The sequence below is a fragment of the Poeciliopsis prolifica genome, unplaced genomic scaffold (genome assembly GCF_027474105.1).
Source record: "Poeciliopsis prolifica strain line A6 unplaced genomic scaffold, Auburn_PproV2 SCAFFOLD023, whole genome shotgun sequence".
In the NCBI taxonomy this organism is placed as follows: domain Eukaryota; kingdom Metazoa; phylum Chordata; class Actinopteri; order Cyprinodontiformes; family Poeciliidae; genus Poeciliopsis; species Poeciliopsis prolifica.
This window is the reverse complement of record NW_026562398.1, coordinates 5761033-5870639: the sequence shown is the minus strand read 5'-3', so window position 1 is coordinate 5870639 and position 109607 is coordinate 5761033. Positions and strand designations below refer to the sequence as shown.

Genomic DNA, 109607 nt, shown 5'->3' with positions numbered 1-109607 from the left:
AAGTGCTGATCTGCAATTTGCAAAAAATCATGCTGATTTTTTATTTTTTTTTTGTCTTCATCATTCATACATGCTGGCTTAAGCAATTACATTTTCACATTTTAAATGTAATTTTGTGAGCTTCAATGACACATTTTCAATCTTATTGTTCTGTCAAACCAGGTTTAATAAATCTAAAGCACATGGAAAATTAAGAAGTTTAACTTCTTATGACATTGTCTTGTTTTTTTCTGTCTGATTGAAAGTCAGTCCTGAAGTTCTTTCCTCAGACTGGAAAAGAGTTAACACAACAGAAATATGTGAAACGACCATGAGCTTAGCAACACTTCATTGTAAGAAAATGTTACATAAACTGTCCTAGAAATATTTCCAACAAAGAATTAATGCTTTTTTTGTGGTAGAAATAGATTTCTCTGACTATGTGAGACTGAAGGGAAATGAAAGTTACAAAGGAAGGAAAAAATCCTAAAGAAATTAGAAATGTTCAGTCGCTTCCCACATGGATCCACTATACATTTAGAATATTTATTTCTTTATTATTCTGAATGCTGGTTCATTCACCGTTAATTCAATTGAAACAAAAAATGAATCCATTGCTCATAGGTAATCAAATATAGGTAATTGATTTGATGAATTATAGGACAAACACCAATAAAAGTTAAAATATCTTTTATAATTTTGTGTGTTTTTGTCTTCGAAAGGTTCTGTATCCAGTTATTGTGCATTTGAGCCGACTCATTAAAGAGGTCAAATTCAATCGGTATAAAATGATAAAATCGGCAAAGCTTCATTGGACATTCATTGGAGTCATATAACTATAAAATAGACTATACTTAGCCTACTTAGATTTACACTGTGTTGCAGTGATGCAAATAGTCTTGTAGAAAGCTCCTATTGATTCTGTTTCTTACCCAGGAGATTTGGGCATTAAAGGACTAAAACTGCAAAAGTACAAACTGGCATCAAGGCAATCTGACCAAGACCTAAATAATTGTGAAAAACAGAATGGCCATTGGCTCAGCTAGATTTCCACTAGCATTTTTGGTTCAGTCACATTTACGCAACCATGATAATTGTGAAAGTGAAAAACACATCCATGATTGCATTGAGACTTTTTCAGAGTGATCTACACTTTTCCAGAAAACCTTTTCAATTCCTTGATATTAGGAAATACTGTAACACAAACCTATTACCGGTTGAGCAATTTGGCTTTTTTCTTTTAACTGTAAAACAACCACTCTGACAAAGTAGTTATTACACACTGTGATGTGAGATGGAGCTGAAGCAGAGGAGTAAATTGAAAAGGAAGGAAGACTCCAAAGTTCCATCATCACCAATAATTTAAACTTTATTTGAGTTAGACTCATGAATAAAACTCTTCTTGAGTTCCATGTCCAAAAACGAATTCTATTGCCTTCGCAAAAAGGGTTTCTTTTTTAAGTAAACTGCTGCCGGTGAGGTTATTCCAGCTGTTCAAGTCATATTCAGTCAGCAGTGGCCCAGAACAAATACTCTGGGATGGAGAGTGCCAGGGCAGGAATCCATAATCAACTTCAGTGAGCTGCTTTTAGAGTGCAAACAGCAGGTATCAAACAGTTTAGGGTCCATTTGTTGTGCTGAGTGCTTTCCACAAAAGGTTGCAGGAGACACTCTGACCTTGTCACAAGGTTACACTGAGGATTTTTGCTGAAAATCCCTTTCAGGTTGGACAGGAGAGCAGATCAGATGTGTCTTTTCTTGCAGTTGTTCCAACAGCCAGCAAATATCACACAGATTAGCACTCAGGTCAAGTTTCAAAAGCATTAAACTGCAGCTTAATCTTAATAAATAAACATATTGTCATACACTTCAACCAAAAAGTAGAACCCATATATTTTATTTTCATACACAGAATGGTATATAAATTTATTAATTTCCATCGTTTTGATTAGGGTTGCTGATAAAAACCCCCAACCCAAATTCACTTTCTCAGTGATACCAATAAAGGTAATTTTAGACATAGAAATGTTCGGCTACTGAAAGAATATCCATGTTCTGTACAGTACATGCACTGATTACTGCATAGATTCTCCTGGGAGATTTGTTGGTTCATCAACACAAACCCATTACCGGTTGAGTCATTATGTGGTCATTTAACCAAGTATTGGTGCTTTTGACATTATAAGTAGGAGCCAGGTCTGCATCTGGGTGGAGAATAAAATAAAAATCTCCAAAAGGCTTTTTAGCAGAGAGAAGCATGAAGTGCTCTAGGATTTTGTGATAGATGGCTGCTCTGACTTTGGATTTATTAGAACACAGTGGACCAGCAACAGCACCAGACAACCAAAATGATCACTGACTCTGTGGAAACTTTCTCTGGTCCCTCTTCCTGCAGGCCCTGGTGCTACAATTCAATTTAGCTAATTTAAAAAACAAAACAAAATGCAATTTCACGACAAATGTCATCTCAAGGCACTTTACAAGAAATAAATAATTTCAATTTAACTACAAATGCATTGCAAGTGATCCTGGTTGAAAAACAGTGTGATAAATCAAATTAGCTGTAAAAAGTTTTCTGTACAAGAAAACCCAGCATCATTCACTCTTCCTGGATGACTCAGTAAAAGCAGCCGTCTTCCATGATCGACTGGAGGTTTGAGAAAACGACACATACACAAATAAAAGAAACAGAAGAACTAACAATAAAATCCACATGTAATTCCATGTTCTTTTCAGCTGGTTTTTCACCGCATCTAACGCATTGTCATTTTTGGGTCAGGGGTGAATTATTCTGTACGTTGTCATTCAGGCGTTGATGCAAATGTTTGGAGGGAAAAATGCAGTTTCCATCTCTGGAGACGACATACAGGAAGACTGACAATTTCAATTACATCAGCAGCCAAAATTTTGTCCTGATGCGTGATATGATTGAGCCAGTGTGACTTCAATGTGCCATGTCAAGCACATGAACCAAGGTGGATACAATAAAGCCTCTGGAAATGATTGACTGTGACTTTGGGGAGAAAATGTCCTCTTGCAAGACTTTAGATTTAATTTTGAAATCCCTCAGGACACTGTAGCCAGTGCTTCTTCAGAGTGTGATTTAAAAAAAAAAAAGACTTACAAGTTGCACACAAAAAAAAGAAAATGTCATCTCAGTTGTTAGCACACCTGTGCATTCCATGCTGATAACTGCAGACTGCTGATTACACTTTTAAGGGAGCACATGGAGAGGCCTGCTATTGTACTTGTGATTTTCTTCACCTGGACTTCACATGTGAGACCAGATTGTTACAATAGCAAATCTCATGAGACACTTACTGGATTGGAATGGAGCAGCCAAGAGCCAGAAGGCAACTGCATCTGCTCTCTCTGAAGACTGCCATCAGCAGTTTGGGCTAAAAGTATGGCCACTTATGTTGAAATATCAACATGTTAACTCTATTATTTTAGCCTGAGTCTGCAGAACCGTGGCTACTTTTTTTCGTTGCAAGATGTTGATAATGTGCATGCAATGACATTTGATTTAATGCAACCGTCTAATAGAGCAGCTTCAAGTAAATGTCACTCATACTGAGGAAATAATGAGTGCAAAAGGCATTTGTTTTTCCAGCTTTTAATCAAAGCCAAAAACATCACAGAAAAAAAAGGCATGCTTTACGCCGGTGGACTGTTTTCTCTTTCTGTTTTTCACCTGAGTTCTCTCATATAGCACCTCAGGTTTGCATCTGGGAAGTTAATGAGTTGTTTTGCCTCAGAGCAATATGCTTCAGTGTTATCAAAGATATAACAACAACAAAAATATCCTTAAAAGAACGTATTAAATGCTCAAATCAACTGATGTAAAAGGAAATATTCCCAATTTCCATTAAACATTAAAATCTCTGCAAACTCATACAAAAAAAAAAAAGGAAGAAGAAATTCCACTCTTGACTTCAGTTATTTTAATAGCAGTCTTGGCTGCTTCCAGCCTCTGAGACATTAATACTCCACTGAATAAGATTCAAAGGCCAGATTCTCACACAAGCTTCTGTAAAGATAATCTTATTTCCTACTTCGCTGAACTTGAGAGTTGGCTCCAGCAGATAAAACAGACACCAACCATTTCCCATTGACCTTTCCAGGGAGGAGCAGAGAACGCTTCGGAAAACAACAACACTCAATGAAAATGCAAATGAATCATTTGAAAAGCATTTCTCACTGTTTTACTGTTCGACATTTACTGGCAGTGATTTATTGATCTTCAGGGGAAAGGATTTTAAGTTGTTAAATCAACAGCAAGATCATTTTTTCCTCTATAATCAAATCTGAAATCATTTTCACACCACTCGTCTTCCTGGTGTCAAAGCTCAGAAATAAACAGATGGGTTCATGCAAGGATTTCTGTGGCACTGTAGCAGGGATGCCTGTGGACGTACGTGACTTTTATCTGTAAGAATCTCCACTCCCAACTGCGTGTGATACATGACGTAAACTTCAATATAGTATCTTCTCCATGTCTAATAAAAATCACCCCCAACCCCGGGCATTGTGTCATTGTAATCAGCAGCAATAACATCACTAAATGTCACCAAATGTTTTTTTAATTACATTTTTTTTCAGGCAGCTCAACATTTTTTAGATTCCTCTTTCGACAAGGGTAGCTACAGCTGAGGGGTAAGCTGCACAGGAAACTTCTTCAGTTTCTCAACTAGCTCTCCCACTCTGAGCAAAACACAGAAAAATATTGACATTTTTGCTCTGCCTGGCCACCCTCCAGACACAGCAGCTATAAACACCTCCTCCTGCATGCCACTGGGAACAGGTATTTGACACGGAATCAGACAGGCGTTAAAACAAAATCTATAAAGCTGCCATTATATGTAAGAAGTGCTACTTTAACCATGCCTCTCTGCAAGCATGAAAAGCATATTGCTTTGGAATATGTCTTCACCGAATCTCATCTTTGTTGTGCATGCAGCATCCAGACTGAAATCCCACTGGACCTAACAGGCTGTCTCCTCCCCGGCCAAATCTGTACACACTATTTTAGGTCCGAGAGACAATTCTTGTGATCTTTACAGAAGAAATTGTCTGTTTTTCTCAGGGTTACTTCTTGAAGAGTAACCGTCAGAGCCATTCATGGAGCGGTCCATTGAATCAGTGGTGCATGAACCTTCTTAAGACAGAAGCTAGTTGTCTGCGGGCCAGAAAATAAAACTTTATTGGTGTGATGAACAACAAAAATAATCTATATTTTATTTATGATCAATTTGCTTGATTTCACGTTAAAGAACCTTACACAAAATCACTTTTCTTCCATTGCCATTGAAATCCAGAGGTCAAATGAACCAAAAACAAACAAACAAAAAAACAATTTTATCCCAAAGGCCTTGCTAGGTTTAAGGTGAATTATTATTATCATTTTATATTTCAAATCACTTGATTCTGGAGAAAAGATTTAGACAAAAAAACAGTTCTTATTCCATTTTATGCCATTCAGTACACAACTCCTTTCTGTCAAACTCTGTTCTCTAAGTGTTAATTAACTTCCTCCTGAAAATAGTATCTGAGATCTGCACATTTTATTGTGTTTCAGCTGAACTCAGAACCAGGTTAGGGAATATATCAATCCTTCTAAAGTTCGTTAGCAAAGTTGGTACTTGTGTAAAGAAAAATATCCCTTTTGAGAAAGAAATTAGATCATCTATGGAGTCAATTAGTCATGTTTCATACTTTTAGGCACATAAGGAGAGCTCCAAATATTCACAGCATCACACTATCCTCCAAAATATTCATTCTGCCTTGGAGATAAGCTCAACTCATAATTTCATTTAAACAACAAGACTAGTTTATTTTTGAAATAGTGATATAAATATTGTTTGTGTCAAAATCTAGAGTTGACCTTTCTTTCAAGTTTGATTTTATTTTATTTGTATCTACACTAGAACATTTAAACTAGTGAAATCTTCTCAAATTCAAAATTTGCAAGAAAGTAACTCATATTTATTGAAAAAATCTCAGCTTACCTAAATTACAGTCAGATATTTGTAGAGATAATATGCTTTTGTAAATATCTACATTTATTCTAGTAAATATGTAATTTTTTTTCCAAAAATCTGCTCTTCCTTGGCCAATTTCTTCCCACTTATCTACAGTGGCTCTATATTTTATTCTGTTGCACCTTTTTTATTACAGTTTATGTCATAACCCCTTTCCCACCTAAATAGCTGTAAATGAATTTAAGTGCTTTTAGAAAAGGGTAACAGTTCCTATTTTCAGTAACATCAAACACAAGATAACCACTCAATTTTAGTTGAGTAGAAGATGTTATAGTTTGGCACAGAGCGTATACCCAATTATTCTTCAGTCAGATTCGAGTAAAAATCATATAAACGTCAGTCTGGCTGGTAAGGGAAGGAGCTCCAATTGAACTACCTTTTATTGACCTGCATGTTTCTGTGTCAGTACTTTCTTAGTCTGAGATGCTAACTTAAACAATGCTTCATATCAAACACCAAAGCTTGTTTTTGTGACATATAATATCGTTGAATCCAAGGGTTCTGATACCCAGCTTGGAGTTAAACTTCTTTGGAAAAATATCCAGTAAAATAATCAAACTCCTTTTCTAGACTCCCCCAATATCACAGGCTTCGGTCCTGTTTGGCTCTTTCTAAAGTCTGGGCCAGTTTTATGAGGGCATTCAGATACAGCTGTTAAAATTCAAAACAAAACCCCCTTTTCGTCCATCACAACATGATCTTTTCTTTGATTGTAGTTTTATCTCAGATCACTTGTACACTAATTAAGCATCCTAATGTGAGTCTCCACTGTGACTCCAAGGACTTTCCACTGCCTGCTGGTTGTAGGTCAGGCTTAAATCATATCTGAAAGTCTTCAGATATGTCTTTCAAACCTTTAGGTATTAGGTGAGAAAACAGCAAAACTGAATGCTAATATTAGATGCTTAATTTTCTAGAATAAAATCTTACAAACCACATTATTTATGACATTGGCGCTTCCTGGTATGAGTGATAAAAAAAATTAGCCTGTGAATATCTCAATGTTCCCTTTTTGGTTTGTTGTAATGTTAATGTTACAATGGCGCCAAGAGACTCAAAGAGACTTTTCTTTTTGCCTAAACAAAACCTTCAAGATTTTTTTTTGTTTTTGAATTTGTGTCTGCATTGATAAAAAAAAGAGTTAATTTCCACATCCAGATGTGGAAATCAATAAATTTTATGCTTTGTAATAGCTGTCTTTAATCAGTAATCTTAAGTTCTTATCTATTTGTAACTTGTTCATTAAGAATTGTTAGAAAGTTGGCTACACTCTCCAAATGCTTTACATCAAATCCATTTACAATTTTTGTTTCAGGAAAAAAAAAAGTTATTTTCCATCTATTTAAGACTTTCTGTTCCTTCATTCACACGTAACAGAGCATTGAGACAAAGGAGAGTTGAGTCTCTCTTGGAAGGACACTTCAACATGTGACTGGACTGGGAAACAAACCCATATCTTAGAGCACTTGGTATTCCCAGGGACACGTCTACCAAGTTTCTAACTCATCCCAGCCCCGCTCAGCTTCTGAGATCAGATGAGAGCACTGATGATCTGGATAGTTTAGCTGCAGGCAAATATTTTACTCTTTGGCTGTTGGGGCGCTCCCCCACCTTTAACAAGGCTTTTACAATTACTGTAGGTTTCAGTATCCATGTTTCATTTTTGGAACATCCTTTCTCATCCCCAGCAGAACTTGAACACATCTTTGTAATCTGTAATCATAAAACTCTGATTGCAGAAGACTAAATGTTGTCTTTTGAGTTTCAGGAATTTCTTAGCTGACTCTCATTAGACCAGATGTCTCAAATTAGGAGAAAAAAAATGACAAAAGAGTGATGTGCTCTATTCTCCATGGGGCAATGTGTTCTGTTAACAATTAAAAACTTCAGAGTCTCTGAAAAGAATCCCTTTTAAAAACAACTCAGCAGTTTATGTTGTTTGGCTTCCTTCGGTACAGATTGTCCCAGTCCCTTCTACAATGTTGCCAAACTCCTCAAACATTAATGCAGCACTGTAAAATAGCTTCTCTGTGGGTATTCTTCACTCCTTCCTGAACTGGGGATGCACTCTGTCTTCCCTAGCAAGCATCAAAATAAATTGTCAAGTGTTTACGCCGTAGAGATTGCAGTGTGAGCTGTGGGCCTTGGGCATGTTCTGCATGCCAGTGATAAAAAAAAAAGATCACAATTCAAAACAAGAGCTCAGAATGCAGTAAAGGTGACAGAGAACAGGGCAGATGGAGCTGTTTCCTCACTCATACAGTATAGCGCTTATTTACTCTGAATAATAACACTCACCGCCCTCCCTTGTATAGGCTCATCATTAAGTTTCCTTCTTGAACAGGAGAATGTCCCTAGAAGCAGGTGCTTATTACCTTCCATTGACTAGACTATTGTTTCTGCATGAAGTTAGCTGACAGTTTTTCTTTTCACTCATCTCAACCAAATGTGTCTCAGTTCTACTGAGTACAACTTTTATTTTTTCCTTATTTGTCTTATATTCGTCTGTATGTATTGTGATTTCCTTCATAAATTCAAAATTCACCCAAAGAGGAAACAAGAATGTTACATATTCCATGAGTAAAACAAGTTGACTTTTTTTTTCTTGTTATACATTATGTATTTTCCAGCCACCCGGTGTCATTTTATAGCACAATCAAGCAACTACATTACCTTAAGTTGTTAATAAATTGTTATAAAAATTATTTAAATAAAATGTATTTATTTATAACTTACATATTTAAGTTATAAATATGTAAGTATGGTATTAAGCTATAAATATGTAATTTATAACTTAAATAAGTTATAAATTATTCAATTATGTCAAAATTGACCTCTGTCTCTGTCTTCTGTCTCTTAAAGAAACGGCTCTTTCCAACACTCCGCGTCTTTGCAGTTTTTTTTTATTGTGCCATTTGCAACCATTGGACTGAGAAGTACTTCATATGATAAAATCAGCAGATTTAATTTCTACCTAATTTCTGCTGCCGCTACTCTGGGGGAGCTGAGGCTGGAGACTGCAGCTCCAAGAAAGAGGCTTGTGGAAATAGGAAGTGCTTTGAAAGCACAAGTGTTTAGGCAATCCTGAATGGCTGCCATCAGACACTAAAGGTGCAGTATAGTTTTAAAAAAATGCTTTACATCTTGTTGTAATGTTATTCCCTAATCAAAAACACATGCCTGGACTCAAGCTGAGTTTATATTTATAGCACATTTCAGTGACAAGGCAATTGAAAGCATCTTACACCATAAAAACATCACATAGTCATCGAATATGAAAAAGTAATAAGCATCACATATCATCTAATTTCATCTTTGGACTCATTAAGTGTATGTTAATTTGATGATCAAATTTTCAGTTAATGCTAATCAAAGCCAACTCTAAACAGACTTGATTTAAAGGAACTCAGTGTTTCAACTATTTTGCATTTTTCTGGAAATCTGTTCCAGATTTGTGGCACATAGAAATTGAATGCTGCTTCTTCGTGTTTGGTTCTGGTTCTTGGGATGCAGAGCAGACCAGCACCAGAAAGCCTGAGTGGACTGGAAGGTTGATGCAACAAAAATGTTTCTTAAAAGTATTTTAGTGCTAAGCAGCTCAGTGACTTGTGAACTAATAAGTACGGTATTTACAGTGTAATCTCTGAGATACAAGGACCTAGTGTGAGGGTCTCAATAGTGAAGTAATGTGCTCTATTTTCCAGGTTTTAGTGAGAACACCGGTAAAAACGTTGCTCAAGGGTTAATAGAGAATCAATATTAAATATTAAAGCGTGCGTTGTAAATGTGGACGCTTGCTTGTTACGTGGCTTGTTTTCAGAGAATATGGTGCAACAGCTTTATTACCCAGAATTTGAAGTCTCCCAAATTCATTAAGGAAATATACAATTGGTCTGATGAAGGCAATGGCTCTACTCATCTTAAAGATTATACAAAGATAAAATATTGTTTTCTACAATAATAATGCTCCACATCACCAAAAGAACACCATCAAGTTCCATGGTAGAGAAAGCATTATGCTTTGAGGTGGATTTTCTTTTGTTGAAATTGTTAACCTTGGTCACAAAGAAAAATTATTAGTAGCTTCAAATACCAGTCTTACTTCAAAATCTCCTTTTGCACAAACATCGAGGCATTTTATCAGGGGAGAGAGGATTTTTTTTTATCTACACTGCGTAAGTAAACTGAAGGATTAAACAACCCTTTTTCTCACTGCTTCCTTTTTCTCTGTAGAAATCCTTCAGAGTTTCTTGGAAATACTTAAAGATACTTTGTGCATTTCACCGAAGTGGGGCAACAGAAAACTCACACAGAAAAGCCGATAGGACAATCCATAAAAGGATGAGCAGCCCCAGGAGAAATGGCTGTTCTAAATGTAAATAATTGTTAATCATGTGGTCACAGCAGTGTGAGTGGTGCCAGCTTTTCTGATTTGCAATTGTCAGAAGCATATGATCAGATGGGTCCCACTATGCCATCTAATCCAGAGGCAGTCTGGCTTTAAGACATGTGATACAGTTTTTACACTCAGCCAAGCTGCACGGGAACATTTGTCTCTCAGTGCTCGTTGAGTGAGGAGGGACTCAGCGAGAGCCGCTGCTCGGAGGCTGCCTCTCTCTGGAAGGATGCGGACGCTGGGAGAAAAGATTCCGACACAGTTAATTAAGAAGCGCTCCACACGTGCTTGTAAAATGCGAGAGGGTAAATGAATCCAGTCACTGGGAGCAGCTCCTCAAGGTGAAGAATTGAAAAAGCTTTAAATTTCTCTTTTTTTTTTTTTTTTTTTTTTCCCTGACACCGGCTTGACGGTTATTTCTGAATCACTGGACTGTTGCTATCAAAGTGTAGAGCGGGGAGGCAGAGTCAGTGGAGTTCCCTCCTCCAGCCAAATTTAGAGTTCCTAGATGGGATCAACGTAATCGGGAAAATGGATGGATTTACAGAAAACTGTTGAGATTTTTGCACACTATTTGTTGGGTTGCACAGGTAAGAGCCTTTACTTAGTAGTTTTTTGTTTGAAAAACAAAAAGACATGAAATTGACAAGATGTATTTCTGAGTAATGCCTCTTTATTTTATGACTTTACAGTTTAAAATTGCATGATATGTCCTATGAGAAAAAAGACATTTGAAAAGTGAAAATATGTACAAAAATGAAGTGGTTTAGTACAAGTAATTAAATAAAAGTTTTTTAATAAAAGTTTTCTTCTCAGTAAAATGCAGCGTCATAAAAAAAAAATTGTGACTTGTAAAAATTCACCCTCATACACAATTTTCTTTGATTAAAACAGGTGTTTTCATAAAAGGATGTACAAAACTACATCTTACCGATGAGAAACAGTCAAGTATCATCCTCATGCGTCCAGATCCATTCCTCTGGGATTTTTTTTTGCTATAACTCAAGAGCATGGTAAAACATTACAAGCCTTTCTGATTCCTGTTAACACCCTGTCACTGTCACATTATTCTGGCAGCGAGAGAAAAGGCTCTGCAGCTGGCTTCTTGCAAAATCTTATCTTTCTTTAAGTTTCTTTTTTTTTTTTTAGTTGTGAGGCAGAGGAGCACAGCTCAGGAGTTGAAGGAAGTCAGCCTGTCAGGGGAAATCTGTGCTGCATGGTAAAAAAAAGTCCTCAGGGATCACACCACATTTGCTGTGCTGTGGCTTGCGGACAAGACAGAGCAAACCGGGAAGAAAAAGTGAAGAACTCATACTTATATAATCCTAATCATACATCTGGATGACTAAGAAAAAAAAATCCACTGTGGGGCATTGAGGCCAATCACAAGAAAACAAAAAAACAAAAAAGTGGCAAGTGAGTGTGATTTGTGTTGAGCGCAGGATGTCACAGGTAGGGAACACCATGTCTGGTGTTTTGATCCCATTTCTGCTGGTTCTCAGCAGATGTGTCTTGTCATGTCCTGGCTGCTCTGCCTGTGCCTCTGGGTCAGCATAACGGCCATCCAGCTGTGTCAGGCCACTTTCTACGACACCATCCAGCAGCATCCTGGGACGAGGCCCGGCTGGACCACAATTCACACGATTGGTGAGTCTCTATGTGCTTTCTCCTTTGCTCTGGTTGCTAAAATACGTCTTCTGTCATTTTCCTCTTGCTACTATTCTCTCTTTCAATTCATGTGTGTTTCTTAATAGAGAGCAGCAAACCTAATTTTGCTTTTACTCAAAGTTATTGAAGGTCCTCATTGTGCTTGACAAGAAACAAACATTGTATTTTATCTTTGTGCCTGAAGCACATAGTTTCCTATTTAAATAAGTAGTGTTCAAAACACATGTGGATCTGAATGTAACGAAATGAAGAGGATCTTTTGGAGCATTGATACCGGGCCTATCTTCACAGTGTATGCTGCTTTTTTTTATGTCCTTGCATTCTGATTAGTGCATGCACACTGAAATAAATTATGGACGATTGGAAGTGTCCCATGACATCATAAATTAGATCAAAATTATTCCAACTTTTGATATTTTAGAGCAGCTTCACATTAGTAACAAGCTGGTATATAAAAATAATAAGTTTTTCTCAACTTCCAAAAAGTTGTACTGTTTTTTTTCTTATTTAAAAACCAGCTGCTGCATATTTCAACTTTGCTGCAATAACATGTACTCCTCTGTTAAGTCACTGCCATGGTAACACCAAAGCGTGCTTTTGATTGGCAAAGTCCCAGTCGACAAGTTCTCTTCCATTAGCATTTGCTACACATATAGAACCAAACTCTCAAGAAACTTTATTTTTTCCATCATTGAATTTGTTCCCGTCCAATTAAGAAGCAGGGTTGGTAAACCTATTAGGACTGCAGCTGCAGAAATATTTGTTTGCATCATACCTCAGGCCAGGCTGTTTGTGTTAGACTAAAGCTGTGAGACATCATTATATGTCTTCTAACAGTCTTTGAAATGTGCTTAGCTTCCTCCAATAACTTTCTGAGCATGCCCTCTTTGCATTAATAGCCCAGTTCTGAATCCAGAGTGAGAGACCTCCAGACTTTCAAACCCAGAGCAAAAGAGTCTGATCAAATTCTTAATAATCAGTTTGGTTGAGTTATGAAGAATCATATATTTTAAAGTAGCTGATATTGGCTATACATTTTTACACTTGGGATTTTCATTAAGATTTGCATCAGATATCTGGAGAATTTCTATTCAGAAGATCACACAGATAGACAATGAATTCCCCTGTGCTTTCCTTCTTGAGCTATCACAGTTGATATTCATGCTAGACTGCTCTCTCTCAATTTGATCTGTGCGATTGTGCTCCCTGTGAAATTGCACTGAATGAAAAATGACCGAAGCACTGCAGACAAACTTTTGTTTTTTTTAGGCAGGGACGTGGGGCCCTCGTCATGGCAAATAATTATGAACAGCACTCGGCAGAGGAGACGAAGCTGGATGCTGTCAGAACTTCAAAGGCTGATGTAGCTTGCATATGTGTGTGTGTGCAGGTTCTCTGTTACTTCGCACCTCAAGCATATCAGCAAGAGGTCTGTTCAATACACTCAATATTGTGAGTCAGAAAACTTCCCGTTCCAACACCTTCATTTTATAACCTGCATAGATGTGTGTTGGGGGAAGAAAAATGCAGCAGGAGACACTCACAAATAGGATATCGCCTCAAAAGTGGTCTCCTGTCAACAAAGGCAAATTGAATTAATATTTCAAATGTGCATTCAGGTAAATCTTTGAGAAAAGAAGCCTGTTCAATTTGAACAATTTGATTCCTTCAGGATCTTCTGTTACGGAAAGTGTAAATGCCATGTCATTCCATTTACCATAGTCTTCACTCTTGGACAGATGAGATGCCAGCTTTATGAGAGGAGGATGGGGTGGCTGTCTGGATTGTTTCTGACACTGGGACATTTGTTCTGTGCCGTGTGTGTTGTGCGCCTGGTGGATTGGTGGGAGGATTGGGGTTGACGGGTCATGAATTGGTGGCAAGAAGGCCATTGGTTGCAGACCATTGGGCCAATCATTAAAGGCAGCAAAATGCCACAGGTTCACGGTGGCTGGTATTGCCAGAGGAAATCGAGATTACAGAGGGCGAGAGATCAGTCGTGTCCTTGCCAATAGAAATTTAGTTCCACAGGGAGATGTATCAAAGTCATTCATCTGTAGTGTTTGGGTGAACTGCTAAATTGTGACAAGGTCTGTGAACTTTTTAAAAGCTTTGGAGATGATAGTTATTTATAAGGAATATTTATTTTTATTATCTTGATATTCTCAGTCATTTTTTAATATAAATTTTGCACTTACTGGATGCCCTGTTACAAGCAAAGTGTGCCAGGAAGTCCATTAGCTAGATGACCCTAGAGTAGGTGCTTGTGCATGCTCAGTGATTCGGACAAGGTGCCCTGCTTTTCACCCTGCAGCCTTGCTTACAGATTGCTTCCTGCCACTCTCTGTAAGCTTTGGGCTGTTTCTCTGCCTTCCTGGTGCAGCCAGTGTTGCTCTCTGCGGCATGATTCAGAAGGTGCTGTATTTATTCAGTGCAAAGAGCGTGAACAGTGCTCAAAAGAGAACAGATTGTGCATGTCGGTGCACTCACAAAGAGGGTAGAGACGTTGCTTTTGGGGTCGCACATTTCTCGACCCTCAAACATGTGCAGAGGAAAACACAGATGGTCAATTTTTCCTGGCTGAAGCACTGACTTTAAAGAAAAAAGAACACACACAAAAACTCGCTAGAAAGGTAATTTTAAACATAAATATATCCGCTACAAACCAAAAATATGTTGTATGCAGAGTTGACAAATCACATTTTTATTTGTTAAGGAGGGACACATTCTTTATAACTATAGTTACAAAGGTTTCCTTTATGTGTCGAGCAGCAGTGTTTTACCCAAAAAGAAACAAAGCTATTACTGATGCAGAGCATCATGTGTAGGTGTTGGGAGAAAGGACGACAACAATAGTGGCTGCCTGAGGTGGCCTTGCTCCTTTGTGAACTTCCATCCGCCAACAGTTGGCTTTGTGGGGTCAAACTGTTCATAACTGAAAGGTCACTGATTCACAGCTCAGTGCATTTTACCTCCCACCTTGCAATAGCTGTAAAAAAGTATAGCTTAGAATGAACATCCATAACAAGATGAGAAATGCAGAGCTCCAGACCCGAGGAAGCGAGCTAGCAAACCCCCCCAGTGTGCACCGTTTTAAGATTTAAATCATGAACCACTGAATCACATCCATCTAACTTTGTAACTATTGATAAAAAGTTTATGATTGTTTGAAGTGTTTGAAGTGTTCTGTTAAAAAAGAGAGACACGTTTTGTGTTTTTTTTCTCTCATTTTCTGACATTAAGTAAGACTAAACGTCTCCTGATTTAGGTTAGGTGGGACAACCAGAATACTTTCTATTTCTTAAATAACAGATAATAATTGAAGGCACTAAGCTACAGCATGCTAACTGTTATAACATTGCCTGTCACTTTGCTGCTATTGCACAGAAATTTCCCCGTACTGGGACAATATAGGAATTTTTGTCCTAAACTATTCTATTGTAATATTTCAAGGGATCCAAATTTAAAACTCCTGAACAATCATTTTAAATCCAGCTGCAAAGTGGAATTAAACACCACAAACATAGTCTAATCTGTTATGTATGTCTCGGAAAAACAGCAGTAATGTTATCAATATTTTTGTTTTCTGCTTTGCTTCTTTATATCTATGCTTCTTTGACAAGCGTGAATTTTACTTTAATGTCTCCTCTTATGTTTCATATGTATAATCCTCCATTTCTGTTGCTAATGCGTCCTCGAGCACCTCACTGTAGATTGTGAACCACCAATGATTATTTCACTCTCTTATGTTTTGTTGCTCTTTGAACAATACTCAATGCTTTTGTGTTCTGGGAAGTTAAAAAAGTGAAATGGGAATCAAAGCAATTCATGTCTAATTGTAAGTATAATTAATTTTTCCTAATCAATCTTTGCTAATCTTACAAACGTTAAAAAAGTCCTAATTATCTAATAAACGGTGTATTATAATACCATAGTTTATCTGTACCTACATGTCACACAAAATACCTACTTACCAGTGTCCGAAGTCTCCTGACTCTCGGCATAACAGGTGAAAAAATAAATTAAAAAATAAATAAAATAAATAAAATTTTTAGATCAGTGAAAGCATTACATTGGGCCTAAGCATTGGGAAGTGGTAGTGTGAAGAAAACCTTTAGGGATAAGCACTCATTCAGGCCACAAGCGAGCAAGAGGGAGTAAGACTTTCCGCAGGTAACAGGAAGGATGAACAGCAAAGTTACTCTGTTGTCACCTTTTGAGCTTTTAAAATCTGTTACGAAAAATGCAGGATTAGGAATGTTGGCAGCCCTTTGGACATCTCAGAACAGAATAAAGTTAAACAGTTTGTAGAATATGCATTTTGTAAATCCTTTTTTTATTTAATGCTTGCAACACTAACCTTTGTAAAGGCAATTAGATGCTAAATTGAGTTTTAAAATGTCTACTCCATACTCTTGTTGTGTGTTTCAAACAGTACAATTTGTATAAAACATAAAAAATATATATACACCATATATAAAAATTTATTGATGTGTACAAATATAGTTTTAAACAGAAATTGGAATCATCAGAAATCAGTTTTGGCAAGTAAGAGCTTCACAAAACCAGTGCAGAACCACCACAAAATCTGATTGGAGCATCGTTAAAAACCACTCATGTACCTCTTTCTGAATCAGGACATGTTTTTTATCTGTACAGCAACAAAAGAAGCACTCACTGGTAAACCTCACACTGAAACAAACATGAGAAATGGATTTTCATCTGTCACAAACAAAGCTTGTGTCTGCTCCACACTGTTTTAGACACTGACAATTTAATAGCCTTATATAATGCATCCTGGAGGCACATTATTTTGACATACATCTTCCTCCACCCCTCCCCTGGACCTCTTCTCAACCATGCTCCCAATAGTGTCACTGCGGCGCCAATGGGAAGAGGCATTCAGCCTGAGCCTAGGGCCTCTCCACTGCTGGAGCTGAACAAACCCACATTGTCCGGATGCTGTTAAACATGTTGCTGAGAGAATGAAGAACCGATAGCCATTAAGTTACATATCAGGACAATCTTCCACAGGGCTTTAAAAAGATTTCCCACTTCATACGACTGAAGTTAATCTTTCTTTTTCATCATTTCCAGCAGCTATGAAGTATTCATGCATTTTTTCTGCTTGCCCTAAAAATATATATATTCTAACATGAATTAATTGTAAGACAATCAATAGCTTAATTATTACTGTATGCTCAGAGCTGCACAAGTAGATTTTACACATTCTAGTATTTCCCATTTATTCACTCTTTCAGGATGTGAATTATTCATAAGGAAGATCTCCTCTAAGCTTGTGGATATTTGTTTAAACAGCATGTTTAATTGAAGTCTTTCAGCCAATTCGGTGTTGGAGCTATGAGTTGCCTTCACTTATGTGCAAAATGATTTTTTGTGGCCCACAGCGTAATTAATTAGCCAGCTTTCACTTTCTGAGACTACACCAGATGTTTGTTTTTTTTTATCATTATTTTTAACCACAGCTAGAGTCTCGGTGTCTTAATAACAGAGGTGTTGACAGCAAGAACAGTTTATCAGCTCTCAGGCATGTTAAAGACTGTGTCATTGTAAATAGTTTTATCATATATTTGTTTATCATTCTAACTCATTTCACTCTGAAAACTATGAAAAAATAGCACCTTAAAGTTTAAAAAGGGCATTCAGGCAAGCATTAACCTTGACTGCAGCGATAAGTAGGTAGATTAAAACTATCGATATGGGCACATAATGACTACAAAAAGACAAAAGCCTGATTCCAATGATGCTATAAAAATGATGAATTATGTCTTCTGCATGTTTTAGTCCATGCAGTTTAGATCTGATGTGGAAAGAAAGTGAGAATGTTTACTGCTTGTCTAACGCGTCTCTGGGTTGGGTCTGTGTTGGTCCAGGACAGTGATGCCAAGTCCTAAGTTACGAAAGCAGCTGTTGGATGTCCTAAATCTCACCAGACTTTGCTAAATTACATCATCACTTAATTTGCATAATTGACCTCCTGCATGTGATTCATAATAGATGCCTTGGGAGAAAGGAATAACATCATAAGTCAGATATGATGTGAGTAATGTAAGAGTTGCCCAGGATGCTGAATCGCATTCTTACTGCAATCACAAAATTGATTTAATCCAGTACTTTGTGGGCTAAAATATTTTTGGTGTATATGCCCAGATTTGATCTACGTATCACAACATCCTGAACTTCAGCTACGTTATTAGGATGATTGTGATAATTAAAAATGCAGGTTAATTAGACTCTATCCTCTCAATATTCAACAATAGAATCACAATGTCATGTTTACTAAAATACAAGAAGACCTATTAAATATGTAGGTCTAAATTTAAACCAAATTTATTCTTATGCCTGTCCTTTTTTTTCCACTGTAATATTTAACATGTCTGTTGCTAGATCAATCAGTAGTCAGTGTTTTTGAAAAAAAAAAAAATCAATTGAGGGCTCTGAACATACATATAGCACTAAACTGCTAATAGGAAACAGAACTAAAGGCAGCTGATTTATTATTCATAGTAATTTGTGAAGTAGACTGTTTAAGCTTGCTGAAGATGCTTTTAATATTAAGCAACAAGGAGATAATGGTGCATTGCCATGGTGATGTCCATATTTATTAGCAGCAATGCCAGTGAAATAAGTGTAAAATAGACTTTGTTTCAATCTCCCTTTTTCTAGATGGAGCAGAGTGTCAGAGACGTTTAACATTGTAATTAATTGCTGTTTATTTTTCTGAGCACCGAATCTTATGACATCTCACAAGTAATGCAAATGTCTGTTGATCTGAATGAATCTTGACTAACAAAAACAGGCTAGTCTAAAACTGTCATTGTTTCCAGTGTTTATTAGACAGTTAGATAGATTTGGATTGGGGAGAGATCTGAAAAAGCTCTACTTCAGTCACAGAAATAAAATAAAACATTAGATACGTATTGCTTCCCTTACTTTGATGCTCTAAAAAGAGGCAGAGCATTGTTTTTATATAAAATTCTCTGTGCGACTCTTGTACACACAAACTGGAAAAAAAAATGAATGAAATGATTCTTCATTCCTACAGCATCTTTGACCTATCCTGACTGAACACACTGTGCCATCTTTTTGAGTCCTTGTTCAAGGCCTAAGTAGAGTTCATCCACACACCACTACAGTTTGAATGATGTAACCTGCACAAGCAAAGAGTTGTTGCACTAAACCATAACGTTCCTCAGGAATAGACAGTTTGCAATCACAAAATTAGAACATTAAAGTTTGAAGTGCATAAACTGCCACCTCTGGCCAAATATTTCTCTAAGACATCATTAGGATTGCATATATGAAAAACCTACTGTATAATGAAGAGGAGAGAGACACATTTTGCCTCAGAGTGACATTGTTAGTTGATTGTTTCAAACCACTTTGTGGTGTTTGAAAAGGAGCATCCCCCTGGGGTCATCAACCAGAGTTTTGGGTGCTGGTTTTGTTTGTAATTAGGCGCAGTTTTCTAAATAGCTTGCTGTGACAGTTTACATAGCTCAAGGATAGTTGACTCTGAAAACCTGAATTGTGATGAAAGTGCTCACTTTTTGCTTTATCCAGAAATAGTCCAAAACAAAGGCGTGCACACAACAGCAAAATGATTTTGCTCCTCTTAATGTTCTGGAAAGGTAGAAATATTTATTTGTGACTCCAAATGAATCTATTCTTTCAAAACAGAGCTTAAGGGTATCGTTAATATTTCAGATTAATTAGTAGACAATGATAGTACAAAACCTAATTGCTGTGAGTTTGAATGGAGTTTCGAGCAAATACAGAATCCTGTTTTCAATCTCATCCAAATAAATTAAAATAAAATGTATTTAAGGAAAATACATTTTTTATATTTAGAACTTTTGTAGACCTACTGTTGTTTATCGTATTAATAAGATTTAATGTGAATAAATCAGACTTTAGTCTGACATTTATCTGCATTTATATTTAATAGATTAATAGTTACATAATTAGGAAATATTAAAAGGCTCTGTTGACTCTTACACACATTCTTAAGGTGTAGACTTGAAAGGCCCAAAGGACTTTAGAGAATAACTGCAATTTAAATTAAAAACGAAAAGCATGCTTTGTCCATATAACAGGGAAAATATAAAAGATAGACATCACTGTGGCTTTTTAAATTTGTAGGAGGCACAAATCTCTAGGAGAAGTCATCAGAAGACACAAGTCAAGGTTGACTTAACTTTCTGAAATAACGTTTTCGAACAGTGAGGGCATATGTTATCACTTATTCAGGGGTAGCTTTTGTTCTAATGGGAAATTGTTGAATTAAAGAGCAGCCTTGTTCACACATAAACTCAATACAATTCAAATTAAATTGTAATTTTTTAGTCACATGTAAAAGAACAACAGCAAAAACACAAGACCATTTAGTAAAGCATCCTCGCTGTTTTTTCTTATAATGTAAATTATTGTAGCCCAAAACATGACAGACAACCAAAAAACTCCTACGTTGCTAAAGCAAGACATGTACTAATGTGAGCCACTGAAGTTTGAAAGTGAACACTGGAAATGACAACAGACTTGAGAAATGGCAGTACTGTTAAAAACTGTAACTCTTCAGGAGTATTTTCACAGTTTAACACTCTGGGTTAAAATAACACCCTTTGTGATGAAAGAGATGCTTTGCTTTTTTTGCCGGTTGCAAACGCGTGAGTCCAGTAGAGCATAGAGGATAGGAAGCTCTATTCAACTCTGGCAGTGTCATTGTAGCAACTTGTAGTGTTGTTGTTGTTTTTTTTCTTTAAAAAATGGCAACCTTTAAGTGAATGTAATGCTCTCATATGCATTAACTTAAATTAAGAATTTAGTGACACTGTTTTCACTCAGCTTTGTTACTTTTTTAATGGATGTAGTCCACACAGAGGTTCTTAAAAGCTGCATGATTCTTTCATGATCCTGGTATGTTTGTTTGTCTTATCTTTCTATTATATGCTGGCAAACAAGTTTGGTGTTGGAGTGTCTTCTCACTCTTGGTAGAGATTGAACACTTCCAAGTGCTTTACATGAGAAAATGTAAAACAACAACCTAAAAATATATATATATTGCATTGGCATGATGAGGGGAAGCAAAGAAATGTTGGAACACAGACCAAAATAAATATCACACTTAATGTTAAGATTGTTTATAACCTAATTAAAAGGAACTCAGTGTTTTAGCGTTTTTGCAGTTTTCTGGAGTTTATTCCACATAAACGGAGCATTAAAACTGAATGCTGCTTCTCTTGGTTTTGTTCTGATTAAGAGGATGCAGAAGGAGTAGATTTGAAACCAAAAGTGGTCTGATTTTTGATACAGCAACTGCATATCTTTAATGTATTTTGGTCCTAAGCCACTCAGTGGTTTATAAACTGGATAAAGTATTGCAAAATCTATTCTCCAATGTAAGGAGCAAATAAAAAGACTTTGGAACTGGATGGATGTGTTCTGTTTTCTTAGTTTTAGTGAAGATCCGAGCAGCAGCGTCCTGGATCAGCTGCAGCTGTCTGACATTTTAAGCAGACTCGCGAAGATTCTGCCACAATAATTAATTCAACTAAATGTTATTATTTTTTAACATTTTGTTGGGACATTAGTCCATTAATCATTGAAATGTTCTTCAGGTGACTAAAAAAGCCGATTGGTATTTAAAATTATAAGGCCAGCAGAAAATAATGAACAATTATCAAAGTTAAAACTTATTTTCACATTTTTACAAATAAAACTGAAAATGCAGTCACCCAGTCCACCTCTGTACAAATCATTCCTGTGTAAATACAGCTAAATTTCAAATTCTTTCACTTGACTACGCTTTTGTTTTCCCTGATATAAGCATAAGCATCAAGAAGAATATCTTCTTGCATGAACAATTGAAGCCAAATTCTTAATTTTGGATTTCCTCATCTGGAAAACAAATTCTTTTGAAACCAGAGTTGTGGTTGATGGATCATTTCATGTGACTTTGCTATTGTGAAAACCTATTTGGAATGCTTGGCAGGAATGTGAAATTCATTATCATTACTTAGACCTCATTAAGCTGGAAAGAAGCATCTCAACTTACTAATTGGTTCCAAGGGGGGAGTAGTATCTGAAATAAGCAGAGTAATTAATATTGGGTTTATCGGGCTCTATGGAAGACTTCATGTTTTTTTTTCAACCCTTAGTGCACCATAAGTCTGCTAGCATATTTGCACTACAGATCCAATTACCTTTCCTACAGAGACTGCGGCGTACATGTGTGGGAAAAAAAGGGACAAGTGTCAATATTACATTCTGGCAAATATGGGCAATGTGATGGAGGTGCTGACTGAAAGCTTTGACAATGTAAAAAAGAATGCAAATTACAAGGATAAGTCTGGCTTCAAATCTAAAACTGTAGCCTGTCATTAAACTGCAATCAATGAAACAATAAGTCATTTTCACAATGTCTAATTTAAAATGTCTACAGCGACAAATGTGCTAAAATATTCCTGTAACATACTATAACATATGGTCTAGCACTTCCTTGTTTGCAGCAGATCATCATCCTGTGACAGCCATGCCATGCTGAAGAGAATATCTGTCATGTTTCTCCCACTGATCAGAAGTCTTGTATAATTATTACCTCTTACTTTCCAGACTTCATGGCATCAATCCTAAAAAGTTATTAAATCTTTGCATATCACACACATTCACTTGGCAGCCACATTTGCTCTCCATGTGGAAGACCAGCAATCACATCAGAGTAAAGCAGCCACTCTCTACAGACTCTGTGACTTTGCTCTCAGTCTGCTTCCTTTTCTTTCTGCTCAGCGTATCTCTTTCATCAGAGCAGGCGATCTGAAAGCACAGAAATACAATTTAGACACATTTCCTAGTCAGGGGAAAAAGGGCCATAGATGGAAGGACAGGAGCAGCTTGACATTTGAAAATGAATAACATCATACTGACAGGGGATGTGTTTTTATGTTTTCCTTTTCCTTGTTTTTTTGTTTTGTTTTGTTTCTTGTTTTTTTTAGAAAGCTGCAGAGCAAAGGCATCCAACGAGAGAATAATGTAGATAAAGTGTCTTTGTTCATTCGTGTTTAACAGACATGAAAGCTGCAAGCGGGACTGCTACTCTCCGCTGTTACACTCAACAAGCCACACATCCCCACCATGAAAACCAAATAACCAGGAGACTTTTTCATTTATGAGTACAGCTCCTTGAGACACACAATAGCATTTTGTCAGCCTTGATCAGGGCCAGTTTTGCAGTATCCTGTGCTTGTATTTGTGCCTATGTAAGACAATAAGCTTTGAGGCCCCAATGCAAATGAGCAACTCTCTCCGTATCCCCCTATTTGCTGATTCTTCTGTTGCATGCAGTTTTGATGCATCTTAAAACAACACACACTCTGCTCTGCGAGTAGTCATTTTTGCATTTCAATAAAGCATCAGCCATCCTTGGCCCAGTGCACAGGACCAATCTTACGGCCTCCTCGTGTGACACGCTGTCAAAACCAGCAGCCATATATCAAGAATTTCTGCATTTTTATTTGTCATGGGCACTGCTCTTTCAGAGTAGCAATGGGTAGTTTTTCTGTGCCTGCAAATTGTTTTAAAATTTTCTTTTCTTGAATTGCACTTGCACACAAAAGTGTAAACTTCGGCGAGTGTAAAAATATGTGTTAAAGCTGGCTTAGTCCTAACTCTTGGTCTATTTCTCATTTCCGAGGTATCACCCAAAAACTATCTCATGATGACTAAAGCTTGACAGTCTCAAGACTTTTGGAACACTATCATTGCAAAACATACAAATGACATTGTTTATAGACATATTTGTACAGTTTCTTTATGATTGTTTTTGTTGCAAGTTTGAAAACAGTTTCTTTTATCAGCACTTATCACAATTAGCACAACCACACACCCAATTAGCAGAACAATGGGGATTCTTTACAAAATGAAGCACTTTTGAGAAACAAAATATGCTATTTTACAAAAACTGTTTTCTCATAATCTTAAACACATTGTCTAACACTGTTCTTGTAAAAGTGCTGATTATCGAAATCTAAAGCACATTTAGCTGTTTGAGATTTTCTTGATCACCTTTATTTCACTAGGAAATTCCCATCGAGATTAAAAAATAGTAACAACAGCAACTTTAATTTAATCTTTGTATGTAACTTGTTCCAATAAGATGGAGCAGAAAACTGAAAAGATTTATTTCAAAGTCCAGTTCAGACTTAGGGACTGAAAGTAAAAATAAGTTCTCAATGAAGAGAATGTCCTCAGGTGGATTTTCTATTTATGTAGGCACATAAATATGAAGTAAGATGTCCAAGTATGGACTTATGAATAAAAATTTGCCAATGATGGAGTCTCCGAGTGGCCAAGGCCATCCATCCAGCCCTGTCATATAACGTACGGTGATGTGTTAAACAATTTAAACATGTTATAAATCTTAAAGCTGCATAATAAACTTTATCCAGTGAACAGAGACATTTAATAGAAACATGAATGTATAAATTGTCCCCATATTCCAGTACAAACTATGGTGACAAGATGGACAGGATCTAATCTTGAAGTAATAGCAAATCCAGATATAAAACATTAGAAGCTGACTATTAGGTGATGGACCAGCTCAGTATAAAACAACATCATAAGCATGCAAATTTTATTTTGGATATAGACCATGTATTTATAATAATAAACTGAGGAACACTATTGAGCATCTGGAGAAAACTGGAAGTTAGATTTCCTACTTGAACACACTGGTCAGATAGTTTTCAAACCAAAAATGAAGAGTTTCTGTATAAAAACCTCATAATTAAGTGTATCAATTGCTGTAGAAAATAATCAACAAAAAAATCTATAAAATCATTGACCACTTTTAGTGTTGCTGTGTTGGCACTATGCATTCTTATGAAACTAGATTGAGAATATAATATTTATGTTTTTTCTGAGGTCATTAGAGGGATTTAAATACATCGTAATCAATAAACATTATAAAATGCACTTCCCTGAACACAGTTTTTTTATTGTTTGACGCCCCGTGTAATCACCGGGTATGCAGTGTTTTCATTTTGACTGCTGTGTGGATGATCTGAGGTCGTTCATTTGTTTTTAGCCCATTTGAAAGTGTTTTGAGATCATTGTTCAGTTTTCCAAGAGTCAATGTGTCAGAGAACATAGTTTGAAAAAGAGCTTTTGTGTTCACAGTTCAGGAAAGAAATGTGAAGTTGGTTTCAAGAAATGCTTTTTACCAATCCCATAAAAATATATATTTTTAAATTTATTGTTGTAGAAAACTCTTAGCATCACTCCAAGTTGTATGATTTAGCAGATCATGTACAGGCTGATAAAGTTTGTCCTTTTTATATATTTAAAAAAAATCTTTGAATTATGTCTTCTTCTCTATTGACAATCCCTCTCATCTTTCTTCTTTTTTATTAACACCTTCTATTTGTGTCAGTAACAGGAAAACACCTGCTTCCTTGTTTGCAGCAGAGTACTGCAGATTACTGGGGTCATAAAAAGATGTTTCTGCTGCCATTTTTTTGGTGCTTACACTAGTGCTGTAAATTAAACTGTCTTTATTAAAAAAAAAAAAAAACATGCAATACTTTCATGTACCACTCCACTAAATTTCTCAGCTAATTTGTGTTGATTTCTGTGTATTTGTTTATTAACCTGCATTTAAAGTGCCTTTTATTTCAATGGGCCCATTTCAAAGGAGAAAAATCCTATTGCACTGTGTTGATACTTATTTTCCTGCTGTATTTAAACACTTTCTCATGCACTGTAAATTTACAAATTTGCAATTAATTATTATTTCAATCTTTTAAGCAAACACTCAAGTGCTAAGTCTTTTCCACGCCATCACAACAAATTTATCACAACAGTTTATCAAGCAATATGTTGCTTGCTTTTCACTTACCGTTTACATCTAAAATAACAACAGTACTGCTGGGTCTTCAGATGCTTTTGCAGAAGGCAATGTGGGGAAAAAATAGTCACTCAGTTTGACACCATGCAGTCACATGTTTGGTGCCTCTCACTGGTTTCCATCTGCATTAATTTGACATTCTCTAATCTGGCGCTCCTGTTTCCTGTCAGCAACAGAAATGCTGCACCTTGCTGGCATGGATGTCTGCAGAGGGCATGCACAGAGGGGAAAAAGTGGAACCTATTATGGGTCACCTTGGTTGTGTTTCCCATTAAAAGGTGGCAGACGTGGTGTTCTAATACACAGGCAGCAATGGTTAGGGGACTGGGCCCTGCTGTCTCTGGAAAATGACTTTAAAGCTACAAAATAATTAACCACAGGACTCGGAGGACTTGCAGGGGCTTGCATTTGACACGGGCTCAGCCCGGTGTGTGTTTGGAGACATTCAAATGTCACTTGCTTATCAAGATTGTCATATGGCACTTGTCTGTGAGCATACACATTCGGTGCAGGATATACTCATAGTATCATCTCCTGACAGTCACCTGAATCCAAAGTCTCAGGAGGAAAACCGGTTATCTGCTAAATTGAGTCCCCAAGGCTTTCCATTTCGAGTTTTAACTACTCTTAGTGCAAGCCTGTCTGACATGAGCTGCTTTCATTCAAGTCAAGCATTTTGCAAACATTAATTAGGTTTAAACCAAATGAAACATGGTGTTCCGGCCGCCTGCATGTATTGTTCATACAGTACTTTCACTGACTTGAGCTTGTGGAGCAGATGGTGGAAAAGCGTCGCCATTCAGAGGATATACTTGCTATCAACGTCTCCGGAGACAGCCGCGCGGTCCAGGCTCATTACAGTAGACAGCAAGTCATTGCATACTCATTGCATAGTGACATTTCTATTGAGACAGACTGACCATTTTCCTCTGTGCAATGACTGTTTCATCACGTCTGAAGAACCATTTACCGGTCCCATGTGAACCCTTTTCACATTCATTAGCCAGGCCGAACAGCACAGCGACAGAAATTCACACCCAGAGCTACACATTCATGACATGCATGATTTGACAGCATTTGCCTTCATCTAGACTTGCTTGTCCATAACTTATCAGATTTTGAAGCAGGTTTTACTGACTCTGACAATGTGCTGGGGGTCTGCTTTCTGAACAAGGGGCTCTGCTGACGGCAGGTATTATTTACATGCATACTGTCATTGCATTATGCTCTGAAACATTTGAGTGTGAAATATAAAACAGATGTATCTGTTAGTAAGTGTATTTTTGTAATTATTGTTTGAAGTTGAACATGCCATTTGACTTTGCTAGTAGTTCCACTTTAGGAAGAGAAATTATTGGGCTTTTATCACACAGGTGCATCAAGATTAACGTAAACAGAGTCTTATTCTACTTTGGTTTACTTAAACTGAAAAATGTGTGCAATAAAGCTGCTGACAGAAAGGACGTTAGTTATATTACTGAAGCATTTAAAACACCCTGAACATTTATTAAATCCCCACGTTATTTATTCATTTTAGTTCTTTTTAATTGAGAATCAGACTTCCTTTTGCCCAAGTTCATAAAAATGAGACCACACACAGGCCAATTTCTCTTAGCTCAGTCTATGAAAACAAGAGAACGTATCATTCTAGTAAGACAGATGTGTTGATGTTCATAAGACAGCACATGACAATTAATGACTAAAAGAGGCTGGATGAGAAGCCAAGTTTATCATGCCGTCGACCACAAGGGATGAGTACTGGGATCATAAAAAAGATGTTTCTGAAAAGCAAGTTTTTTAGTGTGAGATTAAACTACTGCAATTTGGGTTTATGAGTTTCAGCTAGTGTCAAAATTCAAGTCTGCATTAAAAAAGTAAGTGGACAAGCTGGGTTTTCTGACAATAAAAATTATGTTTTTGCATATGTAAAATATCTACATTTGAATGAAAATTTAAAAAAAAAACAAATTTATTTAGATAACATTAACAGCTACTTTTCTGACATAGCATCAGCCCTGGAAGTAAATCTAAGAAAGAATTTTTTTTTTTTCTAAATTATGACATTTTATGTTACAAATTGTTAATAGAAAGTGACATTTGACTTTCTTCAGCTTTCAAAATGAGTTTTAATAAAACCACTATCATCCAGAATAATGTAAGATATTGAAAACATTATTTTATGTAATGTTTCATCAAATGTTCTTGTCTTGTTGTGAGACAGGATGAAGAAAGGGGGTTTCACAGATAAAAATGCAGATGTTTTCTATCATTTCAAAATGTTTTGATAAGTATGCTAAGGACACTGTACTATTCCTACTTCTAGAGGGTTTTATATTGTTGTCTGGTAATATGTATTTAGTTATTAATTTAATAAATAAGTTTTATACCTGTTTTAAAGTGCTATATAAATAAATTTGACATTGACATAATAAATGAGAATATTCTAGTATTTGCATATACTTTGGTCCTTTTTTTTCTCCCTCTGTGGAAATCCTGTCAGCGACATTCTTACGCACAGTCCAGGACCTTAAGAGTTAATTCAGGTAATGTGATTTAGTACCAGAAGTTAAATCATCTGGTCAGGAACCACAGATATACTTTTTAAATTAAAAAATGCTGATGCAACGTGAAGTTTACTACATTTGAGAAAGTGCTGGGTTTTTTATAGCTTGGCCAGGATGTGAATAAAACTATTTTCCCAGAGAACTGCTTTTCTCTGATGCCTCAGAGAAAGAAAAAAAAAAAGTCACAAAAAAGACTATATCAGTGCAGTGATTGATGTCGTTAGAGCTGATTGGTCGGTTCATATATGTGTCTGGATCTCTCAGGTCAAAACTCAATCTCAACAGATTACATTAGGTTTCTAGCACAGGTCGTCATGGTGATACAGTCCTGTAAAACACCAAACCAGCTCTGAGACACTAGAAACCCAGAAATGTATGAGTATCTGTTTCAGACTTTTATCTGTCTTTGTAGTGTAAGCCATCGGAGCCTTCAGTCAAGTTGCTGGCATTAAAAATAAACATAGTCTCTCAAAGCACAGGGAATCCTGAAAAGTTTTCATAAAAATAATAGAACAAAGTAAAAATATTTTATCGCTCTATTAATTAGAGCTGCAGCTGGTGGTCCTTTAATTTTAATTGAACCCTGCAAAGTTTTGAGTGGTGGTGGTAGCAGAAGGCAGCTGGATGACAGAAACAAACTTTTATTATAAGAAATAAAAGGCACAGCATCAATAAATGTACCGGAATGTCTGGATGATAAACCGTTACCTTTTTCACATGCTTTGAATGTGGAAATGCAGCTAACAAACGTTTTTCTACCAGAGTTTTGAAAGGCTTGAGTGATCAAGAGTACAGCACAAGGTCAAGAGCAAAACAAAAGTGATATTAAGAGCAACAAGAGACTTAGAGAGTGTGAGACGACTTCCTCCGTGCGATCAATAATATTTATTCATTCATTCATTTATTTATTTATCTTTTATTAAGCAGCTGTATATCAGGAAATTTTTGGAAAAAGCATGTTTTTGAATTCCCAGAATGTATTTTCATTAAAATTAAAAAAAATAAAAATGTCTTGGACACTTCTGGCTTATAGACAAGTGCAGCCAATATATAAACACGTTTTTTTTTTTTGTTGTTTTTTTTTTAAGTTTGTGGGTATTCAGCTGTGCTTAATAATCTAGAAATTACGGTAATACTTAGTCAAATTTTTTTCATACTCTACCCCAGAACAAACAACACAAACTGAGTGATAAAGAGCCCCTGCAAACCTCCAGATGTAAATACTCTGATGAATCTGTGTTCTCCTTCACAGCCACCCAAAGGATGAACAGGATCAATATTGAGAATAAAAAGAGGATGAAAAAAAAGGGCTAACTTTTCAATGATCCTGTGCATCATCTGTTGTGAGCTAAAAGTATCGCTAACTAAACAAAGTCTTGTGCACAGAACAGAAAGCAGAACCACTAGAGTTTGCCACTATTTTAAGAAATGAAAAGAAGCAGAAAAAATACATACAATGACTCACAAACAAAAACATATATAAATATAAACCAAAGAAAACAAAGATACAATGAAATAACCACTCGTGGAAATTAGATTGACAGGAAAACAAAACGTACAGCTCACAGACCATGATAATTTTTATTTGAAATATGGCTTGAATCTTCGTCTCATGAAGAAAATATGACTCAGAACCTAACTTAATGCTGCTTTCTCACAGCAAGAGGATAATTGGCTCAAACCTCACCTCAGATTTTCTGTGTAGAGCCTACATGTTCTTGTCAGATGAATAGCTGACACTTTATTGACCTTAGGTGTGAGTCGGGTTGTGGGGTGAGATAATATTAGATAGAGAAGTTTTAGAATGTGCTGACAGTCTGCCAAAGCTGAGACATCATGCTGTTGTCTATACAAAATGTTCCATTTATTGCTATTTTATTCCTTTTTAGACTCATCAGTTTTGAAGTTATTTTCTTTTGAAACTAGGTCAAGTGCTGTTCTGTGAATTTTATTTTACTATCTTCTAGACCCAATGTCACAGACTCACAAATGAAAAAGCAAAAGGGAAGGGCGTTAAAGCTGGGATATTTACACTGTCAAATGACACAGTTTTAAATGTAACTGAACTTAGGTTTTTTTTAACTGTGCATGTAAACATTGCAAGTAGTTCTCTGCCTACAGCTGTTCTGCTAATGCTAAATAAAGTATTAGCCTAATGTCTATAGTCTTCAGCACGGCCTGGTTTGCTTGTTAATTTTTATTTGTTGTCAAGTTTCTTGGACTAAGGGTTGAGTGGGCCTTAGCAGGCTTTTGGTCCTGCTAAGGTGATTAGGTGACATGCCATAAAAAAGTGAGAGACTCAAGTGTTGAACAGAGCAACTGAGACCGTCTTCCCAAGTTGTTTTTGCCAATATTACCATGGATTTTACTTTTGAGTTAAGATAATTTGTCTGTGGACATAGCACACTTGTGATTTATAAGCAGTATTTTCCCTTTTACTGAATCAATCTTAAAAAATGCAAATACTTCCCAGGGATTATTTTACACATTGTAGAGTACATGACAGTGGTTAATAATTATTACAACCTGTACCTTCTCCATAATGCAAAAGTGATTGCATCTTAGTAATCTTAATTACTTATGAAGTCCATTAATGTTAATCTTCTTACCTTGTAAAAAATGTTAGCTACAAATCCATGCTGCTATTCATCACCATCAACAAAAGATATGTAAAAATATGACAAGTTGTGTTTGAATCTGACCACACTGCAAACCTTTTGACATTTTTATAGTGAAAATAACTTAATAAAAGCAACCGACAATCTGTTTTTTGTCTAACAGTCAAACAGTCTGTTTTATGACATAGGTTGTTTGGACATCGGCCACGGCGGAGTGGGGCTCTTCCTGAAGAGCATGACATCATGTGCAAAGGGTCAATATTTTCTGGAAAGTGTGTAGTAATTAGTTGTCCGGCACATTGGTGTTTGAAATATGACCGGAAGTCATTTACACACACTGTACAGTCATTGTACTACTCTATTTATTTATTTATTTATTTTCTGGGAAGTAGACATAAATAAATGATGATACAACGAGCCTTTGGGCATAGGCTTGTAAAATGCCTCCCACTCAACCTGCTGAGGTCTGAGACACCTTGACAGAAACAGACTCAAAATAACTAATCCTGGAAATACGGCTTGTTTTTAGTCAACAACTGCACACCTTGTGGGAAATTGTTAAATCTTAACTGTCTGTGTGGTTTATTTTATGTTTCTTTCAATGTTTGTCTTCTATTTCTTTGCTCCTTCTGGGACATTATATTTTTAATCCCATTATTGTTTGTTTCACATCTTATAATTGGTGTTTTGTTTTCATTTGTGCGCCTCTTTTTACTTTAATCTCTACATATTGGTACATAGTATTGTTTCATCTTTGTGCAGGGATTTTGTCTTTATTTTGTTGTATTAGTTTCAGATTGTATGTTGTTTATTTTGTTCATTAATAAACTTAAGAAATTATTTTGTGATAGACCAAACAAAGTAGCACATAACACATAAAGGAAAATAATGCATGGCTTTAAAAAACAGTGCAAATAAAAATGTGTCGACATCTGGATGCAGCACCCTTAATTCAAACTGCTGAATCAGAAAGTAAACAAAGTCCACAGAATGGCATCACCGCGAAACTCGGCCTTAGTCAGCCAACGGCTCTTACACACACAACCTGGATTTCTATTGAAAGTAGAGGCTTCGCAGATTCAAAAGATATAAGTTTTATCACAACCCAACCAGGCACTTAAACTGGGGCTTAAGAGGTTTTAAGTGATTTTCTTTTTACTCCAGGGGTTTGACAGTAATCATTTCTGTGTGAAGTTGTGAAATTAATTAAAGGAATGAAGTTAATCATGGTTAATTCATGATTTAGCAAGGAGGGCAATGACATTTTTCATAAAGCCGGCCTGGTTTGGGTAACTTCTTTTCAGTTAATATATAAAATCACTACATGTAAAATGGTCTTTATATTTACTCTGCTGACCTTTTTCTAATGTAAAAATATCATTGATGATCTAAAACATTTAAGAGTCACAAAATGCATATATAGAAGACATATGTAAGGATGTAAATACCTTTTGATTTTATCCTATTTTGTGGGCCTATTACAAAAAATCTGAATATAATACGTTCTAGTTTGCCATTGTAATGTAAGAAAACACAAAAAAGTTTTTGAAAATTCTCCATGGACCTTTTGTATCAGTTAAAACCAAAACATGCAGCATGATGGACCAAAGAAACCGGGTGCATGAACAGCATCAGTACACACAGCAAAGCATTCATTTTTCTCTGAATTGTACTTTTCACAATCAAGCCAACAATAGAAAAATCAATGCCACACGCGACAGAATAACCGCTACATATAGCACAAAGTCATGACTTTTCCCTATCAGTCTGAGCTGAAAATGAGCAAGCCGAAGAGGTGTTCACCTTTTTCACTGACAGAGTCTGTTTTCATGCTCAGAGTAATGAAGAGGCAGGAGGGAGTGTGCCAACAAAATCAAAGCAGTTCCACTTGTGACCTTTTGCTTTTTTGTGACCTGTGACCTTATGAATGACAATTTGTGCGTGACCCTTTTTCTCTGTCAGTCACAATGTGGCTGCCTAAAGGCAACACAAGCACACACTCGTACACACGAGTGTTTGTGTTTGTTGTTTGGCGGGTCGACTTTGCTCATTGTCCCTGATAATAGGAGAAATGGAAATACAGAAAACAATTATTCCCTTGCATGGTTCCAGCCCACACCTGATGAAAGCATTGAAATCTATCCATGTTATTCTTCCTTTTCCTCTGAAATATTCAGAAGGCAATGACGGGCTCTTGGAGCATGAAGCGTGTTGCACTTGCAGGCTGAAATCATGGGTGAACTTGAAGAGTGCTAATCAGTGTTGCATTGCTTTTGTGTGAAGGTACCAAACGCACCTGCCGGCTTGAAAATACCTCACCGATTTGCATTTTTATTTGATTTTAATATATTCTTCAGAGGTGATGATTTCCAAATATAGAGTATCCCACGTTCTTTGCTCTATTTGCAAGCAACAAGCAATGCAAGTTAATTCTGTTGAGTAGTGTGTTTTTAATAGATCAAAGAAGGAATCTGGGGCTGTCTTATGCAATTAAGGCGATGCATTAAGAAGAACAAACCCCTGTGGGCTGTTGTTTTCAAATGATGCCCCACTGCTTCCACTAGCACATTACGGTTAATGCTGTGCCGACGTGCCCTTTTGTTGAGCGCATCAGACAGCAAGGCACATCCTAGCACACCGACTTCAAGATCAGAAAATTTTCAACTCAACTGACAGACTGTTGATGTTTTCGGAAACACAGGTAAAGCCACAAAAGTTCACACATATGGCCAAAAGCAAACAATTATTAATCTTTCCAACCTTGCATTGAAATTTCCTTGCCTCTTTTTTATATTCTTAACCCCCTCCAACCACATCATACTGACACTTTTACTAAAAGTGTCACTAAGATGATTTTAGTAATGCTAATTAGTACTTGTTAATTATTTTAACATGAACATAATTTTAACCAGGCCCTGCAGATGCACTGAAAACCTGCCCGAATGAAGCAGTAAATCCAGAGTTAAATGCAATGAACTTTGTGATGACCCAACTACCTTAGCAAAGGGCAAATGATTTACTACGAAGGAGGTTATGTGAGGCTGTGTTAATTATCCAGCATGAGCTCACTGTGACTCACAAAACAGTGACGGTTCATGTGTGAATGGAGGTCTGGATGCTCCCCTCCTTCCGCGGCCTCACACACACCCGGATGCCTGAACCAATACAAAGACAAGCATGCAAGCATCTCTTGACAAAGACAAGCATGCAAAAATGTAACTGTAACTCCCAGGTATGATCAACATACATTGTTTCAAACTTTGGTGGTAGTAAAGTTAAAAAGCTCTTTTTTATGTTTTTAAAAATACCTGTGTAAACATTTTGCAGATTTCAAATAGTCTTAAACAGTCTTTGTTCACTATACGAGATAAAGTTTAATCTTTAAATTAAATGCATTGTATAAAGAGGTGATGCAAATAAGCAATAGTTACATATTTTTTTGCTCCCTTGATGTGTCAATTCTGGTCAGAAAGCCTTATTAACCATGTCTGAAAAATGCTGCTGCGCAAAATTCGCCTCTTTTTGTCTCCCTCTTTTCAAACAGAAGCTCCTTTATGACTTTCTCTGACATTCATTTATGACTGTGCTTTAACAAGAGACTGCAGAATCATCTCCACAGGAATCTCCACGGTGGTGAACAATTCTAAATGAAATTTCACGCATCCCCACTTTTGTAATCACAACAATGAACACTCGACTCCAATTAGCATTTATTGCCACTGAGAAATATGATTTGTACTTGGGCATTTTTTTAAGGATAGAAAACAAACTCAGCTTGAATAAAAAAATGGCAAATATTTGTCCTCTTTTAATTCAACTGAAGCAACAGTGAGTTGGTTTAATATTGAAACAGTGAGGTCTCGCAAGAATAAATGGAAAAGGCCAGGCTTGTTAACACCTCTTATATAACACATGGGAGGCACATTGAGTAAAAATATTTACACGAGAAGCATGAATGCAGATAAAACAACAAGGGTTTCTTCTATTAGATTTGATGGGTAAACAGATAAAAATAATTTCAAACATATTTGTCAGGATCATCGACATTTGATGGAGATAAGTTCAGACCCATTTTCCTCTGAGAAAGAGCTAAGCATTGTATTTAGGGTCAATAGAAACGAATGCCAGACGGTCATGTTGATTTTTTATTAATATTTTGGTACATGTCTGTCGAGGGTTATGAACACTCTTGAAAGGCACTATGTACCTTTTCCAGCAGAAGTCTTCTTCTCCAACATTTAAACTGTTCAAAACACTTTGTGATTCTTCAGTGGCGTCTTTCACAACGTACAACTGACCTGTAGTTTATATAACATAGAACCAGCTGGAGGCTTTGGGTTTTAATTGGGATGTTTGTGTCATCGCAATCAGGTTGCACCAGGGCATCATTCACGGAACGCCTTCAGCCAACACAAAGTACCAGCAGCTCCAGATATTTATCAGATCATCTCGAGTGATATGGTGCCATTTACTTTTTAACTACAGCAGGGTGTCGTTTAAGGGTGATTGCCGAGGTGAATTTTTGCTCAAGAGAAACAACTCTGCATCACTGACATTGCAAACTAAAATATTCAAATGTCGCAAAGTGATATGCAAATCCAGACATGACGCATTTCACAAACCCACAGCTCATTGTCAAACATAACTTCAAATCACTTTGCTGGCAATATACCAGATCCTTTCCCCCTCTCAGTGCTCCTGCTCTCTGCAGCCTCCTTGATCTTGTGTCACGCTGACGGGTGTAATTGTCAGATGGTCCTTTACCGCACAACTCTCATCTGTGGAGAGTCTGAGAGTGGTGGGTGGGAGAGGCTGGCGGTTGCAGTTGGGTCGCGTCCGTTTGGTCCAGGCTTCTGATCCTTCAGGACACAACCAGTGATAATTGCGTGGAGGCTCCAGTGTTAATATTTCTAATAACCCCAAAGCAGACCTTTTCTTCTGTCAATAGATTTTTTTATTTCCTCTGCACTCCAACACATCTATTCATCTTTTTTTTACTTTCACCATGCTACAGGGATCTGTCTGAGAGCGAGAAGAGAGTACAGAAATAATTTCTCTGGTGTATTCAACTAAATCGGCGTAATTTTATCAAGATTTCTACAGCTATCTCTGTGCTAGATGCTAACTTTAAAACAAGATGAAGTTAGTCTTTATCTTGTTTTTTTAAATAAAATTCTATTTTTTTAACCATTTTTATATGAGCTGCTACTTAAACTGTATGAAACGATGGTTTAGCAGAATGTTCCTGGTTTTCTGGCCATTACGTTGTGTCCTGCTCATAGGTCATGGTTTAAACCTGCAAGGTAAAATGCCTCTATGTTTGAAAATATCTGAAACCTGACAAGAAGCTATGACCAGAATGTGTTATAATAAGATCTTAATCAAAACAGGCTTGAAACAAACTTTTAATTCATATTATAATGAGATGAATGAATAAAGAAATATCGTGATTGGGAGTAATTTTCACGAAAGGAAAGTGATTTTTCCTTTCCATGAATTATTCTTATTGTTTTATTATGCAAAAATGGCAACGTCTTCCTCTACAGCGCAAGAAAAAAAAAAGTTATTTATGGATTAATATCCATCCGGTTTTGATTAGCTAATAGAGTGACTTGCAAAAGCAATCATTAAAGTTTCCCAATTTTATTCATGTCACAATATTAATCTACGACATCCGTCACTGAGGATTTTCCCACAAAGTACTGTACACTGTGAAGAGGTACAAATGAGATTTTGTTTTTTCTTTTTAGTTGTTTTTTTTTTCAAATAAATAAAATTCTGAAAGACATGCCATGCCAATTTGTATTCAGTTCCTCCTGAGTTAATACTTTGTAGATTCACCTTTCCCTGCAAATACGGCTGTGGAAGAAGCTGGTATCCTTTTGGGGATATGTCTCTACCCGCTTTGCACATTTAGGAAGTTAATCTTTTACTAGTTTTTCTTTGGCAAAAAGAGCAGGGAAAATGTGAACATCAACTCCTTGCTTTAGAATGCCAATTAGATTCAGGCTTGGACTTTGACTGGCTCATTCTAACACAAATATGATTTAGCTGCATATTTAGGATTTGTTGCCCAACTGGATGGCAAACTTCCAGACCAGATTAAAATCTTTTGCAGCTGAATTTTCCAATTAATTCTTTGGAAGTTTTCCTATCTCTTCTGATAAGAAAGAGTCCCACAGCACAATGAATCCAACATCATGTTTCTGTATCTATGCTCAGGTTTTGGACACAGATACCATTTGCATGTTAACCAGGACAAGGTGTTCTCAGACCAGAGCATCTTTGTTTTTGTTTTTTTTTACATGTTTGCTATATTCCCAACATAGCTTCTGGCAAATGTATTAAGGCTTTTTCACAATAATGGCTTTCTTCATACCACTCTTCTATGAAGGCCAGATTTGTAGAATACACACCTAGTAGTTTTCCTGTTGACTTATTCTTCAACCTGAGCTCTGCAGCTTCTCCAGAGATACCACAGGGCTCCTAGGTGCTTCTCAGGTAATGCTCACATTGCCTGTATTTCCAGGTGGGTTTACAGCTGTGTCCCTGTCTTGTATGACAGACTTAACTGTGTCCAGGAAGATGTAAAATTCTTAAAATATTGTTTTATAACCTCACTTTTCTTTGAATATTTTCACAACTGCATCCCTGACCTATATAGTAAATTTCTTGTTTATTAATATTTTCTAATAAATCTCCAAGGTCTTCAGAAAACAGCTGTGTATATACAGAGATTAAATGAGTCAAAAACTGACTTTATTTAATAAATTAGTGACTTCTTAAGACAAATTGATTAGCTGGATTTAATTCAGAGTTCTCAGATTAAAGGGTGGCAAATGTAAATGCATGCCACATTTAAAAACTTATGTATAATATGTAAAATATGTTGTGGTTGTGACACTAGGAAATACTTTTTGAAAAAGGTTTACATAAATACTTTTGAAAGGCCCTCTGCGGACTGATGTTTACTGAATTTAATTTGAAGTTTTGTCTGTTTTTCTCCTCCACAGAGGGAGGCACATGTGAAGTAATAGCTGCACACAGATGCTGTAATAAGAACCGAATTGAGGAGCGGTCACAGACGGTGAAGTGCTCGTGTTTGCCTGGGAAGGTAGCTGGAACCACAAGAAATAGACCCTCATGTGTGGACGGTAAGTGTTTAAGGAACACATAACACCGAACCATCAGCTTGGTTGGAGTCCAGTCTTGGCACAACAAAAGCTTAGACAGTGTTTCAGGCTTTTCTACAGCAAAAAGATTATTGCATTCTATCAAATGTGATGACTTGTACTAAAAAATAATAATAAAAAACCTGACATGGTTTCTAAAAGATGCAGAAATTTGTTCATATCTCCTAAAATATGGAGTCAACCATGCAGTACCTTGTTTCAAATAAGACAACATTAGTGATAATGTCACATCCACATGTTGTCAACAGACAAACACAGGGTTTCTGAAAGTGGGAGCTTTGCTCCAGATCGAGACAAACATAGCAGCTGAATTTAACACACCTGAGGGAAGAGGAGAGAAAAATAAAGCAGCATAATGCATAGAGACTCAGGCAAAATAGAAGTTGTTTACATACAGTGGGTAGATATTTCATAACGGTTATATGTGTGCTTTGACAAATATCTCCAATAAAGCCTCAATCTATTGCAGGAAATGGATTTGGTGCATGGGTGTAACTCAACTTAAGAAACATATTGGCTCCAGGAAACCTCTCACCTGCAGCTTTTATCTTAAATCCTTTTGCAAATATTACAGCAATCTCTGAACAGACCGCAGGAATTTGAGGTCTCTTGATGTCAGCTCTGACAGATTCTTTCCCTCGGTCTCACATTACAAACCATTTACTGTCTACTTACCCTGTATTTAAAGCAATTTTCTCTTCTGATGGAAAGTGTGTGGTGTGCATTAAAGTCAAGTCTGAGTCACACCTCCCGGTCCTCTCTGTTGAAAGGAAAGCCAAAGTTCTCCCCTCTGCATTTAGATCTAATTGCATGGCAAAAAACTCTGTAACATATATATTTTTTTCACTTTGATGACTCTAATAGATTGAAAAATGTAAAATATTGAACATTTTCTAGTTTTATTAAAGGTCAGACATTCCAGCTTGATATATTGGATCAAGAGATTCTGAAATGTAATATGGATTTTTGTATTTGAGCTGTAAAACATATTTTAGAATGAAACATAATATCAAGGTTTCTGTAGAGTTGCAAAAATGATCAAATATGTCAGTTGTAAATTATCTAGTTAAGACCTTAGAAAACTAGAACACATTCATTTTTACATGATTCATGTGAGTCTTAAATTTAAATCATATGGGCATTATTAGGTTCTAAAAAAGTCTCAAAAGTTGCTCACTAACACTTTCATAAATTTTTTGAGAGCAGACAAATATGAAGAAAATGCTAAATTTAAAGAGGTAACTCCTGGTTGAATTGAAATGGAGTTATCCAGTCAGACCTTGAGCTCATCCATGTTTTAGGCGCTGGATTTTGGTTGGCTCTCATTTAAAGTTAAACATACCCACACCGCTGATTCTCTTGTCTGCAGCATCCATAGTAATTGGAAAGTGGTGGTGTGAGATGGAGCCTTGCCTGGAGGGGGAGGAATGCAAGACGCTTCCTGACAACTCCGGCTGGATGTGCTATGCCGGAAACAAGATCAAAACCACAAGAGTAAGTTAATCTGTCAAAACTAAGAAATTTGATGTCATTCACCTTCACTGCGTTTACACCGGTTTATAATATGTTGCTTAAACATATTATAAGTTCAATAAAGTGAACTTGATTCAATCTTGAATATCTAATCTAAAATCAGTACCACCATATCAATGTGTTTCTCCATAAACTAGACAAACAAAACAAAATATGTTGACCTAGTATAAAGTATATCATAATGTGGAGTATGTGTCCTCAATATTTGATTGAGGGCTTATTTTTCATGAATTACCATGTTAGTATGGAGCCACATGGAGGTGATCAGACTGTGGTACTGCTGAGTGGTTCCAACAAGTTCAGTTTAATAGCGACCTTTAGTCCATCTGCATTGGTGGCTTTGCATTTTTGCATCTTGCTCTTGACAAGGAAGATGAGTTTGCTGGGAAATTAAGCAGAGTGATTAAACCAGGCAATGATATTTTGCGTGAGCATGTACCAAGTCCTGCAGGAAAATTAATGCAGCAACTCTATAAAGCTTCAAACTTGAACACATGGAAAATGGCCTGAACTTGTATAGCATGAAGTATGCACAACTTCTTCTGTAGGACTGAATTCCAGACCCTATAACAATGACCTTTTGTGAATTATCATCCAGTACAATTGAAAAGTCAGCTGTCTTTCTCATAATTACGTAGGCCACAACACAACAGTTTTAGAATAAAAATTATATTTTTATTGTTTTATATCTGTGAGTGATGGAACCGTGCAATACTTTATACAAGTTTCACTTTTTGAATTTAAATTGTTTACCTTTTCTAATATATTCTCATTCATTGACATGAATCACATTGTCACCTTCGACACCTTTGCTTTATGTAGGTAGAATCATGACTTAATCTGCATGAGGCCACTGTTTGGATGGCAGAATCATATGTTTGTTGCTAAAGATGTGAAGCAATAATTTTTAACCAGGTTGTTATAAAAAAAAAAAAAAAAAAAAAAAAAAAAAAAGCTGAAACTGAAAAAATCTTTAATTGCAGGGTTCTGTAGAACTGTTGCATCTCCTGCCATTACAGGTAATGGTAGGAGTTGCAAATAATTTTTTTTTTTTCTCATCAGGGAAAACACTTTTCCTCCATTATTTATTGCTCTATGTTTGCCAAGTCAAAACCGTTAGGGTTTTGGGAGGAGAAGTGACTTTTGTCCTTAAAGCCCTAAAAGTTATTGGGCTGCAGACAGCATTAGCAAAACACTTAAAGGTAGAAGGATCAGCCTGTGTCTTTGTTGACAACCCACGAGATCCTCCGGCTCAGGGCAGGTGAAATGTTTTGGGGGTCTACCACATGACATTATTGTACCAACCGCCTCAGGATCTTTCAGGAAATTTTAAATGAATGTCTCACTGTGTCCAACCTCTGCAGAGGTAGAGGGTTGTGAGGGGCCTTGCTTGTGCATTTCAAAAATCATGCCACGTTTCAGGATAGAAAGCTTTTTTGCCTTTCCCATCAGCAGGTCACGAAAGTGTGAAAGCTTGATGGGAAATGACATGAAAGACATATTTTTGTGCACATTTCAACTCTTTACATGCAATAATCTTAAGCATTTGATTAGCAGGTTGTGTGAGGTATTTCTGTCTTCCTTTTGTACATATATAGATGTTTGTATGTATGCGTGTGTGTACATGTATATATTTTCATATCTTATTCTTCTTTTCACAAAAAGTGCAACCTGAAAATGATGAAATTCAACAGGCGTTCTGGAGTTGAAAAATATTCACAGAAATAATGATGGGGCCGGAGCACTCACTTGCCTAATAAATGTGCATACGATGCAGAGTGGAGCTGAGGGAGACAAACGTACAGCAATGTGAAGCTGGCTGTGGAATAACAAAACAGCAGTTATTGCTTCTGAATTTCACTGCAAATTGACTTGTTAACAACATAGTCTAACCTTCTTTTTCTGACTTCCTTTTTTTTTTTTTTTTTCGTCAGAACACTCAGCCATACACAACATCGACGTATTAACATTTGGTTGGAGAGGATGCAAGGGAATACCTCTGGTTCAAAGGTCAGACTATTTCTACATACTGAAGCGTCACTGTAGTAATTTATTTCTCGCATCTAATTGCTCAGCTCTGCAAAGGGCAAATCGACATTTTGTGCTAACCTCTGTGATATTCACACTTTTTTTTTCTTATTTTAGCACTGTCATTGGACCAATTATCACAAGAGACAATGAGCCTATTGTTGCTTCAAGAAATGCGAACACTTTCAACTCAAAGTGTAAAAAGATGTAGAATACATAAAGCACTTGGTTGAGGCTCCTGAAAATACTCATGCTTCAGGCAGCCTAAGAGGAACTTCATCACAACCCTCTAATGAATCTATTTTGATCTTTTTTTTTTCTTCAACTTTGACATAGAGGACGGCTGTCTCTGCATTTGGAATTATATTTTGGGAGTAACTGCTTAGTGAGACGGATGTCTGCGGCAAAATACCAAAACAGGAGAAAAAGAAATCAAAGGACATGGAAGGAACAAGTGCAGAAGTTGACAGCCCTCAGGATTTTTTTTCTCCCTTTTTTTTAATATTGTGGAGTGTAAAATATTGTGCATAAAATGTTTGTCTTTTCCAATGTACATGAAAACCTGATTTGTGCTGTTGGTAAATCTTCCCTCTTCCTCTTACATGCAAATCCCAAAACAGTCAAAGGTTGATGAAACCGAGTAGATGACGTGAAGATGAAACAAATGCATTGTGAAAGAGATGTTTGTGTCTTGAGACATTTTGCCATTAGTTTGTGGGCTACTTGTATGCCTTTCATCACCTCCTAAATGGCTTTACGAATTGAACTCGCGACCATTTACCCTGGAACTGATGAACCCGACAGAAATGTGCAATCAGTGGGTTGTTTTCAATACTTGAAATGCCTTATTTATGTTAAATGGTTCAAATGATGATTCTGTACATATGAAGCCATATATTGATATGTGCTGAATTCCATTAAAATTGTTGTTCCTGTAACACATTTTTTCACTTTCACTTAGTAAAATCTGAATACACTAAAAATTATATGAATATTTAATTTTTCTTCAATCTGCAGGGATCTGATAATTAATTTGTCTGTCTAAAATTCACCCCTAAACCGTGACAAAAATAACTCTTTAAATTGAGAAAGTGCTTAAAATCGATCAAGTTTTCATAAGTCCCTAAGCAACTCTGAAGGACTGCCACTAACAATGTATTTTCAAATAAAACTAAATAGGCTATTTTCCAGATGAATCAATTAATCTAAACAACAAATAGAAAGTATTTGTGGCTGCTTTGCTATTCATCCTACTTCACAGTGTTACCTGTATGCCTTCCTTTTCCCCTCCAAACTTATTTCAGGTTCTGGTTTAAATATCCTATTTTTAGGAGTGTCCTAAAAAATAGGACACTCCTTTAAAAAACTGATTTATCATCAGTTCTTTCCAATTTGTTGTATGCAAACATACAGAACATGACTTCAAAAGCATATTTGTATAATTAGTCCTACAGCAAACATTAGCATAACTCATTGCTTCCAACAAATATAAACGATACACCAAATGTAATACAACCAAAAACATCAACCGGTGCAGTGTTTTTTGTTGTTCTAGTGATATTGTTGATTTTAACCATGCAATAACTATTTTTCCCTTTATGGGGCGATTGTTTATTATTAAAAATATTGAATAAAATACACCACCATTTATCCAACAACAGAAAATGACTGCAGTGGTGCCAGCACCTTGTACATTGAGAAATATTTTTAGCTACCTTTAATGTTTTTAGTCAAATTAAAGAGTCATATAAAGAGTAAATTATTGCCTCACTTCAGGTTGTATATTTTATTTTACTCCATTAAACATTTTGATGAAAATAATTTTGAGTTTATTTGCAAGCAGAGTTCTTATTCATTCATTAATAGGTTGCCCCGCAAATTATATTTTTGAAGAGTTGCCAATGGGCAAAATTGGCTTTAGCCATGAAAATAAGAAAGTAGCAGAATGCATGTCTGAATGCATTAACACTATGCTTAAACCGCAAATAAAAATTATAGTAATAAATGTCCAACTCATAGTGGATTGTTTCACCCACTACCCCTTTGAAACTTCAAATTAATGGTCCAGAGGACAAATGTGGAGATAAATGTAGGAGTAATGCTATGAAATGGAGTCCAGCTAACTTGGAAACAGGCAGCTTCCTGTTGCTTTCCATTTTCATGCTAAGCCACAAAGATGCTTGCAATTACGCCGTAAAAAGCAGGCATGTTGAAGAACATTCAATCTTTCAATCCAGCCTGAGTCAGACACTAATCAAGCATTCTTCCCAAAATCCAAAATTATTGCTTTAAGTTATCAACAGCTAAAAAAAACTCATGACACTGTTACAACAATAATAGTTGTAACAGTGTAAACACATTGCAATATACATGAAAGCAAAAAAAAAAAAAAAAAAGGTGACAAATTAAAATGTAGGGTAAGTTAATGAGTAAGAACTAAAAAAAAAAATCCTGAAAACCCTAACTTCTCAAATTGCATGTTTGAGCCAGAAACACATTCATTAATTGGTGTCGCTCTGCACATTTCAAAAGACTTTTATAAATATTACACACAAAGATGAATGGATATCAGAACTAGCTGTTGTAAGGGCAGAACACAGCAGGATACTGACCAGCCCTTTCAAAGCCAAAGCCCCTCAGGAATTATTTCCGGAGGAGCTGCCGGAGTCGCGTGTGGTGTCATCTATTCATGGAAATCAGATGTCTTTTTGAAGAATTCACCAAAGTAAAATAACTTGACAATAATGACTTTAGAATTAACTCATTTTTTTTAACTTAAAAATAATTTTGCGCCTGTCAACTTAAAGCATCGTATGCCAGCCACAACAGTTTTAAGTCGCAAGAACTGCATGAACCTCAGATCACTTGTAGACAATAGAAGTACTGCCTTTTGCAAAACCTATTCATGCATCTTGAAATTTGGATCATTTTGTCACATTATAACCACAAACATCACTGTATATTATTTAGGTTTCCTGTGAACATATGGCATATGTTATGAACCTACTAGATCCATTCACTGCTATGTATGCAACATTAATCTACTGTTGTCCAAAAAATGTCTGGTGATCCAGACATTTGGAAGGATTCTTGATTACTTGATAAATGTTTATTTCAGCAAGATTTTCCACATATTATCATTTTTACTTTTAAACTTGACTTTGTCAGTATACGTAGTCCAGCAGACCAGGGAATGAAATCTATCGATGACTACAGCCGTGCATGTCAGCGCTGTGGGTTACGCCCCCTGGTATAGCTTTATTTTAGCCTGCTCTGAGTCAATAGATTGCAAAACCAGGTTTGCAGCAGCTAGAACTGTATTTGCTGTTTTCCATGGAAATACAAAATATCAAATAGAAAAGTCTCTTTCCTTCTCCATGTCCTGAATGGTAATTTTCAAAATCTCTCATTAATAAGCAATTGGACTGAATGAAGACTGTTTTTTTCACAGATTTTCAATTTGACTGAATTTCATTTAGCAGAGTAAATGCACGTCACAAGTTTTAGATTATTTGTAAAGAAAAAAGATGTGCATCCTATTTCTTTTGCATCATAAATATATATATGACTTTACCTCGGTCTGTCACATAATCCTAATGAATTAACAGTTGTAACATGACTAAATTTTTAAGTTCAACAGATGTGAATATTTTTTATTTTTATTTTGTTCGGTGATCTAGTTGGGTTCCATAATCACGTTTGTTTCTGATATTCTTTGACAAACCCTTCAGCGGGCCTCACAGAAAAGCTTTAGAATATTCTTTCCAAACTAGGTATCTTCTAAAGGCAAATGGTTAGGATGGATTTTATTTAACCCGGTTTGGAATTTAAAAAATTGTCATTTCCATGCCACTTCCTCATAATGCCCTTCTTTGTGTTCATATGTCTCACAAAATTAAACAAAAAATAATAATTGCTCGGAGGTTTCAAGGTTGCAACAGGGCAGTTATGCATACTGCATTTCTAACAATGTATCTATCTATTCTATTCTAGCTTCAGTCAGTAACTTAAAATTCTTTTTCAACTTGCAATCTTGACACTCCTATGATATGTCATCTTATCTTTACAGTTATTCATCGAAGGGTATTCTCATAATCTCGCAGATATCAATTTTGTCTAAAAAGATGAAACATTCACCAAGGGAGTTTGGAAAAATAGATTAAATGTTCTCTCAGCTGCACAGACCAGAGCAGTGACCAATGCAGTCGAAAGAAATATTGCAGTCATGTTTTTTTTTTCTGGCCCCAGGCAGACAACATACATTTGAAGGTTTAAAATAATATCCTTGGGAAAAAAAAATGTTAATATGGCTGCTGTGTAACAGGTAAAGTAACTATTTGAGTTTTATGACCAAAAACATGAACCCAGAATAAATTTCAGCTGTGAAGTAATACTCACAAAGGAACACACGAACGCGATGAGACACATGGCTGTTACCAACAAAGTGATTTTAATTGATGCTACCTTTGGCAGGCAAAGAGTAAACTGCATGTTGCTGTGGCTTTTTAATGAGAAGAGAAATAACCTGTTTGGCTTTAATGAGAGTGATATTTTACTGTAAATCCAGGAGTGGGTGGATTAGCAATCAATACATATCTGAATGGCATTTATTCAAAATTCATTCCCCCTGCAGTTTTTCTTGTCCTGTCCATGGCGTGCTGTCTGTTGGCTCTGAAAGCAGCGCAGCGAGGCAGGTGCCATATTACAGCACGCTGTCCATCATCGGCTGTCCTCACATTCTTAGACTTCTCACAAAGGCAGCTGTGTCAGCTGTGCAACCTCTGTGTCAATTAATTACCATGCATGTTAGGTGTCGTTTTATTTTCCTCCAGGCTGCCAGGCTTTTAACAAGAATCTGAAAGGTCTTCTTTCCAACATGGGATTCCTAAACGTCTATAATGTGTGCAAGATGCAAGCACTAGGCATCCCTTTTTCTGTCAGTCTCCAGAGTGGCTCTCTGTGCTGCTGCTGTGGGGCTCTGATGTTTCACTTCGCACCACAGAGAAGAGAGATTTAAGACACAAGTGACGATGATGTGCCCTGACTTTCTTTTCATGACGCACCGGGGACGTCCAGGGATTTGAGGATCCCACGGGACACTTTTCACTCAACACACCCAAGCTATCTGGTCATGCACCAAATATCTGCTCTTGGAAGTCTTCTTTTTTTTCCATATATATCAACTTGGAGCAATGGGATAAGACGATAAGGTGCTGGGTGTGAAATGGTGTCCGCTGAGACCAAAATCCCCAAATGCACAGAAAATTATCTGCATGAGAAAAGATCAATGCTGAAGATGTCTTTTTAGTAATGCCATTAAAATTACCTGCAGGACTGAATAAATATACAAAGACTTGCAAAGAAACACATTTAACGGTGTAAAAGCTATCAACTACTTTTTTGTGGTTGTTTTCTGTGGCATCAAGCAGTGACCAAGATTACGCAGTCTAATCACATCCTGTAACCGAGAACTGTCTCCACTTCCCCCTGCAGGACTCTCGGATTTCAAAGTCAAGGTAGCGCAGACCAAACTGGATTCTAATTAAAGTTGACATCAGGTGCCTCGTGCTTCTTCCCCCCCTCCTCCTCAGGCTTTCATCTAAATGATTCATGCAGAGAATACCAGGCCTTTCATGCCGTTAGGTCCCCGCAAAGGTATAACAACTTGATCACAAGATGGCAAACTTAGATAGATTTACAATGACACCCGGCACAGTGTCTGTTGCACTGGCTTAGATCAAGTTATGTCAACTCAAAAGAGGAACACACTGCTGGCATTTTAACATATCGTGGAAAAAGTGGGTTTGTTTAGTTTTTTTAACAAACACCCAAGCTGGCATATCGCAGAGAGTAAATTAAATCAGAGGACTAAAAATGTGTCTTCTAATAGAATCTCATTGCTTTAAAGCTATAAAAGGCTCATATACTGCTGTGAAAAAAAGAAAAACCTTGTATACTTTCTGTTTTTGCTTTTTTGTATTTCAGCTAAATGTTTTATATCATCAAGCAAATTTTAATTTCAGATAATCTGATCCAACATGACATGAAACTGTTTCAAATAATAATCTAATTTGTGAAGGGGGGGAAAAAAGCTACAGCCACCAACCTGGCCCAATTAAATGTAATCGACCACATGCTGTATGTTGAGCAACTTATTTCAGCTTTACAAGCAAAGCCCTGATTACTGCCAGACCTGTAGAATCAAGTACTTTATTAAGAAGAACCCTGACAACTTAAATTTCAGGTCTGACGTTGATTTAAAAGACTTTGAGATTGCAATGAGGAACAAGAGCCTACAAATGGAGAAAACATAAAACAGTGTTGAACTTTTCCAGCAGTGTTACACATAATAAAATTACTAGATGGCTGCATTGACGACTTATCCAGGAGGTCGCAACAGAACTTGCCTCAGTTAACGTCAAAAATCATAATTCAACAATAAGAATAGAACGGAACAACAATAGCATCCATAAGAGACTTCCAAGATCAGAAAAGCTACACACCAAAATTATGATTTGTTACAAAGTACCTTGATAATCCCCAAAACGTTTGGGAAAGTATTGTGTGAACTGAGACGAGAGCTATATCTGGCTTAAACGTGGGACAGCAATTTAGAAAAAAAAAACATTTTGCCTTGAGGCAAATCTTTTGGACCTGGAAATTATTGACACAATTTATTTAACAATTTTACTCTGTATCACAATAAGTCCCAGGTGACCTTGAGCCCAAGCTCACTTTGAGCATTTATTCAAAAGACATCACCAGGTCTATCAATGACAAGGGCAGAACCACAGGAAGTGTATTCAGTGGTGTAAAGATCAGGAAGTCACCCCACACAATTTCTTCTGAAAAAGCAAAAATGTTAAATGATGTCGGTGTTGCAATCCTGTTGTTGGAAAAGCAAATGCTTCAAATTTAAATCATAAATCTCATCCTCTTCCTCTGCTTATTGGCAATTCCTTTTGGGTCTTGTTACACTTTTCATACGAACAGTTGTCTGGCTGCATAAACCAAACATCATCACTGCATCGTCGCCTTGATCCATAAACCTGACATGCCCCTGTACACAAACCAGGCTTGTAACTACTATGTCAAAGGTGAAACAGAAGTGGGCTGACTTCGACCACATCACTGCTTTCACAAAACACAAGTAGATTGAAAAAATGATCTTAATCCCACCTCTAATTGTTTTGTAAAAGGTCAAACACATGAAAGATTTCCTGCTGGTTAAAGCATTTGATGACAGAGGCACAATAATTTAGGTGGGACTTAGATTGTAGGTATAGGTTGGTTTAGATAGTATTTTAGCCCTTAGTAATAACTATCATCTTCAATCATCTTTTGAAAATTAAATATGTATTTACTGAAATTACTCAAACACCTAATCAGTTTGATGATCGGAAATGTTTACATGTGATAAAGAGGTGAAAACAGGACACGTCTTCGAGGTGGGAAATGCTCTCTGAAGATGTTTAGTTCGCAGGTGTGGTGACTTGAATAAGTTGCAACCTGCTGAGAACCTGATGCGATTGTTTAGAGATTAATGTGACAAGCTGTGCCTCGATCACGTGTCACAGGTTTGTGGAAGAAAAATGAGCTCAAGCACTCAATGTCACTCTGGGTGAAAGCGTCGCCTAAATGCCTACGGAAACGCAAAATTGAATCCTTCTATAAAATTGTCGAGGATACAGGTACGCTAAATAATTGCTGAATGGAGAGATGAATACTTGGAGGCTTTTTCCCCCTCCCTTATAAATAGGAAGAGGATTTATCTCTGTGTATGAGAGAGAAGAGAAGCTTTGAATTAAAGATGAGCTCCCTGTGCCTTTTGTTGGGCTATTGTGAGTAACACAGCACATACTACACAGTTAGTTCAGGTTTGCAAAAATAGGTTGGTAAAGTGTTTCAGCTTTGTAGAACCTGAACAGACTAAGTGTGACACACATGTGCCTCCAGGCTGAGTTTGAGAGCTGTGTGTTCTTATTAATGAAGTTGATTTGGGCTGGTTGTAAGGAATAATCTGTGGTGGACCTGAAAATTAAAATTGTTGTGCCCTTAGAGGAGACTTGTACACCATTAACACTTCTTTGTGTGTAACATAAAATCACCTTCATTTTCCTTTCGCTCCATTCTGTGTGCAGTGGCAGAGAATAACAGAATGTGTCATCAGCTGAGACGAAGGACGTGAAATGAGCAGCAAGCGACTCATGTCCAATCTCTCTCTGTGACCGTTGTGTCTTGCTCCAGGTTATTTTCTGTCCCCACCTCTCGTCCCTCACACTTAAACTTGAACCTAATGGGTACTGACAGTAAATTGCAATTACCCATACGAGACACTTTAAAAATAGTTCAAGAAATTAGAATGCAGTAAATTGAGCACACAAAGTGCTGCATCATACTTCAAAAGCTGTTCTGGCTTTATTGTTCCAGATACTTGTTTACATTTATGTGCTTGTTTGTTCTTAAAATATAAAGAGTGTTGCTAATTTAAAACAGTGGCTGATTAAGAGATTCTTTGCCCTGATATATATAAATATATATATATATGCATATTTATGTCCCCATGTGTTGTCATGCCCCTAACTTTAGAAACTACTGTTAAGGAACATCAGCAAACAAACATCATCATGAAGAGAAAGGGACACACTGGAGTGAGAAGTCATAAAGCAGTTTGAAGTACCGTTACATTATGAAACAATATGCCTAGCACTGAGAATCTCATGGAAACAGTTTGGACTCAACATCTAAAAATGTAAAGAGCATGGTTCTGCAGTAAATCCTCAAAGACATGATCATCCACCTAAACTGGGAAGCAGCTAAGAGGTCCATAGTAACTCTTAATGAGCTTAGGGATCTGACGCTCAGCTCAGGACATCTATTAGTCCTGCAAGTCACAAATGTGACCTTTATGGTTAAAAAAAAAAAGCTATTGTTGAAAGAAAGCTATTAGAAATCCTGTTAAACGTTAGCCACAAGTCATGTAGGAAAAAACTGTAAACATGTGGAGGAAGATCCTCAGAGCATTTTGGTCTGTGAGCCACTTATTATAAAATAAAACAAACACCCAAAGCACACAATCCCCATGAAAAGTGGTGGTGGCAGCATCATGACATGGGGATGAATTTCTTTAGCAGGAACAGATAGTTGATGTGAAATTAAATAAAAGGGACGGAGACCTGTTTAAGGTGGATGCTTACCTTCCAGAGGACTAAAAACAAAGTAATGATTCAGATCAAACCAAATCTTTTTAGAATGGCTTAAAGGCTCAGGCACTGAGCAACTTTACAATAAAACATTTTCAGAAATACTTTGTCTCTAGATGTGCAAACCTGATAGAGATATACTATAAATTACTTGCAGTTACAATTTGAAAGGTGATTATTCAAAATATTGACTCCAGAGGACTGAAAACAAATGCATGCCACACTTTTCAGATTTAAAAAAAATCTAAACTAGGTCTAAATTTACTTCCACCTTGTGTGATTCTTCACTATTTTCTGTTGATTCATGACATAAAATCACAATAAAATAAAAGTTTGCTACTGTAATGAGACAAAATGAAAATATGAAAAGCATAAATTATAAGAATTGTAATGAGATTTCAGCTTAAAGGTAGGTTACCTCATAGAGAATAATAAAAAAAAACTTCCACGATTCAACATATTGAAAAAGAAATTACATCTTGGAATTACATCTTGGATTTTTCTTTTTTTACATTACTGATAAATCATAGTTGTTAATTGTATATATAGGGAACACAACAGCTGCATATTTAAACTAAAATTTCATCCACAAAGCAGAGTATAGTTTCAGCTAAAACCCAGTTACACCACAAAAAAAACAAAAACAGAAACAACAAAAATGAAAATCTGACAGTGAACAAAGAATCATTTATACTGATGGAGGCAGACAACCGACACGGTGCAGGTGGTGTGAACAGCAAACCAGGACCAGGTGGGAGGAAAAGAGCAGAATGTAAGACTAACTGAAGCAAGCCAGAGAACACACACATACAAATATGAGTGCAGATAACAAAACATAAGCAATAACTTTAAGCCAATGTGATTTTTACAAAACCACGAGTTCCATGCAAGTTCAAATTAGTCCAGCAGCAAAATCTCATTAGGATAATTATGTTTCTCAGTGTTAACTGCTTAAAGTTTATATCTTACAGTATTTTATTAAAAGTGTGTATTGAGATTCAAGTCTCCCCCTCACACAAAATGTGAAGGGTCAGAGTTGTTATCATTACTTTAAGACATAAAGTCACCTGTAAACTTCTGTGATGAAAATATCAACTTTTCGCTTCAGATACGCCTTTTTTCCCTTAACAGTCAGTTTTCCAGGCTGAAGAGTTCAATTGTAGCCCAGCAAAGATTTATGCTAGCTCTCAAAACTGCTAAACGCAGTAAATCATGCTGTTGTGAAAGCTGTACAATGCATTTAAAAAGTGAATTTCAATCCTACATTTGGTATGATAAATCAATTGAGCAATGTTTGTGTGAATGCAAAAAAGCCTGAAAGGAAGTAACTTTAACCTTGCGGTGATTCTTTTAAATAAAATTACATTTTTTTTTATAGATATAAAGTAATTTCCTATGTAACAGCAAAAGTGTTAGCTTTGAGTAGAATTCAACATTCAAATATGTCTAAAAAATAAGTCAGATTTGCATCACAGGAGTTTGTATTGATGCGTCTATTCATAATGGCCAAACTAACAAATGAATCCTGTAAGCTGAACTGAATTCACTGCTGTAGATAATCCACTGTAAACTATATGTTTTTAATTTGCCACTGGATACTTCAGGGACTGCAGACAGCATCCCACATATCATCCAGAAACTCATCTCAAATGGACTGATAGAAATTACACATGAATCTTGTTTGTATTATGAAAATGAAGTGACTCATGACTCTCAAATGGCGAATAATTATTTCCATCTCCTTTTGTGGATATTTAATCCCTTTTGCTTCAGCTATCATTGCAAATATAATGTGGTCAATTATTCTCAGTATTCAAACCTCATCTGTTAGCGCTCTCCCGTTTTCCAACCAAGAGTGTAGGTTTTATAATGCCTATAAACTTAATTACCTTGTTTTGGCTGCTGTCATCTTCACATTATGGGATGTAATTTTTAAAGCAAAGTATCCTGACAGGTGCTGACAGGGTTTCTACCTAATTTGTAAAGAAGCACAGAAATAAACCTCTAAGAGACTTTAGGGTTATATCACAGATAAAAGGTAATCAAAACACTGCAAGTTCACTAAACTTTTTGTAAGATCCTGTATGAGAGTGTTTGGATCACAAAGATCTAAAAAAAAAAAATGCCTAATGAATGTCACACACAACTCCTTTCAAAAAATTATAAAGTGTGTGAATGCTCTTGGTATATTGGGGATAGAAACACAAATCTGAGGATGTGTCATGTCAGCACTGACATATTCCCTTCTGGGTGCAAAATATTATTTCATTACTCCAAGCTTTTATTGCAAAAAGGGAATTCTTGATAACAAGAACATGTTCACACAAACAACATATACTCAATAAAAGTAACAACATATTATTCTAAGAACAGACATGACAGTGTATAAATATCCCTCTGATTAAACATTTACATTGGCTTTATGCCAATGTAATGTAATTCCTATGCCTCATGGAATTATGTCTAACATATTTGTTGATACTTCTGCTGTTAAGAATTTCCACAGTTTATTCATAATTCTCAGGTTTGCCAGGAACTCTGACAAGGTTGCAAGAGCCTTTGAAAGAGAAACAAGCTCACCGAATTATAGAACCTCCACCGTACCTTACAGTAGGTATGAAGTGCTTTTTGATAAGTGCTTTTTCTATGCCATGTTTCTGACAAAAATATATTTCCAAGTATGGTTTTATAAACTAGTTTGTTCTGATGGAGAAACAGTCATAGCTTTGATGAGGAGAAAAATACCAAAGAATGAGAACTGCAGCAAAGTGGGAACTCACTCTTCATTGTAGTTTTCTCAAAATAAACTTTGCCAATTTAAACATGAGACCTTGTCTAGCCTTATTTGTTACAGCTCTTAATTGTTGCTTTAGCCTTACATATTCGTAACTCTTGTAGGGTATTACATAAATTTTCCTTACTTGAATGGCACATTGTTTTGTTTTCCCTGTTTTAAAGATTAGCTATGAGAAAATACTTTCTGTGTGACATCCTTTTCATTCCTCAGAGGAAAAAAAGAAACTCATGAATTACTAACACTTACACTCTGAGCAACCTAAACCAAAACCTGAATCACAAAAAAGCCATAACAGAAGAAATATATAGGTGGGTAAATACATTTTTGCAGCACTGTATGTGGACCTTGCTGCATTATCACAACCTGAATGTATTAAGCTGAAGTCCTTTGTTGTCTCCTCCAAGCAACAACATCCAAGCTATATTTATTTCTTAGTCACTCACTGACTTACCAGCCTTCATAGAAGGACATTTCGTCAAAGCACCAATGTCTGACTTTATTTAATGGAGTTCAAACATGTTTTAACCCATCTGCATCAGCAGCGCCTCAAGCTGCAGCTGAGTTTAGCCACTATGGGACATTTGACAGAAACTCTCCAGTGCAAAGGCATACTTCTCTCAATCACGTCCCTGTCTTAGAGTAGGCAGAAATACTTAGTTGTTAACCTAAAATGACATCATTTGTCTTACCATCTTTCCCTGTAAACACTGAATAGTAATGATTTGAATGTTTACAAACCAAACCCTGCAGGAATCCTTGATTCTTATGATGCCTCAGTAAAGAATCTTGTCTCGAGGAAAACAATTATAATGCATAACTATGTGATATTGAGCAAGCTGCTTAGAACTCAGGTACCTTCAGCCAGAACAGCATGTGCTCTTCATATGTCTAAAATGGATTGGTTATATATATATGGAGGATATGTATTTTTTTTCACAAAGACAAAATGCGAAATGTTTGGTTGAGCTCAAGAGATAAAAGAGAGTCAATCAGGATGAGTCCAGGAGGAAAATGTGCAATATGCATATTAAGAGGACAGATGATTAAGTGGTAATAAACATTCTGCTCTTTTGGAGGCGACGAATCGCTCCGAGGCAGAAAAACACCGGTGTTTCAAACCATTACTATAAGAAGAGTCTCCTCCATGGGAGCTCTCAGTTTAGAGAGCCAAACAAAAAAAAACCTGATCTAAAGACTCTCTGCAGCGAAGAAGCTCCTCTTCTCTTTTCTTCCTTTCTCCTCTCCTTTCTCCTAATGATTAGCATTTCAAACAGTTCTTGTTTTGCGTTAGGACTTCATGCATGTGTGCATGCCATCACAGCCTTGCAGGTGGTGGCCTGTGACCAGTGGGGTAAAAAAAAAAAAGAAAAAGCTGCCTTTGTATGCATGTGCATTTGTGTGTGTATGTGTAGGGAGTCAGAGTGCTTCTTTACAGTAGTCTAAAGGGACCTGACCTCGTTAGGAAGCTAAAAGTAAGGGACAGCGCCGACAACAATTGCTACACAGTGTGATCATAAATTTCTCAGTGTTTGTGGTCTGTTGCTTTAAGCGGCAGCGAGTCACGAGCCACAGACTGGGTTCACTTTCTGCCACCTGAAAAAAAAAATCCACAAAATCTCTTTTTAAGGGTCTGCCAGCAGCTCGGGCCAAACCTTGATTGAGCGCATCACAATGTGCCCGGCATTTCAAGCACAAAAACAAAGACTTTAGCTGAAGCTCTCGGTTTGGATTGGGAAAAAAACTACATCACTTAATCTCTTGTCAAGTTTAATGGATTGTTCTCTCTAGGGGATTAACACAAAACAAAACTATTCAAAGAAAAATTACAATTAAATAATGAGTTTCTGCAGTTCTGAGCTCAGCCAAGAGATATCTAATTAAATATCTGTTTTTCTCTGCTTTGTCTGTGAGCGGTCCAATATTGCAAAAGTTGACAGCAGCAGGTCAGGTGAGGATTGAACTCTTTAGCAGAAGCTTCTGTCTTGCTATCGTGCCACCTAAAAACAAATACAGAAGAAAAAGAGTGAGTGGTTCTTTCTTTTTTTAAGGGAAATTTGATTTTGATACTTTTGGACACAAAATAAAGCTTTGTGTGTTGGAAATTCTGACTTTTGCTTTTTTTTTTTTTTTCTTGTCAGACATTCACAGATTTCTACCTCCAGCTCTAAAACATCACTTGACATCTAAACTACAGTATGTAAAGTGAAGTCTGTCATGAGATAAGCTAGTACATGTGATAAACTTACCCAAAGGCTGGTAAAGCGTGTGTCTCGGAAAAAAGTGAAAAGTGAGAAAAGCTCTCAAAACCTGAACTGTGGTGATTCCTGCAAAATGCTGCACTTGTAAAGTGCACAGTGAGTTTATTCACATTTTATGCCATTTTTTTTTTTATTGCTTTGCTGAAGCATCTTCAAAGATCCCATCTATAACTACAGATTTATTACATTTTAATCAGGACTATAACTTACAAAACTCCTAAAGAATATCTGCTAAAACAGATTAAATAAAAATTTATAGTTTTCTGATTTTTCTGTCTAAGCAGATCCAGGTCAAGAAGGGTTTTAATTCTAGCAAAATCAACCCTGTGCCAATGTCCTACATCAAATTCATTTTCATTTCAGGGCACATAAACTTAACTAATGTCAATATTCTGCCAGTTGTGCCAGAATGTATCAATAAAACTACTTATTATTATTATTACTTTTTTTAAGATATAGCTTTCTTTGCATTTGATGAATACTTCTTATAATTAAACAATATGAAACAAATGTTTTTATGTTGATGTACTTTTGCACGTACAGAAAATTTGATTTGACTTGACTGTTTAAAATAATATTTAACCACACACATGTTATCTGGAAGATTCTCTTTATCTAGCCCTCCAAAATCTATGGGGTCCTCATAAGTAAATGTGGCCCTTTAGATTCTAGATTCTAATTCATCTGCCACTGTTTCATGGTCGATGATTCGACCCCTACTTATCTGCTATTTAGGGCCACATAAATAGCACTGCTGCTGTTTATTTGGCCCTTAATAGTAATAGTGGGCTGAATGTGGCCCACAGGCCTCAAGTTTGATACGTGTCCTTCATAAAAGAGTTTCTATCTTGTTCCCAACTCTGTCTTTGTCCAGAGAAAAGGACAAGTTTTAAAGCTAAGGGCTGGTTTGGGAAGCCAAACTACCAATGATCGAGTTGTTTCCTTTGTCATAGGCAGGACAATACGTTCTACATAGCTGCTTTCACCGTCACTGTTCTCGGCCGAATCTATGAATGACTAACAATGCATCCCCATAAACAATTCACAACACTTTACTTTTTTCATATTTTGTTACGTTTCAGCAAACAGCTGATATAAATGGAACTAGTGCTTAAAACTGGTGCTATGCGAGCACTACGGATCAAACCAGTCCTAGTCTGGGTTTGATACGAAACAATAAAGCACCCTAAAGCATCAAATGCAGTTTCACAAGAAAATCTGAAGCCTCCTGGAGGCCAGTAGAAGGAGTCCATGCTTAGGCTGCTTCCCTTTCACCATTATTTTTCAAAACAATTCTGTGGCTCCATACATAGTATATTTACAAGCTTTGATAAAATCTCAATTTACTGCACTGTGTTGATTAAAGTATAAAGTATCCATTACAAAAAAAGCAGGGACAGAGTGAAAAAGAGAATTAATTCTGCAACAGTCATGTCACCTCAGTATTATCGTCGACTTACAGCTATGGCTTATAAAAATCTATTTTGTGGCCGATGAATCAACCCCTGTGAACTAAAGACAAGACATTTGCCTGGCCTGTTATCAGCCTATTAAATGGCCTTTACAGAGTGTTATCACTCTCATAGATATGAGCAATTGGTGCCTTCCTCCATCTCATCCCACTGTGGGTTTGGCAGCCCCAGTTTTCATTCTTTTTGATCAGTGATAAACCCATGATAAACACAAAATGAGCCAGATTACACGGGCAAGCTCCCGCAGAAGCATAAAAAACTGGACTAAAGGTCACTGCTGGTGTTGTTGAAGATGACTAAAGAAGCAACCCTTTCACACAATACTTAAAATTGCTAAATTGCTTTAACTTTGGGTTGGTTTATCATCCCAGACCACAAACTTTAAGCAAAACTAAATGCATTATTTTTGAATTAGAGTTTGACATGGACAGCCTGTGGCATTATCAGCCTTAACTCTGTTGTGGTCTTTCAAATTTCTGCTCCCAACCTTTCACTTGTTGTCTCATCTTGGGCATTCAAACCGGATCTCTGCAAGCTTGGAATTTGTTAAATTTCCTAAATGTTTCCCTCCGTGTGGGCTGTGAAACCAGTGAACAGATACACTGGTCTTGAACAAGTGCAACTCCTGGCCAAATGTCTTGGACTAATAACTAGAGGTAATGGTTACTTAATGGGCTTGTAATATTTGAATCAGATATGCAAGAAGATTCAGAATAAGAACATGCAGATGTACATTTAACCCCTTTATTTCGTTGCCTCTTGCAGAGCAGAGAGAACAGTACTTTCAGGAGTAATTATTATTTGAAAGTTGAAGTAGTATTTAATGTTACTGAATTAATAATGTAACTCTCAACCACATAGCTGTTATCACACAGCTCCTCCTCAACATGAACTACATTTGACCTGATTTAAACTCTCAGTGAACTGGTGGGCCTGATGTGACATTAAAAGTATGATTACAACAAAGCACTTTGAGGGCACATATTGGGAAAGTCTTTGCTTGGCCCGCTTCTGCATGAGCTTAACAATGATGTTACTCGTTCGCTAATCTAAGAAATCCATAAAATATAAGATAAAGAGTGTTTACCAAACCAGATGAAGATTTCTTGCCAATGAAATATGTCCTTAATGATTTGAAAATTTGGTTTCCTTTTTATGTCATTGAGGTTTGGTTGATTAAAACCAATTTTTGCATCAAATTGTTCTCATCAATTAGTTTCTGTCATCATATTGTAAAATGCGTGTTTGTTTCAGTTTTTTATGCTTTGACTTATGAGTTCTGCTTTTCTTTTTTTGGGGAGTTTTTCAAAAAACTCAAGATCGCCTTTCCTTCTTCCACAAAAAAGTCATCCCACTTCCTACAGCAAAAAATGCAACTGAATCCTATTCTGTTTTATTCTTGATTAAAGATTACCGTGTTGTGGCTGCAGTAAACCATTGATCCCTTTCGGCACGCTTCCATTGCTTACCTGCCCCACTTTCACTGTAAAATATTCCCCCCTTGCTATGAATTATGTATAAAAAGCAGTTCAACAAAAAGGCAACTTCAGAGACAGCTCGTTTCTAAAAGCGGTGGGGTTTTCCTTTGGCCGTCAGATTTAATTACATGGGTTTTAGTGTGCAGAATTAGTTCACAGCTTATTTCCTGTTTGTCCTCTTGGCCCCATCATTCACCAGATTATAGAATTAGGTTTTCCGAGCACGCTGAGGATGGCGAGAGCAAGAAGTTTGATACAACCAATGGAAGCAGTTATTACACTTGATTGCGGAATCTGTCAGAATCAAAGGAGAGCAGCGGAGAATAAAGTTTTAGGATGTATACAAGTCAACCAGGAAGTCCCAAAAAAGATTAGACTCACCACAAAACCAGATCTGTATGCAGTGCTTTACTGTGACGTTGTTTTGTATTGTGTAAGGCTGAGAGTTTCTCCATTTCTTTCCGTTCTGTTAATGAGATCTGTTATATAGTGTGCCCACATACAGACCCCTAAAGTAAATGACTGTCATCACTGACACAGTTATCTGCCTCATTGCTCTGTTTATGCTCCCAACAGTAACCTCATAAGCACACTGTATGCCCACTCAGCTGTTCTATAATTAATACTCCAAATGCCGGCTCTCCCCGTTTTATCCATTTTCATTCTTGTAAATGCAATGCGCCATCTGAATGCATCATGTATACATACAATAGTTAGGCCAACTTCAATGTGACATTTGTATGAATAAATTGGTTTGCCTTTTGAATCTCTCTCTCTTTCTCGCCATGCTCTCTTCTTCTGTTCCTTTTCATCTCAAATATCTGGCTTTCTTTATGGATCCCGTTCCTCCATCCCCTAGACCCATCTGTAAAAGCTTGGCAGCATTCAAGGTTTCCTCCTGTTAAATAGCAAGAGGTTTTTTTTTTTATTATTTGTTGTTTTCCTTTTCCTTGCTTTTGCTTTAGTGCTCGCTCCAGGGAGCTTAGGCACAGACATCTGTGTAGTGTCTTCAGACAATTTTGATTGCTACCGCTGCTGTAAAAAATAAACTTGAATAGAATGACTGTGTTGGATTGGCAACCTATTCAAGGTGTGCCTCACTTCTTGCCCACGGTCAGCTGGGATATGCCTCAGCACCCCTCCTGCAACCTTCTGAGGAATCAAGCAGGTAACGCTAACAGCTGGATGGATGGACAAATCGAACTGTGACTCAGACTAATGCCGGGCCCCTCCTCACCTTCGTGGTCTTCACTTTGTTCCCAGAGACGCATGACCAACCAGTGAGGTCAGGGAGAACTCGACACTCCTCCCCCTGCAGACATGGCTCCATTTTACACCACCATTTCTGAAGCACAATGGAGGCTGGAGAGGTTGGGGGGGGAGAGAGGCAAAGGGTCACTTTTTCGATTGAAGAGCTTCCACAAAAAAAGAGTTGTTTGGAAAAAAATCATTCCAATCAGATGTCATGCTCCTTTGGACTTTAAAAGCCTCGACATCAGCAGTTTCTTGTGAATGTAACTCGACTTTGACACGCAACACTTTCCGGTCATAGAAAATTTTTTTTTTTTTTAGGAGAGTTGCAAGAGGTGGTTTCTGTATTATTACCTTCAACACAAGAGGGCAGTGCCCTTGTTGTCCCAGCTACCTGTCCGGGGAAGCAAGAACACTTGACTGTTTGAGAGCGCTCTTCAATCTTATTCTTATTGCAGCAGCGATGAGCCGCAACCACTTCACATGTCCCCGTCCTCTCCTGTGATGACCCTGACCAAGAAATGCAGAAAGGAAAAAAAAAAATCTGTTTGATTCAAGAAGGAGCACAAGACCACAGCACTCGCTATCTCAACAGCGGTGCCACTAAAGGTAGCCAGCAATTCTAACCTGATGTTTTACAAATTTTTATTAATAGGAATTTTTAAAAAAATGGAAAACAAGCTGGAGAAAAATGCTAAGCCTTATTTATTAACTTTTTGTCCTGGTCTGTGTCTGATGAATGTGTAAACAACATTCCTCTTATAATTGTTTAAAGCTATTGGTTTTGATGAGCCACTCATACATTCATCAGAGAACCCAATTAAGTGTGACCCTTTAAAACTCCCTGCCTCCACAGATATAGGCGGTGTCCTGGCGTTAGTCGATGTTAAATTCTGAAAAAATAAATGACTTTTTATCTAATTTTAATCACCCAGTAAGAAGGCAGCTTAACCATTACTTATACCGTTTGCTGTTATTGTTTTTAGAGCAACAGCACCACCCAGTGTAATGAGAAGTACCACCAATCCAAATCATGACCTGATACGTGTCTTATCACCAGAAATCAGAGGTAAAGTAACAGTATTGCTGTGTATATTCACTAAAGTGTCTTCCATTATTCCATAAATTATCCAAAGAAGCGTATGAAAGTATTTGAAACTAAACATCAAGTACTAACTGTTTGATCAAAATAATGTAGTCAAACATTCAAAAAAAAATTCAGTTTTTTAGATAATAAATTACACTTGTTTTTATATATGATTCAAGAAAAGCAAACATTTCCAAGTATTTTATTTACAGCATCAACCTTATTTATATTCAGATTCAAAAACTTAGAATATGCCAAATGTATTGCGCACTAGACACAACCAAAATGTTTAGAAACTCAGACACAACGAAGGATGGAACATTTATTTTGTCTACTTCACTGTTCTAGTTCATCACTATCACATATTTCAAAAGTATTTTACTTGAACATTAATATTTTATGCTGCTTCATGATGGTACTTCCTGTGCTTTCTGTCACAAGCGCTGCACTCTTTACTCCACTACATTATCTGACAGTTTCAGTCTCTCGATGATTCTCTGAACATATTATATGCAACTGCAAAGTTACGTAAACCATTCCTTGATTTCTTTAAGTAATGCCTGGAAACCTTTTTTCCCCATGACACAAAATCCTGTCTCTTCATTTAAATCTGTAAACCATTAAATCATTATGTTCAGGGAATTGACAAATTTTCCCAAACATCTGAACATTTAGAGCAGAAGCCACTGATTTTGCAGCAACAAATTCATATATAGAGATCTATGAAAAGAAAACCCTAAAAATCTGCCTAGACCTTTTAATTAAAAAAAAATCCTTTAATACAATGCATATGCAGTTCAGTAAATAGGAATGTATTTAAAAAGCTAATTTACATAAACAATTAAATAACCTTCTGGACAATCACAGCACATACCACAGGCATCCCCACCATTCATTCACAGAGTTCAAGAAGGGGGTAACCACAAAAGGTTAACTGCAAAAGAAGTGTCCTACTAACGGCGTGCTGCATAGCCAAAGAATGGAAAGTTGACTGGAAGGTAAAAGTGCATTTGCTCCCATGATGGTGAAAGCCATAAACTAGCCATTACATGTGTGAAATTATCTTTAATTTCACACATTGCATATTACATGTCAAGTCATATTCAAATTGTCAGATAGCCTTTGTTTTATTTTTCATAAGCTGTGTGCTGTAGTTATAAAAAATAACCTAAACAAATGGTTAAATTTTGCTGTATTTACTTCTGCTTAAAGAATATACAGTATATACGCGTTTCAGTTTGGAATCAAATTACTGCAATTTCTTAACTTTTCAGTGATACTTTTATAAACTTACATGCATCTGTGAGAATTAATAAGGACCAATAATATACTTTTCAAAAAAACAATCAACAAAAAGAAGAAAAAAAAAAAGCAACTGTGCTGTGACTTATAGCATCATAAAAATGTATGGTGGATCTAAAGATGTTTGTGCTTTAATTGAGCTCTGCTCAAGCCAGCAGGCCTTTGACCAGGAGCCCTAATGAGCCCCGCTGGGTGTCTGTTGGTCTGACCGGGCTGATGCTTACCTCTCTGTCCTCGAGAGCTTTGGTTGCCACTGGACACTTGCTGGATGCTGAGGTTTACTGTACAGAGCAAAATGAACCCCCAGAGTAATTGTTGTGTCAGTTTGATCATCTTCATCTTACCTACACAGAAAAATGGAGATTCATGCAAAATTTGTGAACAGCGCTGTGATTTTTAAATTGTACAGGTGAGACTAAGCTGTGTGCATAAAGCTGATTTGCCAGGATGGAAAAAAATTTTACCTGAAAAAAAAGCCAAATGCCTGGGAGCAGATGAGACTCAGACCTAAAGTCATTTCTGAGTTATATTTTCCTTTCAGCTGTGTATGTCTTTGTGAATAAAGTGGTAGTCCAAATGAGTCACGCACACACAAAAAAAACTGGGACGCAACTTTAATCCTAAGTACCACAGAGCATCTGAACAATGATGACACAAAGTGAATACTCCATGAACAACTTATGTTCTGCAAAAATACAAACATTTTTATAGTATATCTGTTTTTTGTATTGGTAAACAGATAAATTTGAGCCAAACTAATTAGATGCTATTTTGTTATTTAACCTACCTTATAATTTAAAGACATTATGTACATTAGTGTGCTGTATACCAAGCTTCTAATAGCACTGAGAATTGATGTTCTCCACTTACTTGCACCTTGTGTCTTATTTATGTGCATGATAAGGCTTCAGAGGAGTCCCCATCAGTCTCTCTGCGTAACAGCATGCATCAGGAGAAAAATAAGGTTGTATTAAATACTAATCTGCAGTTTTGAAGTATTATCCCTCGAAGTTGGAAAAAAATGAACTAAAATCAAGTAAATAAATAATCACGGGAGTGCAGGCCTGCTGCAGAACAAAGAATCAAAAAGTCAGCTCGGGAAAAAAAAGAAGCACTCTCAGATCCACTCCTGTCCCAGGAGTCACACCGTAGTTACCCTTTAGACAGGAAGCAACGGCAGAGAGACGCTTGTTCGCGACAGAACCAGACTGCCCTGTCAGTTTCATCCAAGAGGAAAATTAAAACTTAATCAAGGCAGAAACCATCTGTCTTCCGGACAATAAGCGGCCACTTTCATTAGTGCCTTAAGAAGCTTAGGGGAAGTGTTGACATGCACACTGGATATGGAGAATGATTTTTTTTTTTTTTTTTGCTTTCTTTTTAAAATATATCTATTTCAAAATATATATGTATGTATATTTGTTTTTTTAATAAGGTTAAGTTTTAAAGAGAGTTATAATATTCAGTTCAACAATAACATAAACCTAAAATATTAAATCTAGGCAAGAAACAAAAGGATCATTCTGATTCCTGGATGAAAAGCTCTAAAAATAAAGATCAACTGTTAGTGGGTGGAGAAGATTTAATCTGGAGAAAATTGGTTTTCTGCAAAATACTTCACTGATACGTATGTGTTGTATTAAAATACTACTTATTTAACGGGTAATTATCTCTATGGACAGCTTGAGAAATTTTGAAAACATGAGCCTTAAAACAGGCAAGCTACTGGCATTCGGAATAATTACAAAAAGCATGTGTTTGACATATTAAAAATTTTAATTTGTTTTATACGTCATAACAGGCTATGAAAAAAATAAGCTAAGATTGAATCAGTAGCTGTTTAATTACTACACAGTAATGACTTAGAAGTTAGAATCAAATATAAAACAAAAATGTAAATGAAGTCTTCTGACTACTCTGCTGTGTCATAACTGTTACATTTTGTGACCAGATGCTTGAGATGATGTTGAAGCAACACCCAAGCAGGTGTTTGTTGGGTGGGGGGAAAGTAATTTCTGGAAATATGTCCTGTGATCGACTGAAACTACAGTGGGACCGTTTGGCGATAATGCCCATTCTTACATTTGGAGGACAAACAGGAAACAATTGCCTGAAGTAATTCCATTCTATTTGAATTGTATGGGTGGCAGCATCATGTTGTAGGGAAATTTTGCTGCAGGAGGAACTGGTGTACCTCATAAAATAGATGGAACCATGAGGAAAAAGAAATATGTTGAAATATTAAAGCAATATCTAGAGACAAATTGGTCTTTCAAATTTGCAGAAACACAAGACAATTCAGAAAGTATACTGTGGGTGGTGTTTGCTTGAAGTCCAATAATGAAAAAGAAAAAAAATACATTTCTAATGATAAACTTTATTAGGTTGGAGTTTACATACATAATTATTCTCAAATAATAAGAAACTGGATATAATATGAATCTGGACTGGACAAATAGAGAAGTGAACCATGTTACAAAAAAACAATATTATTTGATTCCATCTTCAGACAACACAATCAACATGATGTCTCACAAGTGAGACCTTCTGCGCCATATTTACATCCTGATGTCAAATGTGCAACTGCAACAGCAAAAGAAACGCAGTGATCCCACATCCAGTTTGCATTCAGATGCGTCAGTGCGGTTTAGTCAGTTAGTTTTTAATTCAAGCGGTGAAATTAATCTTGAATAGAACCGTCTGTGGAGTGGTGACATCGGCAACAGCGATTTCCTGTCCGTCGGACAACCCCAGCTCTGCATTGGAGGAAAATAAAACACGACACATTTACAGTTTTAAGGCCAAAAATAAAAAAATAAATGCATTTTAAAAAGACATCTCTTGTGTACCTTTTAGAGTTTTGCAGAGGTTTGGTCTTGTGCGCTCTTCGATGGACTTAACAGACTGCAATAAGATTAGAACATTTGTTTTAGCTCTAGGTAAACAGATTGTGCAGCAGTTTAAGAGTTAGACTTTGTTTACCTGCAGATACAAAGTCTTGTTCTTTCCTTCAAGGGTTGTGGTGATGGCCGGTGATTTCATTTGTCTGGACAGAAAAATTCCACCGTCTTAAAGTGATCATAGATCAAATTTGTACATTACTGATATTGTCATGTTTTGTTCCGAGAACTCACAAGGAGGCCGTTTCTGTCAGGTACTCTAAAACATCTTGTAATTTGGCAGAAGGAGGGAACTGGAGATCTTGAGGTACCTGGCTGCATGCTGTGCAATTTTCCTGTCAAAGAAGGATGATTTGGAACACCGATCATTAATCTCTATATGAAAACTGCGAGCGCGGTCTATGGTTAGTAAAAAAATACAAACCTTTCTCTCGGCTTCAAAGGTGTAGGTGTATAATCCATCCACATCATTAAAAACCATGTAGTTATTCAAGGGAATATATGCACTGAAAAGACAAATCTGACTGTAATTGATCCTGACATCAAGAAATAAAACCTTGAAGAAAATATGTTTCTCTAACAAACCTTGTAGCGATTTTAAAGACCTCAGTTGCACAGGCAGCTGTGAAGAGCAGAAGTAAAATGTATAAAAATGTTTTTAGATACACAGGCCCCTGAAGACTGGAAAAGGGGTATAGTGACTCAGCAAATTGACCAATGATGCCTAAAACACTGGTGAAGAAACAGAACTGCTCTAAAAAGCCAAGTTTCATACCAGCAATAACAGCATTAGTTGATGCCACAGCAGGAATAATCCTCTTCACAACTCCTGCAACACAAAAGCCGACTCTGAGGTTAATTCTATCAGTTCTGTCAAAAATAAGAAGTGATGTAACAAATTAGCGCTGCATGAATTAAAGTTTTCTAATTCACAGTCTCACCTTGCGTGAGTCTGTACGTCACTCCTGTGATGTTAAACTCTGCCGCTCTTTCTTGAGATTTTTCAAACACCCACTGAATGTGTTCTGGATTGTCACCGTCTAAACTCGTGTCTAGTTGAGAAGAAGGCAGAGGCAATAAATGTTGATACAAACTCATAGATTTTTTTTTTTTCACATTATATACATTTAAATTGATGCAGACCTCCAAAAGGCCTTTCTTTGGACCACTGTAAGATTCTGGCGTATTCCACGCAGTGTTCTGGAAGCCGCGGCATTGTTGCGATGGTACACATGGGGAAATTTATCTGTGGATTGAAACAATTCAAAGATAAGCATTTTTCACGAGGACTGTGAGCCTCACATTTTGTTTTCTATAAGAATTTTATGTTTTCTTACTTTTCTTCAATTTTTTTTTAGTTTCTATCTCAAAACCATTAAAATTTAATTCTTTAAACATTCTTTATTTTCACAAAGCTTGCTCTAGCAGACCGCTTTACATTGCCTAATTTGGTTCAGGCTGAAGATTATGCTAAATGAAAACTGTCAGAAAAAGTGGAACAGGTGATGTTTCTGTACATAGATGAGTCATAATTTGTCCTGCTGGAAGTTTGACTTTTTTTGGTCATATGCACTTAAAATCTCACACTAAAAAAATTTAACTGGGATTAGTTTTAGAAAGTGAACCTAGAAAAAATGTGGGTGCAACCTGTGGTGGATACAGCTCCAGCGTGCAATCAATACACGCAGTCATGCCCGGCAGGATGACCCGAGCGTTTCCTTTAAAGCCCTCCGTTCCCCCGTCGATGAGGGGGATGATGGAGCTGGGATCAAGCACTCCGTCTTCATAGCTCAGGAGAGAAATCTACAGAGATTAATCAATTACATTAGCCAAACCTCTCCACAAAAACAGCAGGTAATAATAGATGAGAGGGAAAAAAAAATATTTTCATTTAAATTGTACCAGCATCCCATTTATCCAGCGTCTAGCAATAATGGAGTCAAGTCCGCAGACAATGATGTGAAACTCTGCAACGATAAACAGCTTGGAATGAGTTTAACCCCTCAGTCATTAAAATAACCAATTAACTCTGATTAGGTTTAGAGGCAGAAATGCACTTACGCCTATAGAAAGAATCCTCAAAGTCTTGAATCTTTTTAAAGTGACTGCCATCACTCAGGAAAAAAGCCAGGGAAGTATGTAACACAATGTTAGCTAAACATGAATTGTTTATGCAGAATCAAGAGTGAAGGATACGGGACAACTTTACATCCTGAGATACGACTGTTGATAAAATCAGCAGCCACATCCGCCTTTGGTCTTCCAACGTCTTTGGGCCTACACAAAGAATTAATGTTATTTATGAAACATGTGGCAAGCTGTATATATAAGCTTTATAGGTAGGAGAGGATGAAACATCAGGTCTGGGGATGGATGGAATAAATACAAATTTTAAATGCTAATACATGAGAAATTTTGGAATGTTTCCCATATTAAGTAAATTTACTGTGATTATACCCTTCTTACAAACCATTGTGGCTCTTGTTAACAATGACCTTTTTAAATTACAGTGGTAAAACTAACCTGAAAAGAAACTGCCTGTTAAGATTTGACACATCAATGGTATCCATGTCAACCACATGAATAAGGCGAAACCCAGACAGGGCCTAAATAGAAAAAAAAATTGATATAATATTGCATCTCAAATAGCCCAGACAAAATGGATTTGATATGCCATTATAGGAACGATTAAAGCCATTTCCTTACCAGGTTCTTAAGGAGTTCACATCCAAGTCCTCCTGCACCGATGACCAAAATCTTACAGGTCTCCAATAAAAACTGCAGAGACTAATTTGACAAAACAGCCGTATTTTAACCACACTGCATCTGAACAGTGATGGACATTATTCACACTTTCATGGCGGTCACCTCGGCGCTTGGCTCAAAGTCAGGATGGGTGAAAGGACCCGGCCTTTCCAAAAACTTCTTCACATGATTCCAGCGACCATCCCAGTCGCAGCCGCTATCCATGTGTCCACTATCAACAGCCATTCTGGATGCAAAAACAAAAAAGAAACACTGAACATGTACTATAGCTCAAATTATTGCATTTAAATTTTTTAAGAGATGCACGACACATTAACATCTGTATCAGCTGATGTTGGTTACTTTTTAATCATCAACCACCATCTAGTTTGTGTGCTTGAGGAGGGTTCGCCTCATGGTTTTTGTTTGGTCATGTGAAAAGTGATGCAGCACAGAATTGTGGGTAATTGTGGCAATATGGCTTGAAACTAAAATCTCAGATTCTTTTCATACCAAATCAAATTGTCATTTTTAATCAGTTGTTTTCTTTCTCCTTTTCCTTTCTCATAAAAAAATTACAAATGACAGAAAATATTTTCAAAAACTTAGTTTTATTTTAATCATACCTTGTAGGAGTTGACCTGAATTCTAAATACAACAATTTGACCTCCAGATCTTACTGTTACGAAGCAATAGAGCACTCAACATTGCAGTACTTCTTTAACATCCTTTTTAAAAATATAAAAATGTGATAGAAGATAACTTAGAACTGTGCTCTGCTGTACAGTAATAAAAAAAACACTAAGATGCAGCACACTTAAATGTAAATCCTTAGGAAATACTTTCAATACTAAAGTTGCTTCCAAAAGTTTAGAAACAGAGAAATCTTGTTGCCCGTTTCATTTTGTTTGTAACAATTTTGTCTCTATTTCTTATTGGTTGTAGTTTACTTTGATTCTGGGTGGCTATGAGGACTGATTAGAAATATACAATTTATTGTAAAATGTATTCAATCAAAACACCAAAGAAAATCTGCAAACATCACTTCAATTTACTCAAACTTGGTTCAGGAGAGGCAGATGATATCAGTGTCATTCTGATGGAGGTTCAGTGGCAGAAAGGCTGTTTTAAAACAAAGTGGTGCCTAACATTATGTTACTTATCACTCTGCATCAACTGGGCCATACAAACCAAAATGTTGCTGCGAGTAGGATTGCAAGAAATTCTACTTCAATGAGAGAAGTTAAATTGCTGGGAGATCAACAAACTCTGGGAATTAGTTTGACTCAATGTTCTGTAATGTTATGTTGTCTTCAACAGCGCAGTCATAACCTGTTTGTAGCTAACAAGTATCGCGAGCTTTGCGAATTTGTAGAAAATGACAGGTCTTCCTCTTTCTGTGTTATATCCCACCGTCCTGCTCACTCCAAGAGTAAAAGAGATATTATCTCAACCAGCTAGCAAAGACAGTAAGTGAGCCGCTGCTCCTTGCCAACGAATTTATTTTTTATGTCTGCTGGCCCAGCAGTCGCTGCTTACAGTGCAACGCAAACCTGCCGCCAGTCAGAGACCTTTATTTAGCATTCGTCACTAACTTCTCAGTCAGGTCCTCTAATCGCCTTCTTTTCTTCTCCCTAGAAAAAAAAGACAGTAACTCAGGCTCGGTTTAAGAGAAACTGATAAAAAATTATATTTAGCGCTCATTGAGACTTACGGCTCCTCGGCATCCGCCATACTTTCACGGTCCCATGTCCTCGATTCAGGCTGCACTGTGTTCAAGGGAGTCAAAGCTGCGCAGCGAACTGCAGCTCCCGCGATAACACAGAAGTAACTATGTGACCATCAACACCAGAGGGCGCTGTTGCTTTTTGTACTTCATTTTCAAAGAACCACGTGACTGACAAAAACTGGACTGAAATACAGATAGTGGTCTAGTCTGTTGCTCATTGCAGTGCTGTGGAAAAAGTTTTAGTATTTATTTATGCCCCCAAATTGTATGAATTATTATTATTATTATTATTATTATTATTATTAGTAGTAGTAGTAGTAGTAGTAGTAGTAGTAGTAAAATTTAAAAAATCTTAGGGAGTTATAGCAAGATAACGATGTTACGACCTTGTACAATTAACAAAAGAAATGCATTTAAATCCACTTTTTCTGTTTTTTTTTTTCTTCTCTCGCTAATAGGAAATGTAATGAAGTATATGTATGAAAAGAATTTTAGCGTTTCCTCAATTGTCCTAGTTTCTTGATTATTGTAGATGTCAATTATTTTTACTTGGTTGTAGTATTAACGCATACTGCACATTTTAAATGGTATGAAACCATCTCATACGTCAAGCCGAGTAATCTCGCGAGATTTCATTGACGTCACTCCCTTTGCACAGACAGCGGAGATCAGCTGACCGTCAAGCACATAACGCCGTCTGGGTTTGTTTTGGTTTTTCTTTTTTTTTTTCTAAATCGCACGCTGAGCTACAGACATGGCAGCCAAAATGGAGCTTGCTCCTCTCAGACCATGGGATGACTTCTTTCCCGGAGCGGACCGGTTCTCCAAACCGGAGTTCCGGGATTTAACCAAGTGGAACAACAAAGTGATCAGCAATTTGATGTACTACCAGACGAATTATTTTGTTGTCGCCTTGGTGGTTTTCCTCATTGTGGGGTAAGTCCTCGCTGCGGTCCAAAGCTAAAAGCTAAAAGCTAGCATCTGTTACACTTTTCCTACACACACCCATATGTAGACTATTGCTTTTGCTACATTGTATTGTACTGAAACATTAATATACGTAAACGTTCAGTAACAGTGTTTGTTTTTTTTACTGTCGTGTACTAATGCTTTATTTTGTGAACGACCCACCATAGATTGTTAGTGATATAAAGGTAAACCTTAGTGATATAGATGGTCAGTATTGATTTTATGTGGCTTTTTTTTTCTTAATAGTTTGATTTGGCCAAACATGTAATGGAAATTATGAAGTTTCTTCTGGGTTTTACAGCTATACCATGAACATAAAATTGTTTCCTTGGGCACAATTGTGGTGTTTGCAAAATTAAACAAAGGGAAGTCCACGCCTTGGCTTATTGAAATGTGTTGCTCTGCATGTTTCCATGTCCAGGTTCCTGAATCCCTTTGGAATGTTTCTGGGTGGTGCCGTGGTGTCTCTGGTCTTCGCCGGTTCCGTGTGGGCTGGGGAAAACAAGCCCACAATCAAGAACTTCAAGAAGAAGAATCCCACTCTCTTTGTGATTGGCGTAATGGCCACAAGTTACTTTGTGCTGTCACTGTTTGGAGGTGTCATGGTCTTCATCTTTGGAATCACTTTCCCTCTGCTGTGTGAGTACCACAGTATCATGTGATCTTTAACTTTCAAAATCAGAAAGGAGAAAAAAATAATTCAGGATAGATGGGGCCTGCAGTCAGCTACTTAACAGATGTGCTGCTTTTACCTTGCCAAGTGTTTTTTAAAGCAGTATTACCTTGCTGAGTGATGGGAGCAATGACTGGCCCTTGCCAAGTCTTGCCTTTTCATTTTTTATTAATTTTCTTCATGTTTTTTTTTAGCCCACGGTACATATTCTACTGTCATGACTAGGTATAAAGGCAGTGACAGACTGAAACAAGGGGAACTTTCTCTCCATACTGAGGCATTTAGTGACTGGCAGCACAGGGAGTTCATCATTAGAGCAAATGTTACAACTCTGTCGCTGTGGTAAAAATACGAAGCTGTTTGATTACATCCCAGGAGATCCACCCACTGCCTGTGTTGACAGGTTGCTAGGGCTTGTTGGTTTGGACTGAACCACATTTACTGGCTGATGTCATGCATTCAGCATTTGCCTGACATGGAAATCAAATCATATGGCTATATGCTTAGCTGTTGCTATGAATACCAGAAATGTTTGTTGTTTTTTTCTCACAACAAACTATTTACCCTTGTTGTACTCATCCATTCATTTTCTAACACCCTTGTACCTAGTGGGGTCGGAAAGGGTGCTGGTGCCTATCTCCAGCTAATGTTTCGGGCGAGAGGCAGGATACATCCTGGACAGGTCGCCAGTCAAGGACCTTGTTGTACTAAAACTTATAAATTTTTCCTTCTGTAAAAATGCCTTGCTCCTTGTTTCTGCTTTAGTGATCCTGATCCATGCATCTCTGAGACAGCGCAACATGAAGAACAGGCTGGAGAACAAGATCGAAGACGTCGGGCTGAAGAAGACCCCGATGGGGATGATCATGGATCTCCTCGACCAGCAGGAGGAGAAGATAAACAAGATCCAGGATTTTATTGAGAATAAACTGCAGTAATGCTCGCGCCAGCTGAGTGCCAAAGACAGCAAGCGTACAGAAGGGTATAGAATGGCTACAATACTTTCAGTCCTTGCACATGTAAAATTACTGATACTTGCATTCCCACATTTTATTTTTAGTTTTAGATTTTATGTGTTGGTGTTAGCGTCACAATATAAACTGGATTGTTGTGTTAGCAGGAAGTTGAGTCATTGTGCCCTACCTAAGGTTTGATAGTCCTAAATCCAGACATCTCCAAAATCTGCTCATTTTCCAGTATTAATTTGTGCTTCATTGTATATGACTATTTATTTTAGCTAAGTTATATGAAAGACCTCATCAAAATAAGTAGAGATGCTAAAATTTGTTGTAAAAAATCATTTATCTGTTTGCTACCTCAGAATATGCACGTTTCATCTGAATTTATAAATCCTTATCAAACCAATTAAAGAGGCCCTCAGATGTCTACACTTTGATTAAGCCAGATTTTTTCCTAGACAAAAATTATTAGAAATGATTTTTAACATTGAAACAATTCCACATTTTATGCAACAAATATCCTGCATAGTTCAACTAAAAATCTAGACAAATGTTTGCATCCTAAAAAGTTACATGTCATCTGAATTATGTCAATAAACAAAAGTATAATTTAGGACTGCAGCAATAAAAATCCTTTTGTAGCTTATACTGAGGTGCTGTGGAAACAGCCATCAAGAGAAAAATTTAGGATCAGAGCAATGTTACAGACATTGATATGTATTACTAAATATCCCAAACTTGTAAAAAGAAATTGTTCAGAGAAGCCATTTAAAAGGCAACAAATTCTGTTTGTGTTTTTGTATGTGAAAAAATTTGTATTTTCATACATCTTGTCTAAAGAGGAGGTTAGGAAAACAGAATCATTTAAGCTCCAGATCTATCTAAAAATGTCCTATGGCCTAGTTGGAGAATAAATGGTCCACAATTCATATTCACTCTTACGAATGTGCATGTGTTTAATCTGATTTAAACATTTAAAGTCAAAATTTTAAAATGTTTCATCATAAAACATTCATCTAAATCACAAAGCTCTGGATTTAAGAGAAGTGTGTGCACTTTTGAGAGCCACCGATTGAAGCCAAACCCCATTTATCTGCTGGATGGATGGCAATATCTGTGTTGGAGCTTATAGAAACTGATCTGAAACCAGTTTGTTGATCTGGAAAATTAGCTTTTTTATGCCTGAAAAAAATTACAGATGTGTTGACTTTTTTTTTTTTTTGCATACAGTTCCTGGCCAAATTGCCTAAACTGAGAATATACCCTCTAACAGCAGCTATGCAATGCCAGAAACGAATGGCGAGTGCATCTTTAATGTATTACTATTAAGTCAGTATGTTCAAGCCTATTTATTCCAGTGCAATTTTAAAAATAAAAGCATGCCCATAACTTAGAATGGCAGCAACACCTGACTGAATATATAACAGCAGACATCTTGTTCTGTTTTTACTTTTTGGTCAAATAAAGCCTGCACCTGTAGTACGTATCTGTTATATACTGCTTATGCTGACAATTAACATCTATCGTTTTGCTGTTTGTGAATGCACACTGACTGAAGGCTATGCATGTTATGTCTACAGATGGAACATAAGAAAGATTTGAATGTGTTATAGATGCTACTAGATAATACATACAAATTCCAGATGACTGTATTTCCTTATTTTAAAAAAATGTTCATGACAATTTTGGCACCTGAAAAAAGACACATTTGTCCTTTGTAAGTTTAACTTCATTTGCACAATCATGGTGTGGATATGAACTTATTTAAACATATTTTGTTCTCTGTTTTTACATTTTCTGTACATAAAAGCAAATCATAATTAAAATAAAAATACAATCATTTAACGATTTACTTTTTGTTTGGTTTTTAGCGTGAGTGTGTTTTGACATACAATTATGATTTTTTTTTATATCTAGAGTCATTGTCTGAAAGTTAAAATATAATTACAAAACTAGATAAATCTAATAAGTAAATACAAAGTTAAAGTTTACTTTTAAGTAAATAATATATTTACCAACTAGATTAAGTTTGGGTTTTTTTACATCACAAAGGCGTTATATTTTTTTAATCATGTTGGAAAGGCTCTTTGCACACAAAATTAATTAAACACAAATTATTCTTTCAGTGAACAATTTTTATTTATAAGAAATTAGAACATTTTAAAAGTGTAAATAAATTCAATAAATTGTACTTTGTTCTTTTAACACTACATCTGTATTTCAAGTTTTAAGAACTAAAACACATTTATGAAACAAAAGCAAGCTTAGTTTCGTCTTGTGTGGCAATCATGTTCACTCTGTAGGGCTGTGCATGAAACGTAACCAACATGAGTAAAATAAACATACTCTACAGTGAGAAAACAGCTGAAGCTGAGTCAGATGAGACTTGTTTCACTTGATTCCAGCGCTTTTGGGAGTGGCACCTGCAAGCAACAACACAAGAAAATAACAATAGGTTCTCTGTATTTTCAGTAAATAAAGTTAGATTTTTGCTTAAAATGATAGTCTGGATTTTGGTATCAGTTCAGTTCTCTCCCATTTTCTCTAGACAGACATCATGTTGCCATGAGTTTGGAGAAAAATTCCAAAATCCTCACTCAAATAACTAGTTAGACTGATTCAATATTTTAAACAAATTTTAATGAATAAAACTCAAACTGAAAACGATCTTGCTGGTGCAATATAAACCAATAGTGGCAGATAACGTGCAACCTTACTCAAGGTCATTGGTATCTTTCTTTGATTTCTCAGCTGAACAATGAGGGTGTCAATAAATGATGTTGCCTGTGGTTCCTGGCTGTATCAGCACTGTTTTTGTTGCAGCTGAAAAGAATATTGATGCTACCAGCATCAGCAAACATAATTTGGCATAACAAACTCAACAGTCTTCAGAGTTTTCCATTACTCTGAAGATTTCTACATTTTTCTAACTCACTACTTTGTTTACAAGAGGTAAGGAAACTAATATATTAACTTTAGGGAACCTCATTTTAGTTTATATGCACCAGCCTTTAAAAGTGTAGAAACTGGATCTGATCATCTTGTAAAGTCCCCTTATATAACTTTATTTGGGAATTGGCGTTGTATAAAAAAGAATGACAAAATGAATCTATTTTGCCATTGAACTATCACTTTAACATGCTCTTCCATTGAACGTTTTTTTATAATAATATTCCTTGTGTACTCACGGATTTAAGATATGCCACATTGCTCTGTTTGATCTCACTGAGGAGCTGATCACGAGGCGTGAGGTCAACTTTAGGAGGTACTCGTCTGCGAGGGATGGGCTTCAAAGTCTTTATCACATCATTGAGGTTGGCCTTTTCTTCTGCCATCTCTCTGTCTCCTCTATCTTTTACTTTGGGAGTCTTTCTTAGTTGGAAACTTGGTTTTTCTGATCTCCGGTCTTCTCTTGGGTCCAAGTCCAGGAAGGGATCACGTTTCTTGGGTGTTCTCTTTAATTGGATATCTTTTAACGGGTTTGATGGTTCTGCAGTAGGTTGTTTGGGAATGCTGTTGCGCTTCAGGCTCTTCTTTGGCTCTGACTGCTCACTCTGATGCTGTGTCTGGGCTATGCTGCTCTGTTCTGGCATGGATGGGACAAGGCCATGCTGATGTAGGAACTCAAGTGGTGGTATGTAGCCCAACATTTGAAGTAAACCAGGAGGCAGATTGAGACTGTTCTCGTACATCTGCATCATTTCCCTCTGCTCCTTGACCTGCTGCTGCCTTTGCTCCTCCTTCCTCAGCTGCCTCTGACGGTCGAGATTCCTGGTCAAGATGTTGGTTACCACCATTCTGGGGCCTGGCAGCTCAAAGTGGTAGCCTATCTTTAGGAGCGTGTTGTTTGCCTTGAGCAAACGAGAGATCTCCATCTCGGCATGGTGACCCAACATGTGCCTCTGGTTGTGAAAGCGAAGCTCTGTGAGAGTCTCGTTGAACTGGAGGCAGCGGATGATGGCGACGATTCCCTTTCCAGTTATAAAATTGGACTCAATATTCAAAGTGGCAATGCTGCGATTTTCTCTTAACATGTTAGCCAGGCTGAATGCAATGTTTTCATCGGCACCTGTGTTCGCTATGCTGAACGTTTTGACGTGTTTGTTCTTTTTCAGGGCATTCACGTAGTCTACGAGCATTTCCTTAGGAATGTTTTCTATGTTATTGAGGTTGACCTCAGTGATAGACGGATTGTTGTTACGGATTTTGTCCAGAGTTGACTCCAAGTTTGTCTCATTTCCTGAAGGACGTGATGTCATTTTGATATTATTAAGAGCCAACTTAGGGATTTTTAACTTGTTTACTTTAATTGGTTCCTTTTTTGGGAGGTTATCATTGGCTTCACTTGTGTTTGGCACTTCTGGAGTCTCTTGCGGGGGTAAACAATCTTCATTTGCATTTTCCTTTTTATCTTCATTGTTTGCAAAGTTCACGTTGGAGTCTGGAACAGACTGGCTGTCCGCTGTGATATTTCCAGCTGTTTCTTCAGCGGCACTGGGGGGGGTTACATCTTTCTTTGTATTCTCAGGTTTGAGATTTATAGCTACTTTCTCAGTGGTTTCATTGTTAACATCAGTCACTTTGTCCTTTTCAACCTCCTCTTCATCTTCTTCAATTATTTCCTCAATAATCTCCTCTACAATTTCCACTCCATCTGGATAGTCAGTGCCATCTTCCTCAATGATTTCTTCTATCACTTCATACACCTCATATCTGACATCTGGATTTTCTTCTTCCTTTTTTACAGCTTCCTCTTGTAAGATTTTCTAAAAGTAACAAATCAGGATATTAACATTGGAGCTGCAATACACCATGAGCAAAAGTAACTTTCATAAACATCTGAGAGTTTTAACTCTTCCTACCTCACTGGGCAGCAGAGTGGCGGGCACTCTTTCCTCTTCCAGCATACGTTTTGACTCTTTCTCCCAATAGAGATAGTCAACCAGTGACCTGTGGTCAAAACTTCCTGTTGGAGCTTTCTCTGTCTGGTCCTTCTGTCTTTGTCCCACTGGTACGCTTTCATCTGGGGCAATGATAACATCCATCTCGCTCTGGAGCTCTTTGAGCTCCTCAGGTGAGAGCATCGCCAAGATTGCATCTTCATCAATCTCTTCCTCACTAAGATCCTCACCGTCTCTGTTGTCAGACATATCGCCAATGTATTGTTTCTTTCCTTAGCTGCTTTTGAGAGGACAGATAATTTCTGTTTTGTCCACACTTGAGAAAAGAGCAAAGTGGGAAGTGTCTGACTTCGACCTCTGCCTGAGAGACTCTGCCTCATGTGTTGTCTAAATTTAAATGCTGTGAACTGTGGAAGATATTTAAAGCGTTAGCAGGGGGAGACATGCCAGCATTCTACCCAGCTGGCTCGGTCATCAAGATCTTTTGGGATGACACCTGCTTCAAGTAAAAGGGAAGAGGAGAACTGACAGGAGCAGCTGGTCCATTAACACAGGTCCAATTGGATAGCTCTGGGGGAGACTCCACAGCAAACAGTCCCTCCTGGAATGCTGTTGAAGGCATAACCTTTGGGATACTCTGTAACAACTTAGAAACCAGAGAAAATTGTTTGTTGTTGGATTTCACATTAGTTTGTAGATTGAAGAGAACTTTGGTTCTTTTTAACAAAATGTTTAAAATCTTTTTTTTTTTTTTACTGTTTTAAAATATTAATGAAAAATAATAACCTTTTAGAAAAGATGGTATTAGTAGATATTTTCTGCACTGCCTTTGGTACAATGTTGAGATCATCCAGCAGGTCCAGACAACAGAATAGTCAGTTTATCATGTTTTTACTTGAAACCTTTTAAAATGTTCTTGGAGGAAGAAATCCTATATCTCAAAACATCATCCTGGCTAAATAAGGGCAATTAGGCAAATGTAACTGTCAAATAGCTTCTGCAAACAGGATAGTGTGTGATATCTATGCCTGGCTCATTTACAAACACTAGGCTTTCCAGGACCAGGATATTAAAACATTAAAAATAATTCTACAATGCTTTATTTTTTTAAACAGTTCAGTATTGCTCTAGCCACACTTTGAACCCTTAACATTTTTCATGTTATTATTTTATGCTAGAACAGTCCAGTCCAGTCTCCAAGCCAGTACGCATGAGTGGGCCCCCCTTGGGTTTGTAGTAGGCCATATGGGTAATGAGTGGTCATGGGTTTTATCTGGGCAAACCTCATGGGACACATATGTTAACTAAATGGGACCCGTATGGGCTGGCCCATTTGGGCTAAATGTATGGGCCCTATTCAGCAACAATGTGGGCTAACTGGAAATGGGACAGAAATCAACACTATTTGGGGCCCATGTGGTTTCAGTATCATGGGCCCCACATGAGAAGCCCAATGTGGGCTGTCCAATTAAACTAACATGACATGAGCATGGCTAAACCATACATGGGTTGGACCTGGGCAGGAATGTAGCCCCTAGTACTTTTTTCATGGTCTAAAATGGGACAAAATTGTAGAACATTTTAATCGACAATGTGGTTACCCTGTCACTTTCAAACTTTTCACTGTATGTCAAAGCAAAAGCCAGTTCAGTATTGCTCTTGCTACACTTGAACCCCTAACTTTTTTTTCATTTTATTATTGCAGTCTGAATGTATTAAAACATTTTTTTGAAATAATCTGTTTGAAATATATACTAAACTCATATTCTGGTGCTTACTCAAAATTAAGCACAGAGTGGTCATGGTTGAGCTTTAGTCCTTGTTTTATTTTTAATAATAATAACTTTTTATTTTATTTTTATTATTATTTTTTATCAATTGGATGTTTAGACATCCATAGAGTTTACTGCAGCCTGTTCGCAGCAAGATTTAAATTTTTATTTGGACAAATAGTTCAGATCAGACCATTGTGAAAAATATCACAAATGTTTAGAAAATAAACAAAACTCATTAGTAAGTGAGAGACAAGAGTAAAATTTTGAGCATCTGTTTTTTCATATATTTGCAAACATTTTCCAAGTCATCAGTATAAATAAAATAAAAAATAAAAAAACGTAACATTTCTGTTAATGATTCATTTGGTTCCAATTACCTTTTTGTTCATTGTTTGCTCTGAGGCACCGTTGCCAATAAAGGTTGGTGAATTGAAGTACCGGTAGGCACTTTACACATCCACTGAAGAAAATAGTTCCAAACATATTTGAATAAGGAGGACAACGAAATGTATTTATTTACATTGAGAACTTTTGCTACATCGGTTTTACATTTGTTAAACCGATGTAGCACTCTCAAAAATTAATCTTGTGTTTCTTGGAAACGTAAAATGACCCGCGGATGGATATGCGGTTTCAAAATCAAGCCTGTTCTCTTCATCAGTCCGTTGGCGCGGAGTCTGCCGGCTGATCTACGAAAGAATCTGTAAGTACATTTCTTCTGTTTTACCTAGTACCAAATTTTAGGGAGAGATTTTAAAATCGCTTGTTAAAAAAATTGTTGCTCGTAACAAATCGGACGACAGTATCCCAAAAGAGACTTAATTGTTATTGTTATTTTTGCTTTTCTTTAGGTGATACTTTTTCTGATATTGCTAACACACACAGCTACACACAATAAGCAGATTTAGTGCAGACCGATTTCAAACGCAGCGTTGTGGGCCAAACCATTTTCAAATACCGCCGCCATTCTATTTGTTGAGCTGCCATTGGTTCATTTGAGCGCCAACGAGGCAGAATGAAATCGGTTCACTGAAGAATCTATGTTGCTAGCAGAGGTTGTTACAAAGTGTCTGGACACAATAAAACCATTTGTATGATTTAAAAAGAGTAACTATTGTGCTTTCATTCTATGTACTTGGGCTTTTAATAATCTTTCTCACAGTCACATCAGCATGCATGGGTGGGTCTCATGTATGGATTCAGGCTGGTTTGGCTGGGACCCATGCAAGATTATTATTGTCGTTTTTTTCAATAAAACTGCATTGAATCGTTAGCTTTGGGCTATATAGGTAATGATAAGAGGGCATGGGTTTATCTGGGCCAACTGCGTGAGGCTCAAAAGGTTAACCGAAATGGGACTCATATTGTTGGCTCAATTGGGTTAAATGTATGGGCCCAATTCAGCATTAACGTGGGCTAACTGGGCATGGGACAGAAATGGGAACACTATATGGGGCCCATGTGGTTTCAGTATATTGGGCCTAAAAGGTTTTTTGTAAATAGGATGAAGGCATTGTAGTTCATATTTTTAAATTCTTTTTTTTAATTGTTGTGACACTTTAAAGCGTTTTGTTATGTCATAGTTTATTTCAATCTGCCGCTATTGTGTTGGTCTAGAGTAGTCATCAGTGTCAGGGTTCCTGTGTGTGTATGTGAGTGTCACATCTTATTTCAGCGAGGATCTTTGTGAGAGCCCGTGGAGCTTGGCACAGGTGGAGGAGCAGCAGAATCTTCAGTCTACGCTAGATTGACTGCTAGATGGTTGCATACACCGGTATCACTCTGGCCTCTCCTGTTGTGAACAGTTTTCTGAGAACGTTTCTGTGTCTACTAGAAGTCACCTGGTCTCTGTGTTTGTTCGATCCTAGGGGTTTTGTCGCCTCATTCGAGAACTCACCAGTGAATACCTGCCTGCTCGCTCCGCCGATTCCACTGCCTCCACTCCACCCTTCGAGCTTCCAGCTCTCTTCCATTCCCACCTCGCATTTACCTTCGGAACCGCTGCACACCCTCTCTCAGGAACCTGGCATCTCACACCACGCCTCGAAAGACCCGCACCGAAGTAAGCCTGTTCCTGTTTCCCCTCCGATCAGTCATTCTAAGCCCGTCATAACTAAGTTCTCGTTTCAGGCCAACCTGGTCGAGTGGTCCTCACCCTTCCGCTGATGTCCGGGAAATAGATTTTATTTTGTCCTGTTGTAAATAAATCACTCACTCATCCCTATCCAACGTGTGGTTACTGCATGTGGGTCCGTAAATTGAAACCCATCATGTCAATCAGTGGCCAAGCCTGAAACAAATATTGAAAGATGAAGAAATTCTTTTTGATATTTTTGCAATATTTAGCTAGCAGTTATGTGAAATGTACTTATATTTAATTGTAGCTCTAATTTTTTTATATGTGAAATGTTTTAGGCTTTATTAGTTACATTTATAGTGATTTTCTAAACTTCTCTTAAGAGTAATACTACTGTCTTAGTCCTGTCACGTTAACAAAGAAATTAGGATAATTGCAAAACTGTTCAGTGTTTACAATATAAGGCTTCAGTAGTTAATCTATACAAAGGCTGTTTTGCCTTAATTTTTTTATTTTTTGAAAGTCTAAATGTTATATTGCACTCATAAAATATATATTTTTGCAGGCTTCAAGAGGATCAGCGTGTGAAGATCACTTTATAATGATTTGAAAAAGGTAGATTAATATGTTAGTGAAATTAAGCACATAAGAGTGATATAATAACAAACTGATGAACAAAAACAAAATGTTGTCCTGTTATTGTCATTGTACTTAAGGTTGCCATGGCTACAGAAATTGGAGGAGCATCCTTAGATGACACAATACAACCAGCTGTGCGATTCCTCATGTCCCATGAACTGGAAGTCCAGTTCAACCTTTTGGCCAACATTGGAAACAAGCTCTTGGACCTGCGTCTCTTTGATGTTTTGTATGGTAATATCAGTTTTTATTGTCAGAGTAACTTTTTTTTTTCACTTTTCTTTCTTAAACATATGTTAATTTATTTTGGTTGTTTTATGCTTTTGTTTGTTATTTTTAGTAATGTTTTTAGGTTAAAATTGAGTCTTCAATTTTTGGTTTTATTTGAACAGTATTCTTTCACTGTTGTTAAGAACTTAAAATTTGAAGGTAATATTGTTTGCATTTCAAACAATATTAAAATAACCACAAAACCACGATAGAACCTATTAGTTGATTTATATAGATGGATATATTTTAAATTTACAGTAAGAATATAGTTTCTGTACATAATAATGATGACTCAAGAGTCCTTTTGATTATGGCATATCTCTGCAAGCATTTTTGCCCCATGAAGGGGGAGATGCAAATCTCATGAATGTTACATTGTGCTAAAATGAAACACTAATACAATTTCTACCTTTGCTTGTATTTCAGGGGACTTAAAAGAAATTATCCATCTACAGAATCACACAAGCATACAGCAAAGACTCTCGAAGTGGTTTACTGGAGCCCGAGTGGAAGTGGAAATAGACTAGAGAGACTGCCAGTTCAAACTCAGGTTGGGGAGGTCTTTCAAGATGGACAGTTTCAGTAAAGTATGAGAGATTTCAAATTTAAGCATGCATATGGCATGTAGGTTATTTTTAAAAATGTTTAACAAAATGTATTGTGAAAGATCTATATAGGTGTGTATATTCACATTGTGTGTATCAATGTAATATACGTGTATAAAGTTATATAGATAGTATTTAGATGTATACATTTATAGACCTGTAGGAAAATATGTAGGTGTCTTTATTTGTGTGCATCTATAGATATATATTTATAGATCTGTTTATAAGTTTGTTATAGTAAACTAGCTTCTGTTATTTTCAAAGATGTCGTGAATAATTGCAGATTTCTTTTTGTGGCACCATTCCCTGAGTATTAATGAAGTTCTAATAATTGCTGTAGTGAGGTAAAAATAACTCCTGACAATATTTTAAATTACTAAATAAAAGCCTTGAGCAAAATAAATTTTTCATCTCTTTTTTTTATTTTTTATTTGAACACGTTTTAAGCTAGACTTTGGATTGTTGATCAAGATTGCATATCTATGAATGTAATTCACATCCAGGTTAGATGAGAATTGTTCCTACAGGATTAAGGCATCTGGGTCCCGCTGAAAGCCCAGTCAGCACCCATAAAAATTTACTTGGGCAAACCCATGTGGGGCCACCATGGAAACCGTGGACAAACCCACTTGGTACCCATATTCTAGCCCAGTTCAGACCCAATTGGGACCCAGGTAAATTCCTGACAGCACCTAGTGGGCCACAGATGGGCCTCATGTGAGTTAACCACATGGGCCCCACTGAAAACCCAGTCAGCACCCATTAAAATCTACTTGGGCAAACCCATGTGGGGCCACCATGGAAACCGTGGACAAACCCACTTGGTACCCATATTCTAGCCCAGTTCAGACCCAATTGGGACCCACGTAAATATTCTTGACAGCACCCTAGTGGGCCACAGATGGGCCTCATGTGAGTTAACCATGTGGGACCCACTGAAAACCCAGTTAGCACCCATTAAAATCTACTTGGGCAAACCCATGTGGGGCCACCATGGAAACCGTGGACAAACCCTTTTGGGACCCATATTGCCTGCCCACTTATATCCATATGGGGCCCACCTAGGTGTGCTGGCTGGGTGTCTTATAATAGCAGTGATTTAGTAAGCCTTGAGGATTTATGAAGTGATTTTAAAGTTTGTAATAAATCAAATGTTAACTCAGTAGTTAGCACTGCATGCATGAAGGGATGATGTCATGCATGAGGAAGCCTCAAAGTTTAAAAGTTGCTTTTGTTGTGTTTTATTTTATTTCATGTGCTAGAACTAACTCATCATTTGCCTTTTTAATGAACACTAGAACTCATTGCATGCAGAAGATTTAGAGACGAACCGCATGACAAACTGCTGAGGCGAAAACAAGCCACACAGTTCGGAGTGCTTGGAGGTACAAAGGAATTACGTCGGTGCTGCCCTTTTCTTGCTCATGTTCCTGTCTAGGATAACAAGATGGGTTATTGCAAGTGCAGAGGAAGAGAACAAGAAAGACTAGGGTGTGCTTTTTTTCTGACCAGTTAAATAGTACTTGTTGGCTCTAAAATCTAGCTGGTTGTTCTTGCTGGTAGCTAGCAGTAATGGTTTTGAAGTGTGATTGTCTTGTTAGACAGACAATAGGCTGAGAAATACACAATCTAAAATGTTCACAGTCTAACAAGCTGGCAACTATGACCACAATATTGAAGCTTGAGTTGTTCGGGATTTTTCAGATTGCTTGTGTTTGAAGAGTGCAAAACAAATAAAGTTAAGTTGAACATAATAAACAAAGAAAGTTGATTCTGGGGAAACCAGCTCAGGAAAATTAATAATTATTTAAAAATTCATTTCAGTTCAATTCAATTCTATTAAAAACATATTTTGTTCTTGAATTTAATTTAACTGAGACCTTTTACAAATTCTTGAAATATGTTCATGTTTTATAAATTTGTCCATTTGGTTTTGTTTTTGAAAAAAACTGAACAAAACATAGAACATCAGCTTTAATGCCATTATGTTTTTTGCAAGTAGAAGCAAAATGTACAATTATTCCTTAAGGCCTTGGTGACTCAATACCAGAGGCTAAACTTGTTCTTCACTAGTTGCTCATGTATAAAAAAGTGGCTACACCCATGTATGTGTCACACATTTATTGATTTGCCTCCAAATGAAAAATATTTTATGACAATATCTAACAAGGTTAAACTAGACACTCACTGTACAAAACCGTGATAAAACAAACATGAGAAAAGTTTTGTTTTTTAATGGCAGTGTTATTATTATTTTTTTTTTTCAAACCCAAAAATGTCCTCACCATGCATTTTTAAACACTTACTGCACCAACAAGACAAATGGCTTTCTAAACAATATTGAAATGATACATCAGCATGTAAAAAAATGAAGTCTAATTCAATGATAAAATCACTTCTTGTCAGATCACATCCTTGAACATATTCAAGCTTTGTTTTTATTTAGACTACTTTTGTATCATGAGATGAAGATGATGATTGTTTCAATTCTATAAACTACTGTTTTGTATAAGGCAGTAGCTTGCTCTCATTAAAATACCTGTCGCTACTTTTGTCATTAATACACATTTAATTTTGAATCCAGTGTAGTTGTGCAACATCTTGACACATTCTCATCTGCCTGTACAATTCATCCAATCCAAGGCACATGGGAAAGCCATTCAAGAGTGTCATCACTGTGTTCAGAGCTGTCTTTAACTTGAGGTCAGTGTGCACCTTTATGCACAAAATGTTGAGAACTGTTTATCACCAAAGACTGCATTGGTGGCATCAGAGAAGCCTGTTTTCAGCTCCATTTTCTCCATGTGCTGCTGGGTTCATTTTGGTCCTCTTCAGTGGATGCCCATGTAGCTCCCATCAAAGTGAAATCTGTGTGTGCAGTAACAAAATAAGATGTGAAAGTTATAGTTGTTTTGACATCTATAGTCAAGAAATATATAGACTACATTTTAGAGAAAACATAGAGATGGATGTATGAAATAAAATTTACAACAGAATCCATGAAGTGAACATGTATAATATTACTGGAATGTTACAAATGAAAGAAAAAATGCATTTTTGCTCAGAGTGAGATGGGTCATCTACTGCGTTGACATTACCATTTAACAGCATTAATTTAGGTCAAGCAATTCTGAAGTGAATGTGACTTAAGGCAAGTTTAATTTGTCATAAAGGATAGGAAATTGGAAGTTTTTTTTCTAATTAAACATCTGAGGAATTACTAACTTAATAATAGTTACATTTTGAGGGAAGCTAAAACTCAGAGCTTGATGGGGGAAAAAAATAAATATGGCACACCGTGATATGAAAGTATGATTTTGGGGGAAGACAGGTGAATGGCGTCCTGACGTCAAAATGGCGATGACTACCAACATTATCCGTCTCACCCTTAAGTGGTAGATTGGTTGTCTGATGGTTCATCTGCACTAGTGGCATCAGCACTAACCACATCTACTGACTCAGATTTTTTGGGCTTTGTTTCAGACTCTTTGTTCTCAGGAGAAAATCTTCACATTCGGGAATTAATTTTGAGTCCAGGGGTAAAAGAAGGCAGGAAGAGAAGCAGACAACAAACCCTGTGAGCACAATTTATCTGAATAGCTGGCGAATAACCCAGCAGAATACAGTCAAAGCATGATATTTTATACTGCAAGTATATCTATCGCCTTAGCAGTTTGTGGTCACAGCTACCTTAAGTGCAGCACTTACCTTCTGTGTGTGGGACTGCGATTGTACAGAGATGCTTGAGCTCCAGCGGGAGAGTACTGGGATACATGAGGTGTATCAAACTCTGTCAGGCCAACGGCCAGCTGATTGCGCCAGTTTCCTGTGCTCTCCGCTGAGGACACTAAAAAACAGTTACAAAGCAAAAACACTCAGGTGATGTTGCAGCTTTACCCACTAGTAATTACTGTTTCTAGGAGCAGAATGTCCCGTCAGAAAAAAAGACAATAGCTATGGTGTCTGCTCCATACTGCCAGCTGAAATAGCTGCTACTACTAGTACTAAAAGGACAATACTAGATGTACTGAGAGCAGAAGGTTTTTTTTCAGTGCTATTCCTTTACGTTTCTATCATTAATAGGACATGCATGAAAATAACTTTGCAACATCATCTAGAATTTCTATACATACTTTGAAATATAAAAGTTATTTCATTTGTGTTTCAAATGTTTATGTAGCTATAAAATCCAAACATAACTCTTGAGACTCACTAATCAGGGCCTGATAATTTGTCTCATCTAGATCTATCCATGGCTCGTGGAAACGGTTCTATTACATGAAAACCTACGTATATACACACAAGTACAATTTGTATGTAAGACAAAATTACAAATTACCTTTTGAGTTGTATCAGCCAAAGTGTGTAAGAGCCAATAGGGTATATGACGTCCTTATTACCATTTTTTGGGAAATGCCATTGTTCCATGAGGAAACAAATATTCATTTTCAAAGTTAACCTGTGACTAAATCACTTTTTTAAAAATAGATAGCCATGAAAAAAAGCTTGGTCATCTTAATATGGGCATTTTGAAATTAAAATGTCAGAATATTTATGTTTTAAACATGTTTCCAAATTCAAAAGTTTGCAAATATTTTCTTAATACTTGGTTGCATTTTAAATTATGTAACTTCTAATCATTTGACTATTCTTCTTCAAGCTCTTCACAATAGTTTTCTCCTGACAGAACTAGAATAACTAGTTTAGGCCCCGATGCTGGCACACACCAAAAAAAAAAAAAAAAAAATACCTGAGGAAAAAGAAGTAGTTCTGCTGGAATGGCTAAAGGCTGCTGGCATGGTTTGGTAGCCCAGGCTGTGCTGCGAGCCGCTGTCAAAGTCATATCCAACCATCAGCCCTCTCCCGCCCTCACGGTGACCTTTGCTCCGGTGGTACCATCCTCTCAGATGTTCGGCCACCAAGGCCTTCTGCATGTTTTTAGCGAGCAGTTCGTTTCTGGGACCCTCTCTGCTCCGTGGCGGTCTGACCGTTGCGTAAGGATTCTGTGAAAGACTGTCAGCTCCGTCACTGCTGTAATGCCTGAACCTGTCATGCCCATGATAGCCGTTCATCTGGTAGGAGGGGTTGACGTTGTAGTGGCCTTCAACTTCATTCTCATATACATAAGCACCGTTAGCATAAGGCTCCATGTCCTGACAGGTGTAACTGGCAACATAATAGGCACTAGGTGCATAGTGTGATGAGGTCTCACATTGATAATTACAGCTAGAATGGTGCTGGACCAAGTTGGGCATGCTTCCGGTGTTACCATACACTTCCACTTTCCTGTGCAGACGGTGCATTGTCGAGGCACGGGAGTCCAGTGTACTGTAGTGGGAGTTAGCTGCACCACAGTAGTCAAGACTGGATTGGCTAGTGTAGGAGGAGCAATCTTCTAGCACCTCTGTGCTGTTACTGCGATGCGATGGTGACAGGATAAAGACAGGCTTCTCAGTATCTGTGTCTTTTCTCAGACGTGGCTGAGACTCCAGACTTCCACTGCGATGTCTGAAACAATGAGGAGACCCCTCTGACCTGGAGATAGAAGATCGTTTTTAATATGAGTCCTACAGCATAAAAATATTTATTGATTCAGAGAAGGAAGGAATAAAAGTTATGAGAATTTTAGTTAAAGGTCAAGAGTTGGGAGAGAAGGATTGATAAAAGTTGGAGGGAGTTATTTCTGGGAGAAATGATACATGCACTGCATCAAAGACCAGACCTGAGCTGGCTGCTGCTGTAGGCGTTACGGGTCATAACTGGGGTGGGAGGCATGCTGCGTGGATCTCTGGGAGGCCTAGGAAGCGTTTTATAAGGACTGCTGTTGGTAGAGGACACCTCTCTTTGATTCTGGTAGGAATGGGGAGCCTCCAAGCCATCAAAACCTAATCTAAAAAGTTTCAGTATTAAAAAAGGAGGGTATGAGGTATGAGAAAGGATTGGGGCTGCAAACATAACACATTGAATATTCGAAACCCTGCAACATTTAAATCCTTGACTCAACACCAACATGTAAGCACTTATTAAAGCAAGAACTTGTGAAACTTCCTAAGCTTAACCTACACAAACAGAAAAAAAACCTCGAACAATATACTTGTACTCACCTGGTATGGCTTTTGTGATTGTTTCCTGCAGGAGATCCCTGTCTCTCCACATCATATTCTGTTCCCAGTGATCGCAACGGGCTGAGCTGAGGGGAACCTTGAACTGACCGGGAGCGCGGCCTCTGACCTGCACCATCAGAGTCATCTATATACGCAAAGTAAAATATTACAATGTTGACATCAGTACAGAGTTTCCACACAGTCTAAAAATGTACAGAATTTGATTCAAGTAAGAAAAACATATTTGTATTTCCCATTTAGTAAATCCAGAAAATGTAACAAAAGAGAATCTTACAAATCACTTACCATCATCCAGTGGGAGACTAGATAGGGAACTGCAATTGGAGCGGGTGAGCTCATCTAAGAAGACAGAAAAACAACTTTACATACTTTCCAAATTTGCCAAACTGATGCACTACAGCATTTATTATCAACCTACATCCTACCTGCAATGATCACTGAGGCCCGCTGAGTGGGCTTTTTCCCCTTCTTTATCCTGTACTGGTTCATCTCATCCTCGATCTGCTGCAGTTTGTGCATAGCATCCAAGCAGTTTCTCCTCCTCTTCTTCTTGACCGTTTTGCACAGCTCAGGTTCATTAGCCAGCTTCTTAGCTGCCTCGACGATCTTCCGTTGGAGGGCAAATCTGCTCTCAAGATTTCTCAAGAAAGGATCCTGCAAAAGTTTCAATTAAAACACAAAGAAAAGATTAATTTCATGTTATCCATTAACTAGAAGCTTTTATGTGAGATCCTAAATGATTTTTAGATAAACTTCAGATAGTTTTTGTCATCGAAACTTAACTAAGAAAGTAGTCAAACGTGATTCAGTGTCTCGCAAAAGTATTCAATATTCAAAACCTGCAGCTTTTTCACATTTAATTAAAGTACAACCACAAACTTCAATCTACTTTATTGGGATTTTACATAGCAAACAACACAACCAAAATCCTCACAGCAATGAGAAATGTTTGTTGAGGGTGAAGCACAGTGCTAGTTTGTTGCTCTCTTTTAGTCGTGGCTTTCTTCTTGCCACCTTTCAATAAAGGCCAGATTTGTGAGGTGAATAATTAATAGTTGTCTGAACTGAATAGCGCTCTGTAATCTTCAAGCTTAGGATATTGTCTTATGATATCCTAAGCTACTCCAAACATATCCATGGCTTTACTCTGCACCTGACTGGGATCCATGATAGCTTTTAAAAATCACTGTAATAATGCTTAGTCAAGAAATTTGTGACATAATGGAGCATGTGGCTCAGATTTTCCATATTTTGCTATTGAAAATACCTTCATGAAAACATACATGCATTTGTATAATTTCAATTCAAACATATATATGACATCTACCAAACCATTTAAAGTGGATTTAAATTTGGCACAAAAAATTAAACATGAGTTTCATTGTGTTTAAAGTGTCCTGGTCAAATACAGACCTCATTGTAGGGGAAAAGGTCATCCAACTTGAAAGCAGTGCCCACACGCCGCCTGACCTGCGGTGGTCTTTCGCCTGAGGAGAGGGGATATTCTTTTGGCAGCTTTCCTGTTAGTTCCTGACGAAAGACAAGATGGGGTTTTATACTTTAATAAAGTGCAAGTAGAAAACAGAGGCAATCAACTTTAGACCTGCACAGCAACAAAGGTTTAATAAAAGGAACTAAGCAGAAAAAAACTTTCACTCTATGAATGCTGAAATGCTGTAATACAAAAAGGATTTCTCACCGCCTCTCTGAGGCAAATCTTCTTAAGCTCTTTTGTTTTCTTGGCCAAAATGTCTTGGATTTCTTGTTCTTTTTTCCTCAGCTCAGAGAGTTTTTCTTTCTTCTGTTCTTCGCTCATTTCAGAGTCTGCCGAACCTACAGATGCAAAATTATAACAATGCTATATCTGACACATAACTGTATCTGTTACACTTGTCTTAGTGATGTTTAACTGATACATTTTTAAAAATCATCTTCGTCCTTTAATTGTCAAACTACTCAGAACAAATTTTTATATACTTGTCATTGGCAGGAATTTAATATACATTTTGAACTGTCAATAATGAGGTCATGTAAACCACATATACAATTTTGAATTCTACTGAAATATAAGATCTAATAACACCAACCTGTAGACCCCAGGCTCCCATTGCTGGCTGTTATACAGTTATTTTTCAGGCCTACATCTCCTAGTCTGTTCATCTTGGCTCCTCCATGTTCAGTAATCTCCATGGCAAGTTCCTCTAAAGTTCTGGCTGGTCCTAGTTTTGCCTTTTAAAAATGAAAAAGGCAATTAAAATTACAAAAGCTTAACAACATAATTGCTTTCTTTTAAAAATGATCTCATTGCATCTTCTTACTTTGCTTTGCTTTCTGTCCAAGTAGAACTGATGTTGGCTAATGGCCATTACCCAAATGGTCTTGATTAAAGAATGGCTGGCATACCACGTGTGGATGAGTAGGCCTGTCTGGCCAAAGGTGCGTTTTGTTACTGTTCTCCTTAAATAAGATATAAAAAATATAAAAAATCTAAGACAAGTTTGTTGGTAATTCTAATAAAAAATTGCCAGCGCATTGATCATTTGTCTGGACAGATGCTGAAAATATGGATGAGTCAGAAGTGAAACAAAAGTGTGAACAATATAATGCCTTATCAACATGAACAAACAGAAGATTCTGCTCACCTGTGTGGATCATTAACTTCTACTGCAAACTTTTTCTCTCGGAAGTACAAGTTTTCCAGCTGTTTCCACTGGTAGAGCTGTAGGTACAAACAAATAATATGTGTGTAAATTTCACTATCGAAAATAATATTCTGGATATAAAGTTCAGCATAATAGTTTGAGTTTTGTCCACTGATGTTATAAATGACTGAATCTAAAAAAAACGAACTAAAAAAACACAACTAAATTGACTCAGTTTTCATAAACTTTTACAAAAAAGTTGAGTTCAGGTGTCTTTGTTGCTTGGCTTTTTTCACCCTCAGTCATTAGAAGAAGCCAGACTTTATCATGAGCTGTCATTACAGTCTGAGCTGCCAAGTCTGCATTAACGCAGGTGTTTGAGTGAGACGAACGCCACAAGGGGACATTACATGAAGATTCATGGCCAACATAACCACTTTCCATGGCTCATCACGTAAACTCCCCCTGTTATCCAGGTGCTGCCTGTCAGCAGCCAAATATGAACAATCTATTAGGGTCACTGACTCACTGCGCGTCTCGCTTAGATCTAAATGAGATTTTTAGATAGAAAAGCCTTTGCAGTTTATTACACTACTCTCAATTTTGCTTAAAGAATACTTTGAAGACTACTAACAAGTCAATCTACTTTCAAAGACAAAATATGTGCAGAATTTACTCCTATGCTGACCAAACAAAGAAGAGTGATTTCCAGTCTTACCAGTACAACAAATGTTCAGAGTAAATCCTCAGAAAAGTTTAAAATCTCCTTTCTTTTGCTGTCAGCTTGAGCACATACTTCACTCTGGCTTCTGTCAACTCCTGACTTGTCTTTTCAGGTATTCTCTGAAGATTCATAATAAACGCCCTAAGTCCAGCCCCCTTTTCCCTTCAACATCACTGCCTCACTCCCTATTCTGCTTTTCTAAAGCCTGCTATTCAGCTGACTTCTTGCACAACGTTTGGGATGCGCCAGCCACAGATTGATTGCTTCACCCAGGGCAGCAGAGCTTTAAGAGGAAGACAATGCAGTGATAATTAGTTCATGAAACGTAAGTGAGCTGATGGATCACTCACGCGGGTGTTTCTACCATCTAATCACGAACAAAGACAATTCTAATGAAACAAGAAAATCAAGTTCTTTTTGTCTGTCTGATTCTCCAAGCCCTTTTTAAAACTCACGAGCCTTAATAAAACGAGCCGACAGATTCTTTTAGAATGAGATTTTGCTTCAAGTCTGGAGCCGTCTGCTACATTTCAAGCCAAGATTTCACGGAACTGAAAGACACGATGCATGACTTAAAGCTGGTGAATCACTGCACTGTTTTGCAACAGCGGCAGTCTTAACCCGTGCTTTTTGCAGTCATCACACCCAGATTCGTGCGTGTGGCAGAAGAAACAGAACAGACATTTCCACCGGTAATCTCCTGTGCCTTTTTACCTTTCGAGGTTTTAATTTGTCCTGTAGATCATACTGCCCAATGCCTTTATAGCTGATTCCCAGCCACCAAGGGATCCCTTGTTTATCCTGTCAGAAAAAAGTGCAGGTTATATGGCTAACTTGCCTCAAGGCGTAACAGCTGTCATTTTCAATGAGTCACATAAGAGGACCTACCTTAACCTCATAATAATGAACTCCATATGTTGGCAATGACTCCACCAGTGTTAAATACCTAAAAGAAAATTGAAAGCACGAGCCAGTATGTTTTAGATGTCACCATAAACCTTAATGTATTTTATGGGGAGTTTATGTCTGACAGAAAATAGTGTATGAATATGAACTTGAAGTAAAGTTATTTATGATTTTTCAAAATTCTTTACAAATAAAACACCAAAGTGTGGTGTGCTTTAATTCTATTATTTAATTTGTTATTTATTTATTGTGTTTTTGGGCATTTATTTGTCAGTCCTGAACAGTTTTTGACATTTCTACTCCCAAAGTAGCAGAAGCTCAAGTATGTTAGATGGAGATATATGTGGACAAAACGTGCTGGTATTCCCCCAGATTCAGGACTTAACACATGTTTCAACTGAGTATCAACTCTGGTTAGCTTTTCTGTCCTCTGTGAAGAAAATCAGCCTCAAATCATGATGATGCTAGCAAACAGTGAGGCCTTTAATCTAGGTTCAATGTCTTGGTAGGTTTGCTGTTGTGAAAATCTTGAGTTAGAAAAAAAAGATTAAGGTAATGCATAATTTTATTTGATACTTACTGTACAATAGCCTGTCCCCTAGAGACACCTTTCAGCTGCTTATAATATTCAATAACTCGATCCTCACTGCATGAAGAACACAAGATAAACAAAGTTAGGTAAGAGAAGTTTGCTGTAGAGCACAATTAACAATAAGAATGACATACTCTACAAAGACAAACATAAAAAATTTAAAAAATCCCCCAAAGATAAACAAATAAACAAATAACATAGGTAGTAATTGAATAACATAATTAAATGAAGTCATTTGTACATCATTTTATTGAATGAAAAGCTATGTCCATGTTTTTATCAAATTTAAACTCAAATTAAACTATGAGGTTTTTACAAACAGAATTACCCAGGTCTCCAGGTTTTCCCATATTTCTAGAAATATTTCATTCAAAGATTACCAGAATGCAAGAGACGGATGTTCCTTGAGGACTTTGGTGGGGAGAGTTGGCAGCTTCTTCAAATCAGCCCGGGTGTTTTCATCACTGAAACAGAAAAACCAAAAAAACAAACAGTTGTAATAGATATGGAAGTTGGATAGCAAAGAAAATGTATGCATTTGTATACATTTGTCTTTTTAGTAGGAAAGAAAAGTAACTATAAAGTTGCTCTTACAGATATTCTTGTTGAAAATGAAAAAATCTCTGTAGGACTCGTTAGTTACATGCCTTTTATATTGGGGGAGTTTTGGAGCTTTGCCTTAAACAGCTTCTTTCTAGCCAGGAGAGTTCAGGATTTGTGGAACTAATGCTAAGGCTTCAAGTAGAAAATAATCCCAATATCTACTAATTTCTGGTTAGAACAGGAAAAAGAATCAGCAAAACAATTACAATATAATCTATTTTGTGCCACCTGGTTATGACCAGGTGGCAACATCCACAAAGACCTGCATTATTTCTGAACACAGTGTGCGTTGTGCATTTTTTAAACAACGCTAATAGCAGCTGTGTGCTTCCGAAAGGTGATTCTGCTCTGCAATCCTTGGCATCATCGCAGCATTGTGAGATTCATTAGCTGTCTAGTGCAAGCTTCGCAGCACTCTGTGGTGAGCCTCACAGAGTACCGCTATTGATTTTTGTTGTCTGCACTGGTGAAACAAGTGACCTATTGAATGATGTTCCCTGAAAGCTCACTATTAACTCCTCCAGCTGCTCTTAAATACTCCTACACAACATGTGTTCTTACCTTGTATAGTCTCCTTTAGCCTCCTGGTGAGAAAAAAAGCACCTTGTATTAGATAATATCCTTTACATACACCAATTATCATATGAATAGGGTTATACTAATAGCACCAACCTGCAATGCGTTTGCAGCCAATCTAAAGACATTCTCAGTTTCTACTTCAATCATCCCCTGAGAAATATAAAAGGAAAAAAGACTGAGAAATACATGCAGGAAATGTTGATTAGCAGAGAGAAAGCTCTGCTGATCCAAACATAGATCATTCCCTGTGTTCCCCCACTGCAACCTCTGCCTTGTGTTATTCTGCTTTCACAGACATTGTGCACTTTCCATTCCAGCCGGCAGAGTGAGAAAATTGTGCCCTGCAGTCATTACTGTCTGCTGGGCTGAGGTGCAGGGTTCTGAGACAGTGAATCATCCCGCAGCTGCTGCAAAAACATCTGCATCGAATGATTTTTTTGTGCTTTTAATTCCCAGAAAACACATATAAGAAAACCACTTACGTTGTAGACGGCTGATTTTGCATTCAGATAGAATAACTCCACCGTTATGATGTCCTTTAGCTGCGTTATGTTTTCTAAATAAAACCTACCCAAAACAAAAGGAGGGATAAGTTAGAGTTGCTGACAGTGCGTCCTTTTTAAGTTAATACTTTTCTCATCAAATTTTGCCTTGTAGAGGTATTCACTCAACTTGAAATTAGATCCAAAAACCTCAAGGTATTTTCTTGGGATTTTATGTAAAGAATCAACACAAAGAAAAACTTAAATAGGAATCAAAATAATGCATACTGTAGTTTTCTGTATGTAGATTCACCCTTTTTATTCTGATGCTCCTAAGCTAAATACAATGCAATTAATTGTTTTCAGAAAGTACCAAATTCATAAATTAATAAATGAATTGTATCTTTAATCCTTCTGGATTACATGTACAATTTGTTCCTTAAACAAACACCATCATAAAAACCAAAGAACACAACAGAAAGTTTCAAGGTATCTAACATATAAAGTCCCATCAAATTATGTTAAACTTTGTGGCTATCACAAAAAAATCAGGTGTGGGAGAACATGTCCACCATAAAATATTTTTTTTCACATTAAAATAAAGCAAAGTATTGCTCTCTGACTGTGAGACAGAGTCAAATATGAAAAGATGAGTTATTACCTGACAAGAAAGTTCAGGGAAATGGCTCCTGGTTTCTTAGAAAAGTCATGATCAAGAACCCTTCGATCCATCTGCAACCACTTACACTGACCACTGAAGGAGCAAACAGGAACATACATAAAAACAGGTCTGCAAATTTTATTACTTCTCTCTGCAAATAAAAAATGACTAGAATTTGCATACTTGTCGTCAAAAAATGCAAGTCCAAAGAATTCCTTCTCTTTGAGGTTGAAGTGGGAGGACACCAAGTCAAGGAGCTCATATGACAGAAGCTTTGGCTGAGATGGAAAGATAGAGATCAAACTAAATGTAATGAACACATCAAACTATTGTAGAAGTACCACAAGTGGTTTAAGAAATAAGAAGAAGTTTTTGGGACCAGTATATGTTCCGTTTGATGTACTTCTGAAGTTGAATGCTGGATGTAAAAGCAACATAAAGCCCAATTTAACCATGTTGTAGTTGCAAGTAAAAACTGGAAAACCACTAAGAACGACCCATCGTTCTACTCAATGAACATCCATTACGATAACATTAGCTCATTATTAAAATAATTTGATAATTCACTTCATAATGTCAAAACATGGCACAAGGATTTAAGTTTTATATGCACATCTCATTAACTCCAACTAAAGAATCTGCTTCACCTCGATGATAAATACTCCATAATGCTCAGCAGTCATCAACATAGTAGGGAAGATATTGCAAAAGTGCGTCAAAGAGAAATTCAAGTGCCTCAGCTGCGACCTCAATAACCTTTCTCAATTACTGTGCAAATATAATAGTCTTTCAAAGTATGGTTTCATATCTATATCATACCTGAACCAGCAGCTCGAGCTTTCTGTCATCCAGCAGCTGAACCTGGCACAGTTTACCGTCAGTCATCTGCAGTGGAAGAGAAGAAAAAGCTGAGGGCTTGTGAGAGATTTCAAGTAATCCATAATCACAAAGCATAGGGATATGGTGTCATTATGTGTTCATAATGCATCTGTCAACATGGCAGCAAAGCACCTAAAAGGTCTTAGAAGATTTGTGATTTTGAAAATATTGTTGGTTTTGTGGTTCCCTACTCCCACATTATGTTTCTTACCAACCAAGAGTTAATTCATACATGGTCTAGAATCATTTTTGTCAACTCTGGAACCCAATGATTTAAAATAGTCTAAAATACTCTCTATGATGTTTTTCAGTTTCAAAGAAAAAAAAAATAGCAATCCTAAATGCCCTAATTGTGCTCCATATTATTCATCAAAATCATTTACTACCAACATAGATAAACTGATGCACAATGGTTCAATACATGGAAATGGAACAGAATTAGCCAAAAACAAGTTATGAGAGAGAAAAAATAAACAAACAAACAAAAAAGAAAACGGGTCCAAATTGATGATTCCTTGATCAAGAGTTGAAGAGGGAAAAAAATCCTTTTGACTCAGTAGTTAATAATGCAATCCTATTTAAAACACTGCTGTGTTAACAACAATAAAACCATTATCCCAAGGATTTATTGCTGTGGTAACCAAAGGAAAGGATTTGATGTTTTTGCTTTTAGTCTTTGTATAGCAGAACAAAGGTATTAAGGGCTATAACAACCTGGATTATTTAGATATTATTCAGGCTGGTTCAGAAGCTACATTTCAGATCGTTCAGAAGTTCCTTTAGAACAGAATAACTAAGAAATTCAAAATAAATTAGCACAAAGTGCATGTGCACTGAAAGTAAAATATACCAAAAGCCTATGTAAAGTTTTTTTTCTTCTTCTATTTATTTTAATGTATTTTAATCTGTATTTGATATATTTGGTGCAATACATGAAAACACACATTGTTCAGGAACATATGATAAAGACAGATTCATACAGAAAAAATATGTATGTTTAATTAAAGAATTTCACTAGTTGGTGATCAAGAATTAACCTACTGGACTTATGAGATATATTAAATAAAAAAACAAAAAGTCTTTCGCCACCCTATGACTCTGCTAAAAAAAAAAAAAAAAAAAAAAAAAAAACATTTATCAAGATTTAGACTAAGGTCAGCATTTTTTGCAATTTTCTTTGGCAGCTTTATGCATGATTAAAAACATAATATTTTTTGGTGCAAGATCCAATTCTTTTTTTTTTTAGTCATCATAAAGCATGGCTGACATGTTGGAGAATGTGAAGTTCTCTGTTTACCGGAAAATATGTTACACCCTTGTAAAAGTGACAGATTGAGGTTAACCTGTTTAACAACTAAAAAACAACTCCCAAACCTGGGAAGAAAAAAAAATCTGCCTCCCAATTTGACAGAATGAGGTTGATTGCAGCTTCTAACAGTAGCAGAGAACCAAGCAGATACTGTACCTGAAAGATCTCTTTAGGGAGAGCGCAGGTGTGGATGCATCCCTTACTTGCTCTCATCCTTTGAACAGCGTCTGTTCATAGATGTAGCTCGTAAAACTGCTGCCTCTAACTGACTGGCTGCTGGCTACCGCTAACGAGAAGAAGACTGCTCCATCCTGGAAATCAACAGGAGCAGCCGAGCCTTTGCTCTGTGCACTGAAGGCTTACACAATGTGAACGCAACAGCTGACCTACAGTAATGACGACTGTCTGAGCCAGACTCCTGACCAACAGTTTAGGGTTTATTCCTTCTTAATGCAAGCAGTAAAGGTCAGAGGAAAGTAAAAGACATGTTCTGAAATGTGTGAACAAGCTGCTGAAGCAGGACAAGTACACTACTTTTATTTTTGTATTTTTGAATGGATTAATTGATTGAAAAACAACTGTCATAAAATTGACACATTATTTTGGAAATTTAAATATGTGCAAAGTTGGATCTCCAGGCATAGATGATGCTTATAAAGCCAAATTGCTCCAGGAAATCAAACATTTCAATGACCTTAAGTGTTTATGCATGGAGTGATTGAAATATTGAGCCAAGTTCATTCCAGAAGCTTCTTAAGACCACCAAAAGCTCTGTGGTTTGTGTACAACTTGCTAAGAAATATTTATTCTAATATTAGTGGCAGTAGATAATTGAGCCTTTATGCATACTTTTGAACCTGTATGGAATGGATCATTTATTTTATTATGGAGTTATTTTAGAAAATTATTTTCCCACCATAATGAGTAAATAAATTGTCTTGATTCATTTAACGTTTGACACACCCTGTCAATTCTTTGAATGACATCATATTTAATTATTTAAGCAGCCCTTTGTTAACTGTTCCCCTGAAATGAGTTTGTCCCATTACCATGGTCATAAATTTTATTTTATGATCTAAATTAAAAATGTGCATTGAATAAATCCAATTAATTTCAAGCAGGCATTCATCTGACAGTCACAAGTATATGATTACGTTGGGTTAATCTGGATTTAGTTATGGCTACATCTCCGTGGGGTCATGTTATCTGTCTGTGTTAAATACAGTGCTCTGTACTATAAAATGACCACTAGAGGGTGCAGGAATTACTCTTAGGAACTTAGAATGAGGACAATCGCTTCATCTATATAAGCAGTTTGGGGTTCAGCTGATTTAGATAAAGTAGGTAAGATCGAGGAGCTTCCATTTTTAACAGCCCACAGAATTAATCATCTGAGTGCTTACTGCTATCAGATAGAGAAGCACGGCAGTCCAGAATGAAATGAATGAATAAAGTTATTGCTTAGGAGTGACGGGCAGAAGAGGCTCTTCACCACATTCAAACACACCTGACCCCAGGTCATAGGCAACGACCCATTCAGACTCCTGGATACAGAAAAATTTGCACTGCTGTTTATATTGCATTTGCAGATTTAGCATCTTATAGTGTCTTGATAAAGTATCAAGTCTTCTTAATTATGTTATGTTACCACAACAAATGTTAATGTATTTTTTATGTTCATTTTTAAACCAACATAAAGAATACAACAAAGCTGCAAAGGGAAGGAAAAATGAAGTACATATGTTCTATGTTTTGAGAAATCAAACTCAGAAATGTGTGATTTTAGTTTAATATCACCCCCTTGACTCTGTTATCCCTCATCAACTTCCAGTTCTGATAAACACCTCCAGAAGTCCACATGTGTGTACTTTAGTTTACTTACAGCTGTACCATAAAGACCTGAGGGGTTTGTTGGATAACATGATGCTGTCATGAAGACTAAATAGCACAGCAGTCAAGTCAGGGACAAACTTGTACAAAAATGTAATATTTTAAAATGTACAGTAGTCAACCAAACCTGAGTGAGGGTTGGGCAAGGAGTGGTGTATGGTAACTCTGGAGGAGTGACAGAGATACGCAACTCAGTCATGGACTCAGTTGTTTATGAAAGAATGGCAGGAACATAGCTAAAAGAAGTCCCATTTCCAGGTTGTCACAAAACCAATGGCAATACAGAAAAGTATATTATTCAAAGCTAAACTGAATAAACCGAGCCATATATTGCAATAGGTTCCAAATTGATTGCAGAGTGCATTTCGATTTAGGTACTTAGATTTACAGTCCCACTTTCAGTTTGTAGTGTTATAACTATAAACCTCAGTATATCATTAGGATGTATGTGATAGAGTAATGCAAAGTAATCTGAATAAGGAGAAAAACATAGAAGGACCTGTTTTTCAAAAATACAACATGTAATCCTCCTGTATACACCATCCTCATGGGGACTTCAGGGAGACTGTGGAGATGATTTTCTTCAGCATAAACAAGGGAAGATTGTCACAATGTTCTTTCTGAAAATATTTCTAAAACATAAAAATTACTTGTGTACATCAACCACATGCAATACCAATAAAATCAATTTCATTTTGATGCTGTGGTGTGACAAAATGGGAAAAAGTTTGAAATAACTTACCAATAAACTGCATAAAATAATGCTTTTACATCTCATTTTTCTTCCCAGAAAAAACTGATGAATTTTATTACCATCTAATTTTTCTTCCTACAAAAATTAGATGTAACAGATGAACTTTCTCTTTTTTCAGCTTGAAAAGAGAAAATATTGACTAAAGGGTGCAAGTTTGGCTCTTTTGAAGCAAATCATATGAACTTATGAAGTAAAAGAATCTCAGTGGAAACTTGAACAAGGCACACAAGTTTCATAGGTGACCTGAAAATGATCCTCATTTTAAGTTCTGATGCATTTGCTCACTTCACTACTTCCAATTTCACAATCTTCTCTGGAGCAAATGTCAACCTTGAGGTGAACAATAGGCTTAGCATCTCTGTCTCCTGAGCACACCGTCTGTCAGTATTTAATACGTCACACTGGTTAAATGTCATGTCCAGACTGCAGCCTGTTTTATCTCGCTTTCCCAACTTAATGCATTATTGATGAGGTCCAATATCAAGTCTCAGCCTGCTCCCTGCTCTTATGTGCTCTTTTAAAGATGCCTGATGTAATTAACAAACATATTGCCTTTTGCACTCTACTTTGAAATTAACTGCCTTAATTCATAAGCGATTTATTTCAATAATAAATAGCACATTTAATGACTTGATTTACATCTACACACACAAATCTAGAGATTGTTGTTTCTCTAGATTTGTGTGTGTAAATGTGAATCAAGTCTGGAAGCAGCATAAAACAGGACGTGACACCCAGTGAAATGGTTAATACCAAAACACAAGTTCTATGATTTAATGACTTGGGATTTAGTTTGTGTGGTAGGATAATATGTATTATTTTTGACCTTTGTTACCTGACCCCTAGTGTTTCAAAGAGCTCTAACCGAAGGTCTATAGTGATTCTGAAGTTCGCTAAAGAGACCTCAGGGAAAACAGCAGTACTGAGTGCTTCTTCAAATAACACTGGCAACATGCTGAAGTTGCCATGATTTGTTGACATAATAAATTACATTCATAATAATCTATCAATATTAATAGTTTTTGTTGACATATAATTTTAAGAAATGTATCTCTTTTAATTTGAGTTTTTTTTTCTAAAAAATTTATAATTGTTTTCCTTTCCGTCACTGTAAGTATATTCCTGATTTAAAACAAGTCAGTTGTATGATATTCTTCTGTTTTCTGCTGTATGATAGCCTGTTGTATGATGTTTTAATGTTTTCTGACCAAGTTGTTGTTGAAAATGAGAATTAGCTAGTTAAATATAAAGATTAAATAAAATTAAATACATTAAGCAATCCTATAATGCTGAAAAATCATCCAAAGTGGATGAATTGGACAAATTCCCTCAAATTTTGTAATAAATAAATTGATGAAATAGCAGTACGATTGACAATCAAGAAATTATATTATAGATTAACTCAACTAAAAGTAATTAGTGGTCGTCCACTTTATTAAAATAAATTATTCAAATTTGAGGCGTGTTTCTGGAATATCTCTCCCTGAAGGATGATTATCTTTCATTTTGTCTTAACTATGAACTTGTGTGACATGTTTCTATGTTGGCTGCCGTTAGACCACCAAAACCTCTGCTCAGGGTTAAGTTTCCAGCAGTATTCTTTTGTGTGTGTATGTGTGTGTGTGAGTGATTCAACTGAAAACAGAAGCTATTGCGCAGCAACGGTTTTGTGGGTTTGTAATGCTGAGCAGTCACTTCTATCAAAAATCGCTACTGGTCAATAAACCTGGACAAGGGGTTGAGGGAGATGGACTATACAACCAAAACACACAAGCCAAGTAAAGGGAGGAAAAACTACAGGCAACATATTGCTAAACAATGGTTGAGATTTAAAGCATTAGGAGCCTGAGGCTTTGACTTACTCTATTTTTTGCTGAGCTGCAAAGGCATTTTAATCAAGTAAATCCCCTCACAGCATACTAAGCAGACCAATCAGATGTTTCTGCAATGTGAAATTAAATTTCTGGGGAAGGGCACATTAGGTTATGAGGAAGCTGTGGTGTCTCAGTGGGTTACATAACACCACTAGTCTTTGTTTCAATCAAACATGGAAGCATCCCGTTAAATAGTGCCATGTTACTGTACTCTCCCTAATTTGCCCCTAGTTTGCATATATATGAATATACGCACTATTGGGTTTTTTGTTTGTTTCTTTTAGAAGGTCACATACCTTTAACTACTCTATACATAATACATGTAATTATGTTTATTACATGCATCACATTTGGTTGCTAAAGAGTAATGATTATCCCACTGTATCTAATTGCTCTAAAATGCATTTTTCTATTCCAATAAACAATATGTTTCAAGAAATATATGTAGCAAAAAAATTTAAATAACATAAAAAGGTACGTTTTTAAATTATTCTTTTTTGACAACATACTATATAAAAAACAGCAAAGCAACAATCCTAATGAACTAAAACTCAAATGGCAGCTATGAGCTGAAGGATGCAGCTCATAGCTGGTTTATCTCCTTATCTCAAGTCTCATCATGACTCATGCTGTCAGTGGTCAAAAGGTATCAGTGTGTCGTCATCTCTCAAAGACGAGCCGTCTGGCTGTTTGTGATATCCGGGAAATTTATGAGCACAAAGAGGCTCAGGATATTATGCAGGCTGTCTAGTACAAGTCTTAATGTGATTTATATAATTAAAAGCTGACATACTAGGAAATGGTGGGATTTGTGTGAATAAAGTCATGCCATACATATTTTATTCTATTTTATTAGTGTCGAAGCTTGTTCTACATATTGCACTAGATGCTTGTACTTTTTTAGTTTTGAAAAGGAACACTTATAACAGTACTGTATTGCAAATGAGAAATTTTATCAAAAAAATATTAATATAATTGTAGAAGTATTTCATTTATGTTTGTGGACCAGTGTGCTAAATAAACATTAGATCGAGAGTGTGACGCACCAATGGATTGCTCTTCAAAGCAAAACTAGCAGATAAGCTAATATAAAATTAAATATTTTTTATTGTGTTTTTATGAAGCCTGACAATACTCACTTTTTATGCCCAGCAGATTATTTTAATTTTCCATTGGGATCTTGTTAATATCACATAAAAAAAATGTGATTGAATGTGCCACAAATGATCTTGTATGTACTTTGGTCCTCAGAAGAAAAGTGCTGTTGGTTGGTAGAATCTAATAATTGTAAAGGCTGATCGGTGCATGTCTCATTTTAGCCCAATTAGAACTATTGGGCACAATGTGATTCAGTGGGAGTCGCAGTTGCATTGAAATCTGCAAGTTGTGGATTCAATTCTGGCTTCCTCTTCTGCCACATTGATGTGCCCTGGGGCAAGACACCTATCCCCAAAGCTTTTTTTTTTTTTTACCTATCTTCAAATTGATGTATGAATTTGTGGAAGACTGTGCCTAAATGAATGTGGTTCTAGAGTAAAGTACTCTGAGGGGTTAGTATGATTAGGAAAGCACTATATGCATAGAAACAGATAATGTACATTTAAAAAGCTTTAGTAAATATATTTTTTACTGTTTTACACAATTAATGATAGGTAAGCTTATCTGAGACATAGGAATAAATAGTAAAAATGCTTGTAGTTCATTAAGAATATTGCTTTTGTCTTGACAGTTTTTTAAGAAAAAATATTGGTCAAATGCCAAAAAATATAAACTTTGTGTAATACAAGTTTTCTGTATCTTATGATCATCTCCAGTCTTTTGGGATTCTGTACCACCATGTGCTTTGCAGAACAAAAGCCCTCTTAAGAAAATACAGACACACATTTAGACTGGCAAATGATGTCACACATCAATTGTTAAACTATTTATCTATTTCAGTAATTCATTAAATCAACACATAGTCATGATCCCTTCAGTGTAGATCATTTTGCCACTTCAAATCACAAGGCGAGCATTCAGATCATGAGGCTAGAAAGAAGTCAAAGTATCGTGGTTTACAACTGCTGGGAATTTCCCAATGCTTATTTATGCATTCTGTCCAAATCCAATCAGGGTTTTAAAATAAAGGCATCCCACGTCACGTTCAGTATGTCATTACAATCATCAGATTTTGCTTGATGATCAACATATTTCTAAGATCAGACAAACAGCGGCAGGTCATTAGATGTCTGCTCTTTAGTCCACCCTCAAACTACCCAGATGCTTTCTTCACTTTTTACTAAATCAAACTAGTTCACCCATCCTATATCACCATTATAAGTTCAAAGTGATTATTTTGACTACCTCCTGCTTAATACTTGAGGGTCAGTTCAAACATCATATTCTGTGTTGAGACCTTTCAGTAGATCACATGGTTTTGTTGATCATGGAACAAAAGGATGGTCTAATAGAGGGTAGCTGTTTTAATGAATGTGAATTTGTATTTGATCATTTCTATGTTGGAATCTACAACACAATGACAGTCAAACCTAATCTATGCTGTTCTATGGTGAAAAGAGATTCTTAAAAGAACAAATCTAAGTTTATGAAACTTCTAAAACAGAATATTTGGATGGGCTTTTTTTTTAACCTCAGGACAAACCTGCAATGAAATAAGCATGAAAAACAAAATATACAAAGGATGAGATATTCTACACTAATCCTGTAAAACCATCTAGAATGCAAAACAGGTGGATTTTTAGTTACTGTGTAAGTAAAGGGGCTTGCCCAGAGAGGTTTGCATCCTTGTTGGCCGCAGCCAACAGTGGCATTAGTAGCAGTTTTATTTCTTTATGTTAAAATTACAAAAAGGGGTCTTTGGAATGAACTCGGTTGTAAATTTCATTGCAATGCATATCTGTCACAGTTTGACCTTTTGTTAAGACTAGAAGAAGGATCACAGGGGGAGAGGAAACAACGTGGAAGCTGCTTCTCGTATGTACAGCCAGTGGACCATGTCAGTGAGGGCAGTAAACCGGATATTATTGGCTCAAAACAATAACTGGAGAATGAATGCAGCCTCAAGGGTTAACAAATGAACACTCAGACACAGGAAGGTGATTGTGAGTTCATATGTCACAGCTGAGGAAGATTTGCAAAGGGTTGATAATTGGGATAGTAAAATTGAGACTAAACTGACGATTAAAATAATACATCTTCTTGTTAGTCTCATTGTCATAAATTAGACATACTTACAAAAAACTGCAAGCAGACAAAGAACAGAAACTTTTAAGACCACTGAAACTTTTACAGCTTTTCTTATTTTGACAGATTTAAGTCTGAGTTGGAAAAAAATAAGATAAAATCACAGACTGTAGATTTTCATTACAAAACACTGCAGTAACTTTCTGCAGAGCTCAGGGACATGGCACTGAGGCAGGATGTGAATGGTTGGAAGAAAATAGGACATAAAAACCAATATGCCACATTGCACTAGACTGAAACAGAATCATTCATTGTGCTTATTTCCCTGAGAGTATATATCAAAATGGCTCTGATGCCTTTTGCAAAATGCTGGATCAGATGAACTAATGATTTTTAAGTCACTTGCTCATAAATAAGACAACTTTCCAAGCCTAACCTTGCAATTTGCTAACATTTTAACACTCTCTTATTGAATTTCATGTTATAATATATATTAGATTTGCTCCCACTCTTAAGTATGCGGATACAAGATTACTTGCACATCCAAATATAGATCTCTTCCACTCTGTCTTTAGCTCATTTTTCATCAAGTCTCAGAAGGCTTTGATTCCTGGATGGAAAGTTTCCAACTGAGTGCTAAGACATTTCTTAGAAGTATCAAACAGATAAAGAGCATCAGCATGTTTATATGTGTTGGGCTGAGGCCACGTTAATAAATTGTATATGAAAAAAAGCTGATGCAGAAATGCACAAGAATTCAACTGTGGTGATAAATGACACAGGACATCCTGTCTAGTGAACAGAAAGAGCAGAATGTTTCAAGCTTAACATGTGTTACACAGGCACGAGCCCCAGAAGAATCCTGTTTGTTCTTTCTGGTGCTTAAAATATACCTTCCTTTAGCTAAGAGATAACAGTAGGAGGAAGGTTAATATTAGCCACACAGTGTCTTGAAAAATAATTAATTCCTATGAAGTTTGTTAGGATTTCAAAAATGTATATACTTTTTTCTGAAATAAAAATTTAAAGACCAGGCTTTTGTATAACCACCCTTATCTATAATCCCAACTGCAAGTCTTTTGGATAATGTTTCCATAAGCTTTGCACAATTAGGGCCTGAATTTTTTATCCCTTCTTTCATGCAGAATACATCAAGTTTCATCTGATTTAATCCAAGGGGTGTACATATTGCAATTTTCAAGTCATAATAAAGATTTACAGTTGAATTCAGGCCTAAATTTTGATTGACCAATTCGAACACAAAAATATGTGTTTTATCCATACTCTTTCATTTAAGCTTCAGTTGTATGGTTAGGGTTGTTTTCCTGTTGTAATGTAAACTTTCACCCCAGCCCCAAGTGTTTTGTAGCATCTAAACGACTTTATTGCATTATTTATTGTGTAATATTTAGGTTTATCTCCCTTCAGAGAGGCATTCCCATTCCATTAGTTTTGGTATTTTCTATACTGGTGATCTCTGCAGCTCCTCCAGAGTTACCATAGGCCTCTTGGCGTGTTCTCTGATTCTTGCTGTCTTTGTCCTGCCTGTCAGTTTAAGTGGACAGCTGTGCTTTAGCTTGCAGTTGTGCCGTACTCTTTTCATTTCAAGATAGTTGTTAGATGATGGTTTGAAACTCTCCATGACCCTTACTCAGCCCAAGGCGTTTTCGAACAAACCTCTGAGGCATCCACAGAATAGACATGCACTGGATTTTATTAAGTGGGATGAGAGGAAAGGGGAGCTAAATACAAATCCACATCATATTTAGATTACAGTAAAAAAAAAAGCAATGCATAATCTTATTTTATATAAACATATGTGTGTGTTGGTGTATCACATTAAAACCAAAGGAAATACAATAAGGGTTGTAAAGCTGTCAGGTCAACACGAAGGAACTATTCTATCACAGTTTGTGAGGTGCATACACTGGCCCACCTGCAGATAGACGCTACAACAGGTTTAGATTTGTTGTACATCCTGGCAAAATTTAGTTAGTGGCCTGAGCTGCAAGTCATAGAAAATCACATTCACTTGTCAAGATGGTACCAGGATGAAAAAGGAAAATCCATCAACAGGCATAATTTGCAGTTATGCAAAAGGTCAAATGATGATTCAGTAAGCATTTTTAATATTCACCAAGGCGCACTTCCTGTATCAATTTGTATGCTATGACTCATTCAGCCCATAGCTTGTAAATCCCTTTTCTTATTCAGAAACACATTCAGGAATTTTCAAAAGCACTTTCATCTCTTAAAATCAGCTGCATGTCCCACTGTTGGAGCCCAATCCAAAGGGCCACAGTCCAGGGAGAACAATGAGACTGCTACTGTAGGTTACTGTACATGGGTGGGCTCCACCTGAGCCCCATGTCTAAAACACATGTCAAACAAAAGCACTCTCCTCCTTGTTTCACCGAGGAAACGCAAGAGACAAACCCATGCAGTTGTAATTGTTACTGGTGCTCTCGCCTCGGATCACATGCATGAATGACTGATCATACTTTGTCTCCTCACAGCTCTTTGAGGCGCTTTAAATGTGTCCAGACGCACCAAGAATCGCCTTACCTTTACGCTCCCTGCTGAGTATTTATCCCGCTCTAAGTGAAGATCAGGCAGACACTCTCCGGCATATTGATCCGCTCCGTTCAGCTTTGTCCACGGCTGGTCTTGACCGGGAGGAGAGCCGCCGTACAGCCGCTGCCAGTGCCCATCATCCGGTACGAGCAGAGCGCACACACTCACCACGCCTTCACCCGCCGCCGGCTATTATGTGAACAAGCCCCGCTCCCCTCTCCCTCCCTCTCTCCCTCTCTCTGCCTCCTCCCTTCGCCGCTCCCTCTCAGCGCCTCTCATCCAGCAGCTGCCGGCCGGGCTGGTTCACACTGCATCCCCATGTTAATGAAGCTTGATGGCCTGAAGGCGGTGTCTTTGCTGCATCCCTTACTATCACATGAGATCCATTCGGTCCATGCGTGTCCAGTTCTGATCTTCCATTTTTGATATTAAAAACTGAGTTTCTCTCTCTCTTTTTTTTCTTGCTTCATTTTTATTCTGATCTATTTTGGATGATTTTCTTTTTTTTTTTTAATGAAAGTCTTGTCTTGCAAGGTCTTCGGTTTATGAATGAGGTCTTCCGTATCACTTTTGCACTCTTTTTTTGTGTTACCATAGCAACAACTTTTTCCTCCTCTCCTGTTAGGACATACTAAAAAAAATAAGCAAATATTCCTACTTGCCTGCAGCCCTACGGTTTTTTTAGAGTATTCATATTCAAAGAAGGCACATACAGCTGCTTGCTTGCATGAGTATTTCCTTAATGTAATCACAACCCAAAATTAAATAAATATTTTATATTTTAGACCAAAATTAAGTT

The 109607-nt window shown here is 36.9% G+C and overlaps 6 protein-coding genes and 1 long non-coding RNA gene across 14 annotated transcripts; 3 read left to right on the top strand and 4 right to left on the bottom strand.

Moving 5' to 3' along the window:
* Positions 1 to 10602: 10602 nt before the first annotated feature.
* On the top strand, positions 10603 to 42873 carry LOC129370355 (chemokine-like protein TAFA-1). 3 transcript variants are annotated; one of them, XM_055046301.1, is made up of 6 exons: positions 10603 to 11006; positions 11922 to 12063; positions 38201 to 38341; positions 39750 to 39874; positions 41848 to 41923; positions 42059 to 42873. In XM_055046301.1, the coding sequence occupies exons 2-5, from the start codon at positions 11922 to 11924 to the stop codon at positions 41878 to 41880; spliced, it is 441 nt and encodes a 146-aa protein (XP_054902276.1). In that variant the 5' UTR covers positions 10603 to 11006; the 3' UTR covers positions 41881 to 41923; positions 42059 to 42873. The 3 variants fall into 3 exon arrangements, with proteins under 3 accessions (XP_054902276.1, XP_054902275.1, XP_054902277.1); XM_055046300.1 differs by having other exon boundaries at positions 11919 to 12063; XM_055046302.1 differs by lacking the exon at positions 10603 to 11006 and adding an exon at positions 11754 to 11832 and having other exon boundaries at positions 11919 to 12063.
* A 10543-nt stretch (positions 42874 to 53416) lies between these two features.
* On the bottom strand, positions 53417 to 63967 carry LOC129370413 (chemokine-like protein TAFA-2). The gene is made up of 5 exons (XM_055046384.1): positions 63660 to 63967; positions 63014 to 63133; positions 60755 to 60910; positions 60387 to 60511; positions 53417 to 55938 (listed from the first exon to the last, which is right to left on the bottom strand). Exons 1-5 carry the CDS (start codon positions 63685 to 63687, stop codon positions 55927 to 55929), a joined length of 441 nt encoding a protein of 146 aa, XP_054902359.1. The 5' UTR covers positions 63688 to 63967; the 3' UTR covers positions 53417 to 55926.
* Positions 63968 to 65146: 1179 nt separating this feature from the next.
* On the bottom strand, positions 65147 to 70224 carry LOC129370412 (NEDD8-activating enzyme E1 catalytic subunit). 3 transcript variants are annotated; one of them, XM_055046382.1, is made up of 18 exons: positions 70149 to 70224; positions 69974 to 70068; positions 68558 to 68681; positions 68396 to 68476; positions 68213 to 68295; positions 67886 to 67966; positions 67751 to 67794; positions 67592 to 67656; positions 67337 to 67492; positions 66833 to 66935; positions 66631 to 66741; positions 66465 to 66518; positions 66275 to 66311; positions 66114 to 66195; positions 65924 to 66024; positions 65772 to 65835; positions 65639 to 65693; positions 65147 to 65545 (listed from the first exon to the last, which is right to left on the bottom strand). In XM_055046382.1, the coding sequence occupies exons 3-18, from the start codon at positions 68678 to 68680 to the stop codon at positions 65457 to 65459; spliced, it is 1329 nt and encodes a 442-aa protein (XP_054902357.1). In that variant the 5' UTR covers position 68681; positions 69974 to 70068; positions 70149 to 70224; the 3' UTR covers positions 65147 to 65456. The 3 variants fall into 3 exon arrangements, with proteins under 3 accessions (XP_054902357.1, XP_054902358.1, XP_054902356.1); XM_055046383.1 differs by having other exon boundaries at positions 70006 to 70068; XM_055046381.1 differs by having other exon boundaries at positions 70030 to 70068; positions 70149 to 70222.
* A 609-nt stretch (positions 70225 to 70833) lies between these two features.
* LOC129370376 (PRA1 family protein 3-like) lies at positions 70834 to 74612 on the top strand. Its single transcript, XM_055046333.1, has 3 exons — positions 70834 to 71099; positions 71554 to 71771; positions 72571 to 74612. The coding sequence occupies exons 1-3, from the start codon at positions 70918 to 70920 to the stop codon at positions 72741 to 72743; spliced, it is 573 nt and encodes a 190-aa protein (XP_054902308.1). The 5' UTR covers positions 70834 to 70917; the 3' UTR covers positions 72744 to 74612.
* lmod3 (leiomodin 3 (fetal)) lies at positions 73928 to 78067 on the bottom strand. The gene is made up of 3 exons (XM_055046332.1): positions 77627 to 78067; positions 75953 to 77530; positions 73928 to 75187 (listed from the first exon to the last, which is right to left on the bottom strand). The coding sequence occupies exons 1-3, from the start codon at positions 77912 to 77914 to the stop codon at positions 75140 to 75142; spliced, it is 1914 nt and encodes a 637-aa protein (XP_054902307.1). The 5' UTR covers positions 77915 to 78067; the 3' UTR covers positions 73928 to 75139.
* Positions 78068 to 81476: 3409 nt separating this feature from the next.
* Positions 81477 to 83064, top strand: LOC129370388 (uncharacterized). Of its 2 annotated transcripts, XR_008607053.1 has the most exons (4): positions 81477 to 81502; positions 82083 to 82132; positions 82234 to 82390; positions 82853 to 83064. It is a non-coding gene; the product is annotated as an uncharacterized LOC129370388 (long non-coding RNA). The 2 variants fall into 2 exon arrangements; XR_008607052.1 differs by lacking the exon at positions 81477 to 81502 and having other exon boundaries at positions 82042 to 82132.
* Positions 83065 to 85137: 2073 nt separating this feature from the next.
* frmd4bb (FERM domain containing 4Bb) lies at positions 85138 to 108996 on the bottom strand. Of its 3 annotated transcripts, none has more exons than XM_055046379.1 (24): positions 108800 to 108996; positions 97165 to 97230; positions 96529 to 96623; positions 96346 to 96438; positions 95685 to 95769; positions 95296 to 95352; positions 95185 to 95207; positions 94401 to 94484; positions 94009 to 94074; positions 93411 to 93468; positions 93237 to 93323; positions 91799 to 91875; positions 91475 to 91613; positions 91244 to 91385; positions 90856 to 90989; positions 90570 to 90686; positions 89582 to 89810; positions 89442 to 89495; positions 89136 to 89280; positions 88754 to 88921; positions 87782 to 88566; positions 86740 to 86878; positions 86418 to 86537; positions 85138 to 85899 (listed from the first exon to the last, which is right to left on the bottom strand). In XM_055046379.1, exons 2-23 carry the CDS (start codon positions 97228 to 97230, stop codon positions 86420 to 86422), a joined length of 2961 nt encoding a protein of 986 aa, XP_054902354.1. In that variant the 5' UTR covers positions 108800 to 108996; the 3' UTR covers positions 85138 to 85899; positions 86418 to 86419. The 3 variants fall into 3 exon arrangements, with proteins under 3 accessions (XP_054902354.1, XP_054902353.1, XP_054902355.1); XM_055046378.1 differs by lacking the exon at positions 108800 to 108996 and adding an exon at positions 98690 to 98873; XM_055046380.1 differs by lacking the exons at positions 86418 to 86537; positions 108800 to 108996 and adding an exon at positions 98690 to 98872.
* Positions 108997 to 109607: the final 611 nt, after the last annotated feature.

What these genes read in the sequence shown, in the direction of transcription:
- lmod3 (XM_055046332.1), bottom strand. Translation starts at nt 77,914, where the DNA reads ATGTCTGACAACAGAGACGGTGAGGATCTTAGTGAGGAAGAGATTGAT. An exon ending in CCACTCTGCTGCCCAGTGAG is followed by an intron (nt 77,531 to 77,626) that starts GTAGGAAGAGTT and finishes TGTTACTTTTAG; the next exon opens with AAAATCTTACAAGAGGAAGC. An exon ending in ATGTGGCATATCTTAAATCC is followed by an intron (nt 75,188 to 75,952) that starts GTGAGTACACAA and finishes TGTTGCTTGCAG; the next exon opens with GTGCCACTCCCAAAAGCGCT.
- frmd4bb (XM_055046378.1), bottom strand. Translation starts at nt 98,746, where the DNA reads ATGAGAGCAAGTAAGGGATGCATCCACACCTGCGCTCTCCCTAAAGAG. An exon ending in AGGGGACAGGCTATTGTACA is followed by an intron (nt 93,469 to 94,008) that starts GTAAGTATCAAA and finishes ATTTTCTTTTAG; the next exon opens with GTATTTAACACTGGTGGAGT. An exon ending in GAAGTTAATGATCCACACAG is followed by an intron (nt 91,614 to 91,798) that starts GTGAGCAGAATC and finishes ATCTTATTTAAG; the next exon opens with GAGAACAGTAACAAAACGCA.
- LOC129370413 (XM_055046384.1), bottom strand. Translation starts at nt 63,687, where the DNA reads ATGCACATAAATAAGACACAAGGTGCAA. An exon ending in AAATAAGACACAAGGTGCAA is followed by an intron (nt 63,134 to 63,659) that starts GTAAGTGGAGAA and finishes TTTTCTGTGTAG; the next exon opens with GTAAGATGAAGATGATCAAA. An exon ending in ACTGCCCTCTTGTGTTGAAG is followed by an intron (nt 60,512 to 60,754) that starts GTAATAATACAG and finishes CAACCTCTCCAG; the next exon opens with CCTCCATTGTGCTTCAGAAA.
- LOC129370355 (XM_055046301.1), top strand. Translation starts at nt 11,922, where the DNA reads ATGTGTCTTGTCATGTCCTGGCTGCTCTGCCTGTGCCTCTGGGTCAGC. An exon ending in GACCACAATTCACACGATTG is followed by an intron (nt 12,064 to 38,200) that starts GTGAGTCTCTAT and finishes TCTCCTCCACAG; the next exon opens with AGGGAGGCACATGTGAAGTA. An exon ending in TAGACCCTCATGTGTGGACG is followed by an intron (nt 38,342 to 39,749) that starts GTAAGTGTTTAA and finishes TCTTGTCTGCAG; the next exon opens with CATCCATAGTAATTGGAAAG.
- LOC129370376 (XM_055046333.1), top strand. Translation starts at nt 70,918, where the DNA reads ATGGCAGCCAAAATGGAGCTTGCTCCTCTCAGACCATGGGATGACTTC. An exon ending in GTGGTTTTCCTCATTGTGGG is followed by an intron (nt 71,100 to 71,553) that starts GTAAGTCCTCGC and finishes TTCCATGTCCAG; the next exon opens with GTTCCTGAATCCCTTTGGAA. An exon ending in AATCACTTTCCCTCTGCTGT is followed by an intron (nt 71,772 to 72,570) that starts GTGAGTACCACA and finishes TTTCTGCTTTAG; the next exon opens with TGATCCTGATCCATGCATCT.
- LOC129370412 (XM_055046381.1), bottom strand. Translation starts at nt 70,168, where the DNA reads ATGGCGGATGCCGAGGAGCC. An exon ending in TTAGAGGACCTGACTGAGAA is followed by an intron (nt 68,682 to 70,029) that starts GTTAGTGACGAA and finishes TTTTGCATCCAG; the next exon opens with AATGGCTGTTGATAGTGGAC. An exon ending in GCTGGATAAATGGGATGCTG is followed by an intron (nt 67,493 to 67,591) that starts GTACAATTTAAA and finishes TAATCTCTGTAG; the next exon opens with ATTTCTCTCCTGAGCTATGA.